The sequence below is a fragment of the Rattus rattus genome, chromosome 7 (assembly GCF_011064425.1).
Source record: "Rattus rattus isolate New Zealand chromosome 7, Rrattus_CSIRO_v1, whole genome shotgun sequence".
Taxonomy (NCBI): Eukaryota; Metazoa; Chordata; class Mammalia; order Rodentia; family Muridae; genus Rattus; species Rattus rattus.
The window spans coordinates 18,801,274-18,944,934 of record NC_046160.1 but is presented as its reverse complement, the minus strand read 5'-3'; the positions used below and the strand labels follow the sequence as shown (position 1 = coordinate 18,944,934).

At 43.9% G+C, this 143,661-nt stretch overlaps 4 protein-coding genes and 2 pseudogenes across 7 annotated transcripts in view; 2 read left to right on the top strand and 4 right to left on the bottom strand.

Annotated features, from left to right (window-relative positions):
* The window catches only part of Dpy30 (dpy-30 histone methyltransferase complex regulatory subunit), a 15,487-nt gene extending 1,254 nt beyond the window's left edge, over positions 1-14,233 (bottom strand). The window contains exons 1-4 of the mRNA XM_032908930.1: positions 14,126-14,233; positions 13,830-13,902; positions 13,692-13,739; positions 5,209-5,351 (exon numbers count right to left, since the gene is read on the bottom strand). Coding sequence (XP_032764821.1) covers positions 5,209-5,351; positions 13,692-13,739; positions 13,830-13,865 — 227 coding nt within the window. The 5' untranslated portion in view covers positions 13,866-13,902; positions 14,126-14,233. The remainder of the gene's footprint in view (positions 1-5,208; positions 5,352-13,691; positions 13,740-13,829; positions 13,903-14,125) is intronic.
* A 16,467-nt stretch (positions 14,234-30,700) lies between these two features.
* Positions 30,701-31,346, bottom strand: LOC116905651 (annotated as a pseudogene).
* Positions 31,347-33,658: 2,312 nt separating this feature from the next.
* Spast (spastin) lies at positions 33,659-84,602 on the top strand. Of its 4 annotated transcripts, none has more exons than XM_032908925.1 (17): positions 33,659-34,341; positions 45,699-45,785; positions 49,146-49,229; positions 52,554-52,649; positions 59,343-59,530; positions 60,817-60,950; positions 61,184-61,277; positions 63,288-63,362; positions 64,092-64,163; positions 65,685-65,760; positions 66,142-66,233; positions 66,827-66,906; positions 69,448-69,490; positions 71,443-71,522; positions 74,702-74,772; positions 80,458-80,498; positions 81,734-84,602. In XM_032908925.1, the coding sequence occupies exons 1-17, from the start codon at positions 33,933-33,935 to the stop codon at positions 81,854-81,856; spliced, it is 1,845 nt and encodes a 614-aa protein (XP_032764816.1). In that variant the 5' UTR covers positions 33,659-33,932; the 3' UTR covers positions 81,857-84,602. The 4 variants fall into 4 exon arrangements, with proteins under 4 accessions (XP_032764816.1, XP_032764819.1, XP_032764817.1 ...); XM_032908926.1 differs by having other exon boundaries at positions 33,933-34,341; positions 45,702-45,785; XM_032908928.1 differs by lacking the exon at positions 52,554-52,649 and having other exon boundaries at positions 33,929-34,341; positions 45,702-45,785; positions 81,734-84,328.
* Positions 84,603-99,365: 14,763 nt separating this feature from the next.
* Positions 99,366-118,086, top strand: Slc30a6 (solute carrier family 30 member 6). The gene is made up of 12 exons (XM_032908924.1): positions 99,366-99,449; positions 101,023-101,065; positions 102,585-102,650; positions 105,696-105,776; positions 106,188-106,223; positions 106,850-106,944; positions 108,101-108,149; positions 108,433-108,552; positions 111,462-111,564; positions 113,976-114,023; positions 114,883-114,951; positions 117,106-118,086. Exons 1-12 carry the CDS (start codon positions 99,422-99,424, stop codon positions 117,601-117,603), a joined length of 1,236 nt encoding a protein of 411 aa, XP_032764815.1. The 5' UTR covers positions 99,366-99,421; the 3' UTR covers positions 117,604-118,086.
* Positions 118,087-120,340: 2,254 nt separating this feature from the next.
* LOC116905932 lies at positions 120,341-121,064 on the bottom strand (annotated as a pseudogene).
* Positions 120,979-143,457, bottom strand: Nlrc4 (NLR family CARD domain containing 4). The gene is given in 9 exon segments (XM_032908923.1): positions 120,979-121,540; positions 128,425-128,592; positions 131,073-131,165; positions 131,809-131,979; positions 135,278-135,370; positions 136,773-138,309; positions 138,311-138,768; positions 139,667-139,927; positions 143,373-143,457. Coding segments are annotated over 9 exon segments (3,075 nt in total). The 5' UTR covers positions 143,374-143,457; the 3' UTR covers positions 120,979-121,247.
* Positions 143,458-143,661: the final 204 nt, after the last annotated feature.

Sequence of the window (143,661 nt, the reverse complement as noted above, 5' to 3'; positions counted from 1 at the left end):
GCATTTGTTTTGTGGGAAGCATAACACTTCTGTGGAAGTCGGGATTTTTACTACATGGTTCCTGGGGATCAAACAAGGGTTACAGACTTGGTGGCACACCTCTTCACTCCATAAGGAATCTTGCAAACCCAAGTACTTTGAATTAATATTTATGATGCTGTAACAACCAATTCACACCTGAGAAAACCACTGGTAAATTTAAAAGTTATAACTCCACATTTATTACTTATGTAAGTTATTCTTGCTGAAAACCTAAAAAATTGGGGAACTATATCCTATTGCTTCAAAAGGCATACTAAAAACTGAACACAGTGGCATGTCTGTAATCCTAGTTCCGAACCAGCTAGGTTTGAGTATCAAGTTCAAATCCAACCAGTACAAAACAGCAAAACCCTCCCTCCCGAACCCTCCCACGCACTGAGCAGGGACCAGTTAATGGTGCACACCTGCAATCCCAGGACCTGGAGACTGGAGCTACAGAGCAACAGCAAGGTCAAGGCAGGGCCCTGCAGGGGGTGTGGGACAGCGGGCATGGGACAGCCGGCTGGAGTTCAAGCTCATTCTATGCAGTAAATCTGGGGCCAGCCTGGGCTGCACAGAGACACACTCAGAGAAAAGGAGGCAGGGAAGTAGATGAAAAGGAAAAGGCAAAAGACAGGCCAGACAAAGTGGCATATCCCTGTAGTCTCAGTACTTGGAAGCCAGAGGCAGACGGTCTACAGAGTAAATTCCAGGCCAGCCAACGGAACAAGATGAGACCACTCAAAGAGGCAGAGTTGGGGAGAGGGGAGGAAGGGAAGGCAGTTAAGCAAGCAAATGGAGAACTGATTTCCCATTATAAAAATTACAGCCCCTTGTGCTAAGCATGGTGGCACACACCTTTTCGGGGGGTAAGGGATTTATTAGTGAATTCCAAGATAACCAAGGCTACATGGGTGAAAAAAAACTTATGTATGTATTTTATATGATTGCTCTGAATGCATGTACGCTTACATGGTAGAAGGTGTCAGATCCCATTAGTGATGGTTGTCAGATGTCATGTGGTTGCTGGGAATTGAACTCAGGACTTCTGGAAGGGCAGCCAGTGCTCTTAACCACTGAGCCACCTCTCAAACACACCTATCCCTACTTTGGTTTTGCGTTTTTCCTCCTACCTGAGACAGGGTTTCTCTGCTATTATAGAACTCACTCTATAGACCCGGCTTGACCTCAAACATCCACCTGCCTCTGCCTCCCAAGTGATGGGATTAAAGGCAAGTGCCACCACTACTAGGCTTGGTTTTGCCTTTTTGTCTATACAGGGCTTCTTTGTACAGCCCTGGCTGTCCTGGTACTTGCTCAGTAGAACAGGCTGACCTGAACTCAGAGTTCCACCTGCCGCAGACTCCCCAGTACACCGTTCAAATGCCTTTACTGCCAGCACTTGGAATGAAGAGGCATGGGGGCCCTGTAAGTTCTAGGACAGCCAAGGCTATGTAGAGACCCTTCCTCAAAATGAATTAAACTTAAGAAGATTTCCCTATGTACCTTAAACAGTATTCACACCAAGTCGTCTAACACTGAGCTACAACCTCAGCCCTTAGCCTTTTTCTTTTCTATTTCCTGAGAAAGATAATAGTCACATACTCTACCAAGAACTCACCATGCTCCTGCCTCGCCTCCCACTGCTTACACCAACACACCTGACCAGGATCATCCTCTGAGCTGCCTACCACACTAATTCACAAAAACCAGGTTAGCCTAGTGACTTACTTTGCTACATCTCTTTGCTTATTACATTTATAAATACCTTATTAGTTGACATTGTCCTGGGTTTTTTTTTCCTTCTAGCACTTAATAGAACTACTTAGAATTATAATTAGGCATAGCTGTACACACCTATAATCCTAGCACTTCAGAAGCAGAGGTAGAAAAAGCAGAAATTCAAGCTCATCTGAGGTACAAAGGAAGTCTGAAACCAATTTAGGCCACATAACACCCTGTCCAAACAAAACAATACTAGTGATTAAAAATTCAACTTAAACAGAATTTCTAACATACCAGCATTCTTTGGAAAAATTAAAAAAATATAAAAAATTTCCCTTTTGAGGTTGTGCTGGGGATTGAACCTGGAGTCCCAGGCAGCCAGGGCAGCATCTACCACTAAGTTATAACTCCAGTCCAACCACATTTCGTCATCAAGAGCAGAGACAAGACACAGTCAGTCATAAATAAATCTTATTTTATAAAAATAAGTAACCAACCCTCAAGAGACCGGAGGCGCCAGGAAGTTTAGAGGCCTGGTGGGGTGGGTCGGGTGGGAACATCCTTGTGTAGGGGTGCGGGAGCAGGGGGCGCTCGGGAGGAAGTATGGGATTTGGAACGGTTAGGGGGAGGACTGCGAGGGGAATAAAATCTGGAATGTGAAAATAAATAAATTTAAAAAACTTAAAAAAAAAAGTAACCAAGAAAAACCAAAACACAATATTTATTGTCTTCACTTAATCAGTTAGTACTGACCATGAGTATTCCAATTCCAAGCACACGCTTTATTGAGCACAGGGAGAGAGATAGAGACAGAGAGACAGAGACAGAGACAGAGAGCGTGTGTGTATTTTGTCTACATGTTTATCTGTACCCAGAGCCCAGAAGAGGGCATCAGATGCCCTGAAACTAGAGTTACAGGTGGTTTTGAGCTCCATGCAGGTACTGAGAAACAAATCCAGGTCCTCTGCAAGATCTCGTGCTTGACATTCGCATTTTTGTTTTTAGAGACCATGTCTCATCGAATAACCATGGCTGGCCTGAAACTCAACCAGCCTATCTGCCTGCCTGGACTGGAGATGTTTCTGCCACAACCAGGACAGATAACTTTTATATAAACTAACATATCTAGGCCCATAACCTACATGGTAAAAAGAAAAAACTGTCCTCTGACCTGCACACTCACACTCGGGCATACATGCATGCACATGCACATGCACACACAGTTAAATAGGATAAAAATTCAACTAACACATCTGTTCTACATTAATAACTCAGAGGAAGCACCTTCTTGTCAGTTTACCACAGAAGTTATGACTGTCCTAGATTAAAACATAACACACACACAATAAAAACTGACTAGTTTACAAATCAAACTTGCTTATTATGTTTGCTTACATAAAAATAATTTAGGAGCTGGGTAAGACAGCCTAACTTGGGACATGGTATGCAAATGAGGCTCTAACAGCCTTCTTCAGATGCATAGCAAATTCAGGGCCAGTATAAGCTTCACATGACTCCCTGACTTAAAAAAAAAAAAAAAAAACCAGAAAACAGTGGTTTACCCTGCCCTGTCATAGGACCTAGGTTTGATTCCCAGCACCACTGTTGCCTAACAACCAGACAGAATGCCAGTTCCAGGGGATCCTACAACCACTTCTGGCCCCTGTGGGCACCAGCTATCCAGAGGGTGCACAGACACACATGCAGGTAAAAAACATATACAAATGCACAGAACACATGAAACTCAAGACGGATGATCAAAATGCGAATGCTTCACTCCTTCTTCAAAAGGGGAACAAGAATACCCTTGGCAGGGAATAGGGAGGCAAAGATTAAAACAGAGGCAGAAGGAACACCCATTCAGGACCTGTCCCACATGTGGCCCATACATATACAGCCACCAAACTAGATAAGATGGATGAAGCAAAGAAGTGCAGGCTGACAGGAACCGGATGTAGATCTCTCCTGAGAGACACAGCCAGAATAGGGCAAATACATAGGCGAATGCCAGCAGCAAACCACTGAACTGAGAAGGGGACCCCCATTGAAGGAATCAGAGAAAGGACTGAACGAGCTTGAAGGGGCTCGAGACCCCATATGAACAATGCCAAGCAACCAGAGCTTCTAGGGACTAAGCCACTACCCAAAGACTATACATGGACTGACCCTGGGCTCCAACAGCATAAGTAGCACTGAATAGCCAGTAAGAGCACCAGTGGAAGGGGAAGCCCTTGGTCCTGCCAAGACTGAACCCCCAGTGAACGTGATTGTTGGGGGGCGGGCGGTAATGGGAGGAGGATGGGGAGGGGAACACCCATATAGAGGGGGAGGGGGAGGGGTTAGGGGGGCGTTTGCCGGGAAACTGGGAAAGGGAATAACAGTCGAAATGTAAATAAGAAATACTCAAGTTAATAAAAAAAAAAGAAAAAAGAAAAAAAAAGAAAATTTCCTGTAATAGACATCATAGGAGTAGACTTCATTGGGAAAACTAAATGTATTTTTCCCAAATACTTATATTAATTATTGAAATAGTGTACTTAAACTGAAGAGAATTTTAGTGAAAAGAAGTACAGTTTCTTTAATGGAAAAAATCACTTAAAATAAACAGTATCTGCCTAAGAGAACTGCAAATAAATAAATAAATAAATAAATAAATAAAACATATACATGAATGCACGCATTCGCACTCCCGTGTACATACACACACGTACGTACACACACACACACACGCACACACACACACACACACACACACACACACAATAAGGGCAGGAGAGATGGCTCATAGGTTAAAAGCACTGACTGCTCTTCCAAAGGTACTGAGTTCAATTCCCAGCAACCACATGGGAGCTCACAACCACCTATAATAGATCTGATGCCTTCTTCTGGTGTGTCTGAAGGAAACAATAGTTTAAAATAAATAAATCTTTAAATATGTGTGTGTGTATGTATATGTGTGTGTGTGTGCGTGTGTGTGTGTTTAGCCAGGAGGTGGTGACACACGCCGTTAGTCCCAGCACTCAGGAGGCAGAGGCAAGTGAATCCCTGAGTTCCAGGCCAATCTGATCTACAGAGCAAGTTTCAGGATAGCCAAGACTACACTGAAAAACCCTGTCTCGAAAAAAAAAATTACTTAATAAAAGTTTAGCAGCAATGGGACTAGAGTGATAGATGACTCAGCAAGTAAAAGTGGTTGCCTCTAAGCCTGACAACCTAGGTTCAATCCCCAAGATCCACACGGTGGAAGAGAACTGGATTCCCAAAAGTTGACCTCCACATGTCTACCACAGAACACGAACACAAACGAACACACGCACACCATATATAAATGTAACTATAAAATAAAAATAACAAGTTTGACATCCTTGAACAAAGACATCCTAGTAAAAACCACCACAGACCAGCAATGGTGTTCTGGGTGTGGAGCCCCACGTCATTCTCTTCTCACAGACATTATCTCACCTTTCCTTTGCGAGCACAGCAAGTCCCTGTAATAAGATAGGCACAACTGTCTGGTCCAGGTAGGCACGGGTGGGCAAGGACTGTAGATCCACCTTCTGTTTTGATGACTTTTCTGCATTAATCTTCTCATTTTCAACTATTCTCTAGTGATGTAAAAGAACAATGCATGAATATCCCCAAGTCCAAGACTATGTGGAGAACAAGACAAAGTTAGTGGGAAAAGGGCACCGGGAAGAGGAAAATCATGGCTGGAGCCATACCAGATGGCAGACCTCTCCCCCAAAAGAAATTCAAGCCAATCCCTAAATTTCTTTTTTTCTATTATTATTTCATGGGTATGATACTTGGCCTGTATGGGTATACGTGCACCATGTGCCCAAAGAGGCCAGAAGAGGGCATCAGATTCACTGGAATTAGAATTACAGACAGTTGTGAGCTGCCACGAGGGTGCTGGGAATCCAATACCAGACCTCTGCAAAAACAACATTTGCTCCTGACACTTGCCAACTCTCCAACCACAACGCCTAAATGACATGCAAACGCTTCCTCTCTAAAGTCTCGGAACCCCCACACACACACACACACATACACACACACACACACACACACTTTCTTTTCCTTTATGTAGCTCCTGGCTGTCCTGGAACTGACATATAGACCAGGCTAGCCCCAAACCCAGAGATCTGCCTGCCTTTACCTCCCAAGTGCTAAGACTAAAGGTGTGAGCCACCATGCCCAGCCCTCACCTTGAACTTCCAAATCAAGTGCTGGTGCTGAGATTACTGGTGTGTACAGCCGCCCCTGACATTTGATTTTCTGAAGAAAGATTCATGATTTTTACAAGTGCACATGCACAGGCACACAACTAAAAATACAGTGAAAAAAATTTTTCCTTTAAAAACTTCATCTTAGGGTTGGGGATTTAGCTCAGTGGTAGAGCGCTTGCCTAGCAAGTGCAAGGCCCTGGGTTCCGTCCCCAGCTCCGAAAAAAAGAAAAAAAAAATATAAAATAAAAACTTCATCATGGGGCTGGAGAAATGGCTCAGCAGTTAAGGGTGACTGACTACACAGTTTTTTTGGGTTTTTTTAAAGATTTATTTATTTATTTTATGTACGTGAGTACACTGTAGCTGTCTTCAGACACACCAGAAAAGGGCATCGGATCCCATTAAAGATGGCCCTGAGCGCCACCATGTGGTTGCTGGGATTTGAACTCAGGACCTCTGGAAGAGCAGTCAGTGCTCTTAACCACTGAGCCATCTCTCCGGCCCCTGACTACAGTTCTTGAAGACCTGGATTTGGTTCCTAGCACTCACATGGAGGCTTACAAATAAATGCCTGTAACTCCAGTCCCAAGGGATCTGATGCCCTCTCTGGCCTCCTTGGTACAGACTTACACTCAAGTACACACATGTACACACAAAATAAAATAAGTTAGTTAATTTTAGAGTCTTAACTGATCAGAGGATTTGTATATTCACCCCCAAGAAGACTGCTCATTCACATGCTACTACAGCACCTCCAATAAGAAACAGCAATCCAGGCTGGAGAGATGGCTCAGTGGTTAAGAACACTGGATGTTCTTCCAGAGGTCCTGAGTTCAATTCCCAGCAACCACATGGTGGCTCACAACCATCTGTAATGAGATCTGATGCTCTCTTCTGGCCTGCAGACATACATGCAGACAGAAAGCTGTATGATGTATACCTAATAAATAAATAAATATTTAAAAAAATAATAAAAGAGGAAGAAAGCAATCCAAGGGATGGGCTACAATGCAGGGGGCACTTCTCTAGGATGCACAAAGTCCTGGATTCAAATAAAGCAGTAACTGGGTATGGTATGTGGTAGTACATTCCTGTGATCCCAGCACTCGGAAGAAAGAGGCAGGAGAATCACGAATTCAGTGCTATTCTCAGCTACACAGAGTTCAAACTCAGCCTCAGCTACAAGTAACTAGCTTTTAAAGGGGGCACTGCCTTTAATCCCAGCACTTGGGAGCCAGAGGCAAGTAGATGTCTGTGAGTTCAGGGCAGGGGCTAAGATAGATTAAAAATGTAAAAGACAATTCAAAAGGGGACAACTCGTGGAGAGATGGCTCAGGGTTAAAACAATGACTGCTCTTCCAGGGTCCTAGTTCAATTCCCAGAACCACATGGTGGCTCCCATCTGTAATTAAAAATGCCCTCTTCCGGTGTGTCTGAATAAGACAATTCAAAATAAATAAGAAAATCTTTTAAAAAAAAAAAAAAAAGAGGGACAACTCAAGAGAAATGACTTGGCGGTAAGAGTGAGCCCTACTAACAGGAAGTGGTGGCACACGCCTTTCTTGACAGCACACTGAAGCAGGTAGATATCTGTGATCTACAAAGTTCCAGGCCACCCAGGGCTGTTACACAGAAAAGCTGTCCAGGCAGGGATGGGCTGGGGTGAGCACTCTTTCAGCAGATCCCACTCCCAGCAGCCACTCCAGCAGCTCACAAATGCCTGTTACTCCAGCCCCTGGAGGACCTGACACCGTTCCAGGCCTCTATGCTCTCCCACACATACACATACAGACAAATTCAAGTTTTAAATAAATCATTACAAAAGGAAACAATTCCTATAATACCCTCCTTAACCAACTTCACTCAAGTACTTTACTGAGCACGTACCATGTGCAAATGCTGGGCTTAATTCTAGATAAGTCAGTGTGACAGTTGTGACTGATCATCAACTTGACACAGTCTAGAATCCTGAAGGAAATAAGACTCCGAGCACACCTGAAAAGGATTGTCTAGATTAAGTTCCTCTCTGGGCTTGCCTGTGAGGAAGTCTCTTGCTTAGGTTAACTGAGGTAGGGAAACCCTTTGCATGGCTTCTGTCCTGGACAGCACAGAACGAGGAAAACCAGCTGAACTGTGCTCTTCTTCCGGACTGCTGACACAAATGACCAGCTGCTTCAAGCCCCCTCACTTTGACTTTCCCTCTATGATGTACTGTACCCCAAAACTATAAACCAAGCTAAACCCTTCTGTCCTTAAGTAGCTTTTGTCAGGATGCCTAATCACAATGACAGGAAAAATAAAAGTCAGTATCATGGATTAACCTAAATGCATATGATCCAAGCATACCCCAAACATGAAAACAGAAAGACGATGGTGTGCTACAGCAAAAGAGAAGGGAAAGAGCTGAGGTGAGCTTTAGGATTACAAAGAATTATTTTGGTGTACTATGGCTACAACAAAAGAGGGACAGAAGCCTGTGGCCGCTGCTTGCTTACTGCTTGCTCCTAGAGAACTTACAGGATGTAGCATCAAAGGATACCTGAGCAGTCTAGCAGTCACACTGACTAGAGGAGTGTTGGAAACTGGAAAACCAAACCAGCTACAGTTCAAGGTGAGTATTGCAAGGAGAAAATTGTGTGGGCAGGAGGGATACACAGGAAGAGACTGATCTATACTCACAGCTATTAGAGACCAGTGAGAAACTATCTGGAAGACATGGGAATGCTTCCTGAGCTCACTCACTGGGGACGCTTTGTGTTCCCATGATCCAGATCAGCAGAGACTCGAAATACATGGAACATTAGATCAAATAGTCGATGACAAAATCAGGCCTAAATTAAAAGCTGCTCTGGCTCCATCTGACAAAGGTTAAAGCCAGCCTTAAAAGTCAAACTGGGGCTGGAGAGATTGCTCAGTGGTTAAGAGCACTGACTGCTCTTCCAGAGGTCCTGAGTTCAATTCCCAGCAACCACATGGTGGCTCACAGTTATGGAATCCGATGCCCTCTTCTGGTGTGTCTGAAAACAGTGTATTCATAAAAAAATTAAATTAAAAAAAAATCAACGTTATAAAAAAAAAGTCAAACTCTTTTCAAATAGCTATGTTCTAGGACAACATTCCAGACTGTTTGAAAAAATATATTAATACTCTACAAAGTAAACTTCACAGTACCTAGCAGAATATCAAGGAATTACTAGGCAGAGAGGGTGGCTCAGACCTTTCCTCCCACTCAGGAAACAGAGGCAGAAGGATCTCTGAGTTCCAGGCCAGTCTGGTCTGCACAGGGAGTTGAGGGCCACTCAAGACTACACACATAATGAGACTGTCTCAAAAAAGAGAAAAAGACTCACGAAATGGTTGAGCTGGCAAAGGCAGTTACTGCACAAGCCCCAGAACACACAGAAAAGAGAGAATCAACTCGAAACATACAGTAACACGGGGCTAAGAGCTATGGCTCAGTGGTTAAGGGCACTGGCTGCGCTTGAAGAGAAGCCCAGGTTTGGCTCCCAGCACCCGCACGGTCGCTCACCACCAGTTCCAGAGTATCTGCCCCATCTGACCTCTGCAGGCACCAAACATGTCTGCAGCACACATACACATGTGCAGGCAGAACACTCACACTGACGAGTTTTTATGCCAACTTGATAGAGGCTGGAAGAGAGAACATCATTTGGGAGGAGACATCATTTGGGAAAATCCCCTCTCCAGATTGGCCTACGGGCAAGCCTGAGAGGCATTTCTTGGTTAATGATTGATGTGAGAGGATGGTGGTACCCCTGGGCTGCTGATCCTCCCGACAAGCTGAGCAAGTCAGTAAGAGCATCTCTCAGTGGCCTCTGCATCAGTTCCTATCCTGCTCCCCTGTATTATGGACTATAAACTATAAGACGAAATAAACCCTCTCCTCCCCAAGTTACTTTTAGTCATGGTATTTTACCACGGCAATAAAACCCCTAAGGCACACATAAATCTGGAAAGAGAAAGAAAGGGAGGGAGGGAGGGGAGGGAGGAAAGAGGGAAGGGAGAGAGAGAGAGAGAGAGAGAGAGAGAGAGAGAGAGAGAGACTGTGTGTGTGCATGTGTGCCTGTGTAACGTGCATGTGTGAGATAGACAAAGGAGGGACACGGTCTATTTTATACCCTTTGCTGTCCTGGAAATCACAGAGATCCACCTGCATCTGCCTCTTCAGAGCTTGGAGTTCTTTCCTTTTTTTTCCTTTGGTTTCACACTACAGGGTTTCTCTGTTTAACAGCCCTGGTTGACCTGGACTCACTAGGTAGACCAGGCTGGCTTGAACCCACAAGAGACCCGCCTGCCTCTGCTTATAGAATGCTGGGACTAAAGGTGTGGTGCACCCACATCTGACTCAGGGCTGGGACCTCTAAAGGTGTGCTAATGCCATGCCCAGTCTAGAATCTAAATAAATAAATATGTGCACTTCCGCCCTTGCACAGCACCCGGGTTCACTTCCCAACACTCCCAGCAGAAAGCCCAGGTGACCTGACAGTCCCCTGACCTCAGAGGGTACCAGCACCGATGGCACGCAAATACACACATAAATAAAAGTAAACCTTCACAAACAGTAATGTTATAGTAAGGTAGTCACTAGGGAGGAAATGAAACAAAACATCTATAACAAAGAGAGAAAAAAAAATCAACTCACAAAAAATAGAACAAGACACAATATATATTGTTAGGCAAGGTGACATGCACCATTAATCCCAGCACTCAGGAGGCCAGCCTGGTCTTTAAAGTGAGTTATAGAACAGCCAGGACAACATAAGAGATTCTATATAAAAAAAATCCCAAAAACAATATATATCATAGACTAGACAGGACATTTAATATACATTAGTATTATCCCGTCTGTGACCCTAAATGTCAGAATGCCAACCTGCCAGGCGAGATGTGCGATTAATGTTCTGGTGGCATGAGGGCGTACCTACTGCTTCCTGACTGGATGTGCAGCCTGCTCCACAGGGGCGTAGACACGTCTGCCTGAAATGCAAACCTGGTAAGAGCCTACAGCTCTGCCTTAGGCCTTAGGAAGTCACCTACTACTGTTGCTTCCCTAGAACAGTTGTCAAACCGCCTAAATACTTCCGTTTCTACCCATAGGTTAGTGCGGCTCTCGCCTTCAGCAGAGAAGGCCTCTTCTGTAGTGGTCAGTCAGAAAGAAAGGCTCAGTCAAGTGCTGGTACTCGGGTCTAAATCTCTAAATGGAACTTGTATGCAATTCCCCGAGAAGGCTCAGGGAGCGAAGTAGGGAGCATGGCTGTCCTCTGCACGAAGCATGAGTGTAAGCTGTGGACTCACTGCAGCTTCAGCTACTGCCTAAGGCAGCACCAACTGGATCCACTGAGTTTCAACAGATTAAAAAGCGAAAGGGAACATGTTGGGGAGTTAGGGGTGTACAGGTGAACGGTAGGGAGAGCTGCGAATGGATATGATCAAGATAGACTGTACACGTGTATGGAACTATCAAAGAATACGTCAAGATCTAAAAAAGTAATCAAGATGAAGTAAAGTACGAGCAAATAAATCTGACAAAATGTTTAAATAAGGGCTACAATTTTCCCAAATTTCATGAAAGCACTAAACCTCAAGATCCAGGTTCATGAATATAGGATGTGTGTGGCGGTGGGATATAGCTCAGTAGCAGAGCACAGCTACAGCAAATGCAGAAGCCTGGGTTCAGTCCTCACCATGAATAAACATGTTCACCTCGCACACACAGCACATCTACAGACATACATGACAGCGCACACACACAAGATGTAAAAAAACGTAAATGTGTGAACAGGCTAGAGACGTGGCTTGGGGAATTAGGTACCTTGTTCTGCAAGCATAAGGACCTGAGTTCAAATCCGGAGCCCAAATGTAAAAAGTTGGACATTTAAGAATATAGACTGGGGCTGGAGAGATGGCTCAATGGTTAAGAGCGCTGACTGCTCTTCCAGAGGTCCTGAGTTCAATTCCCAGCAACCACATGGTGGCTCATGACCACCTGTGATCGGATCCGATGTCCTCCCTCTTCTGGTGTGTCTGAAGACAGCTACAGTGTACTCATATACATTAAATAAATAAATCTTAAAAAAATCTGCCAGTGCACTGACTTATAGATACATAGATACATAGATACATAGATAGATAGATAGACAGACAGACAGACAGACAGACAGACAGACGGGACTGGAGAGAAGGCTCAACAGTTAGAAGCACTGGCTGCTCTTGCAGAAGTCCTTCCTACGCGTGGTTCCCAGCACCCACATGGTGGTTCATGACTGTCTGCAACTCCAATTCCAGTGAGAATGTGGCTCACTCTTCTGGCCTCTGTGGGCACCAGGCAGGCACATGGGGCACAGAAACCCATGAAGGCAAAATAACCAAGCGCATAAAATGTATTTCTAAAGTTTAAAAAATAAAAATAAAAATATAGACAGCCAAGGCCGGAGAGAGGTTTTGTGGCTAAGAACACCAGTACAGCAGGACAGTGCTTGAGGTCAGCCTGGTCTACAGAGTGAGTTCTAGGACAGACAGGGCTACATAAAGAAACCCTCCCTCAGAGAAAGAGACAGACAGACAGACACAGAGAGAAAAACAGTTCCTCTTGCAAAAAAATCCTCATTCAACTCCCAGCATACATAGTAGCTCACAACTGTCTGCAGCTCAAGTTCCAACCACCATCTTCTGATACAAAACACCCATAAAGTAGTAAAAAGAAATATAGAAACCTCCTGTGGTAGCACATGCCTTTACTCCCAACATCAAGATCTCTGTAAATTCAAGGCCAGCATGATCTACATAGTGAGTTCCAGGACAGCCAGAATTAATGAAACCCTATCTCAGTGGGAAAAAAATAGAAAAGGTAAAGAAATATATATACATACATATACACACACACACAGAGGGAGGAAGGGAAAAGGGAGAAACAGAGACACAGAGAAACACAGAAAGAGACAGAGAGAGATAACACAAATATAAACACAATGCAATCCTTTTGTAAAAGTCAGCTTTGGTCAGACAAGATGGCTGTGTGTGTAAGGAGCTTGCTATCCCCACATCTGATAACCCGAGTTCCATCTCCAGGACCCACCTAAGGGTAGAAGAAAACCTGCTCTGTAAGGATGCTCTCTGACCTCCACACACTTGTGTACACACACACACACACACACACACACACTCACGCAATAACAATATTAGTATTAATAATACATTAAATAAAAAAGAAAACACTTCTAAGCCTACTTGGTAGTGACCTTGAACAAGTTACTCAACTTTAAGCATTCTGGAGCTGAAGATACATTCAAATTAGTCTGGTGTGTATCTCACAAACAGCAGAACGTTGAATAAACTCTAACACCTGTTTCTACAACATCTGCCTGGAAACGTGGTCCGGTTCTTTTTTTTTTTTTTTAAACTAGAACTTAATCCCTCGACTCTCCCATTCACACACAAATTTTCTCCAGGAAGCCTCTATTTTCCTAACCAAACCTACCCAGCTCTGGTTCCTGGATTTAATCTTTCATTTACAAAGTACCTTTATTTTTAGCCAAGTATTAGCATGCTAGTAAAAGAAGCCACTTATAATCTGATACTACGGAGATCGCAGCAGCAAAGTGTTCCCTCGTGCAGAGCAGCCTAGTAAACCGAGCCTAAGTTTTCCCCAGCTCGCGAGAGACCCATAGTAGCCGACGGAGGAACTGAGCGAATTACCTCAACGCTGTCTGTGAGCCCGTACTCAGAGTGAGGGTTTTCTGCAACCTAGAAAACAAAATAGAGTCACAGAGACATCCGCCCGTCCCGCGCTGCCTCCCTGCACACCGCCACTCTGAATCCAGGGCCTTCTGGTACCTGTGTCTGTCCCTCCAGCATCTGCTCTGACTCCATGGCGGACCCTGCAAACCGCAATCAACCGGATACCAGTCTTGCAAAACAAGAAGAGCCGCGAGTTAGTTTCCCGGGAGATTTCAAGTGGAAGACGCCAGGATGCGGTGCAGCCCAGCCCGGGACCCCGCCCCTCACCCCCGCGGGCAGCAGACGCGCGGGCTGGGTCCCGCCACCGACTGGCGGTCCGCGTCGCCCTCGCGAGGCTCGGAGGCCGTCCCGAGAATCTAGCAGTGGGAGAAGGAAGACAGGGAGCTGATTACCCGCGCCAATGCTGTCGGTTCCTAAGTGCCCTGCACGGCGCCACCGACTCCCAAGCGCGAACAACTTCGGCCGTAAGTGAGGGACGTCGCGCTGCTGCCGCGCCTGCGCAGAGCGGCACCGCAGGCATGAGTGCCAGAGCCCGCCTAAGTGGGCCTCCGCCTCTGCGGCTACACCGTGTGCCGGGCCACCTGCCGGCTCCACCCCGCCGTAGATCTCCTTTATGCTGTCCTTCGTGCCACCTGAAAGTGACGTCCCCGAGGAACCGAGACCACTCACTTGCTGAGCGATTCTTATTAGGAAACCATGGGCTCAGACTTTAAAGTCAGAGAGGGAGCGCAGCGGTTGATTACTTGCTGATCTGGCCGGACGACTTAGGTTTGGTTCCCAGCACCCACATGGTGGCTCACAACTATCTATCCATGACTCCAGTTCCAGGGATCTGAAGCTCTCTTTTGACCTACGCGGTCACGAGACATGCATGTGTTCCTCATACGTTGAGGCAAAGCACTCATTTTGGAAACACATAGAATTTTTTTAAAGGCCAAAGTGAGACGAGGAGTAGTGTTTAGGAATTCTTAGTCAAGCCCAGCAGTTTGTGAGGATACCACGTTCACACTACTCTACCTTTTTTTTTTTTTAATGTCCATTAGTAAAAAAAGAAATTTCTTTCCAGGGATGAGGAGTGCAGCTCATTGTAGAGCGCTTGCCTGGGATGACCAAGGATCTTGGTTCAATTTCCACAGAAGAAATAGCTTCCCAGGCTGTGACACTACGGACACCATCCTGGAATTTGTTTACTTGTTTTTATATTCTATAGCCAAGTATCTAAAATCCCAGCATTCCCCCGGCTGAGACCCAGAGAGTCACCCGCAAGCCTGAGCTTCCTGAATGGAGTTCCAGGTGAGTCTGCATTCCTGAAAAGAACTGTTAATGATTGATTGATTAGAATTTCAATGGTATGGAGAGGTTGGAATGCTGCAAGTCTAGACCCTAATTGTCTTGAGCCTACTTAGCTCCCTAAATACCCACGTCTGTAAGCGATCTAACGTCTTTACTAGTACTTCTTACTACTAAGGAGGCTTCTTAGAATGTTCAGACTCCAGATGGTTCAGCCATTAAAAAAAAAAAACTTACTGCTCCTTTAGAGTTCAGTTCCCAAGCACATACACATCAGGCATCTAACAACCACCTGTAACTCCGGGGGATCTGACACCCTCTTCTGGCCTCTGTGAGCACTTGAATTCACTTGCACTTACACACGTATACTTAATTAAAAGTGAACCTTAAAATGGATAATCTGCCTCCTACATACAAGTTATAGATGGTAAGTAAGATGTTATATGTTTTAAGAAATTGAGTTATACTGGGTAATTCCCATAAAGAATTGTTGGGCCCCAGCCTGACCGTTCAATATGCCTGGTATTAAAAGCAACCCACCCGACTTAAAACCACAAAGCAGGGGCTGGAGAGATGGCTCAGCGGTTAAGAGCACCGGTTGCTCTTCCAGAGGTCCCGAGTTCAATTCCCAGCAACCACATGGTGGCTCACAACCATCTGTAATGGGATCTGATGCCGTCTTCTGGTGTGTCTGAGGATAGCTACAGTGTGCTCACATAAATAAAATAAATCTTTAAAAAAAAAAAAAAAACCACAAAGCAGAAGGAGGCAGGCAGACTCTCAACAAGCTTAGACTGCGTGGCTGGAGCGTTGGGTGAAGACTGTGGGCATTTAGAGTGGCTGGTGACGTGTGTGCACACAGACAAACATGTTGGTAACCCTTTGTAGCTGCACTTTAAAAAAAAAAAAAACTAAATATTTTTTGTTGATTTGTTTTTCCATTCTTTTTTCAGTGCGTGTGTATATGTGTGTGTGTGTGTGCACATGTGTGCATGAGTGTGTTGAACACAATCATGAATGCCACAACCATTATGTGATTGTGGAGGTCAAAGAACAACTTCCAGGATGTATCTTCTACTGTGTTAGTTCGAGGAATTGAGCTCAGGTCCTTAGGCTTGGCAACAAGGTCTTCTACCTGCTGAGCGCCTGCCTGGTATGCACAATCCCTATTTTAATCCTCATAGGCAGTGCTGGGGAGCAAACTGTAGAAACAGTAAGAGCAAATATTCAAGGTCATGCTTAGCTACCTAGCCAGTGTAAGCCAGGCTGGTCTATAAGAGACCCTGTCGTTCATAAATAAATAAATAAAATTAGATATTAGACCACCACATCACCTTGGGACTCTAAAAGCTACGGGGGTACAGAGCTCGTAAATAAACTTTGTTTAGGCACTAGAATAATGGGTACACTTTTAATACTTGATCATATTGTGATTGGTGAGCACTGGGGGAATTTTGCGTTTCAAATTGATGCAGAAATGAAATGTTTTGCAAGAGGGGAAAATAAAATAATATCGGCTATCGAGGAGGCTTCCCTGTGTGCAGTGTCGTACTGTCCTGAGTCTGCACAAAATTCTGGGAATTGAGAGCCACTGCTTGAAATTTTCTGTTTTGAGGTCTGTTTGGTTTTGAGACAGGTTCTCCTTATATAGCCCAAGCTGTCTTGGAGCTCGTATCTCCCAGGCTGGCCTTAAACCAACAGCAAGCAGCTTGCCTCAGCCTCAATACTGAAATTAAAGCAGTCCTACCTAATTGCTGGACATGGTGGCTCACGCCTTTAATCCCTGCACTCTGGGAAGCAGAGGTAGATAGATCTCTGAGTTGGAGGACAGTCTGGTCTACGGAGCGAGTTACAGGACAGCCAGGGCGACACAGCAGGACTCTCTAACAGGCCCAAACATTGCAAGCCTGGCACCATCAGGTCTTGCCTATCCCTCTTCTCTCTCCCTTACCAAACTGTTAGATTACATTCCTGAAGCTAGCTCCCAAGGTCTATTCCCTTTTTTGACTACTTCGTTATGCCTGGCTAAAACTCCAAGGTCTAGATATCAAAACGCCAATGTCCGTCCACCAAAACTCACTATTTGGATACACTGGCTAACATGGCCAATCAGGACTTCCCAACTCACCCTAGCACAGACTCCCCCTTTTCTCCTTAAAATCCACTCCTGCAGAAATACATGCCACTGTTGCTGTTGGGGACTAAAACTCCTTTATGCTGAGAACTCGGTACCTGGCTTTGTCCTGGGCCGAATCCAAGGCCCTTTCAACAACTGGTTAAATAATTTGTTTGCATGGTACGTGTGAGTATGTTTGTGTGTGTGTTTGTGAGTGTGGTATATGTGTACACATTGAGGACAGAGGAGAATATTGGGTGTCCTCCCCTGCTATGTCTCAGACTTGTTCCTCTGAGGCAGGATCTCTTTAAACCAAGAGCTCAAGGTCTTCAGGTAGACTGGCAGCGAGGATGCCCAGATCATCCTGTTTCAGCTTAACTCTGGTTCTGGGGTTACATCCATGCACAAGACCAACCCAACTCATTATGTGAATTCCTGACTTCATAATTGTTCAGCATGTGCCTTTAAAAGCCTGGAAGCCAGTTAAATGGTGGCTATGGTACCACACCTTTTATCCCAGTGACTCAGGAGGAAGAGGCAGGCCTGGTCTAGAGCAAGTTCCAGGACAGCCAGGGCTAGAGAAACCCTTTCTCAAAGCACGCACACACACACACACACACACACACACACACACACACACACACACACACTCCCCAAAACCACAAAACAAACCTGGCTATGATGACGTATATAATCTTGTAATCTCATCATTTGGGAGGCTGGGGCAGGAAAACTGCTGAGCTCAAGGCTACAAACTAATAAAGGAACACTATAGTGTGCGTGTGTGTGTGTGTGTGTGTGTGTGTGTGTGTCTGTTGTTGAGTGTCAAAGTTACTTTTCTTTTTTTTTTTTTTTTTTTTTTTTTGGAGCTGGGACCAACCCAGGGCCTTGCGCTTCCCTAGGTAAGCGCTCTACCACTGAGCTAAATCCCCAGCCCCAAAGTTACTTTTCTATTTTTATCTAGCTCTTAGTCTTATTGTTTAAAAAGATTTTATAAATATTTTAAGATTTATTCATTATTATATACAAGCACACTGTCACTGTCTTCAGACACACCAGAAGAGGGCATCGGATCTCTTTACAGATGGTTGTGAGCCACCATGTAGTTGCTGGAAATTGAACTCAGGACCTCTGGAAGAGCAATCGGGTGCTTTTAACCGCTGAGCAATCTCTCCAACCCATTTAAAAAGATTTTAAATGTTTAATTATCTTTGTTTTGTTATTATTTTGTGTGTATGAGTGATTTGCATGTATGTCTGTGGAATCATTTGCATGCCAGATTACTGCGAAGGCCAGAGGATCCTATGAAACTGGACAGTCAGTTGTGAGCTGCCGTAGGGCTGTTGAAAATTGAACGTGGGTCCTATGGAAGAACATCCAGTCCTCTTGACCATTGAGCCATCTCTCCAGACCCTCCAAACCCTGGCTCTCACGGTTGCACAGTAAGTGCTCTTAACCACCAGACTGATCTCTCTAGCCCCTCTACCACCTTATTCTTTTGAACCAAGGTCTCTTACTGAATCTGGAAGTTACCAATTGGCTAGACTGGCAGGCCAGCAAGAGCCCTAGGATCCTCCTATCTCTGCCTTGCATCATGCCACCTATCAGGCTTTTGCATAGCTACTGGGGATCAGAGACCAGGTCCACATGATTGTGCAACACACACGCTACCCACTGAGCAATTTCCCTAGCCCAGGCCATTAGCAGTAAAAGTAACTTCTACTTGCCTGATGTAACTGTCATCTGAGAGGCTACTGCCTCTGTCTGCTAACCTAGGCCTAGTCCTGGAAGCTTCTAGCCTCTGTACAATCTAATCTAGGCCTAGAATGTTTTCTGCCTCTGAGACTTACTGCTGAATAAGCTCACCCTTTCTTGTTCTTTCTGATCTCTGTCTGGCGTCAACTCAGCTGTTCTGGCTTAAACTGAAGCTGACCGGCTCAATCTGGCTTCTTTCGCAGACTCTGACTTTTACTCTGCTTGGCTTCAAATAAACGTTAGCAATCCATTCTAATTTTCTGGTTCCTTCTCATTCTCTGGTTAATTCTGTCTTTACCTGCATCTGGCTTGTTCTCTCTCTATAAGCTGTCTCTCTATAACTGTTCTCTTCCTTTTTTTTTGCACTGCCCTTTAAGTAGCTTCCTTCCCCCCCCCTCTGTGTGTGTGTGTGTGTGTGTGTGTGTGTGTGTGTGTGTGTGTGTGTGCGTGTGTGTGCACTGTTCTCTCTTGTCACCTCTCTTTCCTCTCTCTCTCTCTTAGGCATATCCTAGTCTGTCAAATCTTTCCCTGACTTGTCACTTTGTCTGCCACTCAATTAGACATCACTTTTGAAACACGGGCGTTTCCTTCTACAAACTGACTTTACCTTCATTGTTTGGAATTAAAGGTGTGTACTAACAGCTGAGTCACACCACAACTAGAAGCAGGTATCTTCAGTAAATAGTACAATCTCAGGGTTTACAGTATCGTCAAATATCCTGCAACGATTAATTCGTTTGGATTTGAGGCTCCATGATCTGTACAGAAGTACCCCTCATCTGCCTGGAGAAATCTTACAGTGGCACTTACCCCATTTTTCTTCTATTTCCTTGATGGTTAAACACAATTAAATTTTGAGTTCTCGGAAGGTAAGGCCCATGTCATTATCTTGGTGTTTGTGGATATGACTAGAAAGGGGGTGAATTTATAGAGACATCAGGCACCGCCCCAAAACCAATCCTCTCTACAGTTAGAGGTTCTAGAACTAGAATCATAGAATTCAAATAATAAAGAAAAGCTGCTATATTTAACTTTTTTTTTTTTTTACAGACTTGAGGCAAATTAGAGTGACAAGGGCTAGAGGGATGCTGGTTGGTTAAAGCTCACCCGATCCTGCGGAGGACCTGACTTCGGTCGCCAGCGCCCACACTGCACGTCTCACAGCCACCTGTAACCCCAATTTCAGGTGATCCGACCTCGTCATCTGGAACCTACAGTCGCACACACAACTCCCACACAGAGACATAGAGCAGACACATAGCTACAAATAGAATAAATCTTTAAAAAGATTAGAGTGGGGGCTGGAGAGATGGCTCAGTGGTTAAGAGCACTGACTGCTCTTCCAGAGGTCCTGAGTTCAATTCCCAGCAACCACATGGTAGCTCACAACCATCTATAGTGAGATCTGATGCCCTCTTGTGTTGTGTCTGAAGACAGCTACAGTGTACTTATATATAATAAATGAATAAATCTTTAAAAAAAGATTAGAATGATAATAACCTATTGGGGCAGCAGTATGTGTTTAGCACGATACAACATTTATGGCAGAATTAGGTAAATATTAAACACTGATCTGGAATTAGTCAGGTATGAAGCCTGGTTCCTTCATTTGCTACCCTGTAAAATTTTTGGTTTGGGTAGATTGATTTGTTTGTCTGTTTGTTTGTTTTGGTCGTTTCAAGGTATGTTTTTTTTGTATAGCCTCGGCTGTCCTGGAACTCGTTCTGTAGACCAGGCTGGCCCCAAACTCAAAGACCTGCCTGCCTCTGTCTCCTGAGTGCTGGGACTGAGGGCATGCTGGATCGCCACCATCAGGTGAGTTGTGTGTTTGTTTGTTTGCTTGTTTGTTTTTAAGACAGGCTTTCAAATAGCCTGGGCTAAACTCACTCTGGGTGCTCCTTCCTCGGTCTCTCTGCTCATACAGGACCTCCTAAGATAATCAATCACATAGATGACTAACATAAACTGATTTGAATGAGATTATATATACCTAAGTGAAATTTGTCTCGTATTATCTTTGCCTAAGAACTTTATTAGCACAATGATGTTCTGTTCTTTAGGAAGGGGTGAGAAGGGAGCCATTGCTGCTTTTAAGCAATTTTCAGGAAGTGGGGTGATCACACTGCCGAGTGACTTGGGGTCAGCTCCCTGGATATCTCTTCTTCCCAACAACTGTGTGCTGCTTGTAAAACCTGGGGAGGGACCTGTGAGTCTTGGAACTGTCTCACTTTTCAGGGCCGTAAGCTTGCTGGGAAGAGAACTGTCAACTCAGATGACACAGCTCCCTGTCAAAGGATCTTTTTTTTTTTTTTTTTTTTTTTAAAGATTTATTTATTTTGTATATGTGGCGAGTACACTGAGCTGTCTTCAGACACACCCAGAAGAGGGCATCGGATTCCATTAGTTGGTTGTGAGCCACCATGTGGTTGCTGGGATTTGAACTCAGGACCTCTGAAGAGCAGTGTGGTGTCTTAACCACTGAGCCACCTCTCCAGCCCGTCAAAGGATCTTTTTAAGGACAGGACAACCCTGGGTGATGGCCCAAGCTCTAGCACTAGAAGACGGAGACAGGAGGATCAAAATTGAAGGTAGAGAGTATTAGTTTGTGGAGGTGTTTGCTGTCTCTATAAACTCACTCCCTTTCTAGATATATATTAAATATAAGCCTCAAACACCAAGATAATAAGGGCCTTGCCTTCCAAGAACTCAAAATTGAATTGTGTTTAACCATCAAGGAAATATGTGTGATTTCACCTATAGCAAACTGAAGACCCTGCACAAACAAGACCCTGTCCTGTGTGTGTGTGTGTAGTGTGTGTTTGTTTGTTGTGTGTGTGATATGTATGTGAGGTATATGTCTGTGTGTTTTGTGTGTGTGTGTGTGTGTGTGTTTTGTGGTGTGTGTGTTTGTGGTGTGTGTGTTTGTGTGTGTGTGTGTGTTGATAAATATGTCATTGATCTGGATGTATTATATCTGCTGTGCTTATGATGTCTCTGTGTTCCTTCATGTTTCATATGTTCGGGTATGTTTTGTGTATGTTTCTTCTGTGGATACAAATGTTTGTTAGTTTGTGTATCTGTGGTATGTTTGTGTATATTTATGTATGGGTATTATAAAAGGACCAAAATCTCAGCAAATGAGAACATTGAAATTTCAATTTTAAGACAAGGTCTCATGGTGGCTTTGGCTGTAATAGAAGTTACTATATAGACCAGGTTCAGTCCCCAGAGGCCTTCCACATGCTGTTAAAAATGGGCCTTTTCAAAAAAAAAAAAAATTGTCAATTCTTCTGCCAAAAAAAGATGGCCAATGAATTGCTTTCATTTTAAATGGATAGTTTCTTCTGGGATAAAATGTTTGTTAGTCAGTTTGGGTTATTAAAAGGACCAAAAAAGAACATTGAAATTTCAATTTTAAGATGGCCAATGGCTCAGGAGGAAAAGGTATTTGTCATCGAGCCTGACTCCCCGAGTTAGAGCTCCAAACTGTACACTGTGAAAGCAGAGAACCAACTCCCACACGCTGTTCTCAGATCTTCCCAAGTAGACCCGCATGAATAAATAAAGTGTAAATTTAAATTTTAAACATGCTATTTTCCCTTTTGTGTAAGATTTATTTTTATTTTATGTGTATAATAGGCCTGACGTGTGCAGTGTCCTCAGAGGCCAGCAGAGGGCAGCAGATCCCTGGGAATTGGAGCTACAGACGGTTGTCAGCAGCTCTGTGGGTAATAGGAACCAAACCTGGGTCCTCTGCAAGAGCCCAACGTCCTGTTAACTGCTAGAGCCGTCCCTCCAGCCCCAGAAGAGCTAGATTTCTCTCTTTTTTTAAAGACTTATATATTTATTTTATGTATGCGTGCTCTATCTGCTCGTACACCTGCATGCCAGAAGAGGGCATCAGATTACAGATAGTTGTGAACTACCATGGGTGGCTGGGAATTGAACTCAGGGCCTCTGGAAGAGCAGCAGTGTTGAGCTCTCTCTGCAGCCTGAGAAACTACTTTTTTAAAAATTCATATCAGGCAGTAAAATATAAATTGAGTTATATCACCTAATTTTAAGTTAAGATTTTAAAAAACTTTCACTAAGGATTTATTGTTCTTTCATCGTTGTAGCTATGACCCTTCTGCAGTTAATTTTGACACAGTGCATAGATAACTCCTTTTCATATGACTAGCTAAGTTAGCCAATTCATTTTATTACATTTCTTTGAAGATTTTTTTTTTTTTTAGATTTATTTTATTTATTCCATGTATGTAAGTACACTGTAGCTGTCTTCAGACACAGCTGAAGGGGACATCGGATCCCATTACAGATGGTTGTGAGCCACCATGTGGTTGCTGGGAATTGAACTCAGGACCTCTGGAAGAGCAGTCAGTGCTCTTAACCACTGAGCCATCTCTCCAGCCTTGAAGATATTTTAAATTATTCGACTTTGTTAATTCCTCTCAGTTATATTTTATAGTTTTTCTAACAGAGTCTTCTACATTTCTAAATTTTTTACTATACATACTTAGGTTTTTATCCTTAGGGATTACATATATAATATATGTAATATTATATATATATATATGCCCAGAAATTTATTCCTATTTATGGGTGCCGTGATGGAATTTGCAGTCTACATGGAGACAAGCCTTTGGGTTTGTCTGTGAGAGCGTATCTAGATTAGGTTAAATCAAGGCGAGAAGGCCTGCCCTGAATAAAACGGAGAAAGAGAGCCAGGCACAGCAGCGTGTGAGCAGGAAGTATCTCCAGCTTTTCCCCCGTGGCTTTCCCATCCCAGCAGACCCTACCCTAGGATGCCTTCCTTAAGTTACTCTTGTCAAGAATCACTAATAAGGTGATACGTGATGTGTCTCGTTCCCTTTCCTTATTTATTTATTTATTTTTATTTACTTATAAATAAGTAAATGTTTGAGATAGGGATTCTCAGTGTAGCTCCTGCTGGTCTGGAATTAACTATGTAGGTGAAGCTGGCCTTGAACTCACAGAGATTTACCTGCCTCTGTCTCCCAAGTCCTGGGATTATAGCAACCACGTCTGCTACTATCCGATGTTCTAATACATGTAAACATTCTAAAAAATGTTTAATTTCTTACTTAGTTTTTACTTTTTGACTTTTCAGAGACAGGGTTTCTCTGTGTAGCTCTGGCTGTCCTGGAACTCACTCTGTAGACCAGGCTGGCCTTGAACTCAGAGATCTACCTGCCTCTGCATCCAGAGTACTGTGATTAAAGGCATGTGCCACCACCCTGGCTAGTCTAGCTTTTTGAAGTATATTTTATTAAAAATGACCAGGACTTTCCTCCTAACTGTTACTTGGACAACTGACCAACTTTTCTTTTTTCCTTACCTGGCATGTGGAATGTATATATGTTCTTTATGCCGTAAATATAGAGATATAAGAAGAGGCCTGGATACCCAAGGTCTTCTGTTGTGTTTTGCAGGTCTGGGGATTGAACTTGGGACCTTGTGTATGTTAGGCAAGTACTCCCCACCATTAGTATTGTCTCTATTTTATTTAGCATGCTGATTGACTATTCTCTTCTGCAGTTTAGCTTAGAACCCTGTACTGGCTGGCTGCCATGCTTTCATGGTTTCATAAATCCAATGTCAAGGGGAGCAGGTCCTACTGACGCCATTCAAAGCCATGAGCTCATTTACTTTCACTGAAATGGCAAATCTGGCATAGGGAAAAACTGATAATTCACAGATTTATTTTTGGTTAATGACAGATTGGTTTCTGTTCTTTAATGTGTGCATGTGTGTGTCGCTAGAAATTGAACCCATGGCACTTTATCACTGATTTACATCCCCAAATCTTGAGCTCAAGTCTGTCTGTTTCTGGCTGTCTGTCTCATTTTGCCTATGACTCTTTGCCTGTATGTAGGTCTATGTACCACATGCATACCAGGTGCCTACAGAGGTCAGAAGAGGCTGTCAGATATCCTGGACCAGAGTTCCAGATGGTTTGAGCCGCCGTGCAGGTACTGGGAATTGAACCTCGATCTCTGAAAGAGCAGCCAAAGCTCTTCACCTCTCGGCTGTCTCTCCAGCAAGCCCCGCCCCAGTTCCCTTTTTACTCTTTTATTTTGAGACAGACTCTCTATAAGTTGTCCAAGTTCACCTTGAACTTGCTCCATTAACTAGGCAGCCGTGGGTGTCCATCCTCCTGTTTCAGTTGTACCCATAGTTGGGGTGAGGCCCGCACCCCAAGACCTAGTAGAATTGGCGAGTTTCTCATTTTTGAACCAATATCTCCCAGGAAATAGGCTTCACATAACATCTTGCAGTTATCGGCCAGCAAGATGGATCAGCGGGTACATACTGCCTGTGTGTGGAACTTGCATTACACACCACTGTACTTCTTTGAGATTTTGGTCACTGTATTAGGACTGTAGACTCAACTCTTCCCCTGCTGTAATCTTGACACCTTCCTCGTTACCTAATACATTGCCAAAGCTGACCTTGTTTGTTTAGCAGAGGAGTGACTATGTCACCTTATAGACTCCGTTAAAGGGAATGCTTATATGCTTGCTCATTAACAGAGTGATAGGGCCAGCACCTCAGTTGGGACAGCATTCCTTTCTTCCCTCATCTGTGGCCATGCCTGGTTTCTCTAGTTTATGCTCTCTGCCTTTTTCTGTCTAACAAACAAACCAACAAACAACAATAATTTAAAAAGCACCTTTGTTCTTTTTAAGATTCATTTATTTTATGTATGAGTACACTGTAGCTGTCTTCAGGCACACCAGAAGAGGGCATCAGATCCCATTACAGACGGTTGCGAGCCACCATGTGGTTGCTGGGACTTGAACTCAGGACCTCTGGGAGCAGTCAGTGCTCTCACCCTCTGAGCCATCTCTCCAGCTCAAGCACCTTTACTCTTATTTGACCTGTACGAGTGTTGACTTACATGTATATATGTGCACTCTGCATGTCTGATAACTGAGGAGGTCAGAAAGTGTTGAATACCCTGAAGCTGGAATTATAGACAGATGTCAGTCATCATATTGGTGCAAGGAATTTAACCCAGGTCCTCTGCAAGAGGCTCCGGTGCTCTTAACACAGAACCATCTCACCGACCCATCTTCTTCCAAAAACCAGTCTTCTCCCGCTGTGGCTCTAAGTAAACCACTTTATTTTACTTCTATTTTAGTTGAAAAGAGATCCTTAACAGCCACCATCAGCCTTTTCTTCAAATACCCTAAAGTTAAAGGTTGATGGACTTCCTAGGTACATAGAGCTGAGGGAAAAAGCAAACGACCTTAAACCAACCAACCAACAACCCGCCTGCCGGCAGGGACTCTAACAGAGCAAGGTTAGAGGGACAAGGTGACTGGTGCCAGGCTCCCTTACCTGCCTTTTCTCAGCCTCTTCTTTTTTTGTCCTGGGGAAACTGTTACAGATTCAGTTTGAGATTACATGTCCCGAAAGTTCTTATAACCTAAGAACTGGGAGACTGTCACACTGGCTAAGAAGGTTTTTAGATCTTCCGTTCAGGACAGACTGTAAGTGTTAAGGCCAAAGAAAACTCTCATTGGAAATTCCCCGAACTCCAAAAAGGCCGTCCAAATATCCAGAAACAAGCCCAGACCTCAAAAGTTCAGAGTTTTGACAGCACGATTAGGGGAATGCGGTGGAACTGTTTTTCTCCAGAAAAGTTTAGGAATATGTTCATGCACGAAGTGAGTATAGTTCCAAGGGACAAAAGGTGTGAATTGAGATTACTAAAAAGAAGGAGGACAGAGTTAGAAATCTGGACAGTCGCTGTAGGTAAAGGGGAAAATGCTTCACTTTGTTAGATCACAAAGAGCATGCTCACCGTTCTATGTGTATTCTTTAATTTTTTAATTGAGTAATTATTATACCCATTTTACAGAGGACTTAACTGATTAAGAGCTCACTCCATATCTTATTCCATACAACTAATAAATGGTAGAATTTAAGAGCAATGCCAGTCCCGTTGATTCTCAATCCCATTTTTACTTATTTATTTTTTGAATCTTTGAGATGGGGTTTGGCATAGCCCAGGTTGGCACTAATCTTTCGATATAGCTAAGAATGACCTTGAACCTCTGATCCTTCTGCCTCCACCCCCCCTGGTTCTGGAATTTAGGCATATGGCACCATACCCATTTTAGTCAATGCTTGGGGCTGTTAGCAGGGTTCCATGAATGCCAGGCAAGTTTTCTACCTACACCAAAACTGTATTCTGCCATGTAAATTCACACGAAGCACATGAGGAATGGTGGCTCACACCTATAATCTCATCACTCCGAAGGGTGAGGCAGGAGGATTGCCATGAGTTTGAAGTTAGGATGGACTATGCCGTGAGGCCTTGCTAAAACAACAACAACAACAAAAAGCCCCTCCACCTCAAAATAAAAAGCAAACAAACAACTAAATAGGGGGCTGGAGAGATGGCTCAGTGGATGAGAGCACTCATTGGCTGCACTTGAGTGGACCTGAGTTCTCAGTTCCTAGCACCCACATGGTAGCTCACCGCAGGTTGTAACTCCAGTTCCAGGGGATTTGATGTTCTCTTCTGGCCTTTGACAGCCTTTCACACACATGGTATACAGATATTCACGCATGTCAAATAACAAAAAGAGTAGCAGAGACTTGGCAAACAAGTCAAAAATGAAAGCTCACACTGGGCAAATCCCAGTACTCAGAGACAGGAGGAGCTATTGAATTCAAGGACAGCCCGGTCCACAGAGTGAGCTCCAGAATAGCTAGTGCTGTGTTGAGAGACCTTGTCTCAACAAAACAACAAAAGGAGGCGGCTCATTCCTTCCCCAGGGCTAATCATTCACACATACTTACATACATGCACACATACATGCATACACGTACATCGCACAATTCATATATTGTAAAATGTAAGTGGATTGAAGAAAAATGTTTATTATAGGTGCCCAAAGAGACCAAAGGAAAACGTTAGATCCTCTGGAACTGGACTGAAGGGCACTTGTGAGCTGGGAAATGTGGTGCTAGGAACCAAATATGGGGGTTAGTCAAGAGCAGCAAGTGCCCTCAAATGCTCAACCGCTAAGCCAGCCCTCCAGCCTCCCAGCCTCCAACATCCCTATCTTTGTGAGATAGGTTCTAGGTAGCCTTGTCATAGAACTACTGTGGAGATGAGGCTGGCTTCAAACTCAGAGAGCTGCCTGCTCCTGCCACCAAACTAGTCCCCCAGATTAAGGTTATTATGATTCAGAGGAAATACCTGGTGTGTGGGACCAGGGACTGAGGGGCATAGGTATATATTTTACTTATCAAAGCAGACCTGGCCTCCAAGTTCTCCCAACCTTGAGCTTTCCAGCATGGGGGCTGGGCTGCCCTTCCCCCAGAGGCTCCTCCTTATATAATCCAGATATTTTGCGCTCCCCATCACCCCCTGTTCCCCGAGACTTCCCTTGTCTCAATCCTTGGGGCCCGTGAACTCACCAAGAGCAGTTTCCCAATAAACCTGCCTTTAATCTAATCTAATCTGGTTTGAATTGGCTCACTTCATCAGCAGAGAAATAACCTATCACCTGGGAAATGGCTTTTTTTTTTTTTTTATAACAATTGAGTTCCTATTTGAATCAAAGTTCAAAAAAAATTCTACACAGAATCTTTATGCTGAATTAATTCCAAAAATTGCCACAGTAATCCCTCCCTATACACTTTCCTTCGACTTTGCCTTCAACTTGCTTTGACAATAATTTTTATTTTTGCAATTTATTATCTATGCACTCTTGGAAGCCGTATGGCATAGAAAGGTATTTAAAGGTTTTTCTCCATTCATTGCTTGTGTGTGTTGTCTATGTCTGTAGGCACTTGTGCCACTGTGCTCTTACGACAATCAGAGGACAACTTGCAGGACTTGGCCGGTCCTCTCCTTCTACCATATGGTTCTCAGGGATCAAACTCAGGTCATCGGGCACTGTGACAAGCATCCATACTCGCTGAGCCATTCTGCTGGCCCAGGAGTCTAAATTATCTTGCTAGAAGCATGTCTCCTCCAGTAGTTACAACCAAACTCTTGACTGAGGTTGTCTAGGCCACCCAAACCATTCAGTCCCGACTGCATGTACATAATTTACCCAAAGTAAGACCTTTAGAGGAACCACCTAACTAAACCAATCCCAAACTGCTGACTCACAGAATTATGAGAAAAGAAATGACTATATTTTAATGGGATATTCTCCCCCTCCCCTAAAAAGAAACAAAACAAAACCCTAATATAGTCATCATGAGTGGATTGTTTTTCTGGTTATTCAGACTTTTAAAAAAAATACATTTATTTACTTTACATATATGTAAAGTAAATCAGGGGGCATCTGATCCCATTACAGATGGTTGTGAGCCACCATGTGGTTGCTGGGAATTGAACTCAGGACCTCTGGGAGCAGTCAGTGCTCTCAACCTCTGAGCCATCTCTCCTGCCCTTATTCAGACTTTTTAAGTAAGTTATTGTCTTAGTTAGGGTCTTATTGCTGTGAACAGACACCATGACCAATGTAACTTTTATAAAGGACAACATTTAATTGGGACTGGCTTACAGGTTCAGAGGTTCAGTTCATTATCAAGGCAGGCACATGGCAGCATCGCAGCATCCAGGCAGGCATGGTGCAGGAGGAGCTGAGTTCTACATCTTCACCTGAAGGAAGCCAGGAACAGACTGGGCATTCCCAGGCAGCTAGGTGTAGGGTCTCCAAGCCCACCCCTACAGTGACACACTTCCTCCAACAAGGCCACACCTTCTAATAGTGCCACTCCTTGGGCCAAGCATATGCCAACCATCACAGTTATTTAAGTAAGTTATATGTGTAATATAACACAGGACAACACAGCATAAAGAGCCATAGAATATATATATATATATGTATATATATATATATATATGTCTGAGAACTACAAAGACATATTTGCTTGAAGGGTTAAGACAGCTACTTATCAAGAAGATAATGTCAGAAAAATCTTGAGAGATTTTGGTAGTGAGGAGAAGGAGAGGGGGCATACCAAGTAAAAGAAAATGACCGGGGCTTGGGGATTTAGCTCAGTGGTAGAGCGCTTGCCTAGGAAGCGCAAGGCCCTGGGTTCGGTCCTCAGTTCCGGGGGGGAGTTGGCACCATCTACCGCTGAGTCACTCCGTCAAGATCCCTGAAAGTGATTTTTGTTTTTGCTTTGTTTTGTGTGAACATGTGTAACAGGAGCTGGGGAGTGTACACGGAGGTCAAAGGACAACTTTTGGAGATCAAACTTGGGTCATGGAACTTGTGGGGCAAACATCTTTACTCCATGTGCCAAGTCAGTGCCCCCTCCCCCTTTTCTCTCTCAGAGGCAGTGTCTCCTATAGTTCATGGAGTTTACCATGCAGACAAAGATGGCTTTGAACTACTGTTAAGCCACATTAGAGCTGGGGTGAGGGTGTAGCTCAGTGGTAGAAGACTTTCTTAGTATTGGGAGGTCCTGGGTTAGCTCTCCTGCACCAAGGGAAGAAAAGTGACTTAAGGGACAAAAACCTTGCATCAAACTATTATCAGTTGCATGGCAAAATAAACTTCATAAATTAGTGTAACACAGTAGCAATGAGAGAAAATAAATGTACTACAACCGGTACCACCAGTTGAAATAGGTCTAGAAGCCAATATCAACCACTTAAAGAATGGGGAGAAAAACCATTAAGGAAGAATAACATTGTCTAGAGTCAAGGCAAACCAGGTGAAATACAGAACAGACTGTTTAGAAAAGCTTAATTTTGGCCGGAATAGTGGCGTACACCTTTAATCCAAGCACTTGAGAGGCAGAGGCAGGAGGATCTCTGTCAACTCAGCCAGCCAGAGCTACATAGTCTCTGCCACAAAACAAATAAATAAAGCAAAGAAAAAAGGTCTGGAGCTTTTATTCAGTGGGTCTCTGTCTAGAAGAAGGTGTTGGGCCTCTTGGTGGTGAAGCGTGTTTTGTGCTGGCGCTCCCAACACACGGAGGCGCAATGGGAATTTGATCTTGGGATCGTGGAACTGCTTGACAGCTGGCTCGCCCGCGGCACTTGGCAGCTGCAGTCTCTTCCACCTTCATGATCTGGATGGAGTGCTCTCAGGCACTGTGTTCCGCACCCATGTCGAGGTAGCACTGTGTGACCGCGCCAGGGGTGGTCAGGTCTCAGTACCTGTTGTGAGTGCCACTGTGGGAGTCACATCGCAGCCGGAAGCCGAAGTTCTTCACATGCAGGGGTGAGTCCTCAAACACCTGCCCTCAGTACACAATCTCCCCGTTATGACTTCTTTATCTTCTTCAGCTGCGACACAAAGTACGGACCAGAAGCGGAACTTAGCCACCACATGGTCGGGTGCAAAGATTCGCATTCGGCACAGTGGCAGCATGTGGCATTTTGGGGTTGGCAAGCAGCACCCCACCACCTTGTACCCCCGAAGCGTGTCCGATGCCTTCATGGCACGGTGTGGTCGTTCACCACCACTCAAAAAGGAAGTGCCGGGCTGGAGAGATGGCTCAGTGGTTAAGAGCACCGACTGCTCTTCCAAAGGTCCTGAGTTCAAATCCCAGCAGCCACATGGTGGCTTACAACCATCTACAATAAGATCTGATGCCCTCTTCTGGTGTGTCTGAAGACAGCTACAATGTATATAATAAATAAACCTTAAAAAAAAAAAAGGAAGTGCCGCTTTTCACGAAGGCTTTTGTCATCAAAAAAATGTTTTATTAAAAGACTGAAAACACACAGGAAGGATTAATAATACACCATTCAGGATAACTGCCTCTACAGTTAAAGACAATTTGCTATTTCCTTGTCTTAGTCGGGGTTTCTATCCCTGCACTAACATTATGACCAAGAAGCAACTTGGGGAGCAGAGGGCTTGTTCAGCTTACCCTTCCACATTCATCACCAAAGGAAGTCAGGACTGGAACTCACACAGGCCAGGAAGCAGGAGCTGATGCAGAGGCCATGGAGGGATGTTACTTACTGGCTTGCTTCCCCTGGCTTCCTCAGCTTGCTCTCTTATAGAACCCAGGACTATCAGCCCAGGCACAAGACTACCCACAATGCCCTTCCCCCACCCACTTTGATCACTAATTGAAAAAATGCCTTACAGCTGGGTCTCACGGCGGCATTTCCTCAAGGGAGGCTCCTTTCTCTGTGATAACTCCAGCTTGTGTCAGGTTGACACACAAAACCAGCTAGTACACTCCTCAAATGGTACATACAGGCTTGCACATCTTATTTTTATTTAATTGACATGCATAAAACATATCTTACACCTTATTTTTATTTAACTATGTATACATATATATTTATGTATACATCTTTTTATTTACTTCATACACATGAGATAAGATTGATTTCACACAACCACTACTATATGGTTCAAAAGAGAATCAGGGCTTGCTGGATAAAGGAGATGGAAAGGAATACAAATTTGAAAGAGAAAGCATTTCAGAATGTGAAAAATGGCAGGCAGCAGTGGGAAACAATGGAGGTAATTTTTGCGGCAACCTGTGATATTTATATTGGTAGGGAATAAAGTTTCAGCAGAATGCTGGGATTCTCCAATGCTCTCACAGGGGATCTGTATGCCTCACACTGGAAACAATAGAGACTTTGTGTTACCACTCACTCATTTAGGCAACAAGAAACAATTGTGGCTAACCGAAATGTGGGGGGGGGGTTGTTTTTGTTTGTTTGTTTTTAAAGACAGAGGGAAGTGTTGGGGGAAGAAGGAAATGGGACAGAGAAAGAGAAAAGACTTTATAGTTAATTGGATAGGCTATATAGTCTAGGAACCCAAAAGATCTGGTTTCGATGGCACTGACTGGCTCTTGGATTTTGATTTCAACTAACTTCTATTTCAAGATGCCAGTTCGCAGGAGTCCGACTGGTCTACGGTTTGTTTCTTCTTGTGTGATCCGGGATCTGTGGAGCAACTGCTGATCATTATAACACGGGAGATATAGATTAGATAGGTAGGCTACCAAAGAAATAAACAGTGAAGACATACACTCACATCCACGTGCTCACGCATAGTATGGGTGTAAAACCAAAGGATGACCAGATTCACATAATTAATCCTGAGATAACAAAACATGTAATAGGTTAGTGGAAAGCAAGGTTCGTGGCCCTCGTGGTAATAAGCTTTTCCGTTTACGATGTCCTGAAGTTTGTCTCTGCAATTACGTTTCCTTCTCAGATAATATACCCAAATTGCTACACACTGCCTCTGATACGAACTCAGATCGGTCATCCTTTGCAAAAGACCTATTTGCTCACCTAGCAGAAAATAAAGATATATAAGACAATAGGAATAATGATGCACACCTGTAATCCTAGTTTTGGGGAGACCGAGGCAGAAGGATCAGGAGTTGAATGCCTCCTTCCTCAGCTACAGGAGTTAGAGGCCAGCATGGAGAAGACACCTAGTCTCACACAAAGACAAACAACCGCACTGCGAGACAGCAGACCATAGGACTAGTAAAGCCACTCACTCCTTAACCCCCATTCATAAAGATACTATCAAAGCTCCCTAGTCTGATTCTTCAAGAGCCGAAAAAAATCTGTTTGAGCGATGAACCCCTGGGACCAGGGAAAGCCGAACCGCGCCTACAGAACTGTAGTTCGCAGAGAAAGGGGCAAAGCAGGGGCGTAGAGGGGGGGATGCCGCACATGCGCACAAGCTCCCAGGTCAACAAAGACGGCGGCGTGCGCGCGCGCACCAGGGCCAGACACCGAGGACGTGCGCGTGCACGGCCGCCTCTGAGAGGTGCCAGTGGGCCAGAGGACAGAGGGGAAGGAGGGGTAGGAACCACCGGCCGCTGCAGGAGGAGGAGACGGGGTTGTGCTCCTGGCCAGCGGAGGAGAAAGGGGCGGGGCCGGCGAGCGGCGCGTGCAGGTGCCGGGCTCCCGGGTTCCGCGGGCGCGCGAGCGGCTCCGTGGCCCCCGCCGCCGCAGTGGCCGCCGCCGCCGCTTGGTCGCCGTCGGTCTGCGGGAAGCGGGTTATGGCGGCGGCGGCGGCAGGGAGCTGTGAATGAGTTCTCCGGCCGGACGACGGAAGAAGAAAGGCTCAGGCGGCGCGAGCCCGGCGCCCGCCAGGCCTCCGCCCCCCGCCGCGGTCCCCGCCCCTGCCGCCGGCCCGGCCCCTGCGCCCGGCTCGCCGCATAAGCGGAACCTGTATTACTTCTCGTATCCGCTGGTCGTCGGCTTCGCCCTGCTGCGCCTGCTGGCCTGCCACCTGGGGCTCCTCTTCGTGTGGCTCTGCCAGCGCTTCTCCCGCGCCCTCATGGCCGCCAAGAGGAGCTCCGGGACCGCGCCGGCGCCCGCCTCGCCCTCGGCTCCAGCGCCCGGACCGGGTGGCGAGGCCGAGAGCGTCCGCGTCTTCCACAAGCAGGCCTTTGAGTACATCTCCATTGCCCTGCGCATCGACGAGGAAGAGAAAGGTACTGGAGGGGCTGGAGGGAGGCAGCGGCGGGCGGCCCTGGGAGGGTGGGTGCCACCTGCGTCCCTTTCCTGCACCCCCGGAGTTGATCTGCCCCGGGAGTCCGATTCCCCCAAAGGCCAGACCCTGTTGTGCGACGCCTAGTTAGTTGATCCTCCTCCCTTTCAGGACGCCCTAGCTCTACTTTGTTTCAGCACCCCCACACTTGTGCATTTACCCAAGTCCCCGTGAGACATCCAGGCGTGCTGGTGACAGTGACAGTTGGCCTAGAGTGACTACACGGGATTCTTTTTAACACTGTAAACAGTGTTGCTTTCTCTAAGCCTGGCTTCCGAAAGGTTTTGGTATTGAAAAAGCTGTGAATAAACTTAATGAAAAGAGTTGTTCTGTAGTGTTTGGAGAGAAAAAAGAGGAAAAGTGTTGTCTTGGATTTGAAAGGGTTGGCTGCTTATAATTAGAGACGGATTTGCCGTATCCTGAAGTTTCATGAATTATTTTTATCAATATAATGAGTCTTGAAGATTATTTTTACTGAGTTATATTTCAACCGCTTTGGTTTCTATTAAATTTTTATTCCAAGGCACTCTCAAGTTTCTAGATTTTAATTTAAAAATGTTAAATGAACGCGTTGGGTAGACATGCATATATCTTATACCATGAAACCTAAAACAAAGACACTGCCTCGCTGTGAAGACAGGAATACTACGTACTTCAGGTTTCCTTCAAGCAACATCTTTTAGCCTTTCTGTGTAGCAGGCATTGTGCAATTCACTTTGCATGTGTCTTTGATCCTCACAATAATACTGAGGTGAGGGTACAGGCCTTTTACAGGTCAAGTTACTATTCATTCACAAGGTGGAAGCAGGTGCCACAAATCTGCGCTAATCGTTAATTTTAAACTTGTGTGGAAAATGTTAAGTGGGGTTAGAAAGTCTTACTGTCACCTACAGTATTCTCCAAAGAAGTCCAGATGCCCTAACCCTAACCTGGCTCTGTTAGGGTTAGGGCCTCTGCTGGTCAACAGGTCCGCTGTGGAAACTGAACAATCTAGTTCTTTTGCAGTGTTGTTTCCACTCTCAACACCAGAGACCGTGCTAGTGTCCTGGTCCTGTATTAAACATTTCTATTGCAGGGCCTCAGGATAAACAGAGGAATACAGTGAAAGAGGCAGCTAGCCATGATTTAGGGGTCCAAAGACAGAGTGGGGATTGAGTTCAAAACAGTAGCAGACACGGGAGAAGAACATTTTGTGTCTGTGAGAGCAAGCTTTTTGTTCTTTGCTCGCTTCTTCATTGCTTCTGAAGGAACATCCAGTGATCACTTGGGTGGGTGGTGGTGGTGAGGAAGGCATTTCTCCTTCCATACATAATATGACAGTAGATTACTTAGGGGTTTGAGGATGTAGTTCAATAATAGAATGCTTGTGTCAGTATGCTTCAGAGCTTGGATTTACTTCCTAGTGTCTTGGAAACAAAGCCAACAAACAAAACTTTTAAAAATTATCACATCCTAAAAAAATAAAAAAAAAATTATCACATCTGTTTCCCACTAAAAAGAAAAAAAGCGAGAGCTGGTGGTGGCGGCCTCTGCCTTTGACCCCAGCACTCAGTGGGCAGAGGCAGGTGGATCTCTGTGAGTTTGAGGCAGCCTGGCCTACAGAGTGAGTTCCAGGACAGCCAGGGCTACCCAGAGAAACCCTGTCTTGAAAAACTACAAAAAGTGAAAAAAAGAAACAAAGCTGGGGGTGGGAATGGGGTGGGGGCAGGTAGTGGCACAAGGCTGTAATCTTAGCACTTGGTAAAATGAAGACTGCTATTGTAGGCTACACACCAAGACCTTATTTCCAATAAAAAAAAAAAAAAAGTAAACTCGATCTGTATTTTCTTGGTTCCCTTCTAGCCTAATTTTTCCCCTTAGCATATTAGAAAATTTTGTAGCCAAGCTTTAGTTCCATAATTGAAAAAGAGTTCACATTTGAAGTCCGTCAGCCTTTTGGCTATACTTGACAACTCAGAGCTTATTTCCAAGAGAATTTAACTTTCTTTCCACTGCCTACAAATATGGGAGCAGATAGACCGAATTGACTATGCAGTCTTCAGAGGCTCCTGACTCTGGTACTGTCAGCAGGGTCGTCATGTCTTACGTTACCATCCATTAGAAATGGCACTCACTGAATGTATGCAGTGCCCATGGAGGTCAGGTGGAGGATCCCTAGGACTGGAGTCACATTTGTAAGGCACCATGTGAGTTCAGTACTGAGCCCAGGCAGATTCTCTGCAAGAGCAGCCAGCAATCCTTTACTGAGCCATCTCCGGCTTTGAATTTTGTAGGCATTTTAATGGTTGAACTTCTTTGAAAGAGTGATAATCTTGTGACAACCATTTATACATGAAGAATCAAATTAAAGAGTGGGCTCAAAGTAGCAGAAGGAAGGACAGAGTTGGGTGGCAAAAACTTATATAGGATTGTTCTTTGGCTTTATTTATTTGAGATTATAATCACACCATTTCTCCCTTTCCTTTCCTCCCTCAAACTCTCCCATATAGCCCTCCTTGCTCTCTGTCAAACTCATGCCCTCTTTTTTTTATTCATTGTTATGTGCATATATAATTTCATATCGATCAATGTCTCCCCCCCCCTTTGTTTTCGTTTTCTTGGGGACAGGGTTTTTTTGTGTAACCTTGGTTGTCCTGGAACTTGCTCTATAGACCATGCTGGCCTCCAACTCAGAGATCTTCCTGCCTCTGCCTCCTGAGTGCCGGGATTAAAGTTGTACACCACCACTGCCTGATGGTGTTGCTCTCTTTTTAATACCGGAAAAGAGCAGTCCAAATACTTAGGAAGGGAGTTGTAATCATGGGCACTTTGGATTAAATAGAACATGACCTAGCACGTTTTGTGTGATTTCTATCAGTAGACAAGTGTGAGTTCTCCTAGATAATACAAAGGCGGAGGGAGGTTCAGAGGGCGTGGTTCGATTTCTCAGGTAGGTAGTACCTAACAGTAAGGGCTGCAGTGTGCTGTGTGAAAGAAAGTGAACCAGTTTTTCAGGATGTTGTAGGCTGAGGAATCTGGGAACAAGAACAGAAGTATCTAAATAAAACAGTCCTCACCAGTTCAATTTTTCCACAATTTTACTTATTTATTTATAAAGATTTATTTATTCTGTATGAGTATACTGTAGCTGTCTTCAGACACACCAGAAGAGGGCATTGGATCCCATTACAGATGGCTGTGAACCACCATGTGGTTGCTGGGTTTTGAACTCAGGACCTCAGGAAGAGCAGTCAGTGCTCTTAACCACTGAGCCATCTCTCCAGCCCCAAGCAGTGATCTTTTTCTAATTTTATATAATTATAATTATATTATAATTTTTTATAAACATTATACATTGTTTGAAACACACAGAGCCTGTCCACATCTGTCTTTATAGACTGAGACTGGAAAGACGTCAGTGGTGACTTTGATTCCTGAGAAGTGTACTCTACCATGTGGAAAGGATTATCTTCATATTTACTTTCCTTCTGCTCGCTGACTCTGCTTTAGCTGACCCTGGTGGCTCACACCAGTGCCCAGCACTTAGGAAGCTGGGGCAGGATGATCAATGAAGCTAGAGGCCAGCTTGAACTGCATAGAAAGCTCTATAAACCCCTATTTCAAAAACTGAAAGAAAAAAGGGATTCTTTTTGAAATTCTCCTTGATTATAGGCAAAACATGAGGATCACCACAAGTTAAAGGCCAGCATGGTCCGTGTGGGGAGTTGGTAAGCCGCACAGGGCTTCGTGATGGGACCCTGCGGCAAAGGCCTCCCAATTAGAGTATGGGAAAAATAGTGCAAGAACATTAGAGGTTCTTCACAGGCATTGCCTTCTCACTAACTGCTCAGTGTTTAGTCTTATTTGCAAAAAAGGTAAAAAGACAACCACTGTTGGAAACTTTAGGTCTTGTTTGTCTTGTGTTTTGTTTTAAAACTTTTAAATGGGTGATAGTGGCGCTTGCCTTAAATCCCAGCATCTGGACTTGGGAGGCAGAGGCAGGTGGATCTAGGGTTTGAGGTTAGCCTGGTCTACAGAGTTAGTTCCAGGAACACCTAGGACTACACAGAGAAATTGGTCTTGAAAAACAAAAACAAGAAAAAAATACCAAAACTTTTTTTCCTTTTCTAGTTTTATGTTTTGTTTGTTTGGTTTGGTATTTTTGATTGTTTTTCGGTACAGGGTTCTCTGTGTAGCCTTAGCTGTCCTAGAGTTCACTCCCAATCGGCCTCGAACACAGAGACCCACCTGCCTCTGCCTTCTGAGTCCTGGGATTTAAGGCATGCGCCCCACTGCCCAACTTAAAACTATTTATTCATTCTTTCTTTTATCTGTTTCTTTTTCTTTTTCTTTTTCTTTGTATTCTTTTTTTTTTTTTTTTTTTGTTCCCTTGTCTATCCTGGAACTCACACTCACTCTGTAGACCAGGCTGGCCTTAAATTCAAGAGATCCCCTGCCTCTGCCTCCCTAGTTCTGGGATGAAAGGCATGTAGCACCACCACCCAGTTTAAGACAATTTTTAAAAATTATTTTATATGTATGGATGTTTTGCCCCCAGGTATGTGTGTACTCCACTATATGCCTGATACCAACAGAGGTCAGAAGAGGGAATCTGATTGTCTTGGGTTAGGACTTAGAGAAGCTTATGAGCCACCATGTGGGTGCTGGGAATGAACCAGGCTGTGAAGAGCAGCCTGTGCTCTTAACTACTGAGCCATCTCTCCATCCCCATGTTTTGTTTCGTTTTTAATCACAGTGTATGTGGTTAATGTGGATCTTGGATGGTTCTGCTATCCCTGGTCAGATATGTAGATGAAGGAATACTGGATCATGTAACAAATAGGCTAATTGCATAGGAGAGAACCTGACTCGTTACTCAGTTAATGGTACTAGTTTGTGTTAGGGCCAACAAACATGACATTTTGGTCCATTGCCTTTTGTATCTGATGGTTTGGGTGGTTTTGTTTGTTTGTTTAGTTGGCTTCTTAGTCACTGTTCTATTGCTGTGAAGAGACACCAGGACCAAGGCAACTCTTATAAAAGAAAGCGTTTAATTACAGACTTAGTCATGGTGGGGGCACGTTGGGAGCATGGAGGTATTCACGGTGCTGGAGTAGTAGCTGAGAGCTACGTCCTGATTCACAGACAGAGACAGACAGGGGTGCTGGTGTGGTCATTTGAAGTCTCAAAGCACACCCCTGTGACACACTTCCTCCAATAAGGTCACATCTACTCCAACAATGCCACACCTCCTAATCCTAATTCTTTCAAATCATTCCACTCCCTGGTGAATAAGATTCAAATCTTTGAGCCTGTGAGGGCCATTCTCCCGATCACCACGATTGGTTTGGTTTTTCTGTCTTAAATTTAGATACGTAGGGGCATTTCATTGGATTCTTTATTTGGGGATAGGGATTGAACCCTAGGGCTTTGTACTTACTGGCTTATAACCATTCCATCACCGAGCTGCAGCTCTAGACCTCATTTTACTTAAAAAAGGAGAAAATATTTTCTGGGTGTGTTGGGGGGGGCGGCAGGAGAGTGGCTTGGAGCACCCACGCTTGCCACAGTGTCAGCCTGTGGAAGTCAGCTTGCAGGAGTCCGTTCCCTGGGTCCATCCTGTGGGTCCCAGGGATGGAACTTGGGCAGTCAGCCTTGGTAGAAAGTGCCTTTACACACTGAGTCATCATGCTGACCCTCACTTTAGTTTCTGAGACAAGGTCTCAGAATGTGCCCCAGGTTGTCCTTGAAATCACTCTGCAATGAGACCTTGAACTTGTGACCCTGTTGCCCCTGTCTCTGAGGATCTGACCCATAGAGCTGTGCTGTGTCTGGAAGCCAGGGCTTTATTTGCCTTTTCTGACAAGTGGGGGTACCGGATGTCTTCTCATGTGCTGCTTTGCCATTCCCATCTCTGAGGCAGCACAGGCTGTTTGATTTTACCCACTTTGGAATTTGAGATTGAACTTAGGACACTGTACATGCTAGGTACATGTCTGACCACCAGACTATATCCTATGTTGTTTGGTCATTTTTACCATTGCTTTTTAAGAGTCCTTTGGGTGTTCTGGCTGTATATACTTTATTAAACATTGTGTTTTTGAATTTTTTAAAAGCTTGTTTGGTGTGTTTTCATTGTTAGAGCATTGACATTAACCTGAGCAGTGGTACTGCACACTTTTAATCCCAGCACTTGGGAGGCAGAGGCAAGTTGGTCTCTCTGATTTCAAGGCCAGCCTGGTCTACAGAGCAAGTTCCAGGACAGCCAGGGCTACACAGAGAAGCTCTGTTCTTGAAAAACAAAACAAACAAACAAACAAACACCCCAGAACACTGGCATTGGAGGGCAGAGGTTTGAGTTTACTGAAGCTTAGGTTACCCACAGTTCTATGGCTTTTGCTTTTTATGTTTTCTTAGAAATCTCTAATCGCCTCTTGACTTTTTACCTAAGATCCAATGCAAAGTCTCTTAACTCCAAGTTCTCAAAGAGCTTTGCTTAAATGCTCTTGAGTTTTACACCCTCATGAAGGCCTGGCAAGGTGACTCTTGGCTAAAAGACTTTTTTTTTCCCCCCCAAAGCTGACGGCCTGGGTTTGTCCTGGAACTCACATAACCCACATAAAGGTGGAAGGAGGGAATCACTCCACAGGGTCAGCCTGTGACCTGCACACTTGTGTGGTGCCCCCACAGTATGTGCACTTTGCCCCCACTGGACATATGTACACATAAAATAAATTTTTTTTTTCTTTTCTTTTTTTCGGAGCTGGGGACCGAACCCAGGGCCTTGCGCTTGGTAGGCAAGCACTCTACCACTGAGCTAAATCCCCAACCCCATAAAATAAATTTTATCATTTACAATTACTTTTAAAATAAAGTCCAAGACAGTGTAACCGACAAGCAGATGCTGATGTCAGTGGCCAGCGAGACGGCTCAGCAGTTAAGGCCTTTGCTGCCAAACCTGTTCAGTCTTCAGGACCCACATAGGAAGAGAAGTCTCCTGAGTTACACTAGCACAAGTGTGCAAATGCAGAGACCAAGTTAAATAAATGTGTGTCTGTCTGTTTACTTATTTTAGATTTCTTTCTTTTATATGTATGATTGTTTTATGTGTATACTGTGTTTATGCCTTCTGCCTGAGCACATCAGAAAGAGGACATCAGACCTGGGATTGGAGTTAAGGGTGGTTGTGAGCTACATGTAGGTTCTCTTCAAAAGCAAGTAAGTGGTCCTAACTGCTGAGCCATCTCTCCAGCCCCAGTCCATAATCTTAAAACTAAAGAATGTTGCCAATGAGAGCTCTCCCGTCAGCATTAAGAGTGTAGATTGGTGCACCAGTGAGACGGCTCAGCAGGCAAAAAGCACCCACTACTCAGGCCTGGAATTTAATCCTCAGGACTCAACATTGAAGGACGTAGCCAGCTTCCTAAAGTTGTTCTCTGACCTCCAAGTATGCACTGTGGCACTCACATCACACACACACACACACACACACACACACACACACACACACACTAATAATAGTAACCAGTAAAATACAAATCTTTAAACCATAAGAAGACAAAAGAGAGCATAGTTTGGATTTGGACATATGCTTGCCTAGCATGAACCCAAGGCCCTGGGTTTAAGTCCAGTACCACAAAGAAAAGGACAGGACTGGAGAGATGCTCCACAGTTAAGAGTACATACTACGCTCTTCAGAAGGACCCGAGTTCGATTGCCAGCAGCCATGTTAGGTAACTCTAGCTCCAGGGCAACTGATATCTCTGACCTGCAGGCCCCTGCACTCACATGCACATACTCACACAGACACTGTAAAGTAGTAAAAATTAAAAAATAAAGGAAAAGGGCCTAGCGAGATAGTTTACTGCAGTGGTTCTCAACCTGTGGGTTGCAACCATCAGAAAACACATTTTCCTCATGGTCCTAGGAATCCCCAACCATAAATTTATTTTTGTTTACTTCATAACTGTAATTTTGATACCGAGTCATGGCTCAGTTTCTAAGACACTGGAAATGTGTATTTTCTGATAGCTGTACCCCACAGATTGAGGAGCACTGGTTTAGTAGGTAAAGGTGCCTGCCAGCAAGCTCAATGAGCTGGGCTGTCCAGAACCTACATGGGAAGAGGATGGCCACCTGCCAGCTGTTCTCTGACCGCCAGAGGGGCAGTGTTACAGGGGGACATCCATGCACAACAGGTAAAGAAGAAAAGGTGTAAATCATAAAGAGAACAGGTGTAGGTCAGACAGCTCTGTTAAGCATTTGCCCATGAGGGGAGAGAAGACCTGATGGCTCGCTGGTTTAGTTGTTCAGTGCATATGCTAGAGAGCCTGCAGACGGCTGTGAGGGGTAGAATGTTCATTGCAGCACTGTTTGAAAAAAAAAGAACTAGGACCATGTTTGATGTATTTTTGAGAGAGCTGGGGATTGAACTCAGGGATTGGACATGTTAAGCAAGTGTTTTGCCACTGAACTCCAGCCCAGCCCTTAATTTTTAGTATTTTAAAAGCATTTTTCTTATTTTATGTATATGAGTGTTTTGCTTGTATGTAAATTTGTACCACATTTGAGCCTAGTACACAAGAGATTCTAAGAGGGCATCACATCTGGACTGTAGTTAATACCATGCGGAGGTTCTGGGAATCCAGCTCTGGTCCCTCTGCAAGAACAAGTGCCTTTTTTTAAGATTTATTTATTTATTTTATGTATGTGAGTACACTGTCGCTGACTTCAGACACACCAGAAGAGGGCATTGGATCTCATTACAGATGGTTGTGAGCCACCATGTGGTTGCTGGGAATTGAACTCAGGACCTCTGGAAGAGTAATCAGTGCTCATAACCACTGAGCCATCTCTGCAGCCCAGAACAAGTGCTCTTAACCCTTGGGTCAATGCTCCAGCTCTAGATCTTTTTTTTTTTTTTTTTTTTTTTTTTTTTTTTTTTTTGTGCAGTGCTGGGGATGAAAGCTAGGTCCTTACTCTAACAAGGCAATATTCCACCACCGAACATTTCAGCCATTTAATACCTGTTTAAACAATTTAAAAATACTTAAACAAAACATTTTATTTATTCATTTTGTTAGTGTTGTTTTTTCCTTCTACCATATAAGTTCTGGGTATCAAACTCAAGTTGTCAGCCTTAGCAGTGGGCACTTTTCCCTTCTGATCTGTCTCACCAGCCCTTCAGTACCTTTTACTATAGAAAATAGCTAAATCCCCACATTAATACACTCTCACACGTGGACTAGCAGTACTAAAGCCTCCCAGGGTGGATGCCTGCTGCACAGCGTGAGGTCCTGACTTCAGGTCTCTGGCCCCGTGTGCTTGGTTACCGCAGTGCTTGGTTACCGCAGTGCTGGAGTGCTCAGAGACAGTGGCTCCCGGGCACTCTGTGGCCAGGCATTCCTACCAGGTTAAATGAAAGCCGCTTTCTCAAAAAGCAAGAAGACCTGGTGAGTCAGCCTGACAGGTGAAAGCTCTCGTTGCCCAAGCCTGGCGTCCTGTTTGAGTCCCTAAATCCATGTGAAGATCGTGGTTAGAGGACTGCACCACGTTGCCCTGTGACCTCCACAGATGCTGTGGCACGTGCACCCATGCCTCAGTCCCTGTGGTAACATAACATGTAAGTGGAGAGCCATAGAAGAAGGTGGTGGGAATCAGCCTCCATCTCCATATGCACGGGCAAGGGCATGTGCCATGCAGACACGCACACACACAAATGACAGGTAGGGTGGTGGCACACACTTGTTAATCCAGCACTCTAGAGGCAGAGGCAGCTGTGTCCGAGTTCTGGAACAACCAGGACTACACAGAGAGATGCTGTCTCAAAACAAAAGAAAACAAAACAAAACATTACAAGTATTGGTGAGTATCTAGCAATGTCTGTACTAGGAAGATTCGTACTGAGATCATGGTAGTCAGTGGCGGCTTGGGAGGGAGAGCCCATGAGAGTGAGAAGGGTCACTGCAAAGGAGCCAACTCCCTCTGTTTGCCAGGATTTACCCACTCCGTATTCAAAGTCAGACATGGCTAGTGACACTCTCCTCACTCAGAATGTAAATGTCATTGCACTGTTCCCTTTTTGTTCCAAATGCATGTGAGCAGGTATTTTCTTATTGAAAATGGGGCAGTGAAGCCAGGCATAGTGGTGCCTGGGAAGTCCTAGCTTGTAATGCTGGTACTCAGAGGGTCAGCATTTCAAGGTCACTCAGCTATAGATGTATGTTAAGACCAGCTTGGTTACATAAGACTTCATTTCAAAGAAAGAAGAACACAGGAAGACGAACATCCAAAGTTTCAGTTGGTTTACAATAAAACTGAGGAAGGCTCCTGTAGCCTAGGCTAGCCTCAGACTTGCTCTGTAGCTGACGAAGACCTTGAGCATGTGAACTTCTTGCCACCGTGTCCTGCTTGATTTATGACAAGCTTTTAATAATATCTTCATGTGCCATTATCAACTGCTTCTTAAATACTTCCTCTTTACTGGGCAGATGAAAACTATGATATGGTGAGACGTGTGCAGCCGACTGATCTGGGGATAACAAGGGAAGGGAGGCTGGATGGTGGCCCACATCTTTAATCCCATTTCTAGGAGGCAGAAGCTACTTCTCTGTGAGTTCAAGGCTAACATGACTTGCACAGTGAGTGCTGTATAGAACCTTTCTTAAAAAGGCAAGCAGGGGTGGGTTATCAGGGGTAGGAAATACTAAAATATATTTCTTAGTTGTATATTGTATTTATACAAAGATTTCATTCTATTTTGTGTTTGAAAATGTCAGACATGATGGTGCATGTCTTTAATCCCAGTGCTCAGGAGGCAGAGGCTAGAGGATCTCTGAGTTTGAGGCCAGCCTGGTGTACAGATTGAGTTTCAGGGCAACCAGGGCTACACAGAGAAATCCTGTCATCAAATAAAACATCTTAACATTTTGGGCCAGAGAGATGGTTCAGTGGTAAACGGGCTTAAATGTCAAACCTGGTGATTTGCATTCAACCCCCAGGACTATCTGAGGAAGGAACCCACTAGCCGTGGGATTGTCGGGATTCTCATGTGCATGGTGTGGCAAGTGTGCTTCCACTCTCACACACACTGTCAGTAAGAAGTGTAATTTGAAGAACCTAACATTGTGAGAAACATTGGGAATATAGTCTCCCTGTTGAAGAGACATACATATTAAGATAGAAGTCTTGTGATAGATGATGCTTCTCAGACTTACTTATCACAGCCGCTTCCTGTGTCATCCCTCAGTGTGATACCCGGGGCAGTGGATATGACATTGTCATGCTCATGACATATACAAATAATGGTTTTTATTTTTAAAGCAGGACAGAAGGAACAAGCTGTGGAATGGTATAAGAAAGGCATCGAAGAACTAGAGAAAGGAATCGCGGTTATAGTTACGGGCCAAGGTAGGTAATATGTATAGTTTTTATTGCACCCCAAATTCTACAGTCGTCCCTCCCTCCAAATCCCGACTTCTTGGAGAACCCTGCCAGGGCTCCCGGTGGAGTAAACTGCACGGACTGCCAAGCCCTAAGTACTGTACTAACACCCAGGATGGCTGCTAAGTGACCACAGGGCAGCAGCACAGACAGCTTGGGTGTTCATGACGAGGGTGGGATAGATCAGGTAACGGTGAAGTGTTATTAATTCTGCACACAGTTCAACAGTTACAACTTGTTTATTTTTGCAATTCTCCATTTATTTATTTGGACTGTACGTGATCACAGGTAACTGGGAGTTCTGAAAGCAGACTTGCACAAGGGCGGGGCTGTACACGAATTGACACAATTACCCTCTTTTAGATCTATTCACCTTAGTGAATGTATTTTATCTTAATGTCATCGCTAATGTTTGTGTACATATGGTATTGACTATTCTAAAAGTGAAATTCAGTGAGGTCTCAAACATGACTTTGTATACCAGGCAGGCAATAATACACTGTGTGATCCTTATGCAAGTATCAATAAGTGGTCAGCTGGTGATCAGTTACTGAATAGTTGTTAGTCAGTCACATGTGTTTTCCCTGTGTTTGTACCTGAGCTATTGTGTCTTGTTATGGTGCTGGTGCGGGTGCACCATACACTACACACACTACAATGTGTCCCAACTCTGGCTGCACCCCAGCCTGGTATGGGTTCTATGGTTTTTAGTATTTGTTAGCATACAAAGAAGACACATGCCTTTAATCCGAGCACTAGGGAGGCAGAGGCAGGTGGATCTCTGTGAGTCTAAAGCCAGTCTGGGCTATATAATGAAACCCTGTCTCAAAAAAACAAAGTAAAATAAAATAAACCAGGAATGTCTTGTTTTGATTTATGCTTGACTCTTTTAAACAGAAGTTTGGTTTACATTAAAATCAAATTTGAATTATGATCTAAGCCAGCACTTGTAGGGTGGTGAGTCAAAAAGATCTCAAGTTCAAATTCAGACTGGGCTGTACAGTGAGACCTGTAATCGGAAACAAAACAGACATAAACTTAGAGTCTAATGTCTGTGTAGTTAGCATTCACTGGATACTTACTGTCTCCCAGCAATCTCTTCAAATCCCTACACAGAGCGTCTGGTTTTTACTGTAGTTCTGTGCTGTGTAGCTGTTGTCCCTGCCCTTATTTTCCAATGAGAAGCATGACATACAGAGATGTAATTTAACTAAGGTTTCACAGCTAGCCAGTGAGAAAGTTAGGATTTGAACAGAAGCAACTAGATGTCAGAGGCTGAATTCTTTATTCCCTCCTCCTCCTCCTCTTCCTCCTCCTCCTCCCCCTGCCCCTCCCCCTCCCCATCCTCCTCTTCCTCCTCCTCCTTTTCCTTTTAGTCTTTTGTTTGTTTGGTTGGTTGGTTTTTCTCCATGGAGCCCTGCCTCTCCTAGAGCTAGCTCTGTAGACCAGGCTAGCCTCAAACTCAGAGATGTACCTGCCTCTGCCATCTGAGTTCTGGGATTAAGGCTTGTGCCACCACTCTTGGCTCTTTTTTCTTTCTTTTCTTTTTTTAAGATATATTTTTATTTTGTGTGTATAGTTATTTGGCTGCATGTATATTTGTGTGCCCCTGTCTGTGCCTGGTACCTGCAGAGGCCAGAGGAGGGCCTTAGATCCCCTGGAACTGGAATTACAGACGGTTATGAGTCACTGTGTGAGTGCTGGGGATAGAACTTGGGTCCTCTGAAAGAACACCCAGTGCTCTTAACCTCTGAGCCATCTCTCCAGCCCCCGGAGGCTGAATTTTTAGTAGTGTTTTGACTGTTGTGTACTATGTGAGCTTTAATATCAAAGTACCATTGTGCCTAGCAGCAGGAATGCATTCTGATGAGTACCTCATTAGGTGATTTCCTCAGTGTGAACATCACCACGATGCACCTCCATACAGCCACTGGTACAGACCAGTCACTCTCCATGGCCTTTGGATGCTGACCTTCAACACCTGCCTCTCAGGTGCTGGGATTATAGGTGTGCATTGCAGTAGCGTCTCTCTCCATTTTTAACATTTCTTCAGTTGTTCTGTTGTTGTTTGAGACAGGGTCTCATTATGTAGCATAGACTGGCCTAGAATTCAGTATAACCAGACTGCCCTCAAACTCATAGACATCTCTCTGGCTGCCTCTGCCTCCTGAGAGCTGGGAAGAAAGGTGTGCACCACCACCACCACCCAGCAGGTCTCTTCTAGAAACAGCAGGGTCTTCCTTACTGGTGGAGCATTGCTTAACTTTGGCCAAGCTCTGGGAAAAACTCAAGCATTGCAGAAGTCAGTTAAGACTGTGAGGGGTTGTGTCTTTGGGGCTTTGATGAACATGACTTTATGAATTAAAAATAGGAGTATATATGTAGGACTTTGTGAACTTCACGAAGAACTGTTAGAAGGAAATGACTCATGCCTTTTATTACTAAGAAAAAAACCCCTCAAAGTGTGTTTTCTTCTCACCACTTAGGATTTAAGTTCTGATTTCACTGAATAGAATATGTCTTTGGTAGACATCACAGCATCACTGTTTCTGACAGATTTGCTCATGCACTGACAAAATGACTGCAGCCTGCCTGGTCGTAAGGTGGCACAGATGACAGATCATTTTGTCTGTCTGTTGTGTATGCGTATGGTGTGTGAGTGAGGGTGGAGGTCAGAGGACAGGTTTCAGAGTCAGTTTTCAGGTCCCACAGTGGTCTGGGGACTTGGACTCCAGTTGTCATGTTTGCACAGCCAGCAGCTCTACCCACTGGGCCTTCTCACTCTCCTCAGTTCAAAGACTGAGGTATGAGGGGAAACGTCATGGGGTCCATGAAATGTTTACGGAGTCCATGATACTGCATTCTATTTGAAGCCATCATGAGGAACCATGCAGATAGTTTTTGAAGTAACATGTCTATATTATATATGTTTAAGGCAGGTTCACACTGTAAACTCCAGACTGGCTTTGAATTCACGGTCTCTCTGCCTCAGCCTCCAGAGTTGTAAGTTTCAGGTGTTCTTCACCTTGCCTAGCAAAAGCAGTCCCTATCTCCTTCCGTTTTTGAGACAAGGTCTTAGACAAGGTCTTACTCTGTAGTCCAGGGTGGCCTGAAACTCATATATCCTGACTGACTTTGAACTTGACTCTGTCTTCCAAGTCCTGGGATTAAAGTGTGAGACATTTAGCCCACCTTTAATTTAAGAAAGATTTTGAGTCTGCATGAAGGTGGACTCTTCCCTTCTCTGGAGTGACTCTTCCCTTGAAACACTGTTAGTCGGGAATGTGGATACTTTAACTAATTCTTCCTTTGCTTTTTTCCATCTAGGTGAACAGTACGAAAGAGCTAGACGCCTTCAAGCCAAAATGATGACGAATTTGGTTATGGCTAAGGACCGTTTACAACTCCTAGGTATTAACTAATGTATTCTAAATCTCGATGAAGCACTTGAAATGCTCAGTGAACCTTACATTAGGGCTGACACACCCACGGTCAGTGGTGCAGCACTTGCACGGCGTGTGCCGGGCCCCGTGCTCAGTCTCCAGCTCACACATGGGGGTCTTTGTTTGTAGGAAGAGCACATCAGTAGTTCAGTTCTGTTTGTTTTCAAGACAGGGTTTCTCTGTGTAGCCCGGCTGTCCTGGAACTCGCTTTGTAGACCAGGCAGCCCTGAACTCAGAGATTCACCTGCCTCTGCCTCCAGAGTGCTGGGATTAAAGGTGTATTGCATCACCATTGGGCTATACCTATCTCTCCCTTTCATATTATTATACAAGAAATTCTTGATATATTTTATTCCATTTGAAAGTATTTCATAATGTTTTTCTCAAAGATACAGACTCTTTTAAAGTAAAATCATGAAATATGATCATCACTGAAAATATCAGTAATTTTATTGAGACAGGATCCCTTTACATGATCTTGTCTGTCCTGGAACTCGATATTTAGACAAAGCTGACCTCAGACTCACAGAGATCCTTTTGCCTATGCTTCCTGAATGCTGAAATTTTGTACCATCATGCCCAGTGGTATTTATTTTTAATATCAACCAAAATAGGTACAAAAAATGACCAGTGTCCAGGTTTATGATCTAGTAACAATATTTGTAGCACCACCACCACCACCACCACCACCACCACCACCACCACCACCACCACCACCACCATCATCATTTGATACAGGGTCTCACTGAACTCACTATGTAGACCAGACTAGTCTGGAACTCACAGAGATCTGCCTCCCCTGCCTTCCAGATGGAATGATTAAAGGAGTGTACCACCATGCCCAGCTAAAGGGTTAAAGGAGTGTACCACCATGCCCAGCTAAATGATTAAAGGAGTGTACCACCATGCCCAGCTAAAGGGTTTTAAAGTAGAAATGTATGGTAAGATTATTATTATTCTGGTGAGGTGATTCATTGGGAATTAGCTGTGAGGGAAGCTGCATTAGCCTGTAGTACCTTCGTCATTTAAAAAGAAGCATGAGTGTGTCTCGGTTGTTGTAGCAGGGACAGAGCCCAGGGCCTTGTACACACCAGTCAGGTCCTCTACCGCCAAGCCACAGTCTCAGTTAATGCTTTGTTAATAGAGATTAACTGAAGCAAGGCCACAGTGTCAGTGGTGTGTGTGTTCGGTTTGTTTGTGTATGCATGTGTATTGACACAGGTAAATTGTGAATTCTATCTATACACCTATTCTATTCCCAGTCATCAGAAAGCTAACGTTCTAATTCCTGGGTTAATAAAGAAGATACTTAACTAGGATTTTCCTAACTTATGCTTTTACCAACACAAGTTAAGTTGTATCTCAGTATTTTTGATTTAAAGAGCATTATCATTGAGAAAAATCAGATGACCTACCTCCAGTTAACTGAAGTAAATAGAAAGGATCCGAGGTATATTGTGTCAGCCACTTCTAGGATACAAAAGCTGCACACTGCTTTGTGCTTTGTGTACAAAGAGTGGTGCTATTTAACCTGTCCCAGAGGCATGTGATACTGCGCCGTAAACCAAGCATGGTGCCTACCTGTCTGACTTTAGGAATGTAAGTCTAAAAGTTCATGTGTATGTTCTCTTTTCTTTGTTTTGTTTCCTTGTTGGGTGCTGATAATTAAACCAGAGCCTTGCATACATCAAGAGTGTATTTCACACTAAGCTACATATATTTATCCCCTGTGCTGCATTTATACATGGATTCATTGGCTTACTAGTACAGAAGAAAACAAGCTTACATCAGCGAAGCTTTTTTGGAAAAAGGTGATTCCTTATTTGGGTGAGATAGATTACATGGGTCATGTAAATCACCTTAGGAACGTGTCTGGCACCCTGCATGTGGGTTCTCTGGGGCGGGGTGGGGAGGGCTGCAGCCCTGCTGCTGGAAGCGAAGCATCAGCTCTTTCTACTCTGGGAAGCAGGCTGAGACTCCATTTGTGAAGGGCTGTGTAGGTTTGAAACATGTCTTTTCATTGATTAGCTACATCTTAAAAGCGCATGACACAGAATTTTAGAGTATAGTTACCATCTCTCCCATACTGTGCCCAAGTGACCCATTTCTCCTCCCAAGAGGCAGCTGTAACAGCATTGTCTCTGGGTTTGTTAAGAGGTGACAACTGTGTGTGTGTGTGTGTGTGTGTGTGTGTGTGTGTGTGTGTGTGTGTGTGTGTGTGTGTGTGTGTTCACAAACAGTAGTATGCCAAACAGATAGTTCACCATGCTGGTCTCCTTGCCCTGTGGCATTTATTTTTTGCTTGACTTATGGTAATATAGCCAAATGTAACCTTGTTTTGTATGCCATTTTTAAGTTTGATTTCTTTTTTTTTTTTTTCCTTTTTTTTTTTTTTTTTTCGGAGCGGGGGACCAAACCCAGGGCCTTGTGCCTGCTAGGCAAGCGCTCTACCACTGAGCTAAATCCCCAACCCCTGATTTCCTCTTAAAAATTATTTTTCATCTTATATTGTACTGCCCCTGTAAAGTAGAACCAATACTGTACTTCCTCTGTAAAGCTTTTGCAATAAGCTCTTTATAGTGTGCAGTCATTTAAAAATTACATTGTACTGGGCACTGTAGTGCGGGCCTTTAATGTCAGCAGATCCCAGTGGATCTCTTGAGTTCAGGGCCAACCTGGTCTACATAATAAGTTTTAGGACAGCCAAGGCTAATAATAGTAATCATCATCATCATCATCATCATCATCAAATACAGTTTGGCTCTAAGTTGCCAGTCATATTTAATTTGTTGGTAGAGAGCAAGAACAATAGGTATAAGCTGGACATGTTGGCTTCACTCCCAGCACAAGAGGCAGAGGCTTTCAGATTGCTGGATGAGAGGCCAGCCTAGACTACAGTGTGAGTTCCAGGACAGCCAGGGCTACATAGACCCTGTCTCAAAACAACAATAACAAGCAAACAACAACAAAACCATAGTCACTTGTTACCTGCATGTCACAATGTTTTCCTGATAAGCAGCCATCACTTCCTGCTGAGAACAGTGGTAAGTAACTGCCTTGGGCTGCCAGCGTACGTAAGGTCTGTTCTCGTCGCAGCAGCTCACATTTACCTTCCGTAACTTTTCATGAGTGCCTACTAATTGCATATTTTAGAGACTATTTCATATATCTGCATAAACCAGTTTGACACCTTTGTAACGCACTAATAATTTTCCATTTTCTACACACATTTTATTTGTTTATTTTTCTTTTTTGTTTATTTTGTTCTTTTTTAACCCCCTCTGTTGCATAGAGAAGCTGCAACCAGTTTTGCAATTTTCCAAGTCACAAACGGACGTCTATAATGAAAGCACTAACCTGACATGCCGCAATGGACATCTCCAGTCAGGTAGGTCTAGGCCAGCTAACATAAACTAAAGCTTGCTGCTTATGAGTTCCTGCTCATCCTCTTGTTGACTTACCGTGTAGTAGAAGGTGTGACTGTGTACTTTTCACAGGATCAGTAGGAAGTACAGTATCCGTATCGCTGATAGCGTACAAGTGTCTGACAGGTTTGGGGCTTACTCTGTTTATACCTATTTCCAACTTCCTACTTACACAGTGTAAAACATGGGAGATGGCATCTCCTTACTGCCTAGCCCGCTAGCCCTTGAAGTGTCCTCAATAAATCTGCTCTTTTAGAAACAATCTATACATGTATGTGTGTGTGTGTGCTTGTGAACATGTTCGGAGGGTAGAGGACAACTGAAAGAAGAGATTCTCTCCTGCCACCATGTATGTCCAGGGATTAAACTCAGGTGGTCAAACGTGGTAGCAAGAACCTTTTCCCTGAGCTATCTCAAAGCCTGATTTGTTGTTGTTGTTGTTTTGAGGTTTTGTCTTTTGGGGACTAGGACTGCCTGGCTTAGAACTTACTATATATATATCAAGTGGCCTTCACTTCCAAACATCAGTCAGTATTCCTGCCTCTGCTTCCCCACTGTTGGAATTACAAACATATTGTACCATATCTGTACTTAATTGTACTTATTTATTGAGGGAGAGTCTCACTCTGTAGCTAGGGCTGGCCTGGAACTCTCTGTATAAACTAGGCTGGTTTCAGCTTAGAGATCTGCTGCCTCTGCATCAAGGGCTGGAGTTAAAGTTGTGCACGAGCACACCCAGGCTGTGCATGCCTTTAAATGCTGAAAATATTCTCATTTCTGGGACTCCTCCTCCTCCTCTCCTCTCCCTCTCCTCTCCTCCCTCCTCCTCCCTCCCTCCCCTCCTCCCCCTCCCCTCCCCCCCTCCCCTCCTCCTCCTCCCTCTCCTCTCCTCCCCTCTCCTCTCCTCCCTCCTCATTCTTCTCCCCTCCCCCCCCTCCCCCTCCCCATCCTTCCCTTCTCTGAGACTGGGTTTCTCTGTGTCCCCCTGGCTGTCCTGGAACTCTCTTTGTAAACCAGGCTGGCCTCAAACTCAGAGATTGACCTGCCTCTGCCTCCCAAGTGCTGCAATTGAAAGCTGATGCCACCAATGCCTGGCAGTATGGAGGTTTTCTTTTTGTGTTTTTCAGAAGGAGATTTTATTGTTTTGTTAAATACTGATTTTTAGCATGCATGAGTTTTCATATGAATAATGTGAATTGCTTTATCATGGTGTTTGTTAGACACTAAAGCTTCCCGTACCAAGAAGATACGTTTTAATGGGGTTATCACTGTAGAGTTAATCTGCATTGCACCTTTTGCTTATCCACTCTGATTAAATAGAGAAACAGGAAAAGAAAGAATTAAGGGCCTTTGCTTAATTCTGGTGGAAGAGACTTCCTGTGTTAGACTTCCCGGGTCTCAGTTGGTTTTGGGTTGGTGTGAGTTCAGTGCTGGGTGGTGCCTCGGCCTCCAGGCTGCAGAGCAGGTTGCGGTTTGGTTCAGCAGTAGCTTCATGTCCGGGACTGTGCTGAGAACTTGTCAATCTGTAGCTGGAAGCCACTCGGCAGCTCAGGCCCAGGTGAGGCGCCTGCCTCAGACTCCTGAGTGACTAACTCGTCACCTCCACTTTACCCAGGTGTGCACTTAAATTCTATTAGAGTAAATACAACTTCAAATCGTAGGGTATAAACTGTACATTATACCATGAAGTAGCCGCTAGTTTTTACTCCTATATAGGAAGCAACTTTGAAAGTTTACTTCTTATTTTTTCTTAGTTTTTTGAGTACTAGGGAATTCGACCAAAGCCTGAAACATGTTACACAAGGCTCTGACATTGTGCTATATCCCCGGACAAAAGATGAATAAGTGATTTTTTTTTGGGGGGGGGTCAAAGGTTGGGTGATTTTCTTTCTTTTTGTTCTTAAAAACTTAGTTATCTGTGTTTGAGCATTTGGTCCGAATCTGTGCCCTTGCACCATGTCCATGCCCGGAGGTAAAGATGGCTTTGAGCTTCAGTGTGGCACTGGGAATCAAACCCAGGTCTTTCTGGGAGAGCATCTGGAGCTGTAACCTGCTGAACCATCTTTTTTTTTTTAATATACTAGTGATCAGGCTAGGAGCTTTTTGCATCTGTTAGGCAAGCATCACTCCATTAAGTGATGCTCTTAGCATTTTAACGTTTTAGCAGAGAAGATAACTGGGTTTTGTAGATAGAAGCAGGTTGTCCACATTTTTTAAAAAGATTTCTTATTATATATAAGTACACTGTAGCTGTCTTCAGACACACCAGAAGGGGCCATCAGGTCTCATTACAGATGGTTGTGAGCCACCATGTGGTTGCTGGGATTTGAACTCAGGACCTCTGGAAGAGCAGTCAGTTTTCTTAACCACTGAGCCATCCCTCCAGCCCAGTCATCTACATTTTTGCCCTTCAGATCTCTTTGGTCGAGTCTTCCAGTCAATGGCTATATCTTCCACTATCTCAAGTATAGACAAACCACTTGGCCTGTTTTATTTCTGTATAGCTGTAATGTGTAGTAAGGAACCGTAAAATGGAGGGATATAAGGAGATACAGAAATACTTAGTTTCCAGAATACATTTTGAGATCCTGATAATCCTATCAAGATCGAGACTAGGCCTGCCTCGCTCTGAGGTCTGGTGGCATGCCTTTTGTCTTGTTTGAGGTGTCTGTTGTCTTGTGCATGTGCTGGATTCTACTGTATTTCTGTCATACAAAGAAAGGGTGTCAGCCTTCTCTTCCTGGGCTTATTTTAATGTATCAGATTCTGACTTAGTTCATATCTCTAGAAACCTGAGCGACTGAGTGTTTCCTGGTTGGGGAGACTTGAGGGTTAGTGTGTACAGCATTGCTTTAGTCAGTGTTGATGTGGTCAGCAAGCAGCAGTGAGTTCTCACACCAAGATCCCTTAATATAGCGCGGTATTTACAGGTCTAGTTTCAGGTCAAGGTTAGTAAGCGTCCCGACTTTACTTTTCTCTAAGTTCACACTGTAGACTTTTACTTCTTTCCGTTCACTTCCCAACCCTCTATGATGGACGCCTGCTCTGTTCTACACTTCAGTCTTCCTGCCTATACTTTTTGCATCTGTGTTTGTGTCTGTATAAACATTTTGTCTACATCTGTGCCTTTGCACTGTGTGTGTGTGTGTGTGTGTGTGTGTGTGTGTGTGTGTGTGTGAGAGAGAGAGAGAGGGGGGGGGAGGGAGAGAGGGAGAGAGGGGGTATTGGGTGGGTATCTTTGTTGTACTAAATATTAAAAATAGACTGAACCCAGATTTATGTTAAGTAATGATTGTAGCTGTATCTATGCTCCGTCTATCTTAGGTAGATGACATTGTCTTGTAGAAACCACATTTCCAGTTTTGGGATTTTTTTCCCTGCACTTAATGCATTGTGATTATTGTTCATTTGCTATTTGATAGTTTTTGTTTTTTAATTTCTTAAAGTTTTTATGTGTATGATTGTTTTGCCTGCATATATGCGTGTGCACTATGTGTGTCTGGTGCTCATGGAGGTCAGAAGTGGGTGTAAGATCCACGGGGACTTGAGTTCTGGATAGTGTGAGCTGCATGGTGCTGGAACCAAACTCAGGCTCCTGTAGTAGTAGCACAAGCATTAACCGCTGAAATGTCTCTCTAGAAAAAAGCCTTCTTATGTTTATAAGTGCTTTTTCTGTGTTCCTTGTACATAAGCCATGGTGTCAGGTCCTACAGAATTGGAGTTACAAATGATTGTGAGCTGCCATGTGGATGCTGGGAACTGATCCAAGTCCCCTGCAAGAGCATTGAGGGTTCTTAACCACTGAGCCATCTCTCAGCCTCTTTTTATTAATATTACATATATAAGTATGGGTCTGCACAGGTATGTAGGGGTGCCAGCGAAGTCCAGAAGGGGTCAAATCCCCTGGGAATCAGTTCCTGGAGCTGGAGTTTCAGTTGGTTATGAGCCATTCACTGTAAGTACTGGGAACTAAATTTGGATCCTTTGTAAGAGTACTAAGTGCTCTTAACTGCTGAGCCATTTCTCTAGCCCTGTGTTTAGTAGGTCAGGGCAATGAATCTGCCATCTTAAAACCGTTGGAGATAGCAGTAGTTTCAGCTCCTATTATGATTAAAATAATTCTAGCAATCATAGTTGTTTTTTCTAGGAGAACGATCCAAGGTAATCCAGACTGAGTATAAAAATCTCCCTGCTTGTCAAAAGTGTGCATAAATGATCGCAATATAGTCAAATGACCAGGCTGGTCTAGTGTTTAGGCTATATACTCTTGCTTGTCTTAGGATCCTCTTATTAGTCTCTCAGGAGCAGTTTAAAACTCATTCTCAATGCAAGGACGTCACTGTAAAATTTCCTGTACATTTTTTTTAAACTTGGAATTTTACTTGTTTCAGATCTTATAATGATTTAGTTGAGATAAACAGTTTGGTTCCCTCCACCTGTTTGAGTTCTTAATTTCCTTTAAAAGCATTCAGAAGCAGGCTGGAGAGATGGCTCATCAGTTAAGAGCATTGACTGCTCTTCCACAGGTCTTGAGTTCAATTCCCAGCAACCACATGGTGGCTCACATCCATCCGTAATGGGGATCTGATGCCCTCTTCTGGTGTGTCTGAAGATAGCGATAGTGTACTCATACATAAATACATCAATCTTTAAAAAAAAAAAAGTCTTCAGAAGCAAAACCAAGGCCTCTTGACCGGTCTAATTTATAGGGCAGTTTAACATTTTTCTCCTTCACTCCACATCCACAGCATAGAGGGTGTAAGGTAGCCTCGGCTGGTTTAGAACTCTGTGGGTAGACCAGGCTGCCCTGGGATTTGCAGTGATAGCTCCTGCCTCTAACTCGGAGTGTTAGGATCATAGGGTTATTATGTGTGTTATATGTGTTACCATGTCTATTTTTTGAGACAAGGTATCTCTCTTATGTAACTAGCTCTGTATTTCCTGGAACTTGCTTTGTAAACCAGGCTGGCTTCAAATTTACTAAAATTCACCTGCCCTTGCCTCTTGAGTGCTGGGATTAAGGGTGTGCACCACTGTGACTGGCTTGCTTTTTCTTTCTTAAAGATAGCTTTCACACTCCATAGCCCAGGTTGGCCTAGGCTCAATGTAGCCCAGGTTATTACTGAAGGCATGGCGGTCTTTCTGGCTCCGCCTCAAGAGTGCTGGGTTTATAGCTTGAGCCACCCTATTTACCTGGCTTAACATTTGTCCTTATAGTAAACATCATTATTAATAAGAACTTTTTTGTTTTATAAGAATATAAAGTTGTGGGGCTGGAGAGATAGCTCAGCAGTTAAGAGCACTGACTGCTCTTCCAGAGGTCATGAGTTCAATTCCCAGCAACCACATGGTGGCTCACAACCATCTGTAATGTGATCTGGTGCCCTCTTCTGGCCTGCAGTCACATATGCAGGCAGAATACTGTACAAAAAAAAAATAAATCTTTAAAAAAAAAAAAAAAAAAAACTCAGTGGTAGAGCGCTTGCCTCAAATCTTTAAAAAAAAAAAAAAAAAAAAAAAAGAATATAAAGTTGTATCTTAGAAGTCAGAATCTTTGAGCATTTTAAGGCCTGTAATTTACTCATTCATTTATTTAAGTACGATATACATATCACATAAAATACTTGGCATACTGAAGGCTACAGCTTTATGCTCTTTCAGTTAAAATTAGTTAATCAAAACTTTTAGTGAGTAGTTTTTCATATTTCATAGCTGTGAAGGTTTTCAGTCATGGGCAGTAAAGTGCCTGTCATGCAAGCACAAGAACCCGGTCATGTTTAGCACCATATAAAAGCTGATGTGAGGTGCAAGAGTGTAACACCAGCCATGGGGTGAGGGTACCAGGAGCTCTCTGGCCAACCAGCCTTGCTCAACTGATGAGCTCTGTTTCAGTGGGACAGGCTAGGTATGAGGGTGAGAGAGCCTGAGGGAGATGCCTGACGTCAGCTTGGCCTGTGGTGCACACACCACGAGAGTACATAAACCACACACAAACATGAACAGTCAGATGGAGGAGTGCTGCTGTTTGTCTGTGTGCTGTATCTCTAGTGCCTTCACTGTGTTTTCTCTTAGCTTTTTGGGAGCTTTGCTTGGTAACTTGGTCTTACCTTCCCTAACAAGTGAAGTTGTTTTTACAAATTCGTCAAAGAAAACTAGAATCTACAACAGGGAAGGGTAAACCTAATAACCAAATCTTTTTCCAAACTGTTCCCAAGACGTCCTGGTTTATTTTCTAACTCAGATCTTATTTTGAAATATCTCTAATTGTAAAAGCCTTTGATATGCGTGAATGAGGTGCTCAGATGATAGGGTACTTCCTGCACAAGCTTGACAGCCTAAGGTCCACCCTGGGACCACATGGTGTGAGGGAGACCCAAAGCCCAAAGTTGTCTTCTGACTTATTGCCATGACTTACGAACACTGACACTCACAGACACCATATACATACATACATACGTACATACGTACATACATGCATACATACATACATACATACATGCATACATACATACATACACACAAAATAATAAATAAACGTTAACTTCTGGTAGCTTGTTTCTGGTATTTGTTTTGTTATAAGTTTTGTTAATTGTTGTTTTTTATACTTAGAGTGAAAGTTTCTAATCACGATAGCTGTATTTTTTTTTTCTTAATAGAAAGTGGAGCAGTTCCGAAGAAGAAAGACCCCTTAACACATGCTAGTAATTCATTGCCTCGATCAAAAACTGTCATGAAAAGTGGATCCACAGGGCTCTCTGGTCACCACAGGGCGCCTAGTTGCAGTGGTTTATCCATGGTTTCTGGAGCAAGACCGGGATCTGGTCCTGCAGCCACCACACATAAGGTACTCTACAATAGTGGATACAGCGTGCTTTGCAAGTAGAAAACTTGGTTATGCTTGCTTCATTATACTAGTTCTCTATAATACAGAATTGATTGGTTTCTGCAAGGTTACATATAACTTTTTAATTTGCAAAAACTACTTGCTATTAAATAAAAATCTTAATTTAGTTCCTTGGAGAATAAGTAGGTGTTTTATATTGTTCCAAGTTTTTGTAGTATAATGTTGTAGATGTCATCTTTTTAAAGATTATGTATAGTGTTCTACCTACGCGTGTACCTGCATGCCTGAAGAAGGTACCGATCTCAATAGATACAGTTCTCAGCCACCGTTGCTCAAGGATTGCTGGGAATTGAACTCAGGACCTCTGGAAGAACAGCCAGTACTCTCAACCTCTGAGCTGTAGCTCCACTTCTGTATATGTCATTTTAACTCTAGTTTTAGATTTCAGATTATATCAGTTTTATAACATTAAACATACCTAGAGTTTTGTTGTAATTTTTTTTTCCTGAGACAGGGTTTCTCTGTCCCCCTGGCTGTCCTGGAGCTGTCTCTGTGGACCAGGCTGGCCTCCAACTCAGAGATCTGTCTGCCTCTGACTCTTGAGTGCTGGGGGTTGTAACTCTAGGAAGAATCCGAGTTCTATAACTTCTTTTACAGTTTTTGGCTTTAAAAATACATTTATTCATGTGTGTTTGTGTGTGTACACCTGTGTGTGTCAGAAGGCCAGAGGGCACAGACTGGAGGCCAGCAAGCCCTAGTGAGCCTCAGTTCCGCTTGCTTTCAGAATTGGAGTCATAGGCATGGACAGTGCCCTGGGGTGCTATGTGAGTGCTGCCATCCAAACTCCAGGCCTTAAGATTTTGCCGTAAAAGTTCTTAACTGCTGAGCCATTTCTCTGTCTTGCCTTTTATAGTGACTGAATCTCTGGATAAAATCGATTAGCCCTCTTCATGCCAAATTTTGTTCTATAATAAATATAGTTTGGGGCCAAATAATCTTTACAGTCTTAGATTATTTTTTTTCTTTGAGTCTACTTGTGTGTGGAGACCAAAAGTAGATGTCAGAAAACTTCCTCAGCTACTTCCCACAGCATACCTGGAGCTCACAGGCTGCCGATGACTCCAGCGAGCTGCCTGTTTCTGCCCTCGTACAGGGAGCATCTCCCTAACTGAGCGTTTCCACACCTTCATATATCCCCTTGCTTTTTATTAAAGTTTATTAACATTTAGGGTGATTTATGAGTGAGAAGTCTGAGTTGTTTCACATTAAATTCTGTGTCCTTCAAGGGTACTTCAAAACCAAATAGAACCAACAAACCTTCTACACCCACAACTGCAGTTCGGAAAAAGAAAGACTTGAAAAATTTTAGGAATGTGGACAGCAATCTTGCTAACCTCATAATGAATGAAATTGTTGACAAGTAAGTTTGCCAAGCATTTCAGTTTCTATTTACTTTTATTTATAAAATACATATGTGTTACATAATAAACATTTTGTTTGCTTTCATACTTAATTTTTATGGTTGTTTTGAAGAATTTTGTTAATAAACAAGATTCATAGTTAACATGAAAATGTCTGTGTTAGGTTAATACGCCACATTTAAGTAACTGAACAATATCTCAACTGTGAAATTAACTGATTTGTATTTCTCAGTGGGACAGCTGTTAAATTTGATGATATAGCTGGTCAGGAACTGGCAAAACAAGCATTGCAAGAGATTGTCATTCTCCCTTCTCTGCGGCCTGAGGTAAGGGTTATATTATCAAATAGTTAATTCGTATTAGGTAATTCCAAGTTCAGTGTTTGAAAAGCACTACATTAAAGCCTGGGGATGTACCAGGCATCCAGCCGAATAGGCTGAGACGGGGGATCTTGAGCTTGAGAACCTAGCGTGGCTTCCATGATAGATTCTGGGCCAGCCTGGGCTATAATATAGCCTGATCTGTCTAACTCCTTCCTCACAAAAAGGCATTCACATTTGTTATTGGTAACTTTTTAAAGGAGATGAGAATGAATGTAAGATATTCTAAGTCCATTTTTAACTTTTATGAGAAGAGCAGATAGTCCTATGATATAATTTTTATTAAAAATTGAGAGATTAGAAGTTGCTTCCTCTTCTCCCCCACTCCCTCCCCCAACTCCATGCTGAAGTTAAACCCAAGGCTTTGCAAGTCAGATGGCTACCACGGAGCCATGTCCTAGTCCTAAGATTTAAAAACTTGCCAGGTGTGGTAGCACACACGTTTCATCCCAGCACTTAGGAGGCAGAGGTAGAGGATCTCTCTAAGATCGAGGCCAGTCCTGCCTACAAAGCAAGTCCAGCACAGCCAAGACTGCTATAAAGAGAAACCCTGTCTTGAAAAACAAAACCAAAAAAAACCCTTAAACTTAAAAATAACTGAACAAAGGGAAAATTCAGAAAAATAATTCTGTAGAAGAGCAAGTAATATTTTCAGTGTATTAATTTGCCAGGATATTATCAGCCAGTAAATAATGTGTGGGGATCTGGCTTGCCTCATATTTGCAGTCATTAAAGGAAATGGGAAATCCTAAGTTGCTAATTAAAGTTTGTTTGCTGTGTATGGCGCTGTTGTGCAGCCTTTAAAGTCAGCCAGCATGTTTATTGTGGTTCAGTGATACTGCAAGAAATCCTTTCGAGTACCCCTTTCTGGATCACAGAAATAAGCTGTGTCGTATTGTCTAGTTCCCCCAAAGCTAGTGGAAATCCAGTTGTATGGCACATTGTGATAGACGCCTGGCCCAGTGGGTGTCCAGAGCATCTGTGGCTGCTTTTCTCAGTCATTTGTGCCTTCTGTGCTGTTTGTCATTTATGGGCACCTATTAAACTAGAAGTTATTGCTATAGACTGCTTTTCTAGTTCATAGTCTTTCCTTTTTCCTTTTACTTTTTTTCTTTGTTTTTCTTTTCTGGATGAGGTTTCAGAATACTGTCCAGGAAGGTCTTGAAATCATGGTCTGAAGTAGTTCTCTCTCCCTCAGCCTCTCAGTAACCAGGATTGTGAACTCTCACCAGCATGCCCACTTTTGTCTACTTAAAAACGTTTTTTTTTTTTTTTTTGTTTTGTTTTTTTTTTTTTTTTTTTTTTTTGTTCTTTTTTTCGGTGCTTGGGACCGAACCCAGGGCCTTGCGCTTCCTAGGCAAGCGTTCTGCCACTGAGCTAAATCCCCAACCCCTTAAAAACGTTTTTTAGTTAGTACTTACCATTCCAAGTTATGAAATCACCAGTTTGACTGGTAGTTATATTTTTGCTAATACTCATAAAATGAGAGTTAAGACAGAGACAGAAAACATTTGTCTGTTATGAACCAAATTTATGTCATGGGTCCAGCTAGGGTCCCTTGGGGAACATATTGTAGCTTATAGAATGAGCTACAGGGCAAGCCACAGATGATAGTGTATAGGCTGCGTTGAGTAGTAACACAGCAGACTGAACTTTAATTAAAAACAGCTTGTTTAGAGGGAGTCATACAATTGCAGAGCTAAAGAGAACTGTAAGGCCTGTTGTGTGGCACATACCTGCCCTAGCATTTGGTAAAATCAGGAGGATCTCTTAGTGAGGCAAACCCAGGCTACTTGAGTTCAGGCAAAGTCAGAACTACATAGTGAAACACCCCTCCTACATGCCACTGCTCCCCAAAAGATGTTTTTAGATAGCAAATGATAAATACTTTACGTGTTGACATGTGTGGATAAGCTCTCTGGAGTCATAGCTATAACCAGCTCCTGTCTTACAAAGTTGTTCACAGGGCTCAGAGCTCCCGCCAGAGGCTTGTTACTCTTCGGTCCACCAGGAAACGGAAAAACCATGCTGGTAAGAATGCTGTTCAGTTGAGGCTTCTGTTGAGATATTAGGGATCAGATGACAAAAGCTTTCTATTGTTCTCCAGCATGTCATTTAATGCCTTACTGTTGTAATACACTTTTTGAGTTTTTAAAATAGTTTTCATGGAAACCTGTGATTAACCCTCAGTAGCATGTTTTTGATTTTGTTTTGCGTAAGTGCTTACTTTACTGAGGGTCTAATAACTTTTAGAATTGTTTCCATCTTAACAATTGTGTTTGACAGTTAATATGTACTGATTTAATGTAGTGTCCTTTGGCCAAAGACTTTTACCAGAAACTGAATACCTCTATCTGTATTATTATTACAAACAGAAAGATATTAAAGGCATGGCAGCACATAACTTAATTCCAGCACTGAAGAGGCAGAGGCAGGAGGATCTAGTCTGCATAGTCAGTTCCAGGCCAGCCATGGATATACAGTGAGATGTGGTCTCAAACAGCAAAACCAAATAGGAAAAGAATACATCTTTCTCCCTGTGTAGCTTTCCCTGGCCAGTATCCTCCTACCAAAGCGAAGAGAATCCCTCCTAATTCTCCCTCGGAAAGAAAGACAGTGTGTAGACTCTTTCCTCGCAGCAGATGCTGGCAGTCACGTTTCTTTCGTTTCTAGAGACTCTGTGTGGTACTTGATGATCTGATAAAGCTATCTTTTAAACACTCATATTGAACTAATATATTTGTTCTTCTGATCTTAAAGGCTAAAGCAGTAGCTGCAGAATCTAATGCGACTTTTTTCAATATAAGTGCTGCAAGTTTAACTTCAAAATATGTGAGTGTTCTTGTCCTGTATGTCTGTGTTTTTAAATTGCTGTCTTAAGAGCTATTACTTTAAATGATAACATTATAGAAAATTGTTTTTCTGTGGGTTTTATGACTGTTGTTTATGTATATTGAATATCAATCTTCATAGTACAAACTCATATGTACTGTTTAGCTATTTTGAAATTAGAATTGTGTTGTTGAATACAGTCATAGTTTGGTAGGCCTACCTGCACAGAGTGCCACAAAGCTGGCTGGGTCAAATACCAGAAACTTATTGCACAAATACATGGGATGTAGAAATACATAGTTAGGAGCCTGTAAGTCCAAGATCAAAGTGTTTAACGGTGATAATACCTTTTGGGAACCACAGGAGTAAACACGTCTCTCCTAGTTTCTGATGGTGTGCTGACAGTCTCACAGTTCTGGCTTGCAAGTGTATCAGTTTGGTCTCTTCTGAGTTCAAATTTCCATGTGTTATAAGAAATACAGTTTCATCACTAGAGTAGGCCTCAGTTTAATGATCTCAGCTGAATTTGACCATATATATGGATGGTACTTCCAGTCTTATTCATAGATACCAGAAGTAGGGCTACAGTGTGTTTTGGGGCAGTGTAATTCATTCTACTTCAATGCCCTAACGTGGCTGTCTAGAGAGCTACCTAGTGTGTAAGAGCAGGGCTTAGGTTAAAGGTTAAATTGAATAGTCCCTGCTCTTTGACTCCAAATTAAAACATAACGTAAGATTTTCCATGTTTTATTTTTGTTTTTTGTTTTTTTTTTTTTCTGTTTATTTGAGACAAAACCTCTTTTTGTAGCCCTGTTGTTCTGAAACTCACTATGTAGACCAGGCTGGCCTTAAACTCACGGAGATCTGTCTGCATCTGCCTCCCAAGTGCTGGGATTCAAGGTGTGTGTTCACTATGCCTGATTCTCCTGGTTTTTTATTGTTTTATATCACAACTTAGATTTATGTTTTTCCTTTGATTGATTCAAAGAAGAGTTCAGTTTAATTTGAGAGTGCAGCCATATCTGTAGGGTCGGGGAGCTGGGGCCTAGCTTGGTCAACAATGTTCTTGCTGTACAAGCATGAAGTTTGAGTTTGAGAACCCATCCTAAAATGTTCGGTCTGGCCGCAGCTGGGGCAGCAGAGACAGGTAGATCTCTGGGACTTCCTGGCCAGCCTAGCCAAAAAAGAGCCTAGCCAAAGTTGTGAGACTGTTCAAATGCAACATGCGTGCGCGCGTGTGCACGCACGCACACACACACACACACACACACACACACATATATATATATCTCCAAGATCTGTCTTGGACGTTCATAACTCGTGTTAATGGACCTGGTATACCGTAGGATTGTGAAATAGTTCCCATTAAACTTCAATTTGCAAAAGTAAATAGTATGTTTTCTAACACATTGTAATATATTATGAGATCATGAAGTTAAATTTTAAATCATGATAATTTAAAAACTGGAATGCTGTTATACTTTACGTGTGTAAGAATACATTCTATATCATACTTTGTAGGTAGGAGAGGGAGAGAAATTGGTGAGAGCTCTTTTTGCTGTGGCCCGAGAACTTCAACCCTCTATAATTTTTATAGGTAAGTATTTTCCCAACTAAGTTGGGCATTTATGAAATTCCACATTCCAAGTAAGATAAGTATGCCCAAAAGTTTTCAGGACAGTGTTTTAAAGAATGACTACAGTAGGATTTTTTCTTTAATTTTTTAAATGATTTATGTACATTGGTGTTCTGCCTGCTTGTGTGTATGTGTGAGGGGATCAGTTCCCCGGAGCTGGAGTTAGAAACAGTTGTGAGCCGCCATGTGGGTGCTGGGAATTGAACCAGGTCCTTTGGAAGGGCAGCTAGTGCTCTTAACCACTGAGCCATCTCTCCAGCCCCCAGCAAGACTACTAATAAGAGGCAAACTAGATGAACATTAAAATCCTTAGATCCATCTTAAATTCTGTGTTTTTTCTAGATGAAGTTGATAGTCTTTTGTGTGAAAGAAGAGAAGGGGAGCACGATGCTAGTAGACGACTAAAAACTGAATTTTTAATAGAATTTGATGGTGTAAGTATTAATATACTTATATATAGTACACACAAATACATACATATGTATATATTAAATATTTACTTTACCTTGTATGTTCGCCTGCATGAGTTTATGAGCACCATATGTGCTCAGGAACCTACTCGGTTCCCCTGGAAATGGAGTTACATGTGGCTGTGAGCTACCAGATGGGTGCTGGGAACTGAATCAAGTCCTCTGCAAAGCAACGACTGCTTTTATCTTCTGACCCATCTTTCTTGTTTTTTTTTTTCTTTTTTCTTTATAAGATTTATTTATTTTATGTACATGAATACACTGTCTTCAGACACACCAGAAGAGGGCATCAGATCCCCATTACAGATGGTTGTGAGCCACCATGTGGTTGCTGGGAATTGAACTCAGGACCTCTGGTAGAGCAGTCAGTGTTTTTAACCTCTGAGCCACCTCTCCAGCCCCTGACTCATCTTTCTAACCCTGATTATATCTTTTTAACTGTGGCAGTATTTTAATATGTATACTTTCCTATTAAGTGACCCAAACTATAAATACATCTATGTATAATGTTCCTTTCTGTTTTATCTAAAATACTGACACACCTTTTTGGCTTCCAGGTGCAGTCTGCTGGCGATGACAGAGTCCTCGTAATGGGTGCAACCAACAGGCCCCAAGAGCTTGATGAAGCTGTTCTCAGGTAGTGAGATGATGCACTTAGGACAGATTCGGTTCTTGTGTTCATCTCCCATCTGTCTTTTTCTCGGCTGGCCTAGAACTCAGAGACCTGCCTGCTTCTGCTTCCTGGCTACTGGGAGTAAAGAAATGTGCACCACCTGCAGGCTCATCTCCCCACCTCTCAGCCTTGAGCTAAATGATGTTCCTCTGTGTTGGCCTCTGTTCTGGTGTGCAGCTACAGTGAATGAGGTCATGCCTAGTGTTGTTAAAACTGTTCCCTACAGACTGCGTTCAGATAAGTCATTCTTTACATCAAATTACATTAACATTAAACTCTGAAACCTCTCCATCTCTTCCTCTTCTTCTGCTTCTGCTCCTCCTCCTCCTCTTCTGCTTCTGCTGCTTCCTTCTTCCTTCTGCTTCTTCTTCTCCTGCTTCTCCTTCTCCTTCTTCTTCTCCTTCTGCTTCTTCTGCTGCTGCTTCTTCTGCTCCTTCTGCTCCTTCTCCTCTTCCTCCTCCTCTTCTGCTTCTTCTGCTTCTTCTTTCTGCTTCTTCTTTCTTATTCTTCCTCCTCCTCCTCCTCCCCCTCTCCCCCTCCTCTTCTGTGTAGCCCTGGCTGTCCTGAATTCACTCTGTAGACCAGACTGGCCTCAAACTCAGCTATCTTGCCTCTGCCTCCCAATTGCTGGGATTAAAAACTTAGGCGGCCACCGCCACCACCTGGCAGCACAGCTTACCATCGTCTTACTGGGCTTTGTGGGAAGCTGATCCAAGCAGGATTTATGAGAACTGCTCTCTGCTCTTGTGTTTAAGCAAACTTAATCCTTCATGCTGGAAAAAAAAATCTCTGACTCAGTATTAAGTTCCTAGATTTCCGTTTTTCAAGGCATGTATAACATTACTTCATTGTTTCTATGACTGGCCCTTGATAGAGTAGAACTCTTAAATCCATATTGATTTCATAGCTTCTTATTCTTTAATTATTCTTTCACACACACAGCACCTGCTGAGTTCACTTGGTGTTACTCATGTGTGTATGTGTCTAGGGCTGAGTGCATGGGATTGCATAATAATTAGGGGCACTGTCCCTGAAGAAGGTTGTTTTTCCTTTCAGCAGGCATTCATTACCTGTAGCTCTTCCGCTAGGCATGGGCCGTGTGAGAGGGTTTTTCCATCCATATTGCATGTCAGTTGGTGGTGTCATTTTTCAGGTCTTGTTTTAGGCAGTCATATTAAATTTCATGGGTGCAGTTTCCCTGTCATTCTTTTTTTTAAATTACGTTTACTTGGGAGTGCATGCATGAGAATTTGCATATGAAAATTGAAGAACTCTTTCCAGAATCTGCTGACTCTTTCTACCATGTAATATTGAAGGTCAGATTAAGGTCGCCAACTTTGGTGCCGAGTACTTTTATTCAATTTATTTTATTTTATTTTATTTTTTTTAACTTTGGCTTTTTGAAATAGAATCTCATGTTGCCCAGATTGTATTTGAGTCCAGTGTGCAGTTGAAGCCTTAAACTCCAGATTCTTCGGTCTTCATTCCCTGAATGCGGGACTACAGGTGCACATCTCCACATGCACAGCCTTATTTTCTGATCAAATTGTTCAATTTTTCTGGTCTATGGTGCTACCCAAGTATTTGATGGCTGAGGTCACTGTCCACTCTGTGTACTGCCACCCAGCTGGAGCAACTCTGGACAGCTGATAGGCCTTGGCTACATCAGGGTAACATTTAAATTGCCTTTATTTAACCTAATGAAGAACTGCATATAATATAACTCAGCTATATTTTAAGGTTTACTTTTATTATTTTTAAATTACTTGTATGTGTGTGTTATCTGTGTCCTACACACAGACAAGCCAGAAGCCAGAGGCCTAGGAACTTCTGCAACTAGAATTACAGAAGTATTGAGCCTCCCTGTGGGTGCTGGGAATTGAACTTGGGTCCTCTGGAAGAGCATCCGGTGTGCTTAGCTCTTAACCTTTGAGCCATCTCTCTAGCCCTATTTCTGTAATCTTTCTTTTTTAGTTGTTTCTGATTCATTTAAACAGAAGGCTCCTTATTCTACCAGTTATGTCAGATATTGTTTTAAAATATCATTGCTATTAAAATACACACTTAAAATGATAGACTTAATTTAACCATCTATTTAATTAGAGATTTTTAAGCATTAACTAGAGAGCTGGAAAAAAATAACAACCAAGCCTGGAGACTTAGCCTAATGATCCAAGGTACTTGGAGGGCTTAGGCAAGAGGATCCCAAGTTCAAGGCCTGCCTTTACTTCAGAGTAGGTTAGTGTCAACCTGGGCAGCGTTTTGAGAATACGTCTTAAAATAAAGACATGCCTGCCAGGGGATTAAATCAGCAGAACAGGAGTTGTTAGCATGCGTGAGGCTGCAGGTTCAACTGCAAGTGAACCACCACTCTAAAAAAGTAAAAATATATCTTAATATTAATAACCGATGAGAGGTTTTAGTTTATATATTACACTTAGGTTCTTCCCTGTTGTCATTCGAGCTGAGCTACCTATAATTATATTTCTAATTTGATTTTTTTAGGCGTTTCATTAAACGGGTGTATGTGTCATTACCCAATGAGGAGGTATGTATGTTTATATTTCACTTGTTACAAACGTGAAAACAAGTTCTGTTATGACAGTACTGTGTTCTTACTACTGTGGTATAGACATTTGAAACTGATGGTTGGGGTTGGAGAGATGGCTCAACAGTTAAGAATACTCACTGGCTGTTCGGCTGTTCTTCCAGACGGACAGGGTTTAATCCCCCAAACTCATGGGTGGCTCATAATTGCGACTCCAGTTCCAGGAGAGTCAATATTTTCTGGCCTCCACAGGCAGTGCACGTACGTGGTGCACATTATACATACATGTGGGTGCAAAATACCCATACTAATGAGATGAAAATGCATCTTAAAGAAAAAGAAAGCAGGGGCTGGAGAGATAGCTCAGTGGTTAAGAGCACTGTGTGCTCTTCCAGAGGTCCTGAGTTCAAATCCCAGTAACCACATGTAATGATCATCTGTAATGGGATCTTCTGGTGTGTCTGAAGACAGCTACAGTGTACTCATATAAATACAATAAATCTTTAAAAAAAGAAAAAGAAAGCTTGTCCATAACCATGTCAGGTGGGGGTGCATGCCTTTAATCCCAGCACTTACAAGGTCTCTGTGAGTTTGAGGCCAGCCTGGCCTACAGAATGAGTTCCAAGACAGGGCTACACAGAGAAACTGTCTTGAAAACTGGAAAGGAAAAAAAATACAAAAACCAAAACCAGTAACCATTAACTTAAATAAGAACAAAAATCAGTGACCATAAACTTAAATAAGATCCAGCAATTCCCAAACATTATCCCAAGAGAAATGGAAACTTCCCCATAGGAGGAAGGCATGCCCGAGAATATGAGAACAGCTGTCCTAATAACTTCAACATGCAAAATACGAGGTTCATCAACTGCTTAATGGATAAACAAATATGGCATATCCAGTTAATGAGTATGACTTAGCTCAGGAACAGAGCGCTTGCCCAGTGTGTGTAGGGTCCTAGGTTTGAAAAAAATGCATCAGCATGCATATTACATTCGGTAATAGGAGCAGATCTCAAGCAATATAGTGAGTGAGAGGAACCATATGCAAAATCGTGTATGATTTTATTTATTGTTCTATGTATAGGTATTTTGGGTGTTATGTGTCTGTATACCATGTGTGTACTTGGACTCAGACAAGCCAGAAGAGGAGGTCAGATCCCCTGCGAATAGAATAGCAGATAATTATTAGCTGCAATATGGTTGCTAGGAATAAAACAGTCAGTCCTCTGAACCACTGAACATCTCTCCAGAACCAACTTTATTCCCTTCAAATTTAAATGTTTTCAAAAAGACAGATTTCTAGAAATACAGTCAGATCAGTGGTTAGATACGAAAGGAGGTAGGAGTGGGGATTAATTACACATAGCAAGGGTGAACTTCCAGAGGCGAAAAATGTTCCAAAGCTTTATTATGGCAATGGTTTTACAATTCTATACAATTAAAAGTTATTTAAATTATATAGCTATAATGGTTAAGTCTTTGCTATATAAAATTATGTCAGTAAACCTTTTTTAAAACATTTTCGTTTTAAAATTTCGTGAAGCTGGAAAGATCAGTTGCTGCTCTTGCCGAATGGCCTTGTTTCTTGAACTCACTTGGCAGCTCACAGCCTTCTGCAATTCCAGCTTCAATTCTTTGGCTTCTGTGGGCACAAGACAAACATGCAGTACACAGAAACATCCAGAGAAATACTCATATATACGAAGTAAAAATAAATCAGTCTTTTTTAAAATGTGCAGTTTCCTGGTTCTGGCCTTTAGTCCCCTAGCTAGTCACAGCAGCTCCGAGGCAGCATTGTATATCAAACAGGCACGAGCGAGAGCCAAGCTGACCATCAGCTGCCGAGTCTAGAATATCTCATTAGCTAATCTTAGCTTAATAAATGAGACATCAGTTTTTATAACTCTTTTATCAAATTGGGCTTTACTTATAACTCTGTGATATTTTCAGACACGACTACTTCTACTTAAAAACCTGTTATGTAAACAAGGAAGTCCACTGACCCAAAAAGAACTTGCTCAACTGGCAAGGTGAGTGCGTTCATTCATCTGATTCGCTGTCGTTTGTAAAGGTTTGTTTAAAATAAGCTAATATGAAAGTTGTATAAATAGACATGGCAGTGGTGACACACACCTTTAATCCCAGCCGGGAGGCAGAGGCAGGCTAATCTCTGTGAGTTCAAGTCCAGCCAGGGCTGCATGGAGAAAGTGAGTCTTAAAAGCAAAACAAAACAAATGTTAAAACAAGCTTATTTGAAGTGTGCGGTTGGGTCTACGGCCATACCACCCTGAACGCGCCCGATCTCGTCTGAAGTGTGCGGTTGGTTTACCAGAAACTTCTTTTCCTTGTCTCTTACTTCCTTTACTTTCTTCCTAATAATAGAATTTCTGTTTTCTACTAAACCTGTACAAATAGCTAATAACAATATTGTATTGTTTGTAAATGAAGTTTATACATGATATTAAGATAATTTGAAGAGTAAAATCCCCTCATTAGTTGAGACCAACACAGATATATTCATTTATACTTGCTCTTTTGTGTTAGGTGCAACCACTTTTAACTTGTTGTCAGAAAACACTCAAACAGGAAGTTAAGGTAAAACGCTTGTATAGCAAAGCAGGGTGAGGTTTAGTTGGTGGTGTTAGAGCACGGCCTTTAGGACAGAATTTCCACAGCCTAAGAGTACCAGGTCACACTCCCTGCAGCTTTCCCTGAGGAAAAAAGACTTAGGTGCGGTCTCTGCCCTGAGCTGACAGCTCTTTAAGATATCTGACTCTTCCGTACTCTGTCACATTTGCTTTATTGGACTACATCCCTTGACCCCTGCAAGACTTAAGAAGAAGTGAGATATACTCTTCGTCCTGGAGATGTCTGAGGAGACTCCTCATGCAGGGTGTCTGCATGGCCGTCTCCCTGAGGCAGGCCTATTCTTTCTCATTCCCTCTTAAGGAAACTCCTCTTCAGATTTTAATGGGGCTGACTCTGCTCTTCCAGAGATCCTGGGTTTGATTCACAGTACCCAGATGGCAGCCACAACCTTCTATTTCCAGTCCTCGGGGATCTGATGCCCACTGGCCTCCTATGGCACCTTCGTGCATGTAGCATGCATGCATGCATACATACATACATACATACATACATACATACATACATACATACATACATGCAAGCAAACACCCATACCATTAAGAAAAACCCCAGAACTTACGTAGTTGAGTAGTAACTTCCTAAGAATACCTAGTTCTGGGCTGGAGAGGTGGCTCAGGGGTTGGGAGCACTGACTGCTCTTCCAGAGGTCCTGAGTTCAATTCCCAGCAACCACATGGTGGCTCACAACCATCTATAAAGAGATCTGATGCCCTCTTCTGGTGTGTCTGAAGACAGCTACAGTGTACTCATATAAATAAATGAATAAATCTTTTAAAAAAAAAAAAAAAAAAAAAAAAGAATACCTAGTTCTTGCCTGGCAGTGGCAGTCGTCACTTTTAACCCAGCATTCAGGAGGCAGAGGCAGAGGCAGGTAGATCTTTTTGAGTTTGAGGCCAGCCTGGTCTATAGAGTTGATTCTAGGACAGCCAAAGCTACACAGAGAAACTGTCTGAAAACATACAGAATAACAATCTTCCCCTCCTCCTCCTCCTCCTCATTCTCAGATGCCAGTAAGGAGGAGCACCTGTCGGCTACTGTGTCTGCTGAGGCACCCTGCTCAGTGGGCCGCCTGTGTACAACTGTTCTATGCCAAATACTTTTTATTTTTTCTATCCTTATTTAAAGAAATACACCTTTTTAGGTTCTACCGCACTCAAGGAGTACTCTGCCAGGAAAGAGACTAAGTAACTTACCAAACAAGTAATTGTGGCTAGACATGGCACTCCTATAACCTAGCACTTGGGTGATAGAGGCTGCCAGGTATCTACATAACAAGCCCCTTCCTTAAAAAGAGAAAAAAGTAAGTGGTTTGGTGTTGACTGGACACTAATTGTTAGCAATTTAACCTTTCCTAGTGATATGTTTATAACTTAGTGTGACCTGGTTTGCATGTGCTTGGCCCAGGGAGTTGTTAGGAGGTGTAGCCTTGGTGGAGTAGGTGTGTCACTGTGGGCACGGGCACGGGTGAGACCCTCACCCTAGCTGCCTGGAAGTCAGTCTTCTGCTAGCTGCCTTCAGAACAAGAGGTGGAACTCTCAGCTCCTCCAGGCCTACATATGGCTGGACACTGCCATGCTCCCCACTTGATGATAATGGACTGAACCTCTGAACCTGTCAGCCAGCTCAATTAAATTAAGTCTTCTAAGACTTGCCTTGGTTATGGTTTCTTTTCACAGCAGTAAAACCCAAATTAAGACAGTATACCTTATTATTATGTGCCCTAATCATCTCCGTGATAGCTGTCTTAGGATGCATGTAGGCTCCCGGTTGGACTGGCATGAAGGAATGGTTCTCTAATGCTGAAAACTAGGTGTGGAAAGGAGCCAGCCTTAGACTGTACCCTTAAAAAGTTACACCTCGACACTGAAGACGTGGCTGTGCACTTAGGAGCACTGACGGCTCCTGCATAAGTCCTGAGTTCGGTTCCCTAAAGCACCCACAGAGGGTGGCTCACAGCTACCTGTAAGCCAACTCCAGCTCTAAGGGATCCAGTGCCCCCTTCTGGCCTCTGTGGGTAACCGTCACACAGTTGTGTGCATACATAAAACCAGGCACACATACACATAAAATAAATATATTTTTAAAAGAATGAAACTACTTAACTGTTAGCTTGCTTCTAAACTGGAATAGTATATTCTTGCTGTGTAGAGATTTGTGTGCTCCTTCTGTTGGGACTTTTTATTTCTCTCACTATATAGTCAGGTTAGCTTCAGATTTGTGATCCTTCCACCTATACCTTATGAGGTGTAGGATTGAAGGGAATTCTTTTTTTAATTTTTTTATTAGATATATTTCTTTACTTATATTTTAAATGGTATTCCCTTTCCTGGTTTCCTGTCCATAAGCCTGCATCCCCACCTCCTCCCCCATATGGGTGTCCCCTACTCTTCCACCTCCCTTACCACCCATCCCCCGACATTCCCCTGCACTAGGGGTCCAACCGCTTCCCCTTCCACTGGTATCCCAACAAAGCTATTCTCTGCTACATATGCAGTTGGAGCCCTGGGTCAATCTAATCTGCAGAGAAGATAATGTATCATCTCTTGCTTCCACTCTGCAGAATGACTGATGGATATTCTGGAAGTGATCTGACTGCTTTGGCAAAGGATGCAGCACTGGGTCCTATCCGAGGTGAGTGTGAAGGCATTTGAAACACTCGAGCTTTGAATGGACTACGTTGTGTTTAGTGTCTTGAGAGATCCAGAGTTATACATCCTATTTATTTTATGTGTGTAAGAGTTTTGCCTTCTTACATATATTTGCACCATATACATGCAGTGCCCACAGAGATCAAAAGATACCCTATAACTGAGTTACAACCAATTGTGAACCGGTGTGTGGGTGCTAGGAATTGAACTCCCTGACCACGAAGTCACCATTAGTATAAAAGAAGCAAAGTTGGAGCTGGAGAGACGGCACCCAGTGGGGAGCACTGGGCGCTCTTCTAGAGGGTCTGGGTTCAATTCCCAGCACCCTCATGGTAGCTCACAACTGTCTATAAGACCAGTTCCAGGGGATCTGACCCAGACATACATGCAGGCCAAACACCGATGCACATAAAATATCATTAAAAAAAGTTAAGTTGTATCACTGAAACGCTTGATAAAATACAGTGTCTAGACCAAAGGTCAGAAGATATTTTTGTGAAAGATATCAAAGAAAATAGTTTAGGTTTTCTGGAAAACCTACATTCTCTGCTGCATGTTTTTCATCTTTTTTTTTATCAACAATCTTTAAATCATAAAACAAGGTTGGCTAGGTAACTCAGCTGTAAAGAGAACCTGAGTTCAGTTCTCAGCCCCAGGGTCTGGCAACTCACAAGTACCTTAACTCCAGCTTCCGGGATATAATGCCTCTAGCCTCTGGAACATCTGCACTGGACTTGTACAACACCTTCTACAGACACAGATTAATTATAAATACAATAAGTCATTAAAATGTAAAGCAATCTGCAGAACATGTAAAATGTTCTCAGGAGCATTTTTGTTTGTTTGTTTTAAAGATTTATTTATTTATTTTTTATAAGTACACTGTAGCTGTCTTCAGACACACCAGAAGAGGGCATCAAATCTCTTTACAGATGGTTGTGAGCCACCATTGGTTGCTGGGAATTGAACTCTGAACTCAGGACCTGTGGAAGAGCAGTCAGTGCTCTTAACCGCTGAGCCATCTCTCCAGCCCCTCTCAGGAGCATTTTACCCTGCCCCTTTTATAAAACCTTTTCTTCCTTTCTAAGATTTTTCAGCACTCATCCAAACCCTGAGTTGTACACTGATCTCTTTGTGGGGTTTACATAGTAATCTTTAGATTAAAGAATTGCTGTTGGGGATTTAGCTTGTCTAGCCGCTTGCCTAGGAAGCGAAGGTCCTGGGATTCGGTCCCCAAGGCCCTGTTCAGTCCCCAGGCCCTGGTTCAGTCCCCAAAAAAAATGAAAAAAAAAAAAAAAAGAATTGTTGTAGATCTCTCGACAAGTCTTGAGAACAGTGTTAGTGATCACAGTTAGTCTTACTACCTGGTGCATAAGTGCATCTCATGAGTCTACAAAAAAACTAACACTAAATCAAAGCAAATAGATTTGAAGCAGACTTTACATGAAAGGCCACCCAAGTGGTTGAGTTTTCCCCATCTAAACTGGACTTAATAAATGCAGTAGCAGGGTTGGGGATGTAATAAATGCAGTAGCAGGGTTGGGATTAATAAATGCAGTAGCAGGATTGGGATTTAATAAGTGCAGTAGCAGGGTTGGGGATTTAGCTCAGTGGTAGATGCTTACCTAGCAAGCACAAGGCCCTGGGTTCAGTCCTCAGCTCCAGGGGGAAAAAAAGAAAAAAGACAAATGCAGTAACGATCACAAAAATCCTATCCATGTACAGTGCATATTGTATAAAATAAAAGTTTTTGGTTTTGTTTTCTGAAACAGTCTTTCTATTTATTTTGTCTGTATTCATGAACTCACAATGTGGTGCAGATTGGCCTCACACTTGTAGGGATCTACCTGCCCCGTCCCCCTTCTCCCCCCCCCCGGCCCCCGAGTGCTAGGATTGAAGACATGTGCCACTGTGCTCAGCTGTTTTACTAATTTTGACAAATCTGAAACACATAGCATATATAGTACCTATATGTATGTATTTATGTCTCTTACTATCGACATATGGGGTATCAAGTAAAATAATATTGCATGTTTATTTAACTAGAGTAATAGGTGATAGTTTAAAAGATTTACAGCAAGGTGTGGTACATGTGCCTTTAATCTCAGTACCAGGGAGGGAGGGATAGATCTCTGTGAGTTCAAGGTCGGCGTGGTCTACGTAGTTTTAGACTGGTGAGGACTACATACTGTGTGTATCAAAAAGGGAGGAGGGGACTGGAGAGATGGCTGTTTTCTCTTGAGAAGACAGGCTTCCTCTTGAGAGGACTAGAGTTCAGTTCCCAGCATCCAGATTTCAGCCCAGCCATCTGACAGTGCAGTTTTAGGGAAAAAGCATGCTCTTCTGGCTCTGCAGGCACCAAGCATTTATGCAGTAAACAGACATACATGTAGGTAAAAACGCATACATAAAAAGGAAATAAAAGACTTTCAAACAGATACTTAAAGCTTTTTAGACTGAGTTCTACAAACCTACTAATAGGAAGGCATGCTGGCCCAGGCTTGTAATCCCAGCTATTTAGGAAGCTGACATAGGAGGGATGGCTGCAGTATAAAAGGGAGAGCATCAGGGTACAGCACAGTGACTGAGCATTGCCTAACACATCCAAGGCCCTGGTTCAGTCCCCATACTACAAACAATCAACAGTGACAAAAAAGAAGCCTAGGGCTTGGAGATGACTCAGGTTAGAACCCTTGCTGTGCAAAAATAAAATCTTCCTGTGTTTGAATCTCCAACATGCACATATAAAAATAGACATGCTTCCACAGGACTGGGGAACATTTCCCAGAGCTTAGCCTGCTAGCTTAGCCAAATAGTGAGTTCTGTGTCAGTGAGGTAATTTGTTTTGTGTTGCTGTTGTTGTTTTAGATTTATTTGTACATTTACTAAACTCTGTGTGTGTGTGTCTGTGTGTGTGTGTGTCTGTGTGTGTGTGTGTGTGTGTGTGTGTGTGTGTGTGTGTGTGTGTGTGTGTGTGTGTGTGTGTGATGCTTTTGGTACAAGCTAGGAGGTCAGAAGAGGGAGTGAGGCATCCTGGTCTGTCAGTCCCTGCCTATGAATTTGAGGCAGCTTGTCTCTCTGAACTAGGTTTTCATGACAAGGCTAGAAGTTTACAAACCTAGCAATTCTCTTGTGCCCAGTGTCCTTGGAGCAGAGGATATGCACAAGGTACTGGACTCTGGACTCCAGGCTTCCCGCTTGTGTAACAACTGCTGTGACCTCTCTAGCCCCCAAGGCCCTGTCTTTAAGGAATAAGGCAAACCAGAAGACCTGAGTGCACAGTAGGCATCCACACACATGTATAATGGTCACATATACATACCAAAAATAACACGTTAAGAAACGGGGAAAATAGAAGCTGGCTGTATGGAATCTGAGGGAGCAGTCAATGGCAAACAAAGTTGTTAAGCGTAAGAACACTGAGGTTAAGACAGTATATATAGCCAGGCGGTAGTGGTGCACACCTTTAATACCATTCAGGAGGCAGAGGCAGATGGATTTCCAAGTTTGAGGCCAGCCTGGTCTACAGATGAATTCCAGGATAGCCAGGGATACACAGAGAAACTCTGTCTCAAAAAACAACAAAACCCCAAAAACATTGTATGTGTAGACAAATGTGATAGGACAGTATGTCACCAAGCCCAAGTCTTAGTCCTACACTGATTCCCAGCCGCTGTCAGGAGTCCCACATTTGTGTAACAGATACCCCTCAACCTCCCAAAGACAAGCCTTCATGGGGTGGAGGGTCCTCAAAGACAGAATTATCTCAATCTCCTCAAACTCCTCAAAGTGAGAACTCCACTCCATCCCCCCCCCCCAAAAAAAAAAAAAAAACAACAAAACTGAGGGACCCATCTTGCCTCAGAACATTCTTTTTGAGTCTCTCAGGAATAAGGCCCTGGAGGCTGGAAACTATCAGATGGAGATCCCTCCATCTCCTAGAAGCAGCCATCCTAAGGGCCAGGCCCAGCCGGCTTCTCAACAAGAATAAAGTCACCCCTGCTGTCCTTCATCACTGAGTAGTAACAATTACGCATAAGCAGAGGTTCTCCAGGGAGATGGTAACTGATTGGATTGGGGTTGCTCAATTGGTTACTTGTTTCTGCCTCCATGGAGAGCAGAGGCAGGAGGGATGCTCCGCGGTTAAGAGCACTTGTTGTCCTTCTGTAGGAGTCAGGTGCAACTTCTAACACTCACGGTGGCTCTCAAACATCTGTAACTCCACGTGCATAGGACCTGACTCCTCCTGGCCTCTGCAGGCACCAGGCATGCACATGGTGCACAGACATACATGTATGCAAACACCCACAATACGTGAAATCATAATAGGAGTGAGGGCTGAGAGATTACGATTAAGGGCACTTGCTGCTCTTACAAAGGACACAGGTTGAGTTCTCAGCACTGCTTTGGGTGGCCTGCAACAACTTGTAACTCTTTCACACATGTGGCACACACAAACGTGTGTGCATATGAAAATGGTTTTGGTTTTTTTTTTTTTAAGAAAAAGGAGAAACTTGTAAATCATCTTCTCTGAAGTGTCCGTCGTTTGTTTGTTTGTTTGTCTGTTTGGTTGAGACAGGTTTCTCTGTGTAGCTCTGGCTATCCTGGAACTCTGTAAAACAAGCTGACCTCAAACCGCAGAGATCTGCATTCCTCTGCCTCCTGAATGCTGGGATTAGAGATATGCACCACCAGCCAAGGGTCAATTCCTGATAGTGACGTAGGAGCAGGAAACTCAGGGACAGTGGGTGGTGGTCGGTCCTTTCCTGGGGCTAGGGACTGGGGGTCTCACAGGCTGGAGTAACCTGCTGCTGACCTTCAGCCTCAGCCCCATTTGTGTCTTAGAGAAACTTAGTAATCAGAAAAATGTAGCTATAAAGGCAAAAATTTCTTACTAAAAACGAAATCTAGCAGCTGGAGAGGTGACTGAGTAGTTAAGAAGACTGGCTGTTCCTATAGAGGACCCAGCACCCACATGGCAACTCAAAGCCAACTGTATCTGGCTCCACATGTGCCAGCTGTGCCTATGGTGCAAGAACGGGTGTACATGCAAACAGAACACCCACACACAGATTAATTAGAACACTCTCCTGTATAACCGACAAGTCGTATTCTTTTTAGTTCTATTTCAAGTTTGTAAACTGATGTTTGGGGCATATGCAAGAAATTGAATGCCTACATTTATTCCTGACACAAGTAGCCTTTTGTTTTTATTTTTATTGGTTTTTCTTTCTTTTTCTTCTTTTTCTTTTTCTCCTTTTTCTGGAGCTGGGGACCGAACCCAGGGCCTTGTGCTTGCTAGGCAAGCGCTCTACCACTGAGCTAAATCCCCAACCCCTTTTATTGGTTTTTCAAGATAGGGTTTCTCTGTGTAGCCCTGGTTGTCTGGAAACTCACTCTGTAGAACAGGCTGCCTTGAACTCAGAACTCAAGAGATCTACTTGCCTCTGCTTCCAGAGTGCTGGGATTGCAGGTGTGTACCACCACTGCCTGGCCAGAGTAATACTCTTTTGTAAGCATTTGTAAGTTTTGTGTGTTCTCTATGTGAATATCTCTTGACTTTAAGGATATGTATTACACAGGTGCCATTAGACCATTGTACTTACATTTGCCAATAAGAAACTTGAACTTCAGAGGTGTTTAAGTATCTACTTAAAATATTTTACAGAACTGAAACCAGAGCAGGTGAAGAACATGTCTGCCAGTGAGGTAATGCTGTTTTATGATTACTTTGTTTTCATTTGAATCCTCTAAAACTTTTACTATGTAAACAGTTTTTTTCTAGTTCGTTAATTAGAAACAAGAGAATTTTAACTTTGTTTCATTTCAAAATATAAGGCCTATAAAATCAATAATGATGATTTCTTTGGTAACAGTTAAAAATGCAGTGGTTTTTCTCTCATCAAGTTATCTAAGTACTGAATAGAAAGTCACAAGAAATGACTTAATTTGGAGGAGGATACATGTGTGTTGCTGGGGAAGTGTAGTTCAGTGATAGATGCTTGCCTGTATTTCTAAGGCGTTGTGTTTGGCCCTCAGCAATGTAAATGGCAGGAAGTTAGTTGCACAGGCCAGCCTCTGACATGCTGTTAAAAGGCAGCATTTCCTTTAAAGCCGCCCCTTTCCTTCATGACAAACCTGGCATAGAGTTAGTGATGTGGATGTGATTATGGTAAATAGAAGGTGACCAGTACGCAATCTTATGGAATTCTGGAGAGAAAAACTAGAAGTAAAGTAAGTTTTGGTTGCTGTCTTTGTTACCTTTTTATTGTTTAAAAAAACCAAAAACCCACTATGACCAGGGTAGCTTAGAAAATGGCAGCTGTGGGGTTGGGGATTTAGCTCAGTGGTAGAGCGCTTGCCTAGCAAGCGCAAGGCCCTGGGTTTGGTCCCCACCTCCGAAAAAAAGACAAAAAAAAATAAATAAATAAGAAAAGAAAAAAAAAAAGAAAAGAAAAGAAAATGGCAGCTGTGACCAGCCTGGCAGCAGCAGGCAGGCAGGATACTGAAGCAGCAGCTGAGCGCTTCTCCTGCAGCAAGGCCACGTCTCCTACCCTTCTCAGCTTCACCGACTGCACAGCAAGCATTCAAGTCTGTAGCCTGGAGCGGCTGTTCTTACTCAAATCGCCACAGTTACTCTTCCCAGTCGTAGAATTAAGTAATTTTCCCGTTTGTATTTTGTCAGATTTTTCTCTAGTGTATTTCTTTAGTGAAGAAAAGATATACTTTGAATTGTTAATATCTACGAAGCAAAATACAAGTAATAAGAGTACAGTGGTGTACATTTTTGTAAAATATCTTATATAGCAGTAATATAAAAATACATTTAAATGATTAGCATGATTTTCTAAGAATAAGTCTGTATCTGTTGTAAAATTAACAAACTTCTAACTTTTGTCCACTGTACATGGATCATCATTTGTGGCCATTTTTCTTTACTCTAGATGAGAAATATTCGATTATCTGACTTCACAGAATCCTTAAAAAAGATCAAACGCAGTGTGAGTCCTCAGACCTTAGAAGCATACATACGCTGGAACAAGGACTTTGGAGACACCACTGTTTAAAGGAATGAATGCCTTTGTAAGCCCACAGGACGCTGTACTTAACAAGAAACAAGAGCTTCAGCTACAGGAACCTAGACTTCGTTTACAGGACTTTTTAGAGTTTTCATTTTTGTGCACCAAACTTGAAGAGGAACAAGAAGACAGATCTAAATAAAATATGCAATATGAATGGAACTTTTGTTTAAGGCCTTCTTGTGTGATGGTGATGGTTTTCTCAGTGGGCACTGTTAGAGCACAGCAGAAATACATTCTGGGTTATTACTGATAATAATCATTATGTAAATAATAATTTGTATATTGTGTTCAGATGAAAGTATTCCAGAGACAGTGGATGGTAGAAGACACAAGGAGTCCTCTGTTTTCTGTCTCCTGTGTTTTCTTGCAACAGTCTATTTTCTGGCTTCCTTTCCTACTGTTCCATTAGCACCCCAAGATTGGAGTAACAAGTGCTCCAAGCATTTTCCTGCTTTCTTACCAACTCCAGTGTGCCAAATGGAAATCTTCCCATCTGCAGAAAGAGAGCTATACTGAGGCTTTTCCCACCTAGATCTACAAACATTAAACACTTAATATGTTCTTTTTCATGTTTTGTTTTTCTGTTGTATTGCCTTGCTGCCAACCAGTTTAGAAAGCAGTTTCCTAGCCACACAGGAAACCTGGCACAGCCGAGGTTTGGAAGTCTGAGTCACTGTCTGTGTAGCATGTATATCAGTCCTCGGTGCCCTGCAGTGTTCTTTTCTAATATGTCAGAAGTCCACTGTAGACTTAATGTACCCCATCTGAAATTCCTTTCTGTTTAAATTACTCTGATATTTAGAGAGCAAGTTTTACCTTACAGTTGAGGCACAGGTTTGAGAGAAGGCACAGGTCAGGAGGTCAGACATTTCTGGTTTATTGCTATCACTTCCTTACTGTTTACAGACAACTAAATGCCAGTGGCATGACCACCTTTTACTAATTACTGTCCCTTCCATAAAACTGAAAATCCTGAATTTTTCTACAGGGCATATATTTTATAGGTTTCTTGTGCTTACTTTGTAACTAAAAAGCGCTAGTCTGTTGATCTACCTTTTGTTTCCGTAAAATGTATAGTAACTCTTTGTTGTTTGTATAAATACAGCTGGACTTTTGTTATAAAAATGCATTATAGGAAGTAGAGGCTCATGTGAGGCCTTTTCAGAATTGTATAAAGGCAAATAGATATTTGCCGCTAGTTTACTGGTTAAAAGTTTGTTTACAGATTTTTCTTTGGTGCTTAAATGATGCTATGTAAACTTTCATGGGTAGAAAGAATAATTTTGTGATAGTAACACTCAACTTTTCATGTAAGAAACATGTTTGAGAGAACACACTAAAACATTTGCCCTTTCCCCCAGATAAAATTTTATGATTAAGACACACATCCTCAATTTTACCCTTGGTCTTGTTAAAGATTTAATACTTCAACATAGAAGATGTATTATTTCTTAGAATCATGCGCTGTTTTTAGCTGTAATTTAAATCACATCTTTTAATCATGACTTTTGACATCCCTGGATCATAAAAATTAAGTTTCGATCAATAGGAAAACAAATTTAAACCAAAGCTGTGTATAAGTTTTGTTCTGGCAGTCTTTCTAAGGTCTCAGATGTTACACAGTTATAAAATACTGATGATGCCACCCCGTGATGATGGTGAGAGGAACTCCAGCAGTCCTAACCCAGAACATCTGCAATAAGGCTCTAAAACTGCATTTTATTTCACCTAGGAGGTGACTAATAACATTCCTACTATTTATGTATTAAGATGGCCTTCAGCTCAGCGCTCAAATAGGAGAGCCTTTAAAATCCTAGTTCATTCATGATTCTTTCAGGACAGGTATTAGGAGGTAACAATTTAAATATCTAAAAGATGCAAACTGAAGTTAACCTAAAATTTCGAATCAAAGGTGTTCCTGTGTGTCTGTCTGTCTGTCTGTCGGTGTAGAGAAGCACCTTAGTTCATCAGGTTGGTGGTTTCAGCTACTGTAGAGAACGTTGGCTGTGATGCTGCTGTATGGCCCAGGTATGTTGTAGGCCATTTTGTTATTGTCTTAAGATAGGAGCCTGAGCTGGCCTAGAACTCGATGGGTAGCCTATAAACACCTTAAACTGATCGTCATGCCTGCATCCCTCAAGCACTGGGCATGCTGGTGTGCACCCACACCCGGAGGGAGGTTTGCTGGGGTTTTCTAAATTAACATTAGATTTTAATTAATTTTTGATTTGTGTCGAGCTCTGTTTACTGTTCAAGATGTTTAAATGAGAAGGATTGGTAGTTCTCCATGTTAACATGACAGAGTCCTTGTAAGCTCGGTGAACTTACTGGTCACCTAACTGAGCCAAAGGAAAGACTCAATACGATCTTTCCGGATCTGCTAGGGCTATAAAGCTTTTCTGAGACTAGACGCCCATTGAATTTATTTTCGTCTTTTTGTGTTTAACAGGACAAACAGAATTTTAAGTTAAATATATGTGGCATTCTTTGTTTATACTGTAAAATTGTTTATATATCATACAAAAGCTAATTCTTTGATAGAATGAACTACTTAACAGCTTGCTTTTCGTTTTCTTAAGTCAGATTTTCCTTTAAATGTCTTGTCTCAGTTTTAGTCTTTTACTTCTGCAAAACAAATGACTTAAAGAGTACGTACAGCTACATAAAGTGGGTTTTTATCGTAATTAATTTTATTGTAAATAAATGACAAACTTTGTTTTGCCTTAATTTTTATACTTTGAATCTTTGATTTTTTTTCAGGGGTGATAATTTCATGGAGTATTTTGTAACTCTTGTGCCAATAAACTCTTGAGCAGAACATGCAAAGCAGTGATAGAGGTTCTGGATAGCAACCAGTTTTAAAGGACATAAATTCCTGTTTGTAGAGCTCTTGTATATTCAGTTTCCAGCTCGTGTAGTTCATTTGAAAATGAAATTCAAGCAGAACACAGTGGACAAGTTCAGATGAAGAAGCTCCTAGAACTGAGAAGGGAAATCTTGGAAAGGTACTGGATAAGTTGGTCTCATCATCTGCAGTCCTTTCAAATTCTTATACTTTTGAAAATTTTAGGTCTAGCAGGATATTCAAAGGAACCCAGCAGATAGCCAGGTCTAAAGAGCTGACCAAAGGGAGCACTGCTGTGCTCCAGCCGTTCCTTGTGTGCTGAAGGTCAACTGCTACAGTAATCTGCATCCCAGCCTGAGCTGCTGAGACCATCAATTCCTGCACCCTAGAGGCAAAGTGGGCAGGCTCTTGACTTCTGAGGCCAGCTGCGTCTACACAGCAGTGGTTCTCACCCTTCCAGATGCTGCCACCCTTTAATGCCGTTCCTCAGGTTGTGGAAACCCCCAACCATAAAACTATTTTCATAACTATGCCATACCTGTAATTTTGCTACTGTTATGAATCATAAATACCTGTGTTTTGATGGTTTTGCATGACCCTGAGAGAATGATTGACCAACAGTTGCAGGCCAACCAGGGAGGGCTACACAGTAGACCTGTCTCAAAAGCCAAATCAAAGAAAAAAAAAAAAAACTGAAAGAGCAAAGAATGCACAAAAAACTGCTACTTGAGGGAAGTTTAAAAATTAAAAAAACGGGGGCTGTAGAGATGGCTCAGGGGTTAAGAGCACTGACTGCTCTTCCAGAGGTCCTGAGTTCAATTCCCAGCAACCACATAGTGGTTCTCACAACCATCTGTAATGGGATCCGATGCCCTCTTCTGGTGTGTCTGAAGACAGCTACAGTGTGTTCCTGTAAGTAGAGCAAATAAATCTTTTTTAAAAATTGAAAATGGACAGAAACTCTTGACAAATAATTTCACAGTGTCAAGGTTATCTTTTTAATAGTTTAAATCCAGAATAGATAACAGCATTCTTGAGAAGAAAACAGAATCAAGAGTTTTCACCACAGTACAGGTTACACAGTACTATCTAAGTTTCCAAAGTAAAGTTATGTAATCTACAATCAAAATACATGGAAAGACATGCACATATCACCCCCTTTTCAGGAAAGAACAGTAGATGCCTTGGGAATGTTGATTAATTTGTAGAAGGGGGCAATAAAACTTAATTTTTAGCAGAGAAATAGAAATTACAAACTCAGAACCTAATAACAGAGTAACTGACTCAAGCATTCTATCAAATGTTCTTAATGCTAAGCCAGTCATCAGAAGGACTGAACAGGAACATAAAGGTTTGTGACCGTGGGACAGCATCATGCCTGAGATAGGAGGTACAGGAGAACAGTGGGAGAGGTAACTGTGATGCTTGGATTCTCTCCACCGCAACCCCAGTCAAAAGAGATCACTGAGCCACAGAATCTGTAAGATTTTAAGACTCCTCACCTGTATTTAGTTGTTCGGCAACAGTGAACCATGTGTTAGGAAACATGTAGTGGTAAACTTCAAATCTATCTTGACAGATGCCAACCAAGGGCTATCTTAAAAGCAAGACCTAAAAAGAACAGCTTGGGGCCTGGTGGACTTGAAATCATTCCTGTGGTAATCCAGAGTAAGATGTCAGACTAGGTCCTTTGAAGAGGTCATCTACAATGATGGGCTATTTAAGTATGGGCAGTCAGTCAAGAATTAGGACCGTGAAATAGAAGTGTGAGAAAAACTATTTTTCAGTACTGAATTTCAATCTAAGAGGACTTAACAGGCCCTGGGATTCTCCTTGGGTGGCTCTCATTGTATTTATCTTCCCCTTGTTTCCTGTGGAGCACGCCTCTGAAAAATCAGGCTGTGTTTGTATTTTCCCTGTAATCCCAAGCATAGTGACTTTGGTCCAGCCTGGGCTACCTAAGACATGATCTCATTTAAAAAGATTAATTTAAATGTGTCCTAACTCAAAACAGTTTGCCACTGATCTTGGACATTGCAGTTGTGTAAATCAGTCAGTACACATTCTGGTAAAGTCATGATCCAGATTTTAACATGTTACATGTTGCCATCTTTTAAGTATCAAAATACAAGTTTTCTTCTGTAATTTTGTTGGAGTGTTTTGTTTCCTTTTCAAATATTTATTTGTGTTATGTATATAAGTACATTGTAGCTCTCTTCAGACACACCAGAAGAGGGCACGGGATCCCATTACAGATGGTTGTGAGTCAACATTGGTTGCTGGGAATTGAACTCAGGACCTCTGGAAGAAAGTCTGCTTTTAGCTGATGAGCCACCTCTCCAGCTCTCCTTTTGTTGTTGTTGTTTTGGGTTGGTTTGTTTGTTTTTGAGATGGGATTTCTCTGTATAGCCCTGGCTATCCTGGAACACTTGCTATCCTGGAACTCTTGCTATCCTTGAAAATCTTGTAAACCAGGCTTGAGTCAAACTCAGAAACCCTCTTGCCTCTGCCTCCCAAATGCTGGTATTAAAGGGATGTGGCATTCACCACCCAGCTTGAAATTCACCTTTCCAATGAGATATTTGCTTTAGTTTATTCTGCCTGGCAAACAATCGTTTTTGTTCCAAGAATACTTATCACTCAGAAATGAATCTCACCTTGAAGTTTTTCTGAGGGGCTGGAGAGATGGCTCATTGGTTAAAAGTGTTTCCCACTCAGCCCTGAGGACTGAGTTTGAATCCCAGCCACCTGTATTTGGTGATTTACAAAAGCCTTTTAACTTACGCTCCAAGGTGTTCTAATGTCCTCTTCTGGACTTTGCAGACACCTGAACACACAAATGAAATATTAAAGAAAAACTTTTCTGACCACTTATGAATAAACTACCCAGTCAATATATATAACAACTCCCCCACCCTCCTTTTTAAAAGACAAGGTATCATTGTGAAGTTCTGGCTGGCCTGGATCTCACAGAACTCTGCCTCTGCCTCTAGCTACTAAGACTAAAGGCATTATCCACCATACCTTAGCACCTTAGTCTCGACATTATACTACTTACAAGTAACTTTAATTTTTTCTTCTTGCATGTGTCTCTTACTAGAATACAATTGCACTAAGATGAGTGCCTAATAAATGAGGTCTGCAGATACAATCTTTATAGACTGTTAAAACATTACTTTGGGGGTTGGGGATTTAGCTCAGTGGTAGAGCCCTTGCCTAGCAAGCGCAAGGCCCTGGGTTCGGTCCTCAGCTCCAAAAAAAAAAAAAAAAAAAAAAACATTACTGTGTAAGAAAGAAACTATAGAGATTTAAAACTGTGTTACAGGATAAACCAGAGTATGTTAAATTCAAAATCAGCTATTCTGAGTTCCACACTAGCTTGTGAAACATAAGATTTAAGGTATGTTTCAGATTTTTAAAAATACTTCATTCTTGGACAGTTTGGTAGTATATAATAAATTTTAGCCATTGTCTCATCTCCCCTCCCCTCCCCCACTGAAACCGTTCTCCCTAAGAAATCCTTCTCTTACTGTCATGTCTTTGTGGTATTTTTGGTGATGAAGTGTGCCTTGAATTCAGTTTCCTGCCACAGCCTCCCAAAACAGGCTACACATAGAAAATAGTGGACTCCAGCTACAATCGCTTATTTTTCCTTCAAATTTGAGATGACCGCACTAACTGGGGTGGCTGACTGTGACCTACTCTAAAGCCCAAGTATGCTTGGACTCAATATTCCTACCTCAGTTATCTAATCTATAGGGTTACAGGTATGCACCCAGTTTAGGCAATTGAACACTGTGTGTCACCGTGGGTCATACATAAGGGCTCTATTACCTAGTGGTCCTCTTAAACTGCAGTTGCCTCGTGGATGATCAGAGTCAATCTGGAACCATCTTTTCGGCCCGCTTTGTGTGTGTGGTTCTTTGTGTTTTGTGGTTTTTGTTTGTTTGTTTTTGTTTATTTTAGTTTGGTTTGGTTTTTTTCCTTTTGGGGGTTTTGAGACAGGGTGTCTGTGTAGTGCAGTCTTCCTGCCTCAGCCTCCAGCGTTAGAATTATACACAGGCAATGCTGCACCCTGACCGGTGAAGTGTGCGTGGAGGCCAGAGGATAACCTTGTACTCAAGGTTGACGTCCGTCTTAGTTTTTGAAACAGGGTCACTCAAGGATACCCTCGCATCTCCTTCGTGAGTGCTGAGATCAAACAGGCGTGGCCACCATTATGGAGTGGGTACCTGTGATTTAACTCGAGTCCTTGCGTTCTTAAGTCACGCGTTTTCTGCGACATTATTTCTAATGAAACCGAGTTGGGAATTGGATAAATGTATTTTAATATAGGCTAAGTCTATGTAGAGGGGCCTGGCCTTGAATTCACCGAGACATGGCAGGTCTTACAGTGACATTTGTTAATGTCCCTGATTCTTCATTTTTAAAACAGAAGTATTAATGTAACAAACTCACACACAGGTAGAAGCGTTTGAATAGTCTTCAAAGTTCCTCCCAAGGTGATTGATAAAAGCCTACCCTTTGCATGGGCGAGCAGCCCCGCCCAGAACAGCTGTAATCCGCCCCGGCAGCCGGAAAGAGGGTGCCCTTGGGCACATGCGCAGTTCCGCCCCCGCCGCCCTGCAACCAATCGGACCCTAAGGGCCCGCCCCTTCCGCTTGAGAAAAGCGAATTCTCAGAGCGTCTTCCGGCGGGAGCTGTACGGCTCCTTACCATGGTGAGTTGGCCATGGGGTGTGCGGGATTCTTGCGGGGTGTTTCCTCCTGCTTCCTCGCCCGAGCACCCTGCTCTACCACAGCCGCTCGGAACCGCGTGGTCGAGGCTGCGCTGGGGTCCCCAGAGCTCCGGTCGTTTAAGGGTTCCTGCTCTGTGCCTTTACAGCTGGGGATCCCAGATTGTCCTGATGTTAAAATTAAAACATCAGCTGAAAACAGGTGAACACCATCAGTGACTAGGGTAGCGATGCTTGAGCGGGGTTCTATAGGGCGTGTTCACTCGTTTGCATTTGCATTTTAGTGTTTAAATATAGCTTGGCACTGACCATTCTCCTTTAAGCACCAGCGGCTACAGAAAGGGTTAGTGAAGCAACTAGTAAAAGGTTCTAGTATACGCAATGGTTGTTGGAATATCATGTTTTTCCTAAATATCATTAGGTTAATTAGTTCTTATGTTAAGCTGAGTATTATGGCATATGCCTGTGGCCTACAACTCAGTAAGCTGAGGCAGGAGGGTTGCAATTTGAAGTCCGTCTGAGTTACATAGAGACCCTACCCAAAAAAACAATATCTAAAAACCAAACAACAAAACTCACAAGTCAAACATGATTCTCCCAGTTTTACGTAAAGGTGAACAGGTGGTTGCTTTTCAGATGTCAGGATGCTGGCCGACTTACATATGACAATGACATATTTCTGTTCTTACTGTTTCTTCTTTGGATAGTAAAAAAAATTAGGGGTTGGGGAATTTATCTCAGTGGTAGAGAGCTTGCCTAGCAAGTGCAAGACCCTGGGTTTGTCCTCAACTCTGGGGGCGTGGGGGGCGGGGGACACAAAATAACAAAAAAAATTACATAAAAATGTGAAATGAAGATTTTTAAAGAATTTCCAGTATTATTTTAAATTGTGTGGGTATGTGCTTGTGAGTGCAGCTGTCTGAGAAAGCCAGAGACATTAGATCCCCTGGAACTGGAGTTATAGGCCGTTGTGAGCAGCTGTGGATGCTAGGAATCAATCTTGGGTCCTCTGGAAAGAACAGTAAGTGTTCTAAGTACTGAGCCATCATCTCTCTGGTTCCCAAGTTTTTTGTTTTTTGTTTAATTTTGTGTATGGCTGTTTTGTGTGCCTGTTTGCTGGTGCACGAAGCACGTGCCTGGTGCCTGGGGAGGTAAGAAGACAGTGTTGAATCTTCTGGAACTGGAGTTACAGACTGCTGTGAGGGCCACATGGGCACAGGGAACTGAACTTCTGCCCTTTGTAAGAGCAGTAAATACTCTTGTGAGTCATAGTTCTAGCCTTTGATAGAGGGGAAATCACACAGTACTTTCATAAAATTTCAGTAATCCTTTGGGTACAGAAAATGGGTAAAATAAAACAGCTGTGGTGAATGCCTTTAATCCCAGCACTCTGGAAGCAGAGGCAGGTGGATCTCAGAGTTCTAAGCCAGCCTGGTCTCTGGTCTATAGAGTGAGTTCCAGGACAATCATCGCTATACAGAGAAACCCTGTCCCAAAAAAACAAAAGCAGGGGATGTAAAATTTACATTTAACACTGTTCTTTGTGGGGAAGAACAGTGACCAGACAACCTTCAGTTATTCCAGCTTTTTTTTTTTTAAAAAACCTGGGTTTCTTTGTTTATTTTTTTCATCCTCTAGGCAGAGCTAGTGATGAGCTGCTCTCCCAATGCCCCTCCCCCTGAGCTTTTAAGTACACTGTAGCTGTCTTCAGACACACCAGAAGAGGGCATCAGATCTCATTACAGATGGTTGTGAGCCACAATGTGGTTGCTGGGAATTGAACTCAGGACCTCTGGGAGAGCAGTCAGTGCTCTTAACCACTGAGCCATCTCTCCAGCCCTATTCCAGCTTTAAAGAAATAACCATGCACAATATATATATATATTATAGCTGTGTCGTTTGAAGTAGACCTTTGTACCTAGTTTGCATATGCCATTCCATCTGCCTGTGTTATTTGTGGAGGCCAGATGTCAGTGTCAGGTGTCTTCCTTAACTGTTTTCCCTTTTTTGTTTCCCCCACGTTATTTTGAGACGTGGTCTTCGACTGATCTCGGAGCTCATATATTCTAGACCGGCTGGTCAGCAAGTTCTAGGAATCTTAATTTTCTGCCTTTCTGAGAATTGAACCTACAGCCAGATTTCCCCTTGTGGAATGTAGGGGAGGGAAGAGCAATCTTATATTTATAAATACCTGTTTCATAAAACACCAAACAAACAAGCGGAGGCCCCAGATTTTTCTGGTGAGAACATTAGACACAGAATGAAGTAATAATCTATGGGGTCTATGCATGTGGACTTGTAAGAATGTGCTGCAGACCATACCACAGGCCCAGACTTGTGTCGTCTGCTCGGGTCTGTTTTCAGGTTTATAAGGAAATGGTTTTGTGACTTTCGTGTCCCGAGGAAGAAAATTCCCCATGTGAAGTGCAGTGTTTTCTTAGAAAATGGGAAGAAAGTAGAACAATCAGCATCAGTAAAGTTATTTATTAATCATTGACTTCTGATTCCCGGTGACAAGGCAGTGACTGTTGTGTGATAACTGTCTGACAGTAACCGCACAAAAGCGCTGTAGTTCAGAATAATCTAAGAAGACTTCATGCCAAAGGTGAAACATGAAACAGACCCGTGTAACCTCTGCAGCCATTCTCTCCCCTCCTCATTTACTCTCTGTGCGTGCGTTATGGGTGCCTGGACGCACGTGAAGGGCAGAGGTCAGTGTTAGGTTCTTGATTCTCTGCCCACTTTATTTATCGTGTGTATGTGGTATGTGTACCTGTGCGTGTGCGAGTGTGTGTGTGTGTGTGTGTGAGAGAGAGAGGGGGGGGGACATTGGGATCTTCCTCAGTCAACCCTCACATATGTATTATATCATTTATTTATTTATTATTTACTTGTTTTGAGACAGAGTCTCACTATGTAGTCAGCCCAGGTTTGCCTCAAACTCAGAGACCCTCCTACTGGTGCTGGGATTAAAGGCATGTACTACACACCCTGCCTCTTCACATTTTTGGAGACATGAACTCATCATTCCACTAGGTTTGCTTACCAAAGAGCTCCAAGGAGGGTTGGAGAGATAGTTCAGTGGTTAAGAATGCTAGTTGGCTCTTCGAAAGGACCCAGGTTTAATTCCCAACAACCACATGGTAGCTCACATCCTTCTGTAACGTTAGTTCCAGGAAATCGAACTCCCTCTTCCATCCCCTATGCAGGCAAAATACCCGTACACATAAAAAATACATTTTCCCTAAAGTCCCAACCGGGCAGAGTGGCACATGCCTGTGATTGCCGCACTTGCTGGGCAGAGACAGATTTCTCCCGAGTTTACCAGGCGGGTCCCTGAGAGCCAGCCTGGTCTACACAGTGAGTTCCAGGCAGCCTGAGCTACATGAGAAACCTTATCTCAAGAGAAAAAGGATCTCCATGAATTTCACCTGTCTCTCTCACCCTCTACCTCCTCAACCCTGGGTTGTAGTTGCGTCTTGTATCATCCCATGCTCTCAGAGCAAGCACTTCCCTCACTGAGCCGGCTCCCCAGCACACGCCACAGTGTCAGGATGGCATAGGGGGTGACCCTCTGCCTTTTAAATACCCTGCTGGCCCTCTTAGCCTAAAACTTTTTTTTAAAGATGTATTTATTTATTTTATGTATATAAGTAGCTGTCTTATATACATAAACACCACCAGAAGACACACCAGAAGAGGGTATCAGATCCCATTACAGATGGTTGTGAGCCACCATGTGGTTGCCAGGAATTGAACTCAGGGCCTTTAGAAGAGCAGCCAGTGCTCCTAACCGCTGAGCCATCTCTCCAGCCCAGCCTTGAAACTTTTTTTTAAAATATTTATTTTATTTATATGAATACACTGTAGCTGTCTTCAGACACACCAGAAAGAGGGCATTGGATCCCATCATAGATGGTTGTGAGCCACCATGTGGTTGCTGGGAATTGAACTCAGGACCTCTGGAAGAGCAGTCAGTGCTCTTAGCCGCCGAGCCATCTCTCCAGCCCCCGCCCCCAGCCTTGAAACTTAAAGTAACATAAGCCCATGGGATGAAGCAGGGCCAGAGGTGAACGGCCCAGCACCTCAAAGCACTTCCCCCGTTCCTGACACTCTCCGCTTCCCTAGACAGCTTGGTCAACAGCTTATTTAGGGGTCAAAATATTCCATACATCTTTTCTTGCCTTCTTTTGCTTTATTGTGGGATAAACCACGCACTATAAACCAGCAGTTCTCAACCTGTGGGTCGGGACCCCGTTGAACATTGAAAGACCTTTTCACAGAGTTTGTTTCAGATACCCTGCATATCAGAAATTTACATCACAATTCATAAGAGCAGCAGAGCTACAGTTATGAAGTACCAACAAAATATTCATGGTTGAGGTCACCAGAACTGTGTCAAGGGCACACAGCATTAGGAAGGTTGAGAACCACTGGCCTAGGCTGCCCTCAAATTGAATCCTGCCTCTGACTTAGTGCTTAGATTACCACTGTCACCAGCTTCCACACGAGTCTTTAAGAACATGTGTTTCACTTCAGAGGAAAATAGTCTATGTTTAAAAGAATATTTTTTATTTTATATGTATGGGTATTTTTCCTCCATATATGTCAGTGCACTAAATGTGTACATTACCCATGGAAGCCAGAAGAGGACTTAGCTTCTCTGAAACTGGTGTTGCAGTTGCACTTGAACTGACATGGGTGCTGAGAATTGAACTCAGGACCTCTGGAAGAGCAGCCAGTGCTCATAACTGCTGAGCCATCTCTCCAGCCCCATCTATTCTTTTAAAAGTGAATGGGGAGGGAGAGGTATGGTGGTGGCACATGCCTTTAAGTCCCAGCACACTTGAGGTAGAAAAAGATGGATCTCTGAGTTCAAGGCCAGCCAAGGCTGTCCAGAGAAACCCTGTCTCAAAAAGAAAAAACAAAAAATAAAACAACAACAACAAAAAAAAAACCCAACAGCAATAAAATTGAATGGGAGCAGTGGTTCTCACCCTGAGGGGAAACAACCCTTTCACAGGAAACACAGATATTTATATTACCATTCATAACAGTAGCAAAATTATAGTTATGAAGTAGCATTGAAAATAATGTTATGGGGGTTGGGGATTTAGCTCAGTGGTAGAGCGCTTGCCTAGCAAGTGCAAGGCCCTGGGTTCAGTCCCCAGCTCCGAAAAAAAGAAAAGAAAGAAAGAAAAAAAAAAGAAAATAATGTTATGGTTGGGAGACACCACACAAACTAAATTGAGGGGTCATAGCATTAGATAGATTTGAGATCCACTGAATTAGAGCCTGGTGTAGTGCCACATGCCTTTAATCCCAGCACTGGGGAGGTAGAGGGGGATCTCTCTGAGTTCAAGTCTAGCCTGGTCTACATAATAAGTTATAGGGCAGCCAGAGCTACATAATGAGACCTTGCCCAAAAAAGCAAAAACAAAAGAAAACAAAAAGTTAAAACCGAGTTAATTTATCAGGGCCTTTTGGGTGCACTAACATTGGCCTTTGCGGCCAGGTTTAAGTTAGCTACAAAAAACAGTGTTTGTTTTACTGGTTTATTATGTTTTACGAAAAATTTCAGACATATAATAGTAACTACTACCTTTTATCATCATCATCTTTTTTTTTTTTTTTTTCGACAAGGGCTCAGATAGCCCAGGTTGACCTCAAAAATTGCTGTGTAGCCTAGGACAGACATGAACTTGTGATTCTCTTATGTCCCATCTCCCAAGTGCTAAGATTCTGTGCCTGGCTCCAATCTTTCTCACACCAGATTGCTAGAACTTGGCAGCAGTGGTGGGGCAGATGCTTTTCCTTCTTTTTAACCTCCTTAGTCTTAGCATAATGAAACTAACATCTCTAAGACTGACTTACACCTTCCTGTAACTGCTGGAGTGTGTTCTCCAACAACTAGGAACATTCCGTCACTTCAGTTCAGTCTGAAGGTTTTTCACACTTGGATCTTTTTGTTTGAGTTCTGTTTTTCAGACAGGTAGGTTCCCAGTATGAATCTCCTCAGAGATACACCTGCCTCTGCCTCCTGAGCGCTGTGACTAAAGGTGTGCGACACCATGTCAAGGCACACTCACAGCCCAGGACCAGGGTTTTTTAGCAGCGTCAGTATTTGACTCAAAGCTCAGCAAAGTAGAAATACACTGGGTTGTTATAGTGACTGTGCCTTGACCCTTCAACAGAGTACTTTGCTAAAACCAAAATATTTAATGAAGTGTGCTCTCAGCAGTGGGATTATGACATATTACTCTTTGACGGTCAGGAATGAACTCTCTCCCTCCTTCAAAATAATTGCTTTTTGGAATAACAAAATTTTCTCTTGAAACAAAGCTGTAATACTTTGTTTTGGAAACCTCATCCAGAAAACTTCAGAGGAGCATATTTTCAGTGCAAGGAAAGGTAGGTCTTTCTGGGCGTTAACAGAAGCTATTAATGATCACACTAGGCCTGTACTGCTGTAGGTTACCGCGATCATGGGGATTCCCTCAGATTCTTTGCCTAAACGCCTAAAAGAGAACACAGGAGGGTTTTACCTGTACAGTCGCTAGTTGTTAGGTAAAATATAATATTTGGGGAGGAAGATTATCCAGAGCTAGAATGCCTAATTATCTGCTGGCAGGTTTGAGGTGTTGGCCAACTTATCAAAACTGACTTGACTTGCTTCTCATAGGGTTATTTGCATATCAATAAGGGCCTGTAACTTGTGTAGAGTATTTCCCATGTAGAACAGTTAGTAAGGTAGGTGTTGGCACTATCAAATCACAAGAGCATTAAAGATTACTAGATATTTAAGGCTGATTTGTATTTCTATGTTTGTCTTAAAGGGGACGATTCATCTCTTTCGAAAGCCACAGAGATCCTTTTTTGGAAAGTTACTACAGGAATTTAGACTCGTAGCAGCTGACCGAAGGGTAAGTCCTTCAACCTTGGCTTGAAGTATCGCAAAGCCACATTATTGCACTGAGGTGAGGGCACTGGAGATGTGACTCAGGTTAAGAGCAGTGGCTGCTCTTGCAGAGGACCCCGCTTCAGTTCCCAGCACCCACATGGTGGCTCATAGCTACCATAGACTCCGTCCAGGTGATTGAGGCCCTTTCTGGCCTCCACGGGCATCAGCTGCACCAGGTGCAGGCAGAGTAAAAACCAGTCGTCACTGTCTATCTTGTCCTTGTGCCCCTTCCCTCGGGAAAGTTCTTAACTCTTTAAGTTCTCACTCACTCTATCCTGTCCCTGTTCCTGAGCTACTGAGTCTGAGGACACCAACCCTGCTGACTTGGCTCACTGCCAGTTGACGACAAGCCACGGGCGCTCCTCGTGTTGAAGTTCTGTACTTCATTCAGTTGCCCACACCTCTAGATGCTGTGCATGCCACAGTACACATGTGGAGGTCAGAGCACACCTTGGGAATCACTTCTCTCTTTCCACCATGAGAGTTGCAGTTCTGTTGATCTGTGTTGATCTGTTTGCCATAGTTAGCAAGAATTGGTCTCTTTTCCTTGAAATATGGCATGCTTTCTTCTTCCCAACGTGTCCATTATCTCTCAGTCCCCTCCAGCACCTTCCTTCCCTCTGCACTGTGGGGTATGAGCTCCTCCCCTCTGCACTGTGTGGTGTGAGCTCCTCCCCTCTGCACTGTGGGGTGTGAGCTCCTCCCCTCTGCACTGTGGACTGTGAGCTCCTCCCCTCTGCACTGTGGGCTGTGACTGTGGGGTGTGAGCTCCTCCCCTCTGCACTGTGGACTGTGAGCTCCTCCCCTCTGCACTGTGCACTGTGAGCTCCTCCCCTCTTCACTGTGGGGTGTGAGCTCCTCCCCTCTGCACTGTGGGGTGTGAGCTCCTCCCCTCTTCACTGTGGGGTGTGAGCTCCTCCCCTCTTCACTGTGGGGTGTGAGCTCCTCCCCTCTGCACTGTGGACTGTGAGCCCCTCCCCTCTGCACTGTGGACTGTGAGCTCCTCTCCCTCTGCACTGTGGACTGTGAGCCCCTCCCCTCTGCACTGTGGACTGTGAGCCCCCCCTCCACTGTGGGCTCCTCCCTGCACACTGTGGACTGTGAGCCCCTCCCCTCTGCACTGTGGACTGTGAGCCCCTCCCCTCTGCACTGTGGGCTGTGAGCTCCTCCCCTCTGCACTGTGGACTGTGAGCTCCTCCCCTCTGCACTGTGGACTGTGAGCTCCTCCCCTCTGCACTGTGGACTGTGAGCTCCTGCACTGTGGACTGTGAGCTCCTCCCCTCTGCACTGTGGACTGTGAGCTCCTCCCCTCTGCACTGTGGACTGTGAGCTCCTCCCCTCTGCACTGTGCACTGTGAGCTCCTCCCCTCTTCACTGTGGACTGTGAGCTCCTCCCCTCTGCACTGTGGGGTGTGAGCTCCTCCCCTCTGCACTGTGGACTGTGAGCTCCTCCCCTCTGCACTGTGGACTGTGAGCTCCTCCCCTCTGCACTGTGGACTGTGACTGTGAGCTCCTCCCCTCTGCACTGTGGACTGTGAGCTCCTCCCCTCTGCACTGTGGACTGTGAGCTCCTCCCCTCTGCACTGTGGGGTGTGAGCATTTTCCCTGTATGATTTTGCACATCTAGAAATGCTCTCTGCTCTCCTGGTTTTCATTACACTAGTGTGTTGGTGACTCTGGATTTGAATCTTAAGTTCTAACCCCTCCCACCTTTGCTTCTCTGATGGAATTTGGCCTTCTCCACCTCCCTGCATGGCTAATGTGTATTTCAGTCATATCACGGTCAAGACTGGACCTTGATCTTCAGTTACTTGGATATTAACTGAATATTTTTCTAGATGTTAAAGTCAGAAAAATTTTAAATCATTTTCGCTCTGGTTTAGTCCCTTGTTCCTCACATTAATTGTTAAACAAATGTGCCAACTGTCTTTAATGCAATGTGCAAAATCTTGCCCTTAGCACTCCCTCCTACCACTTTAAAGCCTCAGAGTAACCAGAATGATCTTTTGCTTTCTTGAGGGGTTGAGAAAAAGTCTCACCACATACTTAGGCTAGCCTCAGACTTGCTGTGTAGCCCATGCTGGCCTTCAGCTGCCATCTCACCTGTGCACCCCGTGTGTTGGGATCACAGGTGTGCCCCAGCATGCCCAGGAGAAATGTAAGGCAGCCCCAGCCGATGTCTCCTGGCATTCAGGCCATCTCATGCTGTGGCCTTCTCTTTCGCTCTAGCTGTGCTCACGAGGGCCTTTGTCACTTGTGGCCTTAGCTCTCTGACTTCCATTTTGTCTCCAGTTATCCTCATACTGCAGTCTGTGATCTTTCACTTTGCCATGAGTTCTGATGAGCTAGTCCAGAAGGAAGCCTCTCACACCACCTTCTGTTACTGTTTTCTTGGCCCAGCCCACCCCCAGGGTTTTTCTCTGTAGCCTTGCCTGTCCTGGAACTCACTGTGAAGACCAGGCTGACCTCGAACTCACAGAGGTCTGCCTGCTTCTGCTCCCTAAATGCTGGGATTAAAGGCTTGTGCCACCACCGCCTGGCTCCTTGACCCACTTTTTATTTGCTTCCTAGTACTTACTACCATTAACCTAAATACTTGTCCTTCTGCCTGCATGGTAAGTTCATGTTTTGTTCTCTGCTTTACTCTCATGCCTAAAATAATTCCTGGCACAGATGCTTGTTGAGTAAATAGCTCTAGTCAGAGAGTTCTGTTTAAATTTACATTCTGGTCGGGTTGGTTCTGACAGGGTTTGCTACACTGCCTAGGCTACTCTGCTTGACTAAAGTAGCCCAATTGATGATGATTTTGTTAGGTGTAGAAAACATGGCAGACACAGTTCTTAGAAGAGGTCGTGTTTGTCTGTGCTTTTTATTGGTGTGAATTAAGCAGCTTGAACAGATCTGGTGCTCTGTGTCAACACTGTGTGACTGGAGATGATTTTCCTTCCCACAGTCCTGGAAGATACTTCTTTTGGTGCCATCAACGTGCTGTGCACTGGCTTCCTGCTCATGTGGTGCAGCTCTACTAACAGCATAGGTAAGTGCCCTTCGGTTGTCACCCGCTCCGCTTCACCCTCCATTTTGGTTTAAATACAGATGTATGTGCTAGCTAACCTTACATCGACTTGACTTGACCAGGCCGTAGCCATCTGAGAGGAGGAAGCTCAGTTAAGACAATGCCTCCATAAAATTGAGCCGTAGGCAAGCCTATTTTCTCAATTAGCGATCAGTAGGGGAGGGAACAACCCATTCTGGATGGTGCTACCCTGGGCTGGTGGCCCTGGGTTCAGTTTTTTTCCTTTTGCCATGTAGGTTCCAGGGATCCTCAGGCTGTCAGACATGGTAGTAACACCCTTACCTGCTGCTGCTGGCCTCCTTTTAAAAATACTTTTTGCGAGACTAGAGAGATGGCTCAGAGGTTAAGAGCACTCGATGCTCTTGCAGAGGTCCTGAGTTCAATTCCCAGCAACCACATGGTGGCTCTTAACTATCTACACTGTGATCTGGTGCTCCCCTCTGGCCTGCAGGCACACCTTTGATCCCAAATAAACCAGAAAAAAGAAAAATATTATTTAAATCATTTGAGTTACACACATTCCAGAAAAGCACATAATACATAAAGGAGGCAGGCAGATTTCTGAATTGGAGGCCAGCCTGGTCTCCCTAGAGAGTTCCAAGACAGTCAGGGCAACACAAAGAAACCCTATCTAAACAAACCAGAAAGAAAGAAGGCAGGCAGGCAGGCAGGCTATGAAGTAATGAACAAGCCTGTAAGCAGCACCCCTGCATGGCCTCTACGTCAGCTCCTGGCTCCAGGTTCCTGCCCTGTTTGAGTTCCTGCCCTGCCTTCCTTCAGTGGACTGTGCACTAGGATAGTAAGCCAGATAAAGAAACCCTTTCCTTCCCAAGCTGCTTCTGGTCACAGTGTAGTATCACAGCAGTCGTAGCCCTAAGAGTGCGCTTTCCTTTATGTATTACGTGCTTTTCTGGGATTGATTGAGTAAGCAGTACTGAGAGGGTCTGGGAGTACCTCAGTAACACCCAGTGGTAAAGAGCCTGCCTGGCCTGCTCCGTGCTTGGGCCCTGGATTCAGTCTCCAACTCTGGAGAGAGTTGAGGGAGTAGAGTTGGAGAAAGGTGGGGAGGGGGTTGCTGGATGGAACACTTATGAATTTATTATATTAACTTGAAATAAGATAAAAAGAAACAAAAAAATAATACTCATCTGACAGTAGCAGCAACCACACAGTGGCTCACAACCATCTGTAATGGGATCGATTCCCTCTTCTGGTATGTCTGAAGACAGCGAGAGTGTGCTCACATACATAAAATAAGTAAATTAAAAAGTGTAAAAAATAAAAATTTAAAAATTGTCTCCAACGACCCCTTCCCAAAAGGGGGGAATGGGAGATGGGTTGGTGTTACGAATGCTTACCGGTCTTGCAGCAGACCTGAGTTCAGTTCTCAGCACCCATATCAGTCACTGTCCCTGTCTCTCAGGCCCCTGCGTGTACGGTTGCTGTAAACTCTCGGGCCACACATGCACACTCACAGGTCATAATGGACGGCTGGGTTAAGCGACATTTAACGAGCCTTTTCTGTTGTTTGCAGCTTTAACTGCTTATACTTACCTCACCATTTTTGATCTCTTTAGGTAAGTTTTTTATATATCCTTTAAATTTTAAAGATAGTAGTCAAAAATTTGTTGTACTGATTCTATTAAGCTTCCTTTACTTAAAGGAAAGTAATTACTGAAATAAGTAAATTTATCCCATAAAAGTCTTTAATACAAGAGGTCAGGAGGCAGAGGCAGGTGGAGCTCTGAGCTCCAGGACAGCCAGGGCTACACGGAGAAACCTGTCTTGAAAAAAGAAAAAAATCGTAGAAGTCAGCAACACAAGTGACAAGAGCCATTGGTGTAAGAGCAGAAAGGCGAATACCCAGGCATGAGCTGAGGATGTGCACACGCTGACGGACGCTGGAGATGACTCTGAAGGATGAACGTAAATGGTGTCATACACTAAGACACACAGAAGGAGCTAGAGAGCTGGCTTGGCAGTTGAGGCCCCGTACTCCTCTTCAGAGGACCTGCTTGGGTTCCAGCACCATGCCAGGTGATTGAGACTGGATTTGTAACACCGGCTTCAGCAGTGTTGACAGCCTGTGGCCTCTGTGGTCATCTGTGCTTGCGTTCACACATTAATAATAAGAATTCATACATTAATAATAAGAAAGGAAGTGAAATCATACCAAGCCAATCCTCCCAAATTTATTTGTGGTTGGCAGGAGTGTTACAGTAGTCTCCAGGATCCATGGTTTCACCAACTACAGTTTGAAAATCTAGGGGGATTCCAGAAATAAGCAGTTTATTCCGAAGTTTTAAGTCGAGTGCCTTTCTTTGCAGGGTAGTGAGCTCTGGCACTGTCCTGAGTCACCCCCCACAGCGTGAGTCCAGTTTACACACACTGGAGACCTGCCTGTCTTACGCTATCAGGTTGATAGTCATTGGTCCTTTCTGCTTGTGCTCAGATAGCCCTGATGCAGGGACACTGGGCTACCTCAGTTCTTCGTGGTTGGTTTTATGCCAGCCAACACAAGCTAGAGTCATTTGGAGAGAGGGCCTCTCAGTGGAGAAAATGCCCCCATGGGATTTGCCTATGGTCGGGTCTTCAGTGCATTTTCTTACCTAGCGAATGGTGAGGTTACAATGTGGTGGTCCCACCCCAAGCAGGTCGTCCTGCAGTGTATAAGGAAGCCAGCTGAGCAGGCCCTGGAGAACAGGCCAGTAAGCAGCACTCCTCCTGGCCTCTGCCTCAGCTTACCTTCAGGTTCCTGGCCTGCCAGAGTTCTGCCCTGACTCCTTAGTGATGCACTGTGATCTGCAGGCTCTCAGATTAACTGATTAAGCTGAGACAACTCAGAGAAATCCCAGATAACACTCACGTCTGAGTGACTCACAGCCGTCTGCACACTCAGCTCCAGAAGATCCAACCCTGTCTTCCCTTGTCCACTAACATGTGCATGTGGACGTGTACACACACACACACACACACACACACACACACACACACACACACACACAGAGTAAAATAAACCCTTACTTTAAAAAGCACTTCAGTAGTCTCTGCATGTATTTCTGGCTCTACTTTCTAATGCAGCTTGTTTGTCTTTAGTTTAATTACATGTCTAATAAGCTACTGGGTGATGATGAGGAGACCTAGCGCTGCCTATTCGTTCGGGTAAGTTCAAGTTACCTCACTTTCTGCTGACTGACTGCTATTAGCATGGTAAGGACATGCTACCCTGCAAAAGGGTTGGCTGTAGTATTTCTGGAAAATAAAAATAAATAAATGCCACCTGCTTAGTATAATGGTTATTAAGTAGAGAATGTATATAAGCAGTGTTTTCTAGCTGGGCAGTGGGGGCATGCACCTTTAATCCCAGCATTTGGAGGCTAGCCTGGTCTACAGAGAGTTCCAGGACAGCCAGAGCTGCATACAGAGAAACATTGTATTGAAAAACCAAAGAACTAAGTAAATAAAAATTTCTAAGAATTGAGTCTGGAAATGATACAGTAAGAACAGCAATATATATATATATATATATATATATATATATATATATGTTTTATTTGTTTCATATTTTATGAATGTATACTAAGAAAAGTTGATTTCAGTAAGTTTTCTAATATTTTAAAAATGCTGTTCAGTCATAGAAAGTATGAAGGATGTTAATAAGTGGATTTTGTAAGTGCTATGATATATTTCCATATTTCACATTCAGTGACGAAGGTAAATTTCTGGGTAAGACTTTGGATTTAGCAGTGAGCTGACAACCTTGAACTTCTGCGTATGGTTATAGAGGTCACCGAGTGTTGGAAGCTGTGCTTTTATATTAGAGGAGGTTCTAATGATTCATTACATATGATAATCGTTGCAGATTCAAGAAAGCAATTTTAAATAAGAACTGTACTTCAATAAGGAAACTTTGGGGGAGCAGTTAAAGCAGGGTCACTGTCTAGACCAGCCTTCCCTCAGCCAGGCGTGAGCCCCACAATGCTACGTTTTCAGCCAGAGGTCTTTTCAATGCAATCCACCTGAAACTGAGTTCATGTGTGGAGTGAGGTATGGGTGAAGTCACATTTATTGTCACCATGATCTTCAGCTATCAAATAGCATTCACTGGAGACAGAACCTTCCATCTCTTGCTGCTTTTATGTCATTTTCCCACAAATCAGAAGGCTCCATGTGTATTAGTTTGGTGTCAGAACACTGCCCATGAATGAAGCTGTATGAGGAGAATTTCGAGAGCTTGTGAGAAAACTCCAAGGAAACAAGGCAAAAGTCCTATAACCTCTGCTTCTCTGAAGCTTGGGGTTCTTGGAATGTGCTTTTGTGCTCCTCCCAGGTGTAGTAAGAACGAGTGGGTTTACTTCAGATTACCCCTCAACTACTATTCCTGTTCAGATGATGTTTCTAGCACAGGTTGTCCTCATGAAACTCCTGTGACCTTGCAGCCCTCCGAATACCCTCAGTATAAGCTGTCTGATGCCCTGACTAAAGTCGGCTATGGCGTAAGGCTTAGTCCTCCTCTCTTATAGGCCCCACCCTCCCAGGCGCATGCAGCAAGTAGAGTGGTAACAATTTGGTTTTAAGTTTCTCTCGTGTCTACATTGTTGCGTTTGTCTACCCTGTGATACTTCAAAATTGTCTGCTTCCCTTCACTTTCCATTTCAACATGCATTTTAATGTCAGTGTATTACTCTTCACAGGTAGAACTGTTTCATTTACATGATGTTTTTTATATTTTTTATAACTTAATTTTTTGTTCACATCTAGCCATGCTAATAAATATACTTTGGTTATTCTTTTAGTACTGCATAGAGTTCTGTTTAGTCCCAAACGTTACCTTTACAAAGCGCAGTGTGATGACATTTAATCTTTAATTACATTTTTTTCTCAACTTTCATGGTTATTTCCATAAGAATTCTTAAGCATGTAAGCTTACTGTCTCTGTTTTTCCTCGTTAGAGTATGTGTTATAGAAAACACTGATGATTTCTAGCTCCAAGCATAGAGATTATAACGTGTGCTCCCGATCAGCAATAACTGCATTTAGAAATGAGAAGGCAGTCTTGATTGATGGGTAAAGTTGTGAACTTGGGAGTGAGCGGGTTTAGTACAAAGATCTTACTTTTGCACCTATACGTGTCAGGTGTCGGTCATCTGCCTGGCTGGACAGGAACTTAGTTGTATGATTCTGTAAACAGTTAATTTCCATCTGTGTCCAAGTTACTCGCCTGTTCAGAAATGAAACAGATGAAGAGATTCTCCTAATGGTTTGTGCCGGCGTATGACAAAGTGGTCCGCAGAACAGCATGGGAAAGGAAGGCATTTCAGCTCGCTGTTCCAGAGAGCTCAGTTCATGGTCTCTCAGGCACAGGGGATTGAACACAGCATCCTCCAGGTGGGGAGGATAGGAGAAGACATGGAGGACATGGAGTATCATGGAGGACAGAAAGCAGAGAAAAGAGGCATACAGGAAAAGACCAGATCATGGCATGATCCACGTGGCAGGCCTCTTACTGTCTCTTCCAGCTACACCCTACCTCTTCCTTTTGCCACCTCCCAGTTAAGCCATCATATGATGAGCCTGTAGGGGACTAATGCGTTGGTTACCTTAGAGCCCTCATTTTCTAGTTATTTCTGGAAATACCATCACACACTCACTCAGAGGTGTGATCACTACTCCTGTAGTATTTCTTAATTTGATCAAGGGAAGCCATGACAATACTTAAGACTTATTTGAAATAATCTATTAAACACTAAATAGTGTCCAATACAGAATGGGTCAATTAAGTGCTGTTATGATAATTATTGTTTCTACAAAAGTAGTTATATAAATATGTATAAGATAGATACTATTGTTTCAGTTTTCATTGGTGTGACTTTTGGGAGCTTGTGGAGGGTCTGCAGGCACAGATAGTCTATGCCCTTGACTGAAGAAGATCCCAGAAGGACACACCTGAGCAGTGAGGGAGGGAGACGCTGCAGCCAGGCAGATTAGTCCAGTCAACCTGACAGTCAGGAAGGTGGCCGATGTCACAGCCAGGATAACCTCCGCTCTGGGTATCACTCATCTACAGCTTCTGTAGTCTCGGTTTAGCCAGCAGTTTACTGCCCATGAATATATTGATCCAGTGAGCAGTGGAACATACACATGTTCTAGTAAGACCGGTTCATTAATTGAAGAATTTTGGTATCCTAACTGATAATCTGATTTCAGGTTTGAAAGACTAGAAGTCCTGGCTGTATTTGCTTCTACTGTCTTGGCACAATTGGGAGCCCTCTTTATACTAAAAGAAAGGTACACTTTTGTATGTTTTATGAAAAATGTCAAGGGGTCATCCCTTGGAAATATGACAGAATCCAGTGAGACATAGCGGTTTGAATAGTATGCAGATTATCATGGACAGTGTTCAGGCTCTGGGAGTATAATTTTGTTCTTTGGTAAGATTAACTCCAGTCATAGGTGAATCTGAATGAAAGAGATTCAGCCTGCCATAGGCTGAACTTCCTTACCAGGCCGGCAAAGTGGCGGGCTTGTCAGAGAAATGCTGACATTATGTATTGAGAATCACTTGTTTCCTGGCATCATCACCAATAAGTAGTTTTATAAACTTTAGGGTAGATTAATTATATATTTATAATAATGTATAGTAATACATGTTTTTAGTTTTATAATTTATATAACTTATTTGATGTATTTTTCTTCTAGTGCAGAACGCTTTTTGGAGCAGCCCGAGATACACACGTAAGAGGTTATTTGTTTATGTCTCACAGCTCTGGGACCAGTCTAGTCTCAGGGCATCATGCATGCTAGGGAGATATTCTACCACTGACATTTATCTCCAGCCAAAGATTTTATTGGGCTGGGGTCATTGTCTGTTCATCTCAATCCCAGTTACTAGTCGCTCCATTATTACCTTGTCCCGCATCAGAGTTGAGAGGACAGCCCCGTGTCTTACCACTGGCCTCTCAGGAGGAGAACCTCCAAATCCAGGACTCCGTCTGGCCTTCAACAGTTCCCAGCACACTAATAGCTCCCTCTAATGTTTGTCGTTTCCCATTTGCTGCCTTTAGAAAGAATATACTTCTCACCCACTGCATAACTCTGTTGGCACAACTTCATTAGCATTTGTACAAATCCATAAAACTATTCATGAGAAAACATTGTTGGTAAGAGACCCAGCTAGTCCTGTGTAAAATGGAGCGGCAGCAGGCAAGTGATGAGCTACGTAACTAGAAAACAAGTTGGATTCTGTTTGGCAGACTTAAAGTAGATCGCTCTTCCCTTTTTCCCCTCATTTTCTCCACATATGAAATTTCAGATTGGAATTATCACAAAAACATTAAAGGGGAATGTTTTGCTCTTTCTAGGGGAAGATTATTAGTGGGTACTTTTGTGGCCCTTTCTTTCAACCTGTTCACGATGCTTTCTATTCGGAATAAGCCTTTTGCTTACGTCTCTGAAGGTATGGGGTTTTTTTGTTTGCTTATTTTAGTGTACAGTTAATTTTAAATATTTTCTTTTAAAGACTGGCAGGTTTCTTTCTTCACGAACTTATAAATCTGTGAGAAATATATTCAGCAGACAAGGAAGAGCTAGCCTAAAGGTTCTCAAGTGCTTGTTTTTCTGAGACAGGGTTTCTCTGTGTAGCCTTGGCTGTCCTGGAACTCACTCTGTAAACCAGGCTGGCCTTGAACTTAGAGATCTGCCTGCCTCTGCCCCCTGAGTGCTGGGGTTAAAGGCGTGCCCACCACTGCCCAGCTAGCTTCTGAGGTCTATGTGGAAGATTGTTCAGAATTCCATCTCATTAGTAAACACTGAAAAGAATATATAGACACCAGTGAACTAAATGATACCTGATGAACAACCACAGGTTTATCTCGGCGTGGGGGCACATGCCTACAGTCCTAGAATATGAGAAGCTGAGGCAGGAGGACTGTAGTTTCAAGACACACAGGCCAGCCATGACTGCACACTGAGACCCTGCCTCCAACAAAACAATCAAAAGGCGCCTCGAAGTCTTCGTGATTCAGGAGCGTCTCTGCGTCATCGGCATAAATTCAGGAGCTTCTCTGCGTTGTCAGCATAAATTGCTGATTGTTTTTAAAACCTTTAGTGTTTTGGACTCTGATTAACCCGCAGAGGATTTAACAAATGTTAGATCCTGTTAACAGTTGGAGACTGAGTGGGTCCGCAGAGCCTGTGTAGAAACAGGGCACAGGTAGGTGGTGTTCCTTAGGTCTTTGGACTTGAGCAGCACAGCAGACGGCAGGGAGAGCTTTCTAAGGCGCTCACTGGTATCCCAGACTCTCTGTGTCCGTCAGGAGTGATGAGCATTTACTAATTCTTCCCACAGTCATTGAAGCAAATACTTTATTACCTCATTTTACACTGAGGTGTTCAAAGATTAAATCAGTTGCCAAAGGCCACTGTCCTGGTCACAGGCAGTAGGTATTCTAGTGTCACTGCTCTCTCTTTACTGCTGTAGATCTGAGGGAAAGTCTTGCCCTTTGCCATGTTCTGTGGTCACTGCCAAACTTATTTTTAAAGTGAAAGAACTCATGTTTCTAGTGATGGCTTTATTCTTCTCTATAGATAATTTGAGTCTTTTCTCCTTAAAGCTGCTAGTACAAGCTGGCTTCAAGAGCATGTGGCAGACCTTAGTCGCAGGTAAGATGCCCTGGAGTTTTCCGATTTGTATAATTTACCGAGAATTCCTGAGAACTGGCTCTCCCACGGAGGCTTAGATTTGCAGCTGAAGTCAGCATGAGCTGCTCAGCCCAGTTCTCAGCCTCTTGGCTTTTTAATTGATGTCACGGAGGAATTCTCTACAGCGGCAGAGCTTCGCCCCGTGTCCTCTTTGCTCTCTGGGAAGTACAGTCCGCCTTTCCTGGAGCAATGCTCCCATCGGTGCCGTGTGATTCTAACGAACGCTCCATTTGGTCTTCCACAGCTTGTGCGGCATTATCCCAGGACTCAGCAGTATCTTCTTGCCCCGCATGAACCCGTTTGTTCTGATCGATCTTGCTGGGGCACTTGCTCTGTGTATAACATACATGCTGATTGAAATTAAGTGAGTATATTGTATTGCTGTCAGATGTGTTTTGATTCCTGCGACCTGACTTTGAGGGCATCGACAATATGGTTTGGGGGTCAGGGCTCTATCGATTTTTGCTTATGACCGATGTGACTTGATCAGGTCTTGTCCTCAAATATTTCCATCTGAAAATTAAGGGAATTAGGCCTCGGTATTTCACACCACAACTTACCATGAAGACAAGAAAATGATTTCTAATTCCTTCTGGCTGGATGGTGAGTGAGGCAGAAGGCAGTCAAAACTGTTCTTGCTGGGGGGAAGAGGAGGCCAGAGGCAACTTAAAAAGAAAAAGCCTTTTAAAAATATACATTGCAGCTGCTTTTAGACAGCGTCTTACGACTGGATTCTTTGACTAACTTGCCCTTTAAACAGTGACATGTACTGTAATGGCTTCTTAGTTATTATTGTGCCTTTTCACAAGTATATCCCCTAAAAAGTCACAGGCAGTTATGTCTTTGTTCACTGCCTCTGGGAGGACTCCCAAGTCTTTTCTGACCAGACTTATGTTGGAGTCTAAGGCGGTGGGCATTGCTTTGTTGATGTTAATCTGTGTGTGTCCCAGCATCTGTGTGGCAGTCAGGACAGCTCCGGGAAGCTCTGGGAAGCTTGCTCCCCTTCCAGCGTGTTGAAACAGGATCTCTCACGTGTGCAGCATGCTCCAGGCTTGCTAGCCCTGGGCTCCTGGTGATAATATTCCATCTCTGCCCCCACGGGCCTGTGGGACTCCTGGGATACGACAGTACAGATGTGGGGCACCCCATCCAGCTCTCGCATGACTTTAGTGATCCGACTCAGGTCAGCAGGCTTGAGAAGCAAGTGTTCAAGTCCCTGAGCCATCTCCCTGGTCCTGACCATATAGTTTGGGGATGTCAAGTACATCCTGTTTCTGTACGATCAGCATTACCATCCACCATTCATCTGCAGAACTGATCCCTAACGGAAGCTCCATTTTGTTTAATAATACCTCTATTCCTCTTCTCAGGATCCCTGCTAACATTCTACACTGTCCCTCCTTTTAACTGCAGTAGAAGTACAGTCATGTTTCGTAACCTGCCTGTTTCATACAGCAGTGTTTTCACGGTTCTTCCATGCTGTCTCTGTTTCCTTCCTTTTGAGGCTAAATCCCACCCTTTATTTACCCACTCACCTGCTTCTGGTCGCTGACTAATGCCCCTGTGCCCTGAGGTACACAGATGCGCACTTCAGCCCCTGCCTCCGTATCATGGTGGTGTGTACCGTGAAGTGGACCGGCTGTGGTGTGTGGGTTGCAGGGCCTCGGTGCTTTCTTTAGTGCCTGCTCTATGTCCTCTGTGCTCAGTCTCCCCGAACCAAAGCCAACCCTGACTCGTCCTGAGAGGACTCAGATTCTTCCTAATATGTATTGGTCTGCCGCCCTGGATGTCACAGTCACAAAATAGCCTCCTGCTCTGTCCTTTTCCATCCACCCTAGTCATTTCCACGTTACTGCTTCTGTCGCCATCATCTTTCCGTATCAACGCTAGGCCTTTCTAGTCTCAAATCCATTTGTTAAACATTGCAGGTTTTACATTGCAGCCCTCTACAGACCTTACCAGCATCACCCTTCTAGGCCCCAGGTCCACTTGTACGTCATGGATTTCAGCCCCTTGCCCCCGTTGCTTCACTGTCTGGAATCTCCTCCTCCCACCATTCAAAGCTCATCTCCTTTGTGTGTGTGTGTGTGTGTGTGTGTGTGTTTTGTCTGCATGCATGTCAGTTCACCATGTATGTGCCTAGTGCCCTTGAAAGCCAGACAAGGGCATTGGATGTCCTGGGAGTGCAGTTGCAGACAATTGTGAGCCACCATGTGGGTGCCAGGCCTGGAGCCCAGGTCTTCTGGGAAGGCTGCAGGTGCTTTCAGCTGTCGAGCCGTCTCTCCAGCTCTGGCCTTTCAGTTACCCCATCTTGGTAGCCTCATTAGGACACATTCTGTTTGTCAGTAATGTCCTCTAGGGACCTGTACTTGATCATGGCTACTACTTTATTTATTAGGTTTTCACAAGCAGGTCTCAGGTAGCCCAGGGGGACCTGGAACTTGCCACTTAGCCAAGATTGACCTTTAACCCTGGATCTTCCCCACTTTCACCTCCCAAATGCCGGGCTACTGCTGTGTGCCATGCCCAGTGTGCAGAGTACCACACTGTGGTTCTTGTGTGCGTGATGTTCCTTGTGTGGCAAACACAGTGTTTTATTCCTGTTTCTATCCCAAGCATAGCAGGAAGGAACGTGTTCAGATCCAGCTTGTAGCAGTTAGCATTGTGTCTGCCTGGTTAGGAGAGCTTCAGAACTGATGTGAGGTAGCCCCTCAGCTGCAATGTCACCATAGCATATTCCTGGGGAACTTTGAAACTTTTTACTTGTTGGTTTTGCCTTTTCGAGACAGGCTTTCTCTGTGTAGCCCTGACTGTCCTAGAAGTCACTCTGTAGACCAAGCTGACCTTGAACTCCGAGATCTACCTGCCTCTGCCTGCTGACTGCTGGGATTAAAAGTGTGCACTGACACCACCAGACTGGTTCTGAGTTTTTAATGAAAGAATTGCTGAGTGCAAAATGACTGGAAACACAGAAAGTCCTTTGTCTCCTGTCAGTTTATCAGTTGAAGTCTCTGACTTAAGTCTGCACTCTTTCTGGTGTCAGGTACACTTAAAGGATCTGATCATCTCTCCTCACACTGAGAGGACTGTTATTTTCCACTAAAGTTTGACAGGAACAAGTTCTAAAAGCTGAGTTTTTGGAGTTATGTTAAGGTGCTCTCTTGATGTAGCAGCTGTGTGGTTGTTTTCTAAGAATTGTTCTTGATAATTAATTTTTAGCAGATTATTAAATTGTAAGTTGACATTTAAGATTGTGAACCGTTTTCCTTGCAGTAATTACTTTGCTGTAGACACTGCGTCAGCGATCGCCATTGCCCTGATGACATTTGGCACCATGTATCCCATGAGTGTGTACAGTGGGAAGGTGCTTCTCCAGGTGAGGCTCGTTTCCATGAGGTACACTCTTACTGTGAGCGCGCTCTCTTCCCCACACGGGTGTCTTCCAGCAGAGATGAGATGAGACTTTAGCAGTGAGGCCAGACCATAATCTCTGAACTCAGCAGAAATGGTGTTTACCCAAGAAATTTGATTTCCTTGGGTAACTATGCTTGGGTTTTATGCGTACTCTGCTTACTACTGCTGTTTTTCCTGTCATTGGATCATCATAGTGACAATTTGGGTATTAAAATAATATAAACAGGCTTCCCAGAACTAGGTGCATGTGCGCCCTGTTCTTAGTAATAAAGGCTACATAATCCTTATGAAGTACTGCGCCCTGAATGAAATGTCACTGTTCTGTTTCTTACATACTTTTTGTTTGTTGGTTGGTTCTTTTTTACTTCATTTTATTTTATTTTTTTTATTTCACTTTCTTTATTCATTTATTTATGGTTTTTCTTTTTGAGACAGTGTTTCACTGTGTAGCCCAGGCTGTCGTGGAACTTGTGAGTCTCTGTGTAGCTGCTGGGACCTTAACTCTGGTCCTCTACAGAGGCAGAGGCAGTAAGCGCTGCTGTTTTGTCGTTTGTGATTCTTTTGAGTCATGCTTTCGTCATTGCCTTCGCTGTCCTGCAATTCACTGTGTGGCCCAGGCTGGTCTCGGAGTCACAGAATCCCTCCTGAAGGGGTGTCTCACGCAGCAGTAAGCACGTGTGCACAGGCTTCACTGCTGAGCTGTCCATCACTGGGTGGTTGGTTCCTTAAGTCTCACTGGATTAGAGAAAGCAGCTTCTTTGTGAGGAAAAGAGTGTGGTGTCTTCCTCCCTGGGAGCCCCTCCCACTCTCAGCAGTTTTCTCCTTTATTTTTGCTCATGACAGAAGCCATCTAGGAAAGGCTAAAAGCACACAAGTGAGTGTTCTGGAGAGGACCCACCATTTTGTATAGCCTGTGATGGGTGAGCTTTAAGAAGGCAGGGTCCTCAGAGACTTCATCCCAGGATAGCTTCGCCTTGCTGCTGCGCTGCCTTTCCTGTCACATGACATAGCCTAACGATGCCTGAGCATCAGCACACACTATTGAGCAAATTCCCTGCAGATGAACATGAAGATGAGCTTTCACGGATTAATGCTGTTCAGAAGAATTAATGACTTTAGAGAAGTTCTGGTTTGATTCAAATCATTTTAAGGAGAAAATTTAAGGAAATGGTTTTGGTTGTTTTGCCAGAAAGATGTAATAAAGTTAGAAGCAAGAATAGAATGTGTCCCTGCCTCACAGAATAGTAAGTAAAGGCTGAATAATAAGGAATACAGTGAGCCTTCACAATTACACTAAAAAGAGAAATGGGCTTGGGACAAATTTATAATCAAGGAAAACATTGATTCTAGGTCAGGTCCAAGGAGGAAGCCATTGGTGTATACTATGATAAAGCAAGGCCATGTGAAACTATTACTTTGAGCTTATAATGAACTTAGAGAACTAAACACTGCTTTGAACTTATTATCAACATCCTTCTATAACTCCCCTTTTGAATCTATGAGGTAATTTTCTAAAGAGTTTTATCTAAGAAAGTATAAAAAGGCCAGAAGAAATAAGGTAGTCAGAGTTGGGGATTTAGCTCAGTGGTAGAGCGCTTGCCTAACAAGCGCAAGGCCCTGGGTTCGGTCCCCAGCTCTGAAAAAAAAAAAAGGAAAAGAAAAAGAAATAAGGTAGTGGCTGGGGGGGTTCTGCCCCATCCATCCAAATGTATGTGTGTGGCATTTGGGGCTCAGTCTCATTCACCAAATATATATATGTATATGTCTGTTTGTATGTATGTATGTATAGACATATATGTGTAAGTATTTGTGTATATACGTAAGTATGCATGAACACTTGTAGAATTAATGAAACATATAGTTGGGCCTGTCCAGAGTGTATGTGTATGTCTGTGAGTATTGCCTGTGTTCCACACCTCTCTCCTGGACAGAGAGAAGTCCTTGAGCCAGAAAGAAAAGAGCCCTAGCAGTTAAACCTTTTCCCTTCTCCATCCCCTGCTACTGTCAGCAGGAATTTATTACCAGAAACCAGCAGCATTAAGCCATAGAGTAGTCAGAAACCAGCATGCATTAGCACAAAATTATAAGAGAGAGTTACAAGCTGAATCCCACCTCCTTCCATTCATTCTAAAAGCCAGGGCAGGCTCCTGGCATGCTCAAAAACAAACAAACAAACAAATAAACAAAATGTGTGTGGACCTATTAATGATGTTCTTAGGCCAGTGAGACCTCTCTTCCCTAAATCATAAGACATGTCAGAAGTCAGGCTTGTGGAAACCCATTTGTGGATGTTAGGGAGAGCATCAGAACCATTATTGCAAAGTTAATTTTTCCCTAGGCCATTCATGTTTTATTTTATTTTATTTTTTTTAGACAACACCACCTCATGTTATTGGTCAGTTGGATAAACTGATTAGAGAGGTAAGTTGAAATAGTGAATAAATTATCTTTCAAAATTATGTCAGAGAAACAAAAGGGTGGGTATGTATAATATATTCAACTAGAATTTTCTTCCAGGGGAATTCTACTAACAGAGTAGAAGCCATAACACAAGGACAAACACAGAGAAATTTCAGAAACTGCTCGGTTTAGAAGCCAAATTGACTTGAAGTAAATGTAGAAAGAAGAGAACAGTCAGAAGACATCATATTAACTGAATAATCTTTCTCACTCTGACTAAAAATGAAAGTCCAAGTGTACATGTTAATCTACTGAGATTCTCAGTTTGTAGGTTGTTTTCTCCTGTTACAAAGCCCACCCACTAATGAGGAAGAATGATTGTTGGTTGGGCTATCAGTTTCCAATGACCACTTTCCCAGCACAGCTGGCTGTGTGTCTCACGCTGAACCTGGCCCTGAGCATATCTTTGTTGCCTCTGTCCTCATGGCCCTGGGATTTACTCAATGGCCTTACATTCAAACAGAGGCTTGTTACTGGGAGATCCAGGGCAAGAAACAACCAGTTCGCATGTACACTCCCATACACACCTTAAAAAGAAACTCGGCACCGGAAATGACCGTCATAAATATGTCTACCTTGTTCAAAAACACCACCATAAATTGTAAAGCACTGAGCAGTCTGCCGCTGACCAAGGATGGGGCAGCCTGGGTCAGGACTGAACAGTCAAACAGGAGCCATCGGAGACTTCTGCTAGCCACTGCCTGTCCTTGGTCAGGGGTCAGCTGAGTTGTTTCCAGGCGACAGCCAGCCTGTACTGTGATTGGACTACTGCATTGCTCTGTCGAATGCAGGTAACTGATAAACTTTTATGTTTGATTAGGTGTCTACCTTGGATGGGGTGTTAGAAGTCCGAAATGAACACTTTTGGACCCTTGGATTTGGCTCCTTGGTATGTCTTCTAAAAGTTAGTTTAGTATGATTTAAACATGGTTTTTAAAACTTAAATAGCATTTTGTTAAATTTTTCATGGTGGGGGCTAGAGAGTTGGTTCAGTGTTTAAAAGCATTGCTCCTGCAGAGGTCCTAGCAAATAAATAAATCTTTTAAGTTTTAATCATGGAAGCTTTGGTTTTCCTTGCTGTTGAGAGGCATCTAAATATTGACAGCCTCAGTTTGAGATTGAAGCAACTTTTTTCTTCTTTTCTTTTTTTATTTAACCTCAAACCTACTGGACATTTTGTTGTTGTTGTTGTTGGAGGCGTGGAAATTGCATCTAAGACTTATTGCCTCATAGTTTTCCCTGTCATTAACACTCTCCTACTACATGTTTTTGCTTGTTTTTCTTTGATACAGCATCCCATTCCCACACACGAGGCTGCCCGTGAACTCACTCTTGTAGCCAGGCCAGCCTTGCCCTACAAGCCTCCTGAATACTGACAGTCTAGGCCAGCACCGTCACCTTGGCTTACGTGTCCTTTTTGTTTGTTCTGTTTTTTGTTTGTACATACACGTCACTCACTATATGTAGCCATGACTGTTCTGGAACTCTCTGTGTAGACCAGGCTGACCTCAAATTCAGAGATCCACCTGCCTCTGCTCCTGATGCTAGGATGAAATGCCTGGTCTGTTACTTGTTTTTATGCCTTTCTGAACTGTGAACTGGAGTGGTAGTCTATATAAGCTAAGTCCATCAGGGCAGTACCTATAAATGCTTGAGGCTCTAATGAAGAGGTGTTGTCCTTCTCCTGACCCTGGTCCTGGAGCCCTCCCCTCTCCCACCCTTTGTCTCTGCTGTGCTGTTTGGATTCTCTTCCCAGTTCCTAGGGTGGGCCTCTGTCCTCGAAGGGAGCTGTGATTGGTTAGTTTTGCAAGCTCACAGGGCCTGGGCTACTGCAGAGCTGCAGGTCTCATTGCAGACCCAGTGTGCTCTCCCATCATGAAGTGTACCAGAGCCCTTCTGGTTTCGGCTGCCTTTCTCAGATTGCCTGTCTAAGATTTCCATTCAGTAGCTATCACTAACTGCTTTGGGGTTTTTAGGTCAGTCGATGTCTCCTGTTTCTTCCCGGTGCTCCCTCTTGCACAGCTCAGAGGTCCATAGCTCATGCCTGCAGCTTTACAGGTGCCACAACACTGGGTTTCTAACACCTGCCCGTGGGGTGCAGAAACATCTGGGCATTTCAAAACTGCTGCTGTGTGTGTGTGCGTGTGTGTGTGTGTGTGTGCGTGTGTGTGCACGCGCGTGTGCGTGTGTGTGTGCGCGTGTATGGGGTGTGTGTGTGTGTGTATGGGGTGTGTGTGTGTGTGTATGGGGGATGTGTGTGTGTAGGTGTGTAAGTGTGTAGAGGCCTGAGTTGATGTTAGGTATCTTTCTTATCACTAAGTAACTTACATTGTGAGATGAGGGTCTATCAGTTGAGCCCAGGCTGGTCTCAAGTTCTCTGAGATCCTCCTGCCTCTGCCTCTCAGTTCTGGAGCAAAGGCATGCACCACCACACCCTGCCTCTTTTTCTGGTTTTTGAAATTCTATTTAGTTATGAGCTCTGGGTCAGACACAGTTGTCTTCTCAAATCTTCCACAACTGTAATGAAACCCTAGCTTTCTGCAGTTCCACGCTCTGCTGTCCCCACGCTGGTATCTCAGACGGACACCATAGTGCCTGCTCTATGCGGTGCTGGGAATCAAAGCCAGGGTCTTGCGTGCATTCTGTGAATGGTGCTTCATCTCTAGTCCATCTTTTCAAGGGTCACAAATCATTTCATTAACATTTCACATAGGTAAGGACCAGTAACTTAGCAAGCAAGATGCTGTTTTTTTCTTATCTTAAAGAAAACACCAAGTACCAAACTATAAATAAAACAGAATTCTTAGTATTATAATTCTAAGAAGTCTTTTCAGCCAACTGTGGTGGCATGCACCTTTAATACCAAGTACTTGGGAGTTAGAGGTGGACAGATCTCAGATCTCTGTGAGTTGGAGGCCAGCCTGGTTTACAGAGCAAGTTCCAGGACAGCCAGAGCTACACAGAGAAATTCTGTCTCAAAAAAAAAAAAAAATCAAATAATAATAGTAATTCTAAGCAGTCTTTTGTGATTTTCCTATTGTAGGCTGGATCAGTGCATGTAAGAATTCGACGAGATGCAAACGAACAAATGGTCCTTGCTCATGTGACCAACAGGCTGTGCACGCTGGTGTCCACTCTGACTGTTCAGATCTTCAAGGATGACTGGATTAGGCCTGCCCTGTCATCTGGGCCTGTTGCACCCAATGTGCTAAACTTCTCAGACCACCACATAATCCCAATGCCTCTTTTAAAGAACAATGATGAGAGGACCCCTGTCACATCCACACCAGCCAAGCCCAGCAGCCCACCTCCGGAGTTTGCATTCAATACGCCCGGGAAGAACGTGAGCCCAGTCATTCTCCTGAACACACAGACAAGGCCGTACGGTTTGGGTCTTAACCGTGGACACACACCATACAGCAGTGTGTTCAGCCAAGGACTTGCGTTTCCAGGAGTTGGAGCAGGCCAGGGATTGAGGCCCACCTTCCCACATATACCAAGCAGGTACGGAATCAACAGGATGGGACAGCCAAGACCCTGATGGACTCTAACGTACTGTTATGGGAGTGTCGACTCCTTGCCTTCCAGTGTATTTAGTCATCCATTTGCATTGACTGTTCAACCACTTATGTGTCAGATTATTCCAAGCTTGTTCATATTTCATAAAACCTATAAACTATATTTTTGTAAAACGTTCTTGTGGCAGTGAGGTCTTTGAAACGTCATGGGTGTGTGTCAGGTAGGTCTCCTTCAAGAAGTCTGAATGCCAGCTGCTTTGTAACCGCCAACGCTGTGACACTCTGGCCATGCGGTGGGTAGATCTGTATCTTACTACAAACTCATAATTCCTTCAGTAGAATTTATAAACATGCTTCATGTATGGTGCCCATCTAAGGAAATGAAAACGTTAGTGTCCATTTGAAAAGTAAAATCTCTTTTATAGCTTTTTTAAGCTTAATTACTGCATTTTTTTGAGGTCCTCCCGAATCATTTGTTAAATAAAAAGTAAAAGTTTCTATTGGAAGTCGTGAGGCATATTCTACTACATAGCACAATTTAATTATTATTACTCGTCTTTTGAAACAGGGTTTTGCCACATAGACCAGGCTGACTTCACACCCACAATCCTCCTGCCTCAGTCTCCCACATGCTGGGATTTAGGTCTTGAGCCACCATAGAAGTATATCCCAAGATTTTAAGTAGCAGGTTTCGAATGAGGGTTTGTTTTTTTCCTTTACAATTGTAGTGAATTTGTATACTATAGTGAAACACTGAGAATAGAGGACAGCCGTCGACAAACGCAGTCCACCCTTCCCAGCATCTGATTTTGGTTCCAAATACCAAACCTTTGGTAAATGGAATGAGGTTGAAAAAGCCCAGTCTTCTAGGTCACATTTAGTCGATTGGCCATTGACCTACAATAGCCATCGTAGCTACATAGTTCATTCTGAATGTAGTGAGCCAGTAGAAAGCCAAGGAATGAACAGTGAGAGAATGGATTGGGAACGCAGGTCATCCGGACAGGAACCCACCAGGGAAGCCCTGTGAAGCAGCCAGCAGGACAGGACCCTGGACAGAGCAAAGTGTCTCTTCATAGAAAGCTTCCAAGTGAAAGAACAGATAGCAACAGAGATCAAGTCATCTACTCAGAAGCTCACGAAGTCCTACAGAGACCAGCTGGGGAGGATAGGGTGACCGGCTGGTTCCTGACTGAGCTTCCTCTGCACAGATGAGCTCCCATGCCTGAGCACACAGCCTCAGTCTCCCTCCGCGGACAGGCCGTGCTCTATCACTAGGGAAACTACAGCAGCCTCTCTTGGTTACGGCTCGTCCCCTAGCTTCTCTCCAGGACGTGTTTTTAACTCTTGGGCTGTTTGTTCTCCTATCTCCCTGTCCATGTTAGGGGTGCAGCCCATCCCCAGAAAGGGGGCCTTGGAGGATGCTTTGAGACAAACACGTTTGGGCATGACCTGTGACTTCCACGGCAACTTCTGAGTGAGCTTAAACATATGGCAGGAAGTGACAGAGCGCGCATTACATAAACACGGACGGTCACATTCTTTTATTTGGGGTTCATTTTAGTAGACTAGTTTTCAATTTTTTTTTTGTTTTATGAGCAAAACATATCAAATATATATTTTATTGAAGAGCTGGAAATTTTAATCAAAGTATTTTTAACAGACTTAATGACTGGACTAGGCAAAAAGACTTTTTATTCCAATCCTGGTGTACTTGTGTATCAATAGCTTGGTAATCATGGGCATGGAAGTCATTTAATCTCTGAGCTCTCTCATCTGTACAGTTAGGGAGAAGAAGGAATGAGTTGATTTGCAAATTATCTAAAATTTTGTAATTAAATCTGTCAACATCATGTCCGATTGCTAAGTAGACTCTATACCCAGAGTTCTTTTTAACATGAGCACAACATGGAGACAAGGTGCTACCTAGAGCAGCACCCTTGAGGAGGGAGAAGGCAAACTGCAGGCTAACTCCATTTTCAGTGTTTGTCCCTGGCTCTCCCAGACTCTGGATTTTTATATCTTTAGACTAGAGAGGTTTTTTTTTGTTGTTGTTGTTAGACTTTATGTGAGGGGTGGTTATTAGAGCAGGATCTCCCTCATACCTCAGTGGGGTGCAAAAGAATAAGATACAGCTTTCCTTCCGTCCTTGGTTTCTGAGGTCAAAGCTGGAGTCACAGCGATCCCATGAACTCCTGGGAGACATCCTGAGCTTCGAGCCTCTGACTAAGCAGCTTTTAAACCGCCAAGTTTTGCTTGACTACAGATGCCCATTCGGTGCTGGTCGACAGCTCAGCAGACAAGGACACTTAATACCACAGAGTCCCGCACGTTGTCCTTTGACCCCTGCAGGTACACATGGCATATACACCACAGACACACAAATCAGTGTTTTGTCTGGTTTTTTAAGACGCCTCTTTCAAATCTGAGAACACTTTTCATGTGAGAACGCACTCTATACGTGCCTAAGTGTCTTAATTAAACAAGCTGAATTAATTAAATAGCATATATGGTAACTTAGTTATCACATATTTATCAGGTACTTGTTGAGCCTATATAAGCCAGGTCCTCTACTAAGGACAGGTTTTGTAGCCCAGTATTCTTGGGGCCAGGTAACACAAACACACAGCGGAAGGGCAGGGAGATTGTCCTGTGAGCAGAGATGGACCAAACTCATTTCTCAAGTCCCTTCCCCTTCTTTTTCTCCTTTGACTTCCTTCAATTTTTTTTTTAAGTATTTTTTTTTTTTTTTTGGCCACATAAAGTATAACTTCAGTTTTATATTTCCATGGTATTTTTCTTTCTGCCTTCATGAAATCACCTCTTTACATGGGCTTTGGTGGAGGTCGCGGTGCAGCGCCAGCAGGTCTGAATCGTGGTGGGGTTGTTCGGTCCTTCCGGGCTCTCGAGATCGATTCCCGACGACCTTGCTATGAACAGCACAGCTCACGCAGTAGTGCAGCTTGACATAGAGCTTGGGAAGCACGTAAACGTCGAAGACGCTTGCTTCAGATGTGTCCCTGACTGCAGCGGCTTCTACAATGTTCCAGATGACGAACTTCTTTTTTTTTTTTTTTTTAAAGATTTATTCATTTATTATATATAAGTACACTGTAGCTGTCTTCAAATACACCAGAAGAGGGCATTGGATCTCTTTACAGATGGTTGTGAGCCACCATGTGGTTGCTGGGAATTGAACTCAGGACCTCTTGAAGAGTAGTCGGGTGCTCTTAACCACTGAGCCATCTCTCCAGCCCCAGATGACGAACTTCTTAATGGCCTTATCCTTGGGCACGCACTGGGCGCAGTTCGTGCAGCGAATTGGCTGCACATGGCTGCGGCCCTTTTTGGCACGACCGTTGTTTCTCCTTTTTTTGGTCATATTGGAGCCAAGACTCTTTTTTAAGTATTTTAACATTTTATTTAATGTATACGAGTGTTTTGCTTGCAGGGTACCCATAGAGATCAGAAGACATTAGATCCCCTGGAACTGGAGTTACAGACGGTTGTGAGCCACCTTGTGGGTGCTGCGAATCAAACCTATGTCCCCTGAGAGCAGCAAATGCTCTTAACCCCTGAGCCAGCTCTGCAGCCGAGCTTCTGCGTGGTTTCTGATGATCTGCTGAAAGTGGCAGAGTCCCCGGAGTATTTGGTGGCTTGGGGTACATCAAGCAGTCACTAGTTTAAAGGTGCCTTTAATAACACTTATGTCATAGTCATCAAGCTCCCAGCCTGTGAGCCTTGCCTCTTGCAGCAGAGCTAGCTTAGATAACACTTGACCGAGTTTCCTCACCAGTGCTGCGTCTGGTAAGAACTCTTCAGTGCCGAAGTCAAAAAATACCAACTGCTTAAGATTCTCAAACGCATCCATGAAAGAAAGCCATCCGTCACTGCTCACATCATGTCCTGCTAAATCCAACTGCTGCAAGTCTCTCAGAGGATTCAGCTCCAAAAATTCACCTGGGTGAAGAAAGACGTGTTAATGGGAAGAAATCCGCATTTAAAATGAGTTCTGTACACACACATGCACACATTGAGTAATTTTTCCATTTTAAAACGACCATGGTTAGACCGGTGTTGTGCCCTGGAAAGGAGGAGTTCCTGAAGGCATTCTGTGACTGCTGGTTATATTTAAAGTCTGTTTCCTAAAGCCTAGGAGCATCGGTGTTCCAAGAGTGCAGCCGGCAAGCGTGAATGAGTATTTTACCTTACTCTCATTCCTCCGGGGAAATGGAATGTTGACTGATCATTGAGATATGAGAGATGCTGTTAAGATATTAAGGAGTTGTTTGGTTTCAGACCCCTGGGGCAGGGGACTGAGGTGCATATCTTACAAACCAAAGCAGACCTGGCCTCCTGGTTCTCCCAGCATCCCTCTGTCCCTACCTGACATCATACCCTGCCCCCAACCTTGAACTTCCCAGCCCAGGGGCTGGGCTGCCCTTCCCCCAGAGGCTCCTATATAATCTAGACATTTTGGCCTCTAATCTCCCCCCTCCTCTCTATGTGCTCCTGTACCCCTTTCTCCTACCCCTATCCGACCTTTCCCCATGGTGACTTTCCGAGCCTTGGTCCTTGGGTCATGAATTCGCTCTCCTGAGAGCAGCTTCCCAATAAACCTGCCTTTAATATAAACTAATCTGGCTTGAACTGGCTCATTTCACCGGTGGTGGAGAGAGAACAGACCAGTTTTCAAAACTGGAATTAAAAAAGCAATACCAGGCCCTTTCGCATTTGTAGAAATAAAGCTACTTGTTTTGGGCGTAGGCTATCCCTAACTATAAACTCAAGTAAACAAAAGTCATCCAGTGTCTAGAGGGCTTTGTTTCTTTAAAGCCTTGCAGGAGGATTCAAGGAGGTCCTCCAGCCCCTGAAATTAAGCCTTCCTGAAGGAGGCGGTGGAGGTTCTGATTCACAGAACACAGCAGGTCCTGCTGCCCATTCCTTATTTCCCTAAGCCCTGTGCTGCTGCCCTGGATAGGGGGAATCCTGTTGTGTGAGGGGAAAAAGCTCCTCACCATACACACACACCTGATCTCAGTATCTGAGAGTCAGGGACAGAAAAGCGAGTTCAAGGCCTGCCCACGCTATCTAGAGAAACCCTGTAGTAGATAAAAAGCAAGAAAGAACAGGCAGATTTTTCTTCTTGTGTGTTGGTGTTTAAGACAAGGTTTTGCTAAATAGCTCAGGCTATCCTCCAACTCACTGCACGCCACGTGCCTCAGCCTCAAACAATGTTAGAATCACAGACCCGAGTCAGCACAATCTGCCTCAGCCTGCACTGGCAGTGAGGGGTTTGCTAGACGTTAAAATTGGGAGGTAGATGTTACAACCTTACAGGATGAGGGTTCAAAATTCAGTTTGCACTTTTTTTTTTTTCTGTTTGTTTTGAAACAGGACTTCTTCATTTAGCCCTGGCTGCCCTGGAGCTCACTCTGTACACTGGGCTGTCCTCAAACTCCAAAGTCCACCTACCTCTACCTCCCAAGTCCTGGGATGAGAGGTGGCGGCACCATCACCAGGCTGCACTTTGAACTCCTAAGTGGGAAGAGATGCTCTCTGACAAAGCAGTACCGTCCCCACAGACAAAACACCGGACCTCTGAGATGGCACAAATCTGATTCCAGAACTCTGGGAGGCTGAGGCAGGGGACAGCAAGTTCAGGCTAGCCTGAGCTACACAGTGGGCTAACGCTGTTGTTGCAGGATATCTGATCACAACGTGAAAGCCCAGATTGTGTTGTTTACTGAAAGCAACAGCAAACACCTGTTTCTAGTTGTGGTGCAGCTAAAACCCCTAACACACACCTTTAATCCCAAACAATGAAGGGGAAGTCAATTTGTAGAAGGAAGCACCAAAGTTTGTTTGAAAGTGGCGCCTATGCCTTGAGGGCTGGAGAGATGGCCCAGTGGTTAAGAGCACTTACTGCTCTTCCAGGGGTCCTGAGTTCAAATCCCAGCAATCATACAGTGGCTCACAACCATCTTGTAATGGGACAGCTACAGTGTACTTATATATAATAAATTTTTTTTTAAAAAGAAAGAGAGAAGAAAGGGAAGCTATTAGACTTGGGTTGAAGAGAGAGCAAACTAGGCACAAATGAGGACAGAACAAGCCAGGGAATGAGAACAAATGGCTAGAGGTAGTTTGAAGGCAAGCAGAGCCATTCAGGAGACGCTGAAAGAGAAGTTAGCTGAATTAGTCAGCTTGGGGAGGGGTTTGAGCCAGAACAACTGAGTTGAACCAGTCAGAAAGACAAGATGAGCTTTTTCAGCTCTGAGTCTCAGAGGCTGAAAACATTCTAGGCCTAGATAAGACGGTATGGTGGCTAGAAGCTTCCAGAAATAGGCCTAGGTTAGCAGACAAAGGCAACGAGACTCTGAGACACTTGTTTCGGAGAATAAAAGTTACATTTACACCGTCTAAAAAAAACCTCATCAGGGCCATGACAAAGGTTAGTAGACAAATAAGAAAAGCTATTGTCATCTGTAATTAAGCCTGCTTGCAAAATAAGAACGAGCGACCAGCCATCTTGTCTAACCAGCTCTGCGGACTGAGGCTTACCCAGGTATGCACTGAGTGAGTGGCCACTTTCAGGAAGCCTGTTGATCCACTCCCCTGTTAGCAACCAGGCATCTCCACCACCTGCCCCCGGGACTCAGCAACATCAGGATACATCATCACTAGCTGCCGAGATGCAACACATCCCTACGGTCGCCATGAATGGCCTATCCTCCTCCTGCGCATGCGCTACCTTCCAGCCCCTCCTGCTTTGCTCTCATCTGCATAGCCTCTGTGTACGCCCTCCCCAGTAAACCTCGCACGCGAGACGTGCCGCTAGGTGTGACTTTGTTACATCTGCCACATGGATCCTAACCTGCCCGGTGAGGAGATCTGAGAATTAATTGGCCTTTGTGTGGCCTGTGTGTTTGCTAAGGGCATGTGGGTGACACAGCTGCACCCAGTGCTTGCTCCGGAGTGTTTTCATTCCCTTTGTGAGTTTAGGGTATTAAGGCCCTTGATAACAGATGCCTGAAGCATCCGTTTAGCTGGCTGTAATCGGGAGTGGTGGAGGAAGTGGGCGTTTCCAGTGAACACCTCCATTCCTCTATCTGTGCTACCTGCTGCTGAGACCATCCCTGGGCCTCTTTCCTGTGCTTTAACTTCCTTAGTTAGAAGACAAACTGCTAATCTAGAGTCCTGACCACTCCTATCCCACATTCCCTTGCTGCTAAATGAAATAGAAGCCAAAGTGAGGAGCGTGACTTCCATGCCACTTTGAAAAGAATTAGCCCACGGCTTACTTTTTTTCTTTCATCTCTACCCACTTGGCTGAAATGCCCCGGTGCTGGTAACCTAGCTATGACCATGAAGTTGAAAATAAATCCGAGGAATGAAGGGGTGAAGATAACATCTGTCAGGGAAGGCTGCAGAGCGCAGCTGCCCCATCTGCTTGGACTGCACATCTGGGGACTGCAGCGTGGGAAAGAAGTTCTCGCTCCTGTTGGCTGTGGTCCAGCCAGGTCTTCACTGATGCTCAGTCTGCACCCGGCTGGACAGGCACTGTGGTGCTCGCCTCCTGGTCTCTCAGCCTTCACAACCCACCTTCCTGTTTTGCCGTGGTACCCCACACATCAGGAATTCGAAATATTTTGTTGTTTTGTTTCCAGTCTGTGGGCTTTCTCCCCAAAGAGCATCTTGTTTTCATACCCAGTAGGGATGCAGAAAAGTCAAAGCCCGGCGGATCTCCGATGAGAACAGAGCTGTTTCTGTGGCTGTGGCTACCTGTTTCGGTTTGAGGTTCTTAACTGAGTAAGAGTTTCCCGGGTGATTGCACGGGGTCGAAAAAAACAAGCGATGGTTTTCATGGTCCAAGGTCATGCTTTCTGCTAATTGAATATGGATCAAACTAGATTCAACAGGAACAGAAGCTGTGTATTCAGAGCTTGGCTATCTGTGGGCTGTGGAGAATGCAAACAGCTAAATCTACATGCTTTGGGTTAAACTTGTCCAATTCTGCCCTTCAGTTCACCTGAGCCAGAGTCAGGCCACGTAGAGTTAATTGTCAGTGTCACCAAACCTAGACTCATTTGGCAGTGCTGTCGGGGGTTATCTTGATTGTGTTAACTGTCAGTGGCATCATTCCCTGACTGGAGCCGGAAAACTGAACAGCCTGAATGTATTCATTGTTCTCTCACCCTGAAGGTGGATGTAGTGTAGCCAGCTTCCTCGAGCTCTTGCCCGTGATTTCCCCACTGTGGTAGCTGGAACCTGAAACCTGGCACCCTGAAGTAGGCCCTAAGTAATAAACTGTGACACCATTCATTTAGTCAGCAAACATTTGATTATCTGCTCTGTACCACAGACTCTGTCCCTGTCACTTTGGGTTTGTGTGAAGACACTCTAATAATTAATTAGATGACAGGCAGGGTACTGCGGGAGGTGGGGCAGGGGTCTTGAGAGAAAGCACACAAAGGCAGTACCCGTTCCAACCCCACGTTGCGCCCAAGACACTAGTGCTTGGTCTTACATGCTCCAGAAGGAAGACTGGAAGCTTCTCAGGAGAAACTCCAAAGCAGAGCCACCTGGCATGCCTGGTTCCTGCCCCGAATAGTGAAGCTAACCAATCAGAAGTCATCTCTGGGGGCTGGAGAGATGGCTCAGTGGTTAAGAACACTGACTGCTGGGGTTGGGGTTTAGCTCAGTGGTAGAGCGCTCCAGAGGTCAAGGCCCTGGGTTCAAGCTCTGAAAAAAAAAAAAGAAAAAAAAAAAAAAAAAAAAAAAAAAAAAAAAACTGACTCTCTTCAGAGGTCCTGAGTTCAATTCCCAGCACCCACATGGTGGCTCACAATCATCTGTAAAGAGTTCTGGTGCCCTCTTCTGGTGTGTCTGAAGATAGCGACAGTGTACTCACATACATTAAATAAATAAATAAATAAATCTTTTAAAAAGTCGTCTCTGGGGCTGGAGAAATGGCTCTGTGTTAAGAGCACATACTGCTCTTGCAGAGAGTCTGGATTTGGTTCCCAGCACCCACATGACGGCCCACATCATCTGTAAGCCCAATGCCAAGGGTTTCAACACTTTCTTCTGGCTTTTTTTTAAAAAAAAGTACATTGGTATTTTGCCTGCATATATGTCTGTGCTAGGGTGTTGGATCCCCTGGAGTTAGAATTACAGACAGTTGTGGTGCCGGGAACAGTCCTTTGGAAGAGCAGCCATGCTCTTGACCAGTGTGTCGTCTCTCCAGCAACCCCTCCACACCCCCTTTCTGGTTTTATGGACACCGGGCACGTGTGTGGTTCACACACAGATATGCAGGTAACACTCACACACATAAAATAAAAATATTTTAAAGTCCCCTTCTCCCTCAGACACGGGGCTTTCTATCAGCTTGCTCCTCGCTCTGACATAGGAAAACGAGAGCTGCCTGAATCAGACGCCAACAGAGAAGACCAAGCATCAACACCCACAGAAAAGGAACCAAAGGAAAGCTCTGTTTCCTGTTTCCTGATGCTGGGACTGAGTGCCACAGGCTCCTAACTTACAACAAACGGAAATGTATTGACGCAAGGTCAGGGTGGAGGAACTAGCATCTGGTCAGGGCCTCCTTGCTGTCTGTCCCCAGGCAGGACAGGGGTGAAAAAAGCAAGCAACTCTCAGGCTCAAAGTCTCAAGCCGTCTGCAGTTAGCGTTACTCATCCATGAGGACGGGCCGATGATGTAAACTCCTTCTCTGAGTTCCCACTGGTAGGTCCCAAACCAGGACAAATGGCTAACTGAGGCGCCTAAGATCAAAGCAGACCTGGCCAACGGGTTCTCCAGGTTCTCCAGCATCCCTCAGGCCCTACCTGTTCCTGGGTATGGCCGCCATACTCCATCCCTTACCCTGAACTCCAGGTGGGCTGCCCTTCCTCCAGGGGCCCTTCCCTATATAATCTAGCCAGCCATTTGGCTACTCTGGTTTTGTTGTTGTTGTTGTTGTTTTGTTTTGTTTTGTTTTGTTTTGTTTTAAGCTTCCTGGCCTCTTGGTCATGGCTCTCTCCATTCCCCTCCCCCTCTCTCCTCACGTGGCCTTGCTCAGGGCCATAGTTTACTCTGGACTCTCCCAGATAGTCTCCTGACTCTACCACTGACTGCTTTCCCTTTTATCCACAGTAAGGCTCCGCCAGCATCCATGGGGACAGCCATTGCCTCCTTTTCCACTTCTTTTTTCGTCTGTCCACCTCCCAGCACTGCGGCCCTAGAGCATATTTTATGCATGTGTCCTTAGGAGACAGATTCAAAGTATAACACACGGCAACATAGGGAATAAGAAGGAAGACAAAAACCTTCAAAAACAATCATTGTTTCCAGTGGTTAACATTCAATAGAAATAAGATCCTGGGCTGGAGAGATGGCTCAGCGGTTAAGAGCACTGACTGTTGTTCTCAGAGGTCCTGAGTTCAAATCCCAGCACCCACATGGTGGCTCAGGACCATCTGTAATGAGATCTGATGCCCTCTTCTGGTGTGTCTGAAGACAGCTACAGGGTACTTACATACATAAAATAAATAAATCTTGAAAAAGAAAGAAAGGAAGGAAGAGAGGGGGGGAGAGAGAGAGAGAAAGAGAGAGAGAGGAGAGGGAGGGAGAGAGAAGGAGAGAGGGAGGGAGGGAAGGAGAGAGAGAGAGAGAAAGAAAGAAAGAAAGAGCCAGCCAGCCTGTGAGAAAGAGAGATGGCTCAGAGTAAAGGCAGAGAGAGATCTGGCTGCCTCAGCCTCCCGAGGACTGAGATTAAAGGCCAGTCTAAGCTTTGCTTAGAGTCAGTCTGTGTCCCCTTGGCTCTGTTTGTGTGTACCTACCGAAACTTCTAATCTCTTCATCTCTGAGCCTCCAGTTTTTCAATCCAAGTTTGACGAGCCCTGGGGTCCCCTCCAGTTGCTTCAGCAGATTGGGCAGGCTGATGTACGCATCCCAGCACCAAGGCAGCATCAACGCGCTTAGCTGTTCTAGCACGCCAAGCCTGCCGACTTAAACAGAAAATAGTTCAGGACTGACGTCATCTCAACCTAGGAGGATGCAGATGAAGGGTGGTCTTTATGTTCCATGGTGCTGCAGGCTACTTAATCTCTAATAAGAATTTACCCTTTTTATTTTATTTTTACAAAAGATACTCAAATACAGAAACACTGTAACATTATGTAACGGTTATTAAAAATCCAACCTTCAGTAAACAACAAACCATGAACTAGATGGCTTACCCCTGACCTATATTTTTCTGAAGTGACTCCCAGACATACGTCTGCCATTCTGTCATACCCACATGCTATTATACACTTTAAAAATCTTATCTCTCGGGGTTGGGGATTTAGCTCAGTGGTAGAGCACTTGCCTAGCAAGCACAAGGCCCTGGGTTCGGTCCCCAGCTCTGGAAAAAAAAAAAATCTTATCTCTCCAGTGAAATTGAAAGAGGAAATAAGCCAGGCATGGTGGTATACACCTTCAATCTCGGCAGGAGCCAAGGGGACCTCTGAGTTCCAGGCCAGCCTGATCTACAGAGCTAGTCCAGGGCAGCCAAGGCTACACAGAGAATGGCAAGGACCACCTGGGGAGAAATGGCTACTTAGTTATCCCGTAAAGCAGCTGCTTGCAGTTAACCTGTATTATAAAAAAGAAAAATGTTCTACTCCCACCCCACCCTTCTCTTTTCTTTGAGATGAATCTGTGACTGGCCTGGAACTCACTATGGAGACCAGGCTGGCCTCAGGCTTACAGAGATCTTGCCTGACTATTTACTTGCTGGGGTCACAGGAGCACACCACCATTCCTGGCTTAGATTTCTTGTTTTTATCTTTGCCATATGGCTTTGATAGAAAGTTAAGCCTACTGGTGATGTAATGGTTAAAACCAATGCTGGAGCCACCAAACCCAGACGATAAGATATTGCTGATGCCAAGAAGTGCAGGCTGACAGGAGCCTGCTATAGCTGTCTCCTGAGAGCTCTGCCAGAACCTGACAAATACTGAGGTGGATGCTCGCAGCCAACCATTGGACTGAGAATGGGGTCCCCATTGGAAGAGTTAAAGAAAGGACTGAAGGAGGTGAAGGGGTTTGCAACCTCATAAGACCAACAATACCAACCAATCAGAGCTCCCAGGGACAAAATCACCATCCAAAGAGTACACATGGAGGGACCCATGGCTCCAGCTGCATATGTAGCAGAGGATGGCCTTGTTGGGCACCAATGGGAGAAGCCTTTGTTCCTGCCAAGGCTAGAACTCCTCAGAGTAGGGGAATGTCAGGGCGGGAAGGCGGGAAGGGGTGAATGACTGGGAGGGGGAACACTCTCATAGAAGAAGGCAGAGGGGGGATGGGATAGGGCATTTATGGATAGGGAAGCCGGGAAAGGGGATAACATTTGAGATGTAAATAAAAAAATATCCAATTAAAAAACCCAAACCAGGGCTGGGGATTTAGCTCAGTGGTAGAGCGCTTACCTAGGAAGCGCAAGGCCCTGGGTTCGGTCCCCAGCTCCGAAAAAAAGAACCAAAAAAAAAAAAAAAAAAACCAATCTGGGAAGCCTTTATCTCTGTACAGTTAGTTGCTCAGAGCCGTAAAGAGAACTCCACTGAGCCTGATACACTGAACCTTTTTGATCCTCTGCTGTATTTCTGGTGCCTGTTTGAGCATGGCCGCTTCCCTGCCTCATTTTCCTATAACAAAATGACCAGAATAAAGATCTTTTTGATACCGACATTCAAGAGGCAGAGGCAGATGGATCAAGAACGTCCTGTCTTCTTAGAGAGCTCCAGGCTGCAGAGTGAAACTCTTTTTCAAAAAGATGAAATTAATCAAGATCTCTGAATGTTGCGCTCATCTGAGGATTCTTGCATAGCCCCTTGCTGCAACCGGACAGCATAAGAATATTGCAGTCCTCGGATAGCTGAGTTGATGATGTGTGTATAAAGCAAAAGATGGCTCAAAAGACACAGGCTTGGGTTTGGGGAAATGGTCCAACAGGTAAGAACATGTACTATCCTTGTAGAGAGCCCGCATTCCATTCTCAGTACCCATGCCCAGTGACAGAATCCCTGTAACTGCAGCTCTAGGAGACCCAGTACCCTCTTCTGGCCTCCACAGGCACCTACACTCCTGCACACGAGTGTGCACATACACACAAAACATAATTTTTTTTATTATTTTTTGTGTTTGAGTGTTTCGCCTGCATTTATGAATCTATACCCGTATGCCTGGTACCCACAGAGGTCAGAAGAAGGCATCAGATTCCCTGGAACCAGAGTTACAAATATTTGTGGACTGTGAGTGCTGAGAACCAATGTCTGGCCTTTTAAAAAAGGCCTGGGCTTATGTTCTTTAAAAGCAGTTTAAGATAGGGCTGAGCATTTTCCCTAAGAACGCTGCGTCAGTAGGCATGCATGGGCACAGAGGTCCGCTCACCACCCACACACACAGTAAAAGGCAGGTGGTGTGGCAAAGCCGTTCTTCTTACTCAGTCCCTGTAGAGCTTCCTTTCCGGCCTTTTCCAGATAATTTTCTGACATATCAAGAACGCTCAGCTTGACCAAATTGTGAAGATTCTGTGCTGGAAGGAAAAACAAACAAAAAATATTTTCAGGTAACCATGTACACATTTTTCGGCGTCCTTAGAATTCGGTCCTTGCTATTGGCAGTACACACTGTCATTCAACTTGATTGACTATTCTGCAAAGGAAGTGGGGAGAATAGAAGTCTGGCCATCCTCCTCCTTCTCCATATTTTCTTTACCCATCTGCCCAAGGGATGATTAGACAATAACACTATGACAAGAACAATGGGATCGTTTTAATTTTTCTTACTTTGCATTTTCTCTTGTTATAATAGCTTCAACTATTATGTAACACTCTTTCATTGCCATTAATAATTTAATTCTGATTCAGACAAAGCTCATTAGAAAATGGGCTAGGTTGAGCCCAGCACTTGGGAGGCAGAGGCAGGTGGATCTCTGCGTTTGAGGCCAGCCTGGTCTACAGACTGAGTAGGACAGCCAGATAAACATAGAGAAACCCTGTCTCTGGGTAAATGAGAGAGTGGAGGTGGGGCTAGGTCAGATAACACATGTATTGAATCATCTTTTTCAGTTTCTCTTAAAGTTAATGTTCCACGTCGGATATTGTACACATTAGTGTGAAAATGTCAGGTATCCTATTGGGCATGCAGAGAGTGAAGGCGAGGGTTACAGCGGTTACCTAGGATTTTCAGAGAATTTGCGGTCAGACAGCAGTCCACCAACTTCATCTCTTGTAGATCACAGGGTTCTTCCGAGAGAGACTTGACTATGTAGTCCATCCCCTCCCCGATGTCAGACAAACGAGTCAAATGAAGTAAACGCATCTTCTTCAGGTTTCGCAGGCCTTCCGCTACAGGCAGAGTTTATCTGGTTAAATACAGACTGCTGGGACTCAAGGAAGACGACAACCGTGTAGGAACTCTCTCATGTTCTTTTTTCTTTTTTCGGAGCTGAGGACCGAACCCAGGGCTTTGCGCTTGCTAGGCAAGCGCTCGACTACTGAGCTAAATCCCCAACCCCATGCTCTTTTTTCTTAAAAAAAAAAAAAAAAATCCTGATGCATTTCTTTGCTTTCTGGGGAAGGAGACCCTTGCTACTCAGCCCAGGCTGACACTAAATTCATGAGCCTCCAACAGCTTCTACCCTGCGTCTAGATTCCAGACATCTTCTCTCCATACATTCCTGCTACAAAGACCAGAAGAGCTAATTTTTTCTAACGCCTCATGGTCTTTACTTCCCTCAAGAGGCTGAGTTCAGAGGGACTGCCGCACTGTGGAGGGCTAGTGCACCTGCTCAGCCTCCGGGACCCTGCTTTGAACTTCGTGACATAGGTTCAGTGACCACTATACCCAGGGTATACGATCAGTCGGTGTCAGTGTCCCTGTCCACCAGCAGTACAATTGAACGCAACAATGCCCTTCATTCTTAGCCCTGGGGTTGACGTAGAGATTAGGACAGAGTAGGTGAAGCTTAAATCATCACTATACATCCTGAGTCAGCAGTACACATGTGAAAAACACAAAGTGACTTTTGGGGACCTAAAAAGAGCTCTACCACCGAATCTGCATCCCTCAAACCAGGGCTTTATCAATGCCCATGTTTCAGAGCTCAAGAGAAATTGCAGGTAACGTACATGAGGCATTCAGTATGTATGACACAGTAGGCCTTCAGGGAATGCTCTCAGATGTGACAGGAGGTGGATATGAAAGCTTTGTGGCCGTTCAGAGCTCTACATTCCCTGTTCCACGGCTGTATAAACTTGGACAAGTGATTCAACTTTTCAGCTGTGGCTTTAGGGGGCCATTAGTCCTACACACTAGGGCTATCTTGAGATTTGGGTGAGATAAAGTGTGAAGACTACGCAGTGAAATTGCTGACCTAGTTAGTGCACAGAACTCTTTACTACACAGTAACTCTCACTGGCATCATCATACTGGTTTTTTCACATTCAAATTTGATTCCTTATTTTTTTTTATTTAGAAACATTTCAACCTATTTATTTATGTGTGGGAGCATGTATGCCAGGGCACCAGATAAGGACCCAGGACAACTTGCAGGAGGCAATTCTCTACTACCATGTAGGACCTGGAAATTGAACTCGGGCGTGGCAATGAGTGCCTTTATCTTCTGATGCATCTCATGGGCTCTCGTTTTGTTTTTTTTTTGGGGGGGGGCGGGGTTGGTTGTGTTTTGTTTTGTTTTAAGACTGGGTCTTACTGTTGGGATCCAAGAATTGCTCAAGGAGGATCTCAGACTCAAATACTATGCAAAAGCAAAGAGAGTTTTTTCAGATGAATCTCCTGCATGCAGTGGTCTCCCCACTTGGGAATGGAGACCTCTGGTAGACTCACAGGCCCAACTTTTATTGTCAGTTAGGAGAACCCAGGGAGGGGTGTGTGTCCTTTTACCTTGATTGCAAGGATCAATTTAAAACTGTTCTACCTAGGATAGCCTTGAACTTACAGAGATCCATCTGCCTTTGCCTCTGAGAGCTGGGAGTAAATGCATGTGTCACTAAGCAGGCCTGGCAGGTTTTGTCTTGGTTTTTGTTTTGAGAGGAGTTCTTATTTAGCCCAGGTTTGCCTAGAACTGACTCTATAACCAAGGCTATCCCCAAACTTCTGATCCTTCCACTTCTACCTCCTGGGAGCAGACAAGACAAGAGTTTATTAGGCTACATTTAGATTCTTAATAACAAAAGCACATTATCCTGAAGGGTACTCCTGATATCTTGGCCAAATCAAACCATTCTAAGAACCGGTGACTTTCTGTAAAATGAATGCATTGGAGTAGATGTGCCCCAGCCCTTTCTGACTCTGAAAGGACACACATAGGTATGCAGTGTGTGTGTGTGTGTGTGTGTGTGTGTGTGTGTGTGTGTGTGTGTGTAGTTTATTTGGGATGGAAGTGAACTGATAAGCAACACTGAACAGAAAGAGAAAGAGAGAAGCAGGCTAGGGAGGGCTCAGGGGGAAGAGAAAGTGAAAAGGTTGGAACTGAGAGGAAGAAGAGGAAAGAGAAGTTGAGGCATTGCAGAAAGCTGGCTTCCACTCAGTTCTCCCTGTTTCCAAGGCTCCGGGCTCTGTGGCCACAACTGGTGAGTTCCGCCTGTGACCCGGCTCACACAACCCTGCATCTTGTTCCCCTTTTAAAGTTTTGCCAACGAAACAAACTCTGAACTTTCAAACCAGCCAGGGAAAGGGAAATGAGGCGCATGATGACTTTCTCTCTCTCTAAAAAACAAACAAAGAAACAAACAAAAAAGTCACACATCAATGGGCTAAAGCTCGAGCAGAAGTTTGTAGAAGACTCGTCCTGGGAGAGGGAGAATGTCCCAAGAAACCAAGGTGTTCACAGGCTCATGAAACAGATTGCTGGGGCCTGGGAGACAGTTCAGTGAGTACACACAGCACATGCACAAAGACCTAAGTTGAAATCCTCAGAATTCACGTAAAGTCAAAGTTAAGCATCTAGCTTGCATCTCTAATCCTGGTGTTTCTACAATGAATGGAAGGTAGAGACAAGGAAATCCCAGGAGCCTGTGGGCCATCAAGCCACAGTACAGGGTACAGCAAGAGAAAACAAAAAGACCCTGCCTCAAACAAGGTGGAAGGCAAGGATAGCTACCTATGGCCTCCTGTCTTAGACGTTGTTCTATTGCTCTGAAGAGACGCCATGACCAAGACAACTCTTAGAAAGGAAAGCCTTTCATTGGGGTTGGCTTACAATTGAGAGGGTTAGTCCATTATCTCTGTGCGGCAGGGAGCACACAGTTAGACATGGTGCTAGAGTAGCTGAGATTTCTACATTCGGATCCACAGGTAGCAAGAAGAGAGCAGCCTGGCAAGGACTTTTGAAACCTCAAAACCCACCCACAATGACACACTTCCTCCAACAAAGCCATACCTCCTGATCCTTCTAATCCTTTTGAAGAGTCCCTCATCTCTAAGCATTCAAATATATGAGCCATGGTAGTCATTCTTATTCAAACCATCAACCCTCCCCATCTGGACCATGCCATGTACATGCCCTGCCCCCATACACATAAGGATCTTGCTGTCTATAGGTGCAGCCAAAAATATCTTAAGCCATCCATTCTTATCAGCAAACCTACCATAATAAGAACATTAAAGAAACAAAAATCTGACCTAGGCTTTTAGCATCTTCCTCGTTCAGCCTAATGTCATCCAGGATGAGCTTCACGAGGTTCTTCAGATTACCCAAGCTGTCAGCCAGACCACCTGCCAAAGGAAATCAGATCAGCATGCCTTCAATTCCCGAGTCTGCCATTGGTTCCCGTCACCGTCCTTCCTATTACCAATCAGATTTTTGTCATCACAAAGTGCAGGAAGTGCTCATGACATTCACGCAAAGGTGGGTATTTGTGGGAAACATACCTTAGAACACGTAGTGGAGAAACCATAATAGTCTGTCACATGGGCCTATTCTCTTCCATGGAAGGTAATGAATGAGGCCTGGTCACCTGGAGTGCTGGAGTGCTCAACCAACCTGACGATATTATGCTATTCTGCGAGCTAGCCTTCCAGAATCCCCATATCCTGAGCATTATTTAGGCCCTAATTCTGAGCTTTGACTCAAGTGAATAGAACACAATCCTATGAAAGAGGCTGTGTGTAAGAAAGAGACCAATAGAATCTACCTTTGTACTTGTCATGGATCCTTCTCTAGGACCTAGCCCTGAGGTCTGATTACCAGCCAATAGAATTATTCACATTGTAAAGGCCATAGTACACGTTCTACTATGTTTAAATGTGTGAGGAAAATGAAACACAGGGTCAGTCCCTGGATGTCTTTACCCAGTGCCTGCACCAATGGAATGGTCCCAAGTTCTCTTTCTTGTCTCTTTACAGTTTATTTTCCAGCTAAAGCGACGTTATAAGTGCAGAAACCCTCCCATGGTTATTTTGTCAAAAATGGGTATTTAGGGGTTGGAGAGATGGCTCAGCAGGTTAAGGGCACTGATTTCCCTTCCAGAGGACCCAGGTTCAAATTCCCAGCACCCACGAAGCAGCTAATAGCTACCTGACAGCTTCACACAGACATACATGCAGGCAAACACTGATACATTTAAAATAAAAATAAATTAGCACAAAAAGATTCATTTAGAAAATGGGTATTGTACTCAGCTGTAAGCATGTTGTTCAAATATAATGGAATTAAAGAGAAAGCTAAAAGATAACCAGATGTGGTGCCCATGACTACAGGCCCTACGGCTTGGGAGGCTGAAGCAGGAGGATTGCCTTGGGTGTGAGGCCAGCCTGGGATACATGTGAGACCCTGTATTGAAAGAGGAACTGGGGAAGAGGAGAGGAGAGGAGATGGGAGTTGGGTGGAAGGGAGAAGAAAGAACAGAAGAGAAAGGAGAGGGGAGGGGAGGGAAGGGAGAAGAGATCAAAAAAAAAATCAAGTAAATTCAGAGATCTATCAGGGGCGGGAACCACAGAGAGCGAAAGCAGCTGAGATGATGAAGGACAGAGGAAGTACGGTGAGGGTAAGTCAAGCTCTGTGTTGTACCCAGGAAGTAAAGTGCGCTAGGAACGGTACCAGAAGCCTCAGTGCCAGCGAGCACTTGCACGGTACCAGCCAGTCTTGGCTGGTTACGTTCTTCCGATGTGCCCGTACCTGGCAGCCGTTGAGTGTGGAGGTGGTGAATGCTTAAGTTCTGGAGGTCGGTCACAGACGTGATGTACTGCTCGTCCTCCGTGGTGAGGGGACTAGCTTCCACCATGAGCGAGTGGATGTTCTTGCAGGTTCTGAGGACTGAGCTGAGCCTTCCCGCCACGGCTGCGCACCTCTTGACATACAACTTGAGGTTGCTGGCGGAGCTGAATATCTTCCCCAGGTATTTGATGTCTTGTTTATTCAACTTGCTAACATCTCGGAGTGTGACCTCTAGAGTCTTGAATTTCTGCATCCAGTTGAAGAACAAAGACACAGCCCTACTGGGGATGTAGGTTTCCGAGGGCCCTTCCGTGTGGACTCCAGAGCCGTTCTCTCCCGCCTTGTCCTGGGACTCTGTCGCTCTTCCATAGAAATCCAGCTTGACGAAGTCCAGTGCGCTTACACAATTAGGCAAGTATTTAAAGAAGTCGAATAAATAATCAGGGATGTTCTCGGAGTTGATGTATAAACTTTTCCCTTGGAAGAAAGCTTCAAATTCTTGGCTCAGCTCTGATTTAGATATACTCTCCGAGAATAAATTGATACCACACTCTACAAAGGAATTTACGTTGATGGCTTTCAGAACGTCTTGCTCAGTGGTGTTTCTCAGGTTTTGTATTGACTCCTGTCTCCAGAGAGGCCGCTTGGTGACAGAAAGTCCTTGTAGGCTGCCATGCTCACATACCATTGCAAGGTGCCTCATGATGGCCCTGGTTGCTTCTGTGGATGACCCACAAGTGTACAGGAGCAGATTACCATACAGGGATGTGATGTCGGAGATGGAAACCATTTTCTTCAAGTAGCTATTCCCCTTGCTTACCTCCTCTGGCTCTCTGGACTTCAACAAACTGCTGAGTCTCCGACCTGCTGTGTACTCCTGAAAGGATTTATGAAAGAATTTATACGTGGGCCTCAGCCTCTGAGCCGTGTACTTGCAGAGGAGCCCCGTTCTCACCAGGACGTCCTCATTCATGCTGCACACATCCTCAAGTTCGAAATCAAACTTGTGGGAGAACACACCTTCCAGGGCCAGGTCTCCACAGTAGTCTAGGCTCCTGACAAAATCACTTGAAGTGCCACCACTGTGTCTGTGCCTGTTTTTCTGTATCAGGAGGTCGTAGAAGGTTTGGAAGAGCATGGTTTGAGTGTGAGCTTGGAATTCCTCACTGCCCATCTGGATGGCACAGGTGATCACCACGAAGAGAGGGGTCCTCATCAGATTTCTCAAGCACCTGGACTCCTGGATCTGGAGCAACAAGCCTTCAGCCAGTTCATTTATCAGCACTTCCCGGATGAGAACTCGGGCGCTGTCTTCGGTCATATCTCCCACCTCCACAGTCAGGGCGCCAACGTGTCTGATGTGCCTCAGGCACTCCGTGGTGGTGGTGACAATGACCATGTTCTTGAAACGATGGTTTTCCTTTATCAGGACCTCGATTTCTGGGCAGTTCTGGGGATGGAATTCATTGTAAGCATCGAGGAGAAAGAGGACTTTTCTTGTGTAGCTTCAGCAGCAGAGCCCTGAAGGTTGGTTTGCTGATGGAGTCAGGTATGTTCACGAGCTGATCAGACAATGTTTCAAACAGGCCACCCCTAGCACTGCTCAGGCGGATGAAGAAGACCAATTTGAACTGGTTCAGAGCTGGGCAGTTCCCAGAGGCCCAGAGCATGGCAATTTTTTGCAGCAGGGTGGACTTCCCTTTGCCAGACTCCCCTTCAATTAGGCAGGGACTCTTCAGAGCCTCCAGCAGGCTGCCCAGGGTCATCTGCTCTACTCGGTGATGACGATGGTCCTTCCTCCACAAGACAGGTTCTGTGAAGGTGATCTGCAGATTGAAAATGATGTCGATATCCTCACCCAGAGGAAAGAAGTTCTTAAAAACAGGGCTGTTGTAGAAGTCTTTTAGACTCTGGGCCAGAACATCCAAGTCTTCTTCCAAGTTCTGATGAAAAAGACCTGTTAGAGAAAATATGATGTTATAGAGGGCATGATTTGCATCTCAAAGCCCAAGGCTTGGGAGATGAATGGCAGAGATGCCAAGAATCAGCTGGGGGAGTCACTGACTTCTTTCCCTAGTTCTAAGCTACCCCGAGGGGCTCCAAAAACCCACTGATTGCCGGGCACCCTCCCCCTTGTTCCCTCTTTTTCTTTCTTTTTTCTTTTTTTTTTTTTAACCTTTTCTTTCCTTTTTCTTGCCATCATGACAAACTGGGAACAAGAGAAGCCTTCATTTTAGTTAAATAAAGTTAAACTTCCATTTAGTTAAAGAAAGTGAAAGATTTGGCTGAGAATGTGGGAAGGGATAAATTTCAGCCAACTATGCGATCTATTCATTTAAGATAAGTAAAATGAGGAGTCTGAGGTATAGCTTAATGAGGAGGGAATGACTGTGGTGTGGAAAGTAGAGGGATTAGCTTTCCATGGTACTGCACCACTAGGTGGGTGGTTGACTGGACCATTCACCAGAAGATGACCGGCTGAAGATGGTTAGCTTGGCGTATCTGCATTCCGGTTAAACTCATTTTTAAACAGAGTCTTGATATATATCCTGTCAATATATATATGGGCTTCAATCTCCCCATCTGCTTGTCTCCACCTCCCCAAAGCTCCTGTGGTAATCCATGCCACCACACCTAGCATTCTGGTTGTATTTTAAGTGAGACTATATTTCCTCGTTTCTTGCCCAGCTCTGAGGTTATATTTATATGGTTTCGCTGTCAAGTGTCTACTGAGAATGACTCCAAGACCCTGGCCAGCAACACAGAGTGGAGGAGAAGTTCTCCGGCAGGGACTGTGGGTGTTCTTAACGGTTTATTCCTTTTGGTGGGACAGAGGTGAGCAAGGCAATACCTACTGTGTCCAATTAAGTCCTGATACACAGGAGAATTCCAGTTTTCAAGACTCTTAAGAAAGAGGTTGCAGGCCGCTGAGCCCTTCTTCAAAATCATATGGACGATGTCTCGTGCACTGTCCTGCTCCACCCGATGACTGCAAATGATGGCAACTTCTTCCCCGTTGAGAACGTTCGATGCAAATAGGTCATCACAGATTTGCTTTATAACCACTATGCCCATCCTCTGAATAAGGGCTTGGCTGTTGTCCTTTATAAAGTTCACTGAAGAGATGGAGTACATATTTGTTTATTAGTTCATTTCTTTATTTTACTATACATGAAAGAAACATTTCTGTCACCGGTGAATCAGAGCTGCACATTTCCCTCCCCCTGGCTCATCTCAAACTATGGGGATATCGGATGCTTTATGCTCAGGCCCTCAAGAAGTGCTCTGTCAAACTCTACAGCCATAACTTCAGTCCGTGAGCAAGATGGTTTTGCTTTGGTGATGAGGCAAGGTGGGTAATTTCGTCCACTGATATGAGCCTCAAGTGAGTGCCTGGTGTGGTGGCGCCCATCTTTAATCCCAGACTCAGGAGGCAGAGGCAGCCAAGATCTCTGTGAGTTCTAGGATAACCAGGGCTACAAGATGAGACCGGAAGAAAGGAGGAGGGAGAGGATGGGGAGCAGGCGGGAGAGAAGGAAGGAGGAAAAGGGAGTGAAGGGTTTTGAAGTAATAAATGGCTCTATCCTCCAAGCATAAGAGCTATTACCATCTTATCTACATTCTCCTTTAGAAGGAGGAGTGGCGGGGGGTGGGAAGGGATCATTAGGTCCTACCTGAGAGTCCAGCTACTCTCTTTCTATGTCTCTCTCCCTGTCATTCATATATATATATATATATATATATATACATATATATATATATATATATATATGGAATTGTCATCCACACTGATACAGGGCTTGGCAGAGATGTGGGTGCCTTGGGTTACCACTTACCCGGACTCTGACAAGTAAGACCACCAAGCCCACTGGTTCAACAAACTAGAGAGACTCGTGGAGTGAGTGGCTGGATGTCTGTTCACATTTCTCCCAGGTAAAGTTAATGCAACAGCCTAGAATTTGCCATCTGTAACCTTTGTCAACTCTCTCTGAATCAGTTAGAACGGCCAACTATGGAGCAGACCGCCTCTCTGCAGACAGAATATTTCTTTTGTGGCATTTAATGAGCCCCAGGAAGGATTCAATATTCCCACCAGGACCAATTTTAAGACAACCATAGATGCTGACTGGCTAACAAAAATCTGAATATCCAGCACTTTTCCAGTGAGAACCAACCAGGGAACACACTCTGTGAAACCCAGGGAGCTGTTAAGGAGAACTGATGGCTGGCATTGCATACAAAGTCATGGATGTGTCAGCATGCTGGCTACCATGCTCATTTCCTGTCTTCCTGCCACAACTCAAAGGAGTAGGTGTTTTAGCTCTCACAGCTTTAGTCTTTACTGAAAAAGATCTCTACAAAGTATTAGACAGTGTTCAGTCTAAGCTCTTGTTTCTCTTAGTCTCTAGAGAGGCTACACCATTATTTATTTTTTTTTTTTGTTTCTTCCTCTGCAATGCCTTAATCTACACTGGGGTTTGATTTGGTTTGGTTTGGGATTGACCTACAACCTCATGCATTGGAGGCAAACTCCCTACCATTGAACCTGTTGGCCTAATTCTGAGCCAAACTCTCAAATACAGACAAAACTGTGCCCAGATACTGTATGTAGTACACCGTCTGTGACATCAGAGGCCCCTCTCCCTGTCTTGCACTCTCAGACTACTCAGAGTAGGCTTCCCTTGTCTCTTACTGCCTCCTGACTGGAGATTGGAGAGTGAAGATGTTTCTCCCAAAGAATTCAAGTCCTCTCCAGTCTGAATTATACTCAGGCAGCCCAACCCTCAGGGATCACTCCTGCCCCACCCCCTAACCCCCATTGCAGATCCCCACTGCTAAAGACAGCAGAACTGCTGTCCACACTTGTCTACAAGTCCTCTGAGGGAGACCCATTGCTGCCCCCTGGAGTCTCACTCATATCTGTGGCTTCTGCATCCTTGTTAAGAAGATAGATATGTCTGTGTTTACTGGAGATTTTCATTTTATGGCAAAAGGCACGTAAGTCTCTGAGAAGCCTGCAGTCTCTTGCCCATTCGTGTGGACTGCCTCTGAAGCTAGGTATCGTCCCACTTTAAAATGAAGACACCAAGTTCTCTTAGCCCTAAAAAAAAAACTTGGTGACATTGAAAAAAGATGTGCTTGGTGTGGCGGGACATGCCTTTAATACCAACACTTAGCAGGCTGAGGCCAGCCTGGTCTACATAGTGAGTTCCAGGATAGCCAGAAACACACAGAAGGACCTTTCTCAAAGAAAACGAGTAAGATGTATGAGCCGTGTGTGTATGTGTCCGCGTTTTAATGTTTAAAAAGGATACTATGCAACCATATGTATACTATGATATTCTGTGTATAAGATAATCTTATTACTAGCTGTGGATTACCTCAATTCTATAGAACTTAACCATGGAGCTGTAAGATACAGTCAAGACTAACCATGCTGTAACTAGTGGATGGGTAGTAACTAATGACTTCGATGTCATGTAACTAAAGATGTTAGTTAGTTTGTTCATTCGTTTGTTTGTTTGTTTGTTTGTTTAGGGGACAGGGTTTCTCTTGTAGCCCTGGCTACCCTGGAACTCTGTATGTGGACCAGGCTGACTTTGACTTACAGAGCTTCTCCTACCTCTCTCTGCCTTACAAGTCTGCGATTTAAGGTGTGCACCACCATGCCTGGCAAGATGTTGTTCTTAATCATGATTCGTGCCCATGACCGGGATCCTTTTTGATCACACACAAAAGCCTGTTCATTAATTATTCTTTTTTTTCCCTAGAATATCTGCCTCTAGATTAGCACTTCTCGGTGGACCATTGTGCAATGGTCTACATTCTTGTTTGCATTTCCCAGGGTGAGAGCTATTAGCCATACATGATTAGCCAGGGATGGTTTGTGAGAGCCATTAGCCGCTGGTGGCTACTGAGCACTTGATATGCGATAAGAATGAATGTGTAACTGAATTTTGCTTGGGTTCATTGTTGTTGCTGTTGTTTGTTTGCTTGCTTTAAGGGCCTTGTTATACATCCCAGGCTGACTCGTGACCCCACTTCTTCAGGCCCCAAGGGCTGAGACCCTAGGTATGTGATACTATGCTCTCGTGTGCAACTGGGTTTTATGTCAAATTCAACTTTAAGTTTAAATTCCCAGTTAAATGGCCATAGTGGCTAGTGGGTACTACATTGGAGAGCACAGGTCAACACTGGGATCAAAATGGAAACAGAACTTGGGAGCTTCAGAAGCATTCATGTCTGTGCCATTTCTCCGAAGTGATTGGGTATAGTTTTCTGAAATCTAAATGCAAGTCTGTGACTGAACAGGTTAAAGCTGGTATCACCTGGTCACTCTTTACATAAGCCTTACCCCATCTGTCATCTGCCTTTCTTCGTAAGCTCGCCTTATTGTTTTTAACGAATTCTCAAGACAACATAGAATATTTAATTGAGAAGCCCACAGATAATTCGTCAGATGAAAGCGTGAATCGCTTTTCCATTTAATATCATCAATGAACTATCAATAATCTCATAATAATTAATAAACTAGACAGATGCTGCTTATTGTATACTTACTTGTGGTGAGTCAAACGGTCCCACTTTTCTTGATCTCAGTAGAAGGTATTTCTTTTCCAAACAGGAAGGCCAAAGACGATCATAATGTTGTCCTCTTCTTGGGTAAGGTAAGGCTATCCTAAGAAACTAACAAAAGGAAAACAAAGGCTGAAGTTGCTTGTGACTAGGGCAGCGCTGCTCTTCTACATGAAAAACGATGCCCAAACTATCTAAAACTTGCTCAGGGTCTGGGGAGATCGCTCAGAGGCTGACGTGCTTGTTGTGGAAGAGTGAGGACCTGATTTCTTAT

Excerpts from the sequence above, each read along its gene's own strand:
- Slc30a6 (XM_032908924.1), top strand. The coding sequence starts at position 99,422 with ATGTGGTGCAGCTCTACTAACAGCATAG. Across the intron at positions 108,150-108,432 it reads GTGGCAGACCTTAGTCGCAG|CTTGTGCGGCATTATCCCAG; the intron begins GTAAGATGCCCT and ends GGTCTTCCACAG. Across the intron at positions 114,952-117,105 it reads CCCTTGGATTTGGCTCCTTG|GCTGGATCAGTGCATGTAAG; the intron begins GTATGTCTTCTA and ends TTCCTATTGTAG.
- Spast (XM_032908925.1), top strand. The coding sequence starts at position 33,933 with ATGAGTTCTCCGGCCGGACGACGGAAGAAGAAAGGCTCAGGCGGCGCG. Across the intron at positions 66,234-66,826 it reads TTTTAATAGAATTTGATGGT|GTGCAGTCTGCTGGCGATGA; the intron begins GTAAGTATTAAT and ends TTTGGCTTCCAG. Across the intron at positions 69,491-71,442 it reads TGTCATTACCCAATGAGGAG|ACACGACTACTTCTACTTAA; the intron begins GTATGTATGTTT and ends TGATATTTTCAG.